The sequence below is a fragment of the Genypterus blacodes genome, unplaced genomic scaffold (genome assembly GCF_046128005.1).
Source record: "Genypterus blacodes isolate CSIRO-AG114 ecotype Tasmania unplaced genomic scaffold, CSIRO-AGI_Gbla_v1 ptg000012l_1, whole genome shotgun sequence".
NCBI lineage: Eukaryota > Metazoa > Chordata > Actinopteri > Ophidiiformes > Ophidiidae > Genypterus > Genypterus blacodes.
The window spans coordinates 348,730-492,908 of NW_027466826.1; positions in this window are offsets into that span (position 1 = coordinate 348,730).

The window sequence follows — 144,179 nt, forward strand, 5'->3', positions numbered from 1 at the left end:
GGTTCAGAAAACAAAAGAACACTCCAAGCAACTCAGAGAAAAGATCATTATCAAGTATAAGTCAGGGGACGGCTACAAAACTCTTTCCACCTCACTGCACATCCCCTGGAGTTCATTTAAATCCATCATCAAGAAATTGAGTGACTGGGCAAGAGGGAGACTGGTGAGGGGAGTCCACCAAGACACCTACGATCACTCTGAAGGAGTTAAAACCTTCAGTGGCTGAGATTGGAGGGACTGTGCATACAACTGTTGCCCGAGTTCTTCACTAGTCAAAGCTGTATTTGAGGGTGGCAAAGAGAAAGCCACTGCTGAAAAATCTGGAACTTGAGTTTGCCAAAGGCATGTGGGAGACTCCAAGGTCAATTTGGAGGAAGGTTAGTTGAACTGATGAGACAAAAATTTAGCTTTTGGGTCATCAGATTATTCGCTCTGTTTGGCCAACACACAAACACTGCACATCTCCACAAACACACCATCCCCACATTGAAGCATGGTGGTGGCAGCATCATGGTGTGGGATGCTTCTTTGCAGCAAGTGCAGTCAGCGCCGACAGGTTTGAATGCATGTGTGCCGTGAGGAAGGATTTGTTTCCTGTGTGTGTGACTGCAAGAACAAAAGGGAGCCGCGTGTGTGTCCAGTTTGGGCTCCATTGCAAATACGAAGTACATAAACTCTGAAATTTGAAGCTGAAAATTGTTGAAGAAGTACAACTACTAAAAACTTGTACATAAAGTAGTGGTCAAAATTGATGGTTGAATGTTCCTTCTGGCAATATAATCGGTTAAAAACCTGTTGCAGTGTTGTTTTGTTGTGTGCTGCGGGAGCACTGCTTTTACGGTGTTGAAAAATAGCTGAAACTTAACTGTTGCTATATTTTGTGCTGTATTGCTATATTCACCCAGTGTGTTGAGACAGATGTGTACGCAGCTCTGTCCTGTGCCCTACTGAAGCATAGGAGGGGCGTATACCACCGAGTGGGTGTGCCTAGACCTCACACACTCGGGCCTGCTTAACAGGAAGAAAGGAGAGAGGCTGACTTCCCTCCTCCCCATCTGAGACTCTCTGGAGTCAGGTCTGACCACTTTATATATTTTGGCCTACACCACATTTTCTGTACATAAACTGAGAGCTGCAATACAGTATTGGCATATATGGTTGCATTGTTTGATTTAAATGTATTACCAGATGCTGAATTCAGAATAAGTGCTTAAGAAGAGGTGACGTAGGACATATAACATAACTTGTGCTTGAACATGTATGTTGCTTAACTTAGTTAATAAGACCAAATTGCAATTATTGCCATTCTAAAACTACGCAATTGAGCCTATCCAGGTATAAAAACATCAAAAGACAATATTCAAATTGTTGATACGCACAGCAGAAATGGACGGAATACCGGTAACCCTCTTGGGAATGAAATATCCCCTGAGCAAAAAAGACATAGAGAAAACATCTGAAAGATGGGAGAAGCGAACTAAAAACTTATGCAGTCCTTGGCCAGCTGGAGGCACATTTGACGTCAATGCATACGAAGAGAAGCAACTCAAAAAAAAATAAAAGACTAAAAACCCTTGGACAAAGGCAAGAAAAGAAAACAGAAAAGACGGAAAGAGGAAGAGATAATTAAACTGTTCAAAGATGAAGGCACAAATTACAGGAACAGGTTGAGAGAAATCCGAGAGAATTTAAGAGCTAAAAAGGTGCGAGCGGAGAGGAAACAGACAAAGAAACAGCTAGTGTCAACAGATACTGCAGGAATATATCCAAATCTGGCAGGGGTCGTTCAAATTTCAGGAGACATTGAATTTGATCCTTACCGAGCATCTCATGTCCAATATAAAGAGTCGACTCCAAAAGTTTACAGCAGAGAAAGGAACAAGGAAGTTGTAAAGGACAAACCAAAAGTCTTAGATTGTTTTGCAGAGAGAAACCAGGCTCTGAAAGAGAAAGAGGCAGAGGCATATTGGTTGAAGTTTGACCAACTAAGTGAAGAAAACCTGTAACATACTAAGTATCAAGAGATAGAAGTAGAGGCAGAACAGGAAAAAGGGCGAAGAGATGTTAAGGGAGAAGAGAGGGCACACGATATGAGAGAGCAGGGCAAAGTATGTGAAGCTCGAGCAAATTACACTGAAGGACCTCGGGAAGTAGAACAGAGAGATATTGTGTCAGGAAGTCTTACATTTGCTGCAGGAAGCCAACAGGGGGCCAAAAGCAAGGAGAAAGATTATGACCTTAGATACAGACCTGCAATAAGGCCTCCAGACAGATATGACCCTGGGCAATATCCAATATGGATAAAGGGGGCACAGGGACAGTATATCCCATGGCAAACACTCGACCTTGAGGGACTGATTGCTCGACTTCCTAACGTCCATGAGGGGGCCAGCAAATGGATAAAAGCATTCAAGGAAGAGACAGTGGGCAAAATATTGGCTCTTGGCGACATTAAGGCACTGTGGGCCCGAACCATGGGGGTGCCAACGATGGAAAATGTCTTGCGCATGAGTGGCCCACACTGGATGGTTGATCCACTAGCCGATGGAACTGAATTCAATTCATATCGAGCTGGCGTATGGGGGGGCCCTGAGGAAAGAATATCCGGTCAAGATTGACCCCAAGGCACTGAAGGGTGAGCTTCTTACTGATACAGAGAATCCAGCTGCCTACATCAGTCGTCAACTGAAAAGATGGAAGCAGGAAACTGAGGAGGAAGCTGAGAGAAGCCCTCTCTCAAGCACACTGTTCAGAACATCAGTGATAGAGGCCATGCCAAGCCCAGTAAAAAGCAGATTGGAGGATGTTGTGGGACTGACATTACATTACATTACGATCATTTGGCAGACGCTTTTATCCAAAGTGACTTACATTACGTTACCACCCTTCGCAGAGGGGGGAGCAATTGAGGGTTCGGTGCCTTGCTCAGGGGCACCTCGGCAGGGACTGGAACTGGCAACCCTCCAGTTCCCAAGCGGAAGCTCTACCCACTGAGCTACTGCCTCCCTCGACATCAAAGTCACACAGAGAATTCTGTGACCATGTGGTACATGCCATAGAAAAATACAGAAAGGACGAGGAGAGAATGAGGGCGCAGAAGAAAGATATTCAAAGGAAAGTTGCTCAGCTACAACTTAGTGAACTGACTAACAAATATAAGAAAATGTTTCAAGCTCCAGTTCTGAACAATCAGTCAGGTGAAGAGACACCTGTCACTCAAACCTCTGCTCCATCTCCTGTCCAACCCCCTTCCATCATCAATGTCTATTCCCAATAGCAACGAATACGACAACAGGCTCCAAAGATGAGGAGACCACCTGCATCGCACCGCAGAGGAGGCAAGGGGGGACGTCCTCCAAGACAAGGAACTCCAAGTCTCTGCTGGGGATGGGGGCAGCCCGACACAATCGCCAAAGTAGTCCATCAAACCCATGGCCAACTCCCAATTGGACCGAACGGGGTTCTGGTGATCAGCCACCCCAACGAAGACTAACGGAAGACAAACTGTTCAAAAATTCACGGAAATTTGTTAGGGAGAGATGGATTATGTAAATTAAAAGTAAAGAGCTGGTGTTCACCACAATGACAATTCTGGACGCAATCTTCAAATAAGCGTAACATAAAAAAGAACAAATGTTTATTGGCTGGGGGATGTAACTGAACAAATGACTAAAATTCTACAGAAGTGGGAACATTTTAAATTTAATCTAATACATAATAATAGGAAAACAGGGAGCAGCCATAAATATTGACCCCAATCCTTTCATTTTCAGAGTGATACAATGTTCCTGAATCTATAACATACATGACTTTGCGGGTAAATCTTAATTTGGAATCAAAAGACTTGAGAGGTACTTTTAGGGCGCTGCTAGTTTACTGTTTTATTTTTACTATTTGTATTATTGAGTTGTTTACACATCTGAAGGTTAAAAGCTCCAGAGTGCCTGTGTGGGGCGTACATGTGTTACATGCTCTGTACGTTGGTGGGGTTGATGCATAATGAAAGTTTATTATTTTGTTTATTTTCTTATTAAATTGATAGTTGCAGCTGTGGCATTGCTAACCATGTTGATTTCTGATTTGCACAGTGTAGATACACTGTGCAAGGTGTATCTACACTTGCACAGTGTAGATACACAGTGTAGATACACTGTGCAAGGGGGGAAGTGGTGAGAAAAATTAAACAACAGGGATATTGGTCGCCATTTTTGCAGACAATGGTGGATGATGGGCTAGGACAATGGGAAATTTGTGCCCAAAATAATGCAAGAAAAGGAATATTAGCCATATTCCAGTGCCAGCAGGACCATTCAAACATCTAGTCATAGACTATGTTGACGTGAGAAAATCAGTGCATGGAAAGCATTGCATGGTAGTAATAATTGATCGCTTTAGTCGTTGGGTTGAAGAAATAGCATCAAAAGGCCTAGGGTCAGAAACTGTTGTTAAGTTCTTGATAAAAGAAATAATTCCACGTTTTGGTATACATTCAGAAATAAGTTCAGATAATGGATCAGCATTTGTGCAGAACGTAGCTCGAGGAATCTTATAACAGTTAAGAAGCAGACAAAGGTTGGTAAGTGTATATCATCATCAATCTCAAAGGACAGTCAAAAGAGTTAATGGGACTCTAAAAGGCAAAGCAGCACAAAGCTCAATGGCAATGATGCTTTACCACTTGCACTAATGAGTTATCGAATGCAAACTAACAGAAGCAGACATTTAACCCTGCATGAGAGGCGGACTGGTGGACTCATGCCACACCGCATTTGAGAGGACCCTATAAGGGACCTCCGCTTGAGCAGTTGCAAATGCAGTTGAAGGAATATATGAGGTGGCTAACTGCCATACATGAAGTCATCTATTTACAGGAAAAAAACAGGGTTCCTGATTCTAGTTCAGTAGCAGAGAGCCCGGTGGTGCCAGTGAACATTACATTACATTACGATCATTTGGCAGACGCTTTTATCCAAAGCGACTTACATTACCACCCTTCGCAGAGGGGGGAGCAATTGAGGATCGGTGCCTTGCTCAGGGGCACCTCGGCAGGGGCTCGAACCGGCGCCCCTCCGGTTCCCAAGCTGAAGCACTACCCATTGAGCCACTGCCTCACGCAGGTCCACATTCAGGTCCAGAGAAAGTGACGCGAAGGGCCGTACACAGGGCAACACCAACTGCTGTCCAGGTGGAGGGAAGAACTACATGGTACCATCCAAACCACTACACCACTGTCCATAGAGCTGAAGCAGACATCTAGCATTGCCACGCATGAGGACATCTATATCAACATATATGAACTTTGCACTTCCTGTATCAGTATCGGGTTGATATATGTATACTCTGTATCAGCATATTAACATGCATTTGTTACTCATGGTGTTTGCATCTGTATTGGTAAATGCAGGAACTACAATATTCCTTTAGGAAGAACTCTTGATTGTGTAAGTTTATGCTAATCTCATTTTGATCTTATTTTCAGTTAAATAGGTAATTCATTTACTCAGTAATCACAATTAAGCAATTCATATTTCAGTTTTACATTGTTGGTTTATGTTTATGATCTACACACAACTGGGCACCGCAGGCAAAATGCTGTCTTGACAAGATCTGCCAGGCTTACATTCCATTTATAACCTATTTTTATGTATGTAACCTATTTTTATGTATGTATTGTTATGGAACCACATCCAGCGCAAAAGCGTGATCGCCCATGATTAAGTTGAGAGGCAAGGGGGTCGTGAGGGAATTTTTCTAGCATATTGATGCTAGTTTTTGCCCGTCACTGGTTGTTTGGTTCCAGCTAAAATATGTATATCATCATGTTGGCTATATTGAAATCGCCAAAGGGGGAATTATGTGGAAGAAAATGTACTATATTCAGGACAATAGTATGCAAGTGAACCGTGTGTTCTTGGCAATCATTTAATATTATGTAACTGTTCAATATCAGAAAGGAAGTACACAAGTTGTTTTTAACCTTGAGTGTTTTACCAGAAACATCCATCATCAGCGAGGAAGCGACATTGTGTATTGCCAGGTCACCGTGACATGGTTACTAAGGTAGCCAGGGCCAACAATAGAACAATGGAAAGTTCTAGTTTGGGTTTGTGAGGGCTGGGGTGAGGTTCTAGGAACTCCTTGATATAAACTGATGTTGGCTCTATGAGGAGCCAGTGCCCATATTCACAATGACGTGTAAGATAGCACTCATGTGTGAATGAATAAACGAAGAAACACAGCCTCAACTGTCTCCGCAAATTGATATATAGAATTATACTATTGTATATTGTTCTTCTAAACACCTTCAAACTGCACCTAGTCACCCCATCTGAAATTCCATTGAGTGCAGTTAATGTGTCTCAAGTGATTGTAGTATAACGACACCTGTGTCTAGGAGGTCCAGTCAATGGTTCAGAAGTATTCCTGCTAGAATTACACAATACAGACAAAAGAACACTCCAAGCAACTTAGAGAAAAGATATTTAAAAAGAATAAGTCAGGGGATGGCTACAAAACCAATTCCAACTCACTGCGCATCCCCCGGAGTTCATTTGAATCCATCATCAAGAAATGGAAGAAGTATGGCCATCCTCACAAACTGAGTGACTGGGCAAGAGGGAGACTGGTGAGGGAGACCACCAAGACACCTGCGACCACTCTGAAGGACTTAAAACCTTCAGTGGCTGAGATTGGAGAGACTGTGCATGCAACTGTTGCCCGAGTTCTTCACTAGTCAAAACTGTATGGGAGAGTGGCAAAGAGAAGCCACTGTTGAAAAATCTCAAACTGGAGATCGCCCAAAGGCATGTGGGTGACTCCAAGGCCAATTTGGAGGAAGGTTATTTGATCTGATGAGACAAAAATGTAGCTTTTGGGTCATCAGATTATTCGCTCTGTTTGGCCAACACGTAAACACTGCACATCTCAACAAACACACCATCCCCAGATTGAAGCATGGTGGTGGTGGCAGCATCATGGTGTGGGATGCTTCTTGGCAGCAGGCCCTGGAAGGCTTCTAAAGATAGAGGGGAAAATGAATGCAGCAACATTTTGTGCAATCCTGGAGGACATTATGACTCAGTATGCAAGAGAGCAACAACCTCGGAGAACAGCTGTTCACGCCTCTCCACACAGACTCAGTGCTGTGATTGCAGCCAAAAGTGCATGTACTAATTGGCTTGTACCTGTACTCTGCTCAATGACAATGAAGTTGAATCAAATCTAATTCACTCGTGTAGCCATACTGACACCTACTGGAAATTTCGGATATTGCTGCATAGTAATGACTGGTGATCAAAACACATCACACACACACATCATTATACCCACAGAACACAAACAAAAAATATAAAGGAACCCTCTTATTAACATTCTTTTAATGGAAATACGAATGTCTTCCCTAAACATGACATCTGCGACACGTTGAGGTCACATACATTTCTTTTGCCACCCTTTGTCCTTTTGTCACCATCCAGAGTATTATCAATTTGGGTTGATTTAATCAGTGTTACATATTGGCAACATAGACAAATCTATTCCCATGTCTGAAGAAACACTAAGCAGTGTATTGGATGCACAGCAAAATGACTTTATCCAGGGTCATGGGTGGCTTCATCACTTTCTTCTTAACACTGTAAAACGGCACCTTGTCCCCACATCTCGTCTTTAATTCATTCATAAATTTGCTCTTGGCCACACCCAGAATCGGCCTCAGCTCACACATCACCTATAATGCAAGTAAGTGTTAAAACTTGCAACGATGCTTGCTGAGTGGATAAGCCAGATACGATCGGCACGATTCAGCCCTGAAAATCCAGATGGCCAAACCAGTGACTTGGAGGAGGAGGAGGAGGAACTGCAGCTACAGATCCCATGATGATTACACACATCTCACACATTCCTCACTGCAAAAGCTTTTTCAGTAAGAATCAAGTGTCACTAAATTAATTATTAAATCAATTATTCAGCCGAGCCATCCTCACAAACTGAGTGACTGGGCAAGAGGGAGACTGGTGAGGGAGACCACCAAGACACCTACGACCTCTCTGAAGGAGTTAAAACCTTCAGTGGCTGAGATTGGAGAGACTGTGCATACAACTGTTGCCCGAGTTCTTCACTAGTCAAAGCTGTATGGGAGAGTGGCAAAGAGAAAGCCACTGTTGAAAAATCTCGAACTGGAGTTCGCCCAAAGGCATGTGGGAGACTCCAAGGTCAATTTGCAGGAAGGTGATTTGATCTGATGAGACAAAAATTTGCTTTTGGGTCATCAGATTATTCGCTCTGTTTGGCCAACACTTAAACACTGCACATCTCCACAAACACACTATCCCCACATTGCAGCATGGTGGTGTGGCAGCATCATGGTGTGGGGGGCTTCTTGACAGCAGGCCCTGGTAGGCTTGTAAAGATAGAGGGGAAAATGAATGCAGCAACATTTTGTGAAATCCTGGAGGACATTATGACTCAGTATGCAAGAGAGCTACAACCTCGGAGAAGAGCTGTTCACGCCCGATCCCGAAGCAGGCTGACAGAGCTTGAGCTTTTTTGCAAGGAAGAATGGAAAGAAATTGCAGTATCCAGACGTGCAAGCCTGATAGAGACCTCTCCACACAGACTCAGTGCTGTGATTGCAGCCAAAGGTGCATCTACTCATTGGCTTGTACCTGTACTCTGCTTAATGACAATGAAGTTGAATCAAATCTAATTCACTGGTGTAGCCTTACTGACACCTACTGGAAGTTTGCAGATATTGCTGCATAGCAATGACTAGTGATCAAAACACATCACACACAATATTAAACCCAAATAACACAAAAGAAGAATATAAAGGAACCCTCTTATTAACATTCTTTCAAAGGAAATAATATTGTCTACCCTAAACATGACATCTGCGAAAGATTGAGGTCAAAGACATTCCTTGTGTCACCCTTTTGTCCTTTTGTCACCATCGAGAGTATTATCAATCTAGGTTGATTTAATCAGTGTAACATATTGGCAACATACACAAATCTATTCCCATGTCTGAAGAGACACTAAGCAGTGTATTGGATACACAGCAACATGACTTCATCCAGGGTCATGGGTGGCTTCATCACTTTCTTCTAAACACTGTAAAACGGCACCTTGTCCTCCCATCTCATCTTTAATTCATTCATAAATTTGCTCTTGGCCACACCCAGAATCAGCCTCAGCTCACACATCACCTATAATGCAAGTAAGTGTTAAAACTTTGTAGGGGCATATACCAGTTCTAAGACTTGAAAATGTTCGGCCTAAATTCAGTTTAAAAGCCTGCTGCCACATGGCTGAAACATGCGGCCTTTTGTCCACTGTGGTATATTTTGCTTGTATATCTAGTATCTCAATAAGAACATATATTTATTCTACTAGGGAAGGCCTTACAGCTGACAATGGACAAAGGAAAAGTGAACTGAACCGGACAAGGAATGTAAATAGCACCTGAGGTCAGCAGTTTAAGCCTTGGGCTTAAACGGCTGGCCTATAGATAACAGTCTAAATACATATATTCATGTTAAGAGTAAAGATAAAAGTTTACATGCCAAATAAAGGCCATTATAAAATGAACTGTTGCTCCCTCAGGATGGCCACGTAGTGTTTACAGTGGTCTCAGGCGGTTTGTCAATATCCACTGAAACGGGTCTTTTCTTGAGTGACAATCAACTGTATAAATACGTCTGAAAGTCGGAGTTCGGGTGGCGACTCATTCCGGCTGCAGAGTCCCTCACAAGCGTTCCATGGTGCTTGTTATGATGCTGTACTTTGTATAATAAAACCCCATTATACAAGCAAAGACAGTGTCAGCGGAGATCCTTCCTTCCTTCATCTTCACATCATCGCAACCCAAGATTACACTAAACCACAAAACAAGGAGACAACCTAGTGTTGTAGTTGATCAACCCCCTTTTCACACCTTGATGTGAAGATGTCAGAGAATAAGCTACCACGACCTTGGCCAGAATGTTAACTCTTGCCTGTGAGGTCATTTGCAGCATAAAAAGCCCAGCAGGCCCACTAAGAAATCCCTTCTCCCCTTCACCTCCAGCCCTTCACCTTCACCCTTCGCCTCTTCCACACAAACCTTCCACAGAAACGGCTCCTCTCCAGGAAGGCTCCCTTTATCAACTCAAGGGAGGAAAGAGACCTAAGAACTTGCCCTGGATGCTCCAATCCAGTGAACCCAGACTTCTCAGTTTTTCAGCTAATGGCCTCCAGCTCAACTCCAAGCAGAAAGGAGACGCAAGAAACTCAAGAATGTGCCCTGGATTTTCCCAATTCAGCGAACCCAAGATTCCTCTCTGTGCTACTGCTCGACTGCTCGATCTCTCTCTCTCCCTGAACAAAGGCCCAAACTTTGTTTCAGTGAACACCTTTTTCCTCTCTCTAAACCCGTGGAGATCCCCCTTTGGTTGCTCGACCTGAATCCTGATTACACCCGAGGAAAGAAGCGTTTCCTCCTGTTTTCTTCCAATTCCCCGTCGACCAACTACCAGGCCTTCCCACTGGGACCAGGAAAATCGAGGACTTGCAGACTGGCCCTATGATCAACTCATCAGCGCCTGAATCTATTTAAACCCACGTCCCAACTGGATCTTCAACACAACGGACTGCTCGACTACCTCTACGGTGAATTACCACACGGACGTAATTCCACCAAGTAAGGCTTAGACGTCTGGGTAGACAAAGAGTTAGGAAGTGATATTATGTGCATTAGATATAGGATACTATGTGTTCTTAACTAAGCTTAATATTACAAGTGTGTTCTTTAATTTTTCCTTGGTGTTAATCAACACCGATTGCATGTGCGCCGTTCTCTCTCTCCCCACTTAAGTTGCTTGGTGATATTGGTGGCTAGTAGTGTACGTAATGTGTGTTTTGTATTAACTGTTTCACCAACAGATTTTTGGACGTTGTGTTTGCGTTTGTCAAACATTGTGTGAAGTCTTTTCAGGTCAATTCATCACTGGATTCAAGTCGAGTGTAAGAAGTCCAAACCACTGGGAATAGTTCAGATTTAGGTCCGTGTGTGCTTCTGGCACAGAATTGATCGACCCTCTATTCCAGGGGTCGTCAATTAAGTTTGACCGCGGGCCAGATATTTTCAAAGCCATTACATGGCGGGCCACAACCAAAACAATAGCTAATTTAATTAATTAATATTGGGGGAGGGGTTATAATGAAAATGATAGGCGTTGTTGAAATGACAAATCAGACGCTATATCAGGGCTATAACGAGACATTCAAGCGGGCTGATGTAGGTTAAATTTGTAGACTGACCACTGGGGGCGCTATTAGTTATATGCCGACTTTTCCACTGTTGCTGTTAGGGGTCCCCACTTACCTCCTCTGAAAAAAATGACCAAAGTTTAAATTTTCTTTAAACTCATAACAATGAATCATCGTGCCCCCAGAGTGTGTGTGTGTATTTTTTGAGCTCTTTGGCTTCTTCCTTGTCCAAGATATGGGCTTTTAAAGGAATTGAATTTCGGTCAAAATTGTCAAAATGACTCCAAACTTGCACCAAAGAATCCTGGTGCCATGGGGATGTTGTGTGTGAATTTGGGGCTTTTTATGTTTCCTATGCCAAGATATGGCCCATCCAAAAAAAAGTCAAAGTGGATATGGGTCCCCCCTTACCTCCTCTGAAAAAAATGACCAAAATTTAAATTTTTTTTAAACTCATACCAATGAATCATCGTGCCCCCCAGAGTGTGTGTGGATTTTTTGAGCTCTTAAGCTTCCTCCTTGTCCAAGATATGGGCTTTTAAAGGAATTGGATTTCAGTCAAAATTGTCAAAATGACTCCAAACTTGCACCAAAGAATCCTGGTGCCATGGGGATGTTGTGTGTGAATTTGGGGCTTTTTGTGTGTTCCCTAGGCCAAGATATGGCCCATCCAAAAAAAAGTCAAAGTGGATAAGGGTCCCCCCTTACCTCCTCTGAAAAAAATGACCAAAATTTAATTTTTTTTTAAACTCATACCAATGAATCATCGTGCCCCCCAGAGTGTGTTTGTGTATTTTTTGAGCTCTTTAGCTTCTTCCTTGTCCAAGATATGGGCTTTTTAAGGAATTGGAATTTGGACAAAATTGTCAAAATGACTCCAAACTTGCACCAAATAATCCTGGTGCCATGGGGATGTTTTGTGTGAATTTGGGGCTTTTTATGTGTTTCCTATGCCAAGATATGGCCCATCCAAAAAAAGTCAAAGTGGATAAGGGTCCCCCCTTACCTCCCGGGAAAAAAATGACCAAAATTTATTTTGTTTTAAAACTCATACCAATGAATCATCTGCCCCCCAGAGTGTGTTTGTGTATATTTTGAGCTCTTTAGCTTCTTCCTTGTCCAAGATATGGGCTTTTAAAGGAATTAAATTTCGGTCAAAATTGTCAAAATGACTCCAAACTTGCACCAAAGAATCCTGGTGCCATGGGGATGTTGTGTGTGAATTTGGGGCTTTTTATGTGTTTCCTAGGCCAAGATATGGCCCATCCAAAAAAAAGTCAAAGTGGATAAGGGTCCCCCTTTACCTCCTCTGTAAAAAATAACCAAAATTTAAATTTTTTTTAAACTCATACCAATGAATCATCGTGCCCCCCAGAGTGTGTTTGTGTATTTTTTGAGCTCTTTAGCTTCTTCCTTGTCCAAGATATGGGCTTTTAAAGGAATTGAATTTCGGTCAAAATTGTCAAAATGACTCCAAACTTGCACCAAAGAATCCTGGTGCCATGGGGATGTTGTGTGTGAATTTGCGGCTTTTTATGTGTTTTCTATGCCAAGATTTGGCCCATCCAAAATAAAGTCAAAGTGGATAAGGGTCCCCCTTTACCTACTCTGAAAAAAATGACCAAAATTTAAATTTTCTTTAAATGCATACCAATGAATCATCGTGCACCCCAGAGTGTGTGTGTGGATTTTTTGAGCTCTTAAGCTTCCTCCTTGTCCGAGATATGGGCCTTTTAAGGAATTGGAATTTGGACAAAATTGTCAAAATGACTCCAAACTTGCACCAAAGAATCCTGGTGCCATGGGGATGTTGTGTGTGAATTTGGGGCTTTTTATGTGTTTCCTATGCCAAGATATGGCCCATCCAAAAAAAAGTCATAGTGGATAATGGTCCCCCCTTACCTCCTCTGAAAAAAATGACCAAAATTTAAATTTTCTTTAAACGTATACCAATGAATCATCGTGCACCCCAGAGTGTGTGTGTGGATTTTTTGAGCTCTTAAGCTTCCTCCTTGTCCAAGATATGGGCTTTTAAAGGAATTGGATTTCAGTCAAAATTGTCAAAATGACTCCAAACTTGCACCAAAGAATCCTGGTGCCATGGGGATGTTGTGTGTGAATTTGGGGCTTTTTGTGTGTTCCCTAGGCCAAGATATGGCCCATCCAAAAAAAAGTCAAAGTGGATAAGGGTCCCCCCTTACCTCCTCTGAAAAAAATGACCAAAATTTAAATTTTCTTTAAACGCATACAAATGAATCATCGTGCCCCCCAGAGTGTGTTTGTGGATTTTTTGAGCTCTTTAGCTTCTTCCTTGTCCAAGATATGGGCTTTTTAAGGAATTGGAATTTGGACAAAATTGTCAAAATGACTCCAAACTTGCACCAAATAATCCTGGTGCCACGGGGATGTTTTGTGTGAATTTGGGGCTTTTTATGTGTTTCCTATGCCAAGATATGGCCCATCCAAAAAAAGTCAAAGTTGATAAGGGTCCCCCCTTACCTCCCCTGAAAAAAATGACAAAAATTTAATTTTTTTTTAAACTCATACCAATGAATAATCGTGCCCCCCAGAGTGTGTTTGTGTATTTTTTGAGCTCTTTAGCTTCTTCCTTGTCCAAGATATGGGCTTTTAAAGGAATTAAATTTCAGTCAAAATTGTCAAAATGACTCCAAACTTGCACCAAAGAATCCTGGTGCCATGGGGATGTTGTGTGTGAATTTGGGGCTTTTTATATGTTTCCTATGCCAAGATATGGCCCATCCAAAAAAAAGTCATAGTGGATAATGGTCCCCCCTTACCTCCTCTGAAAAAAATGACCAAATTTAAATTTTCTTTAAACGTATACCAATGAATCATCGTGCACCCCAGATTGTGTGTGTGGATTTTTTGAGCTCTTAAGCTTCCTCCTTGTCCAAGATATGGGCTTTTAAAGGAATTGGATTTCAGTCAAAATTGTCAAAATGACTCCAAACTTGCACCAAAGAATCCTGGTGCCATGGGGATGTTGTGTGTGAATTTGGGGCTTTTTGTGTGTTCCCTAGGCCAAGATATGGCCCATCCAAAAAAAAGTCAAAGTGGATAAGGGTCCCCCCTTACTTCCTCTGAAAAAAATGACCAAAATTTTATTTTTTTTAAACTCATACCAATGAATCATCGTGCCCCCCAGAGTGTGTTTGTGTATTTTTTGAGCTCTTTAGCTTCTTCCTTGTCCAAGATATGGGCTTTTAAAGGAATTAAATTTCAGTCAAAATTGTCAAAATGACTCCAAACTTGCACCAAAGAATCCTGGTGCCATGGGGATGTTGTGTGTGAATTTGGGGCTTTTTATGTGTTTCCTAGGCCAAGATATGGCCCATCCAAAAAAAAGTCAAAGTGGATAAGGGTCCCCCCTTACCTCCCGGGAAAAAAATGACCAAAATTTATTTTGTTTTAAAACTCATACCAATGAATCATCTGCCCCCCAGAGTGTGTTTGTGTATATTTTGAGCTCTTTAGCTTCTTCCTTGTCCAAGATATGGGCTTTTAAAGGAATTAAATTTCGGTCAAAATTGTCAAAATGACTCCAAACTTGCACCAAAGAATCCTGGTGCCATGGGGATGTTGTGTGTGAATTTGGGGCTTTTTATGTGTTTCCTAGGCCAAGATATGGCCCATCCAAAAAAAAGTCAAAGTGGATAAGGGTCCCCCTTTACCTCCTCTGTAAAAAATAACCAAAATTTAAATTTTTTTTAAACTCATACCAATGAATCATCGTGCCCCCCAGAGTGTGTTTGTGTATTTTTTGAGCTCTTTAGCTTCTTCCTTGTCCAAGATATGGGCTTTTAAAGGAATTGAATTTCGGTCAAAATTGTCAAAATGACTCCAAACTTGCACCAAAGAATCCTGGTGCCATGGGGATGTTGTGTGTGAATTTGCGGCTTTTTATGTGTTTTCTATGCCAAGATTTGGCCCATCCAAAATAAAGTCAAAGTGGATAAGGGTCCCCCTTTACCTACTCTGAAAAAAATGACCAAAATTTAAATTTTCTTTAAATGCATACCAATGAATCATCGTGCACCCCAGAGTGTGTGTGTGGATTTTTTGAGCTCTTAAGCTTCCTCCTTGTCCGAGATATGGGCCTTTTAAGGAATTGGAATTTGGACAAAATTGTCAAAATGACTCCAAACTTGCACCAAAGAATCCTGGTGCCATGGGGATGTTGTGTGTGAATTTGGGGCTTTTTATGTGTTTCCTATGCCAAGATATGGCCCATCCAAAAAAAAGTCATAGTGGATAATGGTCCCCCCTTACCTCCTCTGAAAAAAATGACCAAAATTTAAATTTTCTTTAAACGTATACCAATGAATCATCGTGCACCCCAGAGTGTGTGTGTGGATTTTTTGAGCTCTTAAGCTTCCTCCTTGTCCAAGATATGGGCTTTTAAAGGAATTGGATTTCAGTCAAAATTGTCAAAATGACTCCAAACTTGCACCAAAGAATCCTGGTGCCATGGGGATGTTGTGTGTGAATTTGGGGCTTTTTGTGTGTTCCCTAGGCCAAGATATGGCCCATCCAAAAAAAAGTCAAAGTGGATAAGGGTCCCCCCTTACCTCCTCTGAAAAAAATGACCAAAATTTAAATTTTCTTTAAACGCATACAAATGAATCATCGTGCCCCCCAGAGTGTGTTTGTGGATTTTTTGAGCTCTTTAGCTTCTTCCTTGTCCAAGATATGGGCTTTTTAAGGAATTGGAATTTGGACAAAATTGTCAAAATGACTCCAAACTTGCACCAAATAATCCTGGTGCCATGGGGATGTTTTGTGTGAATTTGGGGCTTTTTATGTGTTTCCTATGCCAAGATATGGCCCATCCAAAAAAAGTCAAAGTTGATAAGGGTCCCCCCTTACCTCCCCTGAAAAAAATGACAAAAATTTAATTTTTTTTTAAACTCATACCAATGAATAATCGTGCCCCCCAGAGTGTGTTTGTGTATTTTTTGAGCTCTTTAGCTTCTTCCTTGTCCAAGATATGGGCTTTTAAAGGAATTAAATTTCAGTCAAAATTGTCAAAATGACTCCAAACTTGCACCAAAGAATCCTGGTGCCATGGGGATGTTGTGTGTGAATTTGGGGCTTTTTATATGTTTCCTATGCCAAGATATGGCCCATCCAAAAAAAAGTCATAGTGGATAATGGTCCCCCCTTACCTCCTCTGAAAAAAATGACCAAATTTAAATTTTCTTTAAACGTATACCAATGAATCATCGTGCACCCCAGATTGTGTGTGTGGATTTTTTGAGCTCTTAAGCTTCCTCCTTGTCCAAGATATGGGCTTTTAAAGGAATTGGATTTCAGTCAAAATTGTCAAAATGACTCCAAACTTGCACCAAAGAATCCTGGTGCCATGGGGATGTTGTGTGTGAATTTGGGGCTTTTTGTGTGTTCCCTAGGCCAAGATATGGCCCATCCAAAAAAAAGTCAAAGTGGATAAGGGTCCCCCCTTACTTCCTCTGAAAAAAATGACCAAAATTTTATTTTTTTTAAACTCATACCAATGAATCATCGTGCCCCCCAGAGTGTGTTTGTGTATTTTTTGAGCTCTTTAGCTTCTTCCTTGTCCAAGATATGGGCTTTTTAAGGAATTGGAATTGGGACAAATTTGTCAAAATGACTCCAAACTTGCACCAAAGAATCCCGGTGCCATGGGGATGTTGTGTGTGAAATTGGGGCTTTTTATGTGTTTCCTAGGCCAAGATATGGCCCATCCAAAAAAAGTCAAAGTGGATAAGGGTCCCCCCTTACCTCTTCTGAAAAAAATGACCAAAATCTATATTTCTTTAAACTCATACCAATGAATCATCTTGCCCCCCAGAGTGTGTGTGGGTATTTTTTGAGCTCTTTAGTTTCTTCCTTGTCCAAGATTTGGGCTTTTAAAGGAATTGGATTTCAGTCAAAATTGCCAAAATGACTCCAAACGTGCACCAAAGAATCCTGGTGCCATGGGGATGTTGTGTGTGAATTTGGGGCTTTTTGTGTGTTCCCTAGGCCAAGATATGGCCCATCCAAAAAAAAGTCAAAGTGGATAAGGGTCCCCCCTTACCTCCCCTGAAAAAAATTACCAAAATTTAAATTTTTTTTAAACTCATACCAATGAATCATCGTGCCCCCCAGAGTGTGTTTGTGTATTTTTTGAGCTCTTTACCTTCGTCCTTGTCCAAGATATGGGCTTTTAAAGGAATTGGATTTCGGTCAAAATTGTCAAAATGACTCCAAACTTGCACCAAAGAATTCTGGTGCCATGGGGATGTTTTGTGTGAATTTGGGGCTTTTTGTGTGTTCCCTAGGCCAAGATATGGCCCATCCAAAAAAAATCAAAGTGGATAAGGGTCCCCCCTTACCTCCTCTGAAAAAAATGACCAAAATTTAAATTTTCTTTAAACTCATACCAATGAATCATCGTGCACCCCAGAGTGTGTGTGTGGATTTTTTGAGCTCTTAAGCTTCCTCCTTGTCCAAGATATGGGCTTTTAAAGGAATTGGATTTCAGTCAAAATTGTCAAAATGACTCCAAACTTGCACCAAAGAATCCTGGTGCCATGGGGATGTTTTGTGTGAATTTGGGGCTTTTTATGTGTTTCCTATGCCAAGATATGGCCCATCCAAAAAAAAGTCAAAGTGGATAAGGGTCCCCCCTTACCTCCTCTGAAAAAAATGACCAAAATTTAAATTTTCTTTAGAGGCAGTAGCTCAGTGGGTAGAGCTTCCGCTTGGGAACTGGAGGATCGCCGGTTCGAGTCCCTGCCAAGGTGCCCCTGAGCAAGGCACCGAACCCTCAATTGCTCCCCCCTCTGCGTAGGGTGGTAATGTAATGTAAGTCGCTTTGGATAAAAGCGTCTGCCAAAATGCTCGTAATGTAAATGTAATGTAATGTGCACCCCAGAGTGTGTTTGTGGATTTTTTTAACTCTTAAGCTTCCTCCTTGTCCAAGATATGGGCTTTTAAAGGAATTGGATTTCAGTCAAAATTGTCAAAATGACTCCAAACTTGCACCAAAGAATGCTGGTGTCATGGGGATGTTGTGTGTGAATTTGGGGCTTTTTGTGTGTTCCCTAGGCCAAGATATGGCCCATCCAAAAAAAAGTCAAAGTGGATAAGGGTCCCCCCTTACCTCCTCTGAAAAAAATGACCAAAATTTAAATTGTCTTTAAACTCATACCAATGAATCATCGTGCACCCCAGAGTGTGTGTGTGGATTTTTTGAGCTCTTAAGCTTCCTCCTTGTCCAAGATATGGGCTTTTAAAGGAATTGGATTTCAGTCAAAATTGTCAAAATGACTCCAAACTTGCACCAAAGAATCCTGGTGCCATGGGGATGTTGTGTGTGAATTTGGGGCTTTTTGTGTGTTCCCTAGGCCAAGATATGGCCCATCCAAAAAAAAGTCAAAGTGGATAAGCGTCCCCCCTTACCTCCTCTGAAAAAAATGACCAAAATTTTAATTTTTTTTAAACTCATACCAATGAATCATCGTGCCCCCCAGAGTGTGTTTGTGTATTTTTTGAGCTCTTTAGCTTCTTCCTTGTCCAAGATATGGGCTTTTTAAGGAATTGGAATTGGGACAAATTTGTCAAAATGACTCCAAACTTGCACCAAAGAATCCTGGTGCCATGGGGATGTTGTGTGTGAATTTGGGGCTTTTTATGTGTTTCCTAGGCCAAGATATGGCCCATCCAAAAAAAAGTCAAAGTGGATAAGGGTCCCCCCTTACCTCCTCTGAAAAAAATGACCAAAATTTTAATTTTCTTTAAACTCATACCAATAAATAATCGTGCCCCCCAGAGTGTGTGTGTGGATTTTTTGAGCTCTTTAGCTTCCTCCTTGTCCAAGATATGGGCTTTTAAAGGAATTGGATTTCGGTCAAAATTGTCAAAATGACTCCAAACTTGCACCAAAGAATCCTGGTGCCATGGGGATGTTTTGTGTGAATTTGGGGCTTTTTATGTGTTTCCTATGCCAAGATATGGCCCATCCAAAAAAAAGTCAAAGTGGATAAGGGTCCCCCCTTACCTCCTCTGAAAAAAATGACCAAAATTTAAATTTTCTTTAGAGGCAGTAGCTCAGTGGGTAGAGCTTCCGCTTGGGAACTGGAGGATCGCCGGTTCGAGTCCCTGCCAAGGTGCCCCTGAGCAAGGCACCGAACCCTCAATTGCTCCCCCCTCTGCGTAGGGTGGTAATGTAATGTAAGTCGCTTTGGATAAAAGCGTCTGCCAAAATGCTCGTGATGTAAATGTAATGTAATGTGCACCCCAGAGTGTGTTTGTGGATTTTTTGAGCTCTTAAGCTTCCTCCTTGTCCAAGATATGGGCTTTTAAAGGAATTGGATTTCAGTCAAAATTGTCAAAATGACTCCAAACGTGCACCAAAGAATCCTGGTGCCATGGGGATGTTGTGTGTGAATTTGGGGCTTTTTGTGTGTTCACGAGGCCAAGATATGGCCCATCCAAAAAAAAGTCAAAGTGGATAAGGGTCCCCCCTTACCTCCTCTGAAAAAAATGACCAAAATTTAAATTTTTTTTAAACTCATACCAATGAATCATCTTGCCCCCCAGAGTGTGTGTGGGTATTTTTTGAGCTCTTTAGCTTCTTCCTTGTCCAAGATTTGGGCTTTTAAAGGAATTGGATTTCAGTCAAAATTGCCAAAATGACTCCAAACGTGCACCAAAGAATCCTATTGCCATGGGGATGTTGTGTGTGAATTTGGGGCTTTTTGTGTGTTCCCTAGGCCAAGATATGGCCCATCCAAAAAAAAGTCAAAGTGGATAAGGGTCCCCCCTTACCTCCTCTGAAAAAAATGACCAAAATTTGAATTTTCTTTAAACTCATACCAATGAATCATCGTGCACCCCAGAGTGTGTGTGTGGATTTTTTGAGCTCTTAAGCTTCCTCCTTGTCCAAGATATGGGCTTTTAAAGGAATTGGATTTCAGTCAAAATTGTCAAAATGACTCCAAACTTGCACCAAAGAATCCTGGTGCCATGGGGATGTTGTGTGTGAATTTGGGGCTTTTTGTGTGTTCCCTAGGCCAAGATATGGCCCATCCAAAAAAAAGTCAAAGGTGATAAGGGTCCCCCCTTACCTCCTCTGAAAAAATGACCAAAATTAAAATTTTCTTTAAACTCTAACCAATGAATCATCGTGCCCCCCAGAGTGTGTGTGTGGAATTTTTTGAGCTCTTTAGCTTCTTCCTTGTCCAAGATATGGGCTTTTGAAGGAATTGGACTTCAGTCAAAATTGTCAAAATGACTCCAAACTTGCACCAAAGAATCCTGGTGCCATGGGGATGTTGTGTGTGAATTTGGGGCTTTTTGTGTGTTCCCTAGGCCAAGATATGGCCCATCCAAAAAAAAGTCAAAGTGGATAAGGGTCCCCCCTTACCTCCTCTGAAAAAAATGACCAAAATTTGAATTTTCTTTAAACTCATACCAATGAATCATCGTGCACCCCAGAGTGTGTGTGTGGATTTTTTGAGCTCTTAAGCTTCCTCCTTGTAAAGATATGGGCTTTTAAAGGAATTGGAATTGGGACAAAATTGTCAAAATGACTCCAAACTTGCACCAAAGAATCCTGGTGCCATGGGGATGTTGTGTGTGAATTTGGGGCTTTTTATGTGTTTCCTATGCCAAGATATGGCCCATCCAAAAAAAAGTCAAAGTGGATAAGGGTCCCCCCTTACCTCCTCTGAAAAAAATGACCAAAATTTATATTTTTTTAAACGCATATCAATGAATCATCGTGCCCCCCAGAGTGTGTTTGTGTATTTTTTGAGCTCTTAAGCTTCCTCCTTGTCCAAGATATGGGCTTTTAAAGGAATTGAATTTCGGTCAAAATGTCAAAATGACTCCAAACTTGCACCAAAGAATCCTGGTGCCATGGGGATGTTGTGTGTGAATTTGGGGCTTTTTATGTGTTTCCTATGCCAAGATATGGCCCATCCAAAAAAAAGTCAAAGTGGATAAGGGTCCCCCCTTACCTCCTCTGAAAAAAATGACCAAAATTTAAATTTTCTTTAAACGCATACCAATGAATCATCGTGCACCCCAGAGTGTGAGTGTGGATTTTTTGAGCTCTTAAGCTTCCTCCTTGTCCAAGATATGGGCTGTAAAAGGAATTGGATTTCTGTCAAAATTGTCAAAATGACTCCAAACTTGCACCAAAGAATCCTGGTGCCATGGGGATGTTGTGTGTGAATTTGGGGCTTTTTGTGTGTTCCCTAGGCCAAGATATGGCCCATCCAAAAAAAAGTCAAAGTGGATAAGGGTCCCCCCTTACCTCCTCTGAAAAAAATGACCAAAATTTTAATTTTTTATACACTCATACCAATGAATCATCTTGCACCCCAGAGTGTGTTTGTGTATTTTTTGAGCTCTTTAGCTTCTTCCTTGTCCAAGATATGGGCTTTTAAAGGAATTGGATTTCAGTCAAAATTGCCAAAATGACTCCAAACGTGCACCAAAGATACTGGTGCCATGGGGATGTTGTGTGTGAATTTGGGGCTTTTTGTGTGTTCCCTAGGCAAAGATATGGCCCATCCAAAAAAAAGTCAAAGTGGATAAGGGTCCCCCCTTACCTCCCCTGAAAAAAATGACCAAAATTTAAAAATTTCTTAAACTCATACCAATGAATCATTGTGCCCCCCAGAGTGTGTTTGTGTATTTTTTGAGCTCTTTAGCTTCTTCCTTGTCCAAGATATGGGCTTTTAAAGGAATTGAATTTCGGTCAAAATTGTCAAAATGACTCCAAACTTGCACCAAAGAATCCTGGTGCCATGGGGATGTTGTGTGTGAATTTGGGGCTTTTTATGTGTTTCCTATGCCAAGATATGGCCCATCCAAAAAAAAGTCAAAGTGGATCACCTCCTCTGAAAAAAATGACCAACATTTTGATTTTTTTAAAACTCATACCAATGAATCATCGTGCCCCCCAGAGTGTGTTTGTGTATTTTTTGAGCTATTTAGCTTCTTCCTTGTCCAAGATATGGGCTTTTTAAGGAATTGGAATTTGGACAAAATTGTCAAAATGACTCCAAACTTGCACCAAAGAATCCTGGTGCCATGGGGATGTTTTGTGTGAATTTGGGGCTTTTTATGTGTTTCCTATGCCAAGATATGGCCCATCCAAAAAAAAGTCAAAGTGGATAAGGTTCCCCCCTTACGTCCTCTGAAAAAAATGACCAAAATTTATATTTCTTTAAACGCATATCAATGAATCATCGTGCCCCTCAGAGTGTGTTTGTGTATTTTTTGAGCTCTTAAGCTTCCTCCTTGTCCAAGATATGGGCTTTTAAAGGAATTGGATTTCAGTCAAAATTGTCAAAATGACTCCAAACTTGTACCAAAGAATCCTGGTGCCACGGAGATGTTGTGTGTGAATTTGGGGCTTGTTGTGTGTTTCCTAGGCCAAGATATGGCCCATCCAAAAAAAAGTCAAAGTGGATAAGGGTCCCCCCTTACCTCCTCTGAAAAAAATGACCGAAATTTATATTTCTTCAAACGCATATCAATGAATCATCGTGCCCCCCAGAGTGTGTTTGTGTATTTTTTGAGCTCTTAAGCTTCCTCCTTGTCCAAGATATGGGCTTTTAAAGGAATTGGATTTCGGTCAAAATTGTCAAAATGACTCCAAACTTGCACCAAAGAATCCTGGTGCCATGGGGATGTTGTGTGTGAATTTGGGGCTTTTTATGTGTTTCCTATGCCAAGATATGGCCCATCCAAAAAAAAGTCAAAGTGGATAAGGGTCCCCCCTTACGTCCTCTGAAAAAAATGACCAAAGTTTAAATTTTGCTTAAACTCATACCAATGAATCATCGTGCCCCCCAGAGTGTGTGTGTGGATTTTTTGAGCTCTTTAGCTTCTTCCTTGTCCAAGATATGGGCTTTTAAAGGAATTGGATTTCAGTCAAAATTGTCAAAATGACTCCAAACTTGCACCAAAGAATCCTGGTGCCATGGGGATGTTGTGTGTGAATTTGCGGCTTTTTATGTGTTTTCTATGCCAAGATTTGGCCCATCCAAAAAAAAGTCAAAGTGGATAAGGGTCCCCCCTTACCTCCTCTGAAAAAAATGACCAAAATTTAAATTTTCTTTAAACTCATACCAATAAATCATCGTGCCCCCCAGAGTGTGTTTGTGGATTTTTTGAGCTCTTTAGCTTCTTCCTTGTCCAAGATATGGGCTTTTAAAGGAATTGGATTTCAGTCAAAATTGTCAAAATGACTCCAAACTTGTACCAAAGAATCCTGGTGCCACGGAGATGTTGTGTGTGAATTTGGGGCTTGTTGTGTGTTTCCTAGGCCAAGATATGGCCCATCCAAAAAAAAGTCAAAGTGGATAAGGGTCCCCCCTTACCTCCTCTGAAAACAATTACCAAAATTTAAATTTTCTTTAAACTCATACCAATGAATCATCGTGCCCCCCAGAGTGTGTTTGTGTATTTTTTTAGCTCTTTAGCTTCTTCCTTGTCCAAGATATGGGCTTTTTAAGGAATTGGAAATGGGACAAAATTGTCAAAATGACTCCAAACTTGCACCAAAGAATCCTGGAGCCATGGGGATGTTGTGTGTGAATTTGGGGCTTTTTATGTGTTTCCTATGCCAAGATATGGCCCATCCAAAAAAAAGTCAAAGTGGATAAGGGTCCCCCCTTACCTCCTCTGAAAAAAATGACCAAAATTTATATTTCTTCAAACGCATATCAATGAATCATCGTGCCCCCCAGAGTGTGTTTGTGTATTTTTTGAGCTCTTAAGCTTCCTCCTTGTCCAAGATATGGGCTTTTAAAGGAATTGGATTTCGGTCAAAATTGTCAAAATGACTCCAAACTTGCACCAAAGAATCCTGGTGCCATGGGGATGTTGTGTGTGAATTTGGGGCTTTTTATGTGTTTCCTATGCCAAGATATGGCCCATCCAAAAAAAAGTCAAAGTGGATAAGGGTCCCCCCTTACGTCCTCTGCAAAAATGACCAAAGTTTAAATTTTCCTACAACTCATACCAATGAATCATCGTGCCCCCCAGAGTGTGTGTGTGGATTTTTTTAGCTCTTTAGCTTCTTCCTTGTCCAAGATATGGGCTTTTAAAGGAATTGGATTTCAGTCAAAATTGTCAAAATGACTCCAAACTTGCACCAAAGAATCCTGGTGCCATGGGGATGTTGTGTGTGAATTTGCGGCTTTTTATGTGTTTTCTATGCCAAGATTTGGCCCATCCAAAAAAAAGTCAAAGTGGATAAGGGTCCCCCCTTACCTCCTCTGAAAAAAATGACCAAAATTTAAATTTTCTTTAAACTCATACCAATGAATCATCGTGCCCCCCAGAGTGTGTTTGTGTATTTTTTGAGCTCTTAAGTTTCTTCCTTGTCCAAGATATGGGCTTTTTAAGGAATTGGATTTCGGTCAAAATTGTCAAAATGACTCCAAACTTGTACAAAAGAATTCTGGTGCCATGGGGATGTTGTGTGTGAATTTGGGGCTTGTTGTGTGTTTCCTAGGCCAAGATATGGCCCATCCATAAAAAAGTCAAAGTGGATAAGGGTCCCCCCTTACCTCCTCTGAAAAAAATTACCAAAATTTAAATTTTCTTTAAACTCATACCGATGAATCATCGTGCCCCCCAGAGTGTGTTTGTGGATTTTTTGAGCTCTTTAGCTTCTTCCTTGTCCAAGATATGGGCTTTTAAAGGAATTGGATTTCAGTCAAAATTGTCAAAATGACTCCAAACTTGTACCAAAGAATCCTGGTGCCACGGAGATGTTGTGTGTGAATTTGGGGCTTGTTGTGTGTTTCCTAGGCCAAGATATGGCCCATCCAAAAAAAAGTCAAAGTGGATAAGGGTCCCCCCTTACCTCCTCTGAAAACAATTACCAAAATTTAAATTTTCTTTAAACTCATACCAATGAATCATCGTGCCCCCCAGAGTGTGTGTGTGGATTTTTTGACCTCTTTAGCATCTTCCTTGTCCAAGATATGGGCTTTTGAAGGAATTGGAGTTCAGTCAAAATTGTCAAAATGACTCCAAACTTGTACAAAAGAATCCTGGTGCCATGGGGATGTTGTGTGTGAATTTGGGGCTTTTTGTGTGTTCCCTAGGCCAAGATATTGCCCATCCAAAAAAAAGTCAAAGTGGATAAGGGTCCCCCCTTAAGTCCTCTGAAAAAAATGACCAAAATTTAAATTTTCTTTAAACTCATACCAACGAATCATCGTGCCCCCCAGAGTGTGTGTGTGGATTTTTTGAGCTCTTTAGCTTCTTCCTTGTCCAAGATATGGGCTTTTGAAGGAATTGGATTTCGGTCAAAATTGTCAAAATGACTCCAAACTTGCACCAAAGAATCCTGGTGCCATGGGGATGTTGTGTGTGAATTTGGGGCTTGTTGTGTGTTTCCTAGGCCAAGATATGGCCCATCCAAAAAAAAGTCAAAGTGGATAAGGGTCCCCCCTTACCTCCTCTAAAAAAAATGACCAAAATTGTAATTTTTTTTAATCTCATACCAATGAATCACTGGCCCCCCAGAGTGTGTGTGTGGATTTTTTGAGCTCTTTAGCTTCTTCCTTGTCCAAGATATGGGCTTTTTAAGGAATTGGAAATGGGACAAAATTGTCAAAATGACTCCAAACTTGCACCAAAGAATCCTGGAGCCATGGGGATGTTGTGTGTGAATTTGGGGCTTTTTATGTGTTTCCTATGCCAAGATATGGCCCATCCAAAAAAAAGTCAAAGTGGATAAGGGTCCCCCCTTACCTCCTCTGAAAAAAATGACCAAAATTTTAATTTTTTTTAAACTCATACCAATGAATCTTCGTGCCCCCCAGAGTGTGTTTGTGTATTTTTTTAGCTCTTTAGCTTCTTCCTTGTCCAAGATATGGGCTTTTTAAGGAATTGGAATTTGGACTAAGTTGTCAAAATGACTCCAAACTTGCACCAAAGAATCCTGGTGCCATGGGGATGTTTTGTGTGAATTTGGGGCTTTTTGTGTGTTCCCTAGGCCAAGATATGGCCCATCCAAAAAAAAAATCAAAGTGGATAAGGGTCCCCCCTTCCCTCCTCTGAAAAAAATCACCAACATTTTAATTTTCTTTAAACTCATACCAATGAATCATCGTGCCCCCCAGAGTGTGTTTGGGGATTTTTTGAGCTCTTAAGCTTCTTCCTTGTCCAAGATATGGGCTTTTAAAGGAATTGGATTTCAGTCAAAATTGTCAAAATGACTCCAAACTTGCACCAAAGAATCCTGGTGCCATGGGGATGTTGTGTGTGAATTTGGGGCTTTTTATGTGTTTCCTATGCCAAGATATGGCCCATCCAAAAAAAAGTCAAAGTGGATAAGGGTCCCCCCTTACGTCCTTTGAAAAAAATGACCAAAGTTTAAATTTTCCTTAAACTCATACCAATGAATCATCGTGCCCCCCAGAGTGTGTTTGTGTATTTTTTGAGCTCTTTAGTTTCTTCCTTGTCCAAGATATGGGCTTTTTAAGGAATTGGATTTCGGTCAAAATTGTCAAAATGACTCCAAACTTGTACAAAAGAATTCTGGTGCCATGGGGATGTTGTGTGTGAATTTGGGGCTTTTTGTGTGTTTCCTAGGCCAAGATATGGCCCATCCATAAAAAAGTCAAAGTGGATAAGGGTCCCCCCTTATCTCCTCTGAAAAAAATTACCAAAATTTAAATTTTCTTTAAACTCATACCGATGAATCATCGTGCCCCCCAGAGTGTGTTTGTGGATTTTTTGAGCTCTTTAGCTTCTTCCTTGTCCAAGATATGGGCTTTTAAAGGAATTGGATTTCAGTCAAAATTGTCAAAATGACTCCAAACTTGCACCAAAGAATCCTGGTGCCATGGGGATGTTGTGTGTGAATTTGGGGCTTTTTATGTGTTTCCTATGCCAAGATATGGCCCATCCAAAAAAAAGTCAAAGTGGATAAGGGTCCCCCCTTACCTCCTCTGAAAAAAATGACCAAAATTTTAATTTTTTTTAAACTCATACCAATGAATCATCGTGCCCCCCAGAGTGTGTTTGTGTATTTTTTTAGCTCTTTAGCTTCTTCCTTGTCCAAGATATGGGCTTTTTAAGGAATTGGAATTTGGACTAAGTTGTCAAAATGACTCCAAACTTGCACCAAAGAATCCTGGTGCCATGGGGATGTTTTGTGTGAATTTGGGGCTTTTTGTGTGTTCCCTAGGCCAAGATATGGCCCATCCAAAAAAAAAGTCAAAGAGGATAAGGGTCCCCCCTTCCCTCCTCTGAAAAAAATCACCAACATTTTAATTTTCTTTAAACTCATACCAATGAATCATCGTGCCCCCCAGAGTGTGTTTGGGGATTTTTTGAGCTCTTAAGCTTCTTCCTTGTCCAAGATATGGGCTTTTAAAGGAATTGGATTTCAGTCAAAATTGTCAAAATGACTCCAAACTTGCACCAAAGAATCCTGGTGCCATGGGGATGTTGTGTGTGAATTTGGGGCTTTTTATGTGTTTCCTATGCCAAGATATGGCCAATCCAAAAAAAAAGTCAAAGTAGATAAGGGTCCCCCCTTACCTCCTCTGAAAAAAATGACCAAAATTTAAATTTTCTTTAAACGCATACCAATGAATCATCGTGCAACCCAGACTGTGTGTGTGGATTTTTTGAGCTCTTAAGCTTCCTCCTTGTCCAAGATATGGGATTTTAAAGGAATTGGATTTCAGTCAAAATTGTCAAAATGACTCCAAACTTGCACCAAAGAATCCTGGTGCCATGGGGATGTTTTGTGTGAATTTGGGGCTTTTTATGTGTTTCCTATGCCAAGATATGGCCCATCCAAAAAAAAGTCAAAGTGGATAAAGGTCCCCCCTTACCTCCTCTGAAAAAAATGACCAAAATTTAAATTTTCTTTAAACTCATACCAATGAATCATCGTGCCCCCCAGAGTGTGTTTGTGTATTTTTTGAGCTCTTTAGCTTCTTCCTTGTCCAAGATATGGGCTTTTTAAGGAATTGGAATTGGGACTAAATTGTCAAAATGACTCCAAACTTGCACCAAAGAATCCTGGTGCCATGGGAATTTTTTGTGTGAATTTGGGGCTTTTTATGTGTTTCCTATGCCAAGATATGGCCCATCCAAAAAAAAGTCAAAGTGGATAAGGGTCCCCCCTTACCTCCTCATAAAAAAATGACCAAAATTTAAATTTTCTTTAAACGCATACCAATGAATCATCGTGCACCCCAGAGTGTGTGTGTGGATTTGTTTAGCTCTTTAGCTTCTTCCTTGTCCAAGATATGGGCTTTTTAAGGAATTGGAATTGGGACAAAATTGTCAAAATGACTCCAAACTTGCACCAAAGAATCCTGGTGCCATGGGGATGTTGTGTGTGAATTTGGGGCTTGTTGTGTGTGTCCTAGGCCAAGATATGGCCCATCCAAAAAAAAGTCAAAGTGGATAAGTGTCCCCCCTTACCTCCTCTGAAAAAATGACCAAAATTTTTATTTTCTTGAAACTCATACCAATGAATCATCGTGCCCCCCAGAGTGTGTGTGTGGATTTTTTGAGCTCTTTAGCTTCTTCCTTGTCCAAGATATGGGCTTTTTAAGGAATTGGATTTTGGTCAAAATTGTCAAAATGACTCCAAACTTGCACCAAAGAATCCTGGTGCCATGGGGATGTTGTGTGTGAATTTGGGGCTTTTTATGTGTTTCCTATGCCAAGATATGGCCCATCCAAAAAAAAGTCAAAGTGGATAAGGGTCCCCCCTTACCTCCTCTGAAAAAAATGACCAAAATTTAAATTTTCTTTAAACGCATACCAATGAATCATCGTGCAACCCAGACTGTGTGTGTGGATTTTTTGAGCTCTTAAGCTTCCTCCTTGTCCAAGATATGGGATTTTAAAGGAATTGGATTTCAGTCAAAATTGTCAAAATGACTCCAAACTTGCACCAAAGAATCCTGGTGCCATGGGGATGTTGTGTGTGAATTTGGGGCTTTTTATGTGTTTCCTATGCCAAGATATGGCCAATCCAAAAAAAAGTCAAAGTAGATAAGGGTCCCCCCTTACCTCCTCTGAAAAAAATGACCAAAATTTAAATTTTCTTTAAACGCATACCAATGAATCATCGTGCAACCCAGACTGTGTGTGTGGATTTTTTGAGCTCTTAAGCTTCCTCCTTGTCCAAGATATGGGATTTTAAAGGAATTGGATTTCAGTCAAAATTGTCAAAATGACTCCAAACTTGCACCAAAGAATCCTGGTGCCATGGGGATGTTTTGTGTGAATTTGGGGCTTTTTATGTGTTTCCTATGCCAAGATATGGCCCATCCAAAAAAAAGTCAAAGTGGATAAAGGTCCCCCCTTACCTCCTCTGAAAAAAATGACCAAAATTTAAATTTTCTTTAAACTCATACCAATGAATCATCGTGCCCCCCAGAGTGTGTTTGTGTATTTTTTGAGCTCTTTAGCTTCTTCCTTGTCCAAGATATGGGCTTTTTAAGGAATTGGAATTGGGACTAAATTGTCAAAATGACTCCAAACTTGCACCAAAGAATCCTGGTGCCATGGGGATTTTTTGTGTGAATTTGGGGCTTTTTGTGTGTTTCCTATGCCAAGATATGGCCCATCCAAAAAAAAGTCAAAGTGGATAAAGGTCCCCCCTTACCTCCTCTGAAAAAAATTACCAAAATTATAATTTTCTTTAAACTCATACCAATGAATCATCGTGCCCCCCAGAGTGTGTGTGGGTATTTTTTGAGCTCTTTAGTTTCTTCCTTGTCCAAGATTTGGGCTTTTAAATGAATTGGATTTCAGTCAAAATTGCCAAAATGACTCCAAACGTGCACTAAAGAATCCTGGTGCCATGGGGATGTTGTGTGTGAATTTGGGGCTTTTTGTGTGTTCCCTAGGCCAAGATATGGCCCATCCAAAAAAGAGTCAAAGTTCCCCCCTTACCTCCTCTGAAAAAAATGACCAAAATTTAAATTTTCTTTAGACTCATACCAATGAATCATCATGCCCCCCAGAGTGTGTGTGTGGATTTGTTGAGCTCTTTAGCTTCTTCCTTGTCCAAGATATGGGCTTTTTAAGGAATTGGAATTGGGACAAAATTGTCAAAATGACTCCAAACTTGCACCAAAGAATCCTGGTGCCATGGGGATGTTGTGTGTGAATTTGGGGCTTGTTGTGTGTGTCCTAGGCCAAGATATGGCCCATCCAAAAAAAAGTCAAAGTGGATAAGTGTCCCCCCTTACCTCCTCTGAAAAAATGACCAAAATTTTTATTTTCTTGAAACTCATACCAATGAATCATCGTGCCCCCCAGAGTGTGTGTGTGGATTTTTTGAGCTCTTTAGCTTCTTCCTTGTCCAAGATATGGGCTTTTTAAGGAATTGGATTTTGGTCAAAATTGTCAAAATGACTCCAAACTTGCACCAAAGAATCCTGGTGCTATGGGGATGTTGTGTATGAATTTGGGGCTTGTTGTGTGTTTCCTAGGCCAAGATATGGCCCATCCAAAAAAAAGTCAAAGTGGATAAGGGTCCCCCCTTACCTCCTCTGAAAAAGAAGACCAAAATTTAAATTTTCTTTAAACTCATACCAATGAATCATCGTGGCCCCCAGAGTGTGTGTGTGGATTTTTTGAGCTCTTTAGCTTCCTCCTTGTCCAAGATTTGGGCTTTTAATGGAATTGGATTTCAGTCAAAATTGCCAAAATGACTCCAAACGTGCACTAAAGAATCCTGGTGCCATGGGGATGTTGTGTGTGAATTTGGGGCTTTTTGTGTGTTCCCTAGGCCAAGATATGGCCCATCCAAAAAAAAGTAAAAGTGGATAAGGGTCCCCCCTTACCTCATCTGAAAAAAATGACCAAAGTTTAAATTTTCTTTAAACTCATACCAATGAATCATCATGCCCCCCAGAGTGTGTGTGTGGATTTTTTGAGCTCTTTAGCTTCTTCCTTGTCCAAGATATGGACTTTTAAAGGAATTGAAATTTGGACCAACATTGTCAAAATGTCTCCAAACTTGCACCAAAGAATCCTGGTGCCATGGGGATATTGTGTGTGAATTTGGGGCTTTTTGTGTGTTCCCTAGGCAAAGATATGGCCCATCCAAAAAAAAAGTCAAAGTGGATAAGGGTCCCCCCTTACCCCCTCTGAAAAAATGACCAAAGTTTAAATTTTCTTTAAACTCATACCAATGAATAATCGTGCCCCCCAGAGTGTGTGTGTGGATTTTTTGAGCTCTTTAGCTTCTTCCTTGTCCAAGATATGGACTTTTAAAGGAATTGGAATTTGGACCAAAATTGTCAAAATGTCTCCAAACTTGCACCAAAGAATCCTGGTGCCATGGGGATATTGTGTGTGAATTTGGGGCTTTTTGTGTGTTCCCTAGGCAAAGATATGGCCCATCCAAAAAAAAGTCAAAGTGGATAAGGGTCCCCCCTTACCTTCTCCGAAAAAATGACCAAAATTTAAATTTTCTTTAAACTCATACCAATGAATAATCGTGCCCCCCAGAGTGTGTGTGTGGATTTTTTGAGCTCTTTAGCTTCCTCCTTGTCCAAGATATGGGCTTTTTAAGGAATTGGATTACGGTCAAAATTGTCCAAATGTCTCCAAACTTGCACCAAAGAATCCTGGTGCCATGGGGATGTTGTGTGTGAATTTGGGGCTTTTTGTGTGTTTCCTAGGCCAAGATATGGCCCATCCTAAAAAAGTCAAAGTGGATAAGGGTCCCCCCTTACCTCCTCTGAAAAAAATGACCAAAATTTAAATTTTCTTCAAACTCATACCAATGAATCATCGTGCCCCCCAGAGTGTGTGTGTGGATTTTTTGAGCTCTTTAGCTTCTTCCTTGTCCAAGATATGGACTTTTAAAGGAATTGAAATTTGGACCAAATTTGTCAAAATGTCTCCAAACTTGCACCAAAGAATCCTGGTGCCATGGGGATGTTGTGTGTGAATTTGGGGCTTTTTGTGTGTTCCCTAGGCAAAGATATGGCCCATCCAAAAAAAAGTCAAAGTGGATAAGGGTCCCCCCTTACCCCCTCTGAAAAAATGACCAAAATTTAAATTTTCTTTAAACTCATACCAATGAATAATCGTGCCCCCCAGAGTGTGTGTGTGGATTTTTTGAGCTCTTTAGCTTCTTCCTTGTCCAAGATATGGGCTTTTTAAGGAATTGGATTTCGGTCAAAATTGTCAAAATGTCTCCAAACTTGCACCAAAGAATCCTGGTGCCATGGGGATGTTGTGTGTGAATTTGGGGCTTTTTGTGTGTTTCCTAGGCCAAGATATGGCCCATCCAAAAAAAAGTCAAAGTGGATAAGGGTCCCCCCTTACCCCCTCTGAAAAAATGACCAAAATTTAAATTTTCTTTAAACTCATACCAATGAATAATCGTGCCCCCCAGAGTGTGTGTGTGGATTTTTTGAGCTCTAGATTCTTCCTTGTCCAAGATATGGGCTTTTTAAGGAATTGGATTTCGGTCAAAATTGTCAAAATGACTCCAAACTTGCACCAAAGAATCCTGGTGCCATGGGGATGTTTTGTGTGAATTTGGGGCTTTTTATGTGTTTCCTATGCCAAGATATGGCCCATCCAAAAAAAAGTCAAAGTGGATAAAGGTCCCCCCTTACCTCCTCTGAAAAAAATGACCAAAATTTAAATTTTCTTTAAACTCATACCAATGAATCATCGTGCCCCCCAGAGTGTGTTTGTGTATTTTTTGAGCTCTTTAGCTTCTTCCTTGTCCAAGATATGGGCTTTTTAAGGAATTGGAATTGGGACTAAATTGTCAAAATGACTCCAAACTTGCACCAAAGAATCCTGGTGCCATGGGGATTTTTTGTGTGAATTTGGGGCTTTTTGTGTGTTTCCTATGCCAAGATATGGCCCATCCAAAAAAAAGTCAAAGTGGATAAGGGTCCCCCCTTACCTCCTCTGAAAAAAATTACCAAAATTATAATTTTCTTTAAACTCATACCAATGAATCATCGTGCCCCCCAGAGTGTGTGTGGGTATTTTTTGAGCTCTTTAGTTTCTTCCTTGTCCAAGATTTGGGCTTTTAAATGAATTGGATTTCAGTCAAAATTGCCAAAATGACTCCAAACGTGCACTAAAGAATCCTGGTGCCATGGGGATGTTGTGTGTGAATTTGGGGCTTTTTGTGTGTTCCCTAGGCCAAGATATGGCCCATCCAAAAAAGAGTCAAAGTTCCCCCCTTACCTCCTCTGAAAAAAATGACCAAAATTTAAATTTTCTTTAGACTCATACCAATGAATCATCATGCCCCCCAGAGTGTGTGTGTGGATTTGTTGAGCTCTTTAGCTTCTTCCTTGTCCAAGATATGGGCTTTTTAAGGAATTGGAATTGGGACAAAATTGTCAAAATGACTCCAAACTTGCACCAAAGAATCCTGGTGCCATGGGGATGTTGTGTGTGAATTTGGGGCTTGTTGTGTGTGTCCTAGGCCAAGATATGGCCCATCCAAAAAAAAGTCAAAGTGGATAAGTGTCCCCCCTTACCTCCTCTGAAAAAATGACCAAAATTTTTATTTTCTTGAAACTCATACCAATGAATCATCGTGCCCCCCAGAGTGTGTGTGTGGATTTTTTGAGCTCTTTAGCTTCTTCCTTGTCCAAGATATGGGCTTTTTAAGGAATTGGATTTTGGTCAAAATTGTGAAAATGACTCCAAACTTGCACCAAAGAATCCTGGTGCTATGGGGATGTTGTGTATGAATTTGGGGCTTGTTGTGTGTTTCCTAGGCCAAGATATGGCCCATCCAAAAAAAAGTCAAAGTGGATAAGGGTCCCCCCTTACCTCCTCTGAAAAAGAAGACCAAAATTTAAATTTTCTTTAAACTCATACCAATGAATCATCGTGGCCCCCAGAGTGTGTGTGTGGATTTTTTGAGCTCTTTAGCTTCCTCCTTGTCCAAGATTTGGGCTTTTAATGGAATTGGATTTCAGTCAAAATTGCCAAAATGACTCGAAACGTGCACTAAAGAATCCTGGTGTCATGGGGATGTTGTGTGTGAATTTGGGGCTTTTTGTGTGTTCCCTAGGCCAAGATATGGCCCATCCAAAAAAAAGTAAAAGTGGATAAGGGTCCCCCCTTACCTCATCTGAAAAAAATGACCAAAGTTTAAATTTTCTTTAAACTCATACCAATGAATCATCATGCCCCCCAGAGTGTGTGTGTGGATTTTTTGAGCTCTTTAGCTTCTTCCTTGTCCAAGATATGGACTTTTAAAGGAATTGAAATTTGGACCAAAATTGTCAAAATGTCTCCAAACTTGCACCAAAGAATCCTGGTGCCATGGGGATATTGTGTGTGAATTTGGGGCTTTTTGTGTGTTCCCTAGGCAAAGATATGGCCCATCCAAAAAAAAAGTCAAAGTGGATAAGGGTCCCCCCTTACCCCCTCTGAAAAAATGACCAAAGTTTAAATTTTCTTTAAACTCATACCAATGAATAATCGTGCCCCCCAGAGTGTGTGTGTGGATTTTTTGAGCTCTTTAGCTTCTTCCTTGTCCAAGATATGGACTTTTAAAGGAATTGGAATTTGGACCAAAATTGTCAAAATGTCTCCAAACTTGCACCAAAGAATCCTGGTGCCATGGGGATATTGTGTGTGAATTTGGGGCTTTTTGTGTGTTCCCTAGGCAAAGATATGGCCCATCCAAAAAAAAGTCAAAGTGGATAAGGGTCCCCCCTTACCTTCTCCGAAAAAATGACCAAAATTTAAATTTTCTTTAAACTCATACCAATGAATAATCGTGCCCCCCAGAGTGTGTGTGTGGATTTTTTGAGCTCTTTAGCTTCCTCCTTGTCCAAGATATGGGCTTTTTAAGGAATTGGATTACGGTCAAAATTGTCCAAATGTCTCCAAACTTGCACCAAAGAATCCTGGTGCCATGGGGATGTTGTGTGTGAATTTGGGGCTTTTTGTGTGTTTCCTAGGCCAAGATATGGCCCATCCTAAAAAAGTCAAAGTGGATAAGGGTCCCCCCTTACCTCCTCTGAAAAAAATGACCAAAATTTAAATTTTCTTCAAACTCATACCAATGAATCATCGTGCCCCCCAGAGTGTGTGTGTGGATTTTTTGAGCTCTTTAGCTTCTTCCTTGTCCAAGATATGGACTTTTAAAGGAATTGAAATTTGGACCAAATTTGTCAAAATGTCTCCAAACTTGCACCAAAGAATCCTGGTGCCATGGGGATGTTGTGTGTGAATTTGGGGCTTTTTGTGTGTTCCCTAGGCAAAGATATGGCCCATCCAAAAAAAAGTCAAAGTGGATAAGGGTCCCCCCTTACCCCCTCTGAAAAAATGACCAAAATTTAAATTTTCTTTAAACTCATACCAATGAATAATCGTGCCCCCCAGAGTGTGTGTGTGGATTTTTTGAGCTCTTTAGCTTCTTCCTTGTCCAAGATATGGGCTTTTTAAGGAATTGGATTTCGGTCAAAATTGTCAAAATGTCTCCAAACTTGCACCAAAGAATCCTGGTGCCATGGGGATGTTGTGTGTGAATTTGGGGCTTTTTGTGTGTTTCCTAGGCCAAGATATGGCCCATCCAAAAAAAAGTCAAAGTGGATAAGGGTCCCCCCTTACCCCCTCTGAAAAAATGACCAAAATTTAAATTTTCTTTAAACTCATACCAATGAATAATCGTGCCCCCCAGAGTGTGTGTGTGGATTTTTTGAGCTCTAGATTCTTCCTTGTCCAAGATATGGGCTTTTTAAGGAATTGGATTTCGGTCAAAATTGTCAAAATGTCTCCAAACTTGCACCAAAGAATCCTGGTGCCATGGGGATGTTGTGTGTGAATTTGGGGCTTTTTGTGTGTTTCCTAGGCCAAGATATGGCCCATCCAAAAAAAGTCAATGTGGATAAGGGTCCCCCCTTACCTCCTCTGAAAAAAAAGACCAACATTTTAATTTTCTTTAAACTCATACTAATGAATCATCATGCCCCCCAGAGTGTGTGTGTGGATTTTTTGAGCTCTTTAGCTTCTTCCTTGTCCAAGATATGGGCTTTTAAAGGAATTGGAATTTGGACAAAATTGTCAAAATGACTCCAAACTTGCACCAAAGAATCCTGGTGCCATGGGGATGTTGTGTTTGAATTTGGGGCTTTTTGTGTGTTTCCTAGGCCAAGATATGGCCCATCCAAAAAAAGTCAAAGTGGATAAGGGTCCCCCCTTACCTCCTCTGAAAAAAATGACCAAAATTAAAATTTTCTTTAAACTCATACCAATGAATCATCGTGCCCCCCAGAGTGTGTGTGTGGATTTTTTGAGCTCTTTAGCTTCTTCCTTGTCCAAGATTTGGGCTTTTAAAGGAATTGGAAGTTGGACAAAAATGTCAAAATGACTCCAAACTTGCACCAAAGAATCCTGGTGTCATGGGGATGTTGCGTGTGAATTTGGGGCTTTTTATGTGTTTCCTATGCCAAGATATGGCCCATCCAAAAAAAAGTCAAAGTGGATAAGGGTCCCCCCTTACCTCCTCTGACAAAAATGACCAAAATTTTAATTTTCTTGAAACTCATACCAATGAATCATCGTGCCCCCCAGAGTGTGTGTGTGTGTATTTTTTGAGCTCTTTAGCTTCTTCCTTGTCAAACATATGGGCTTTTAAAGGTATTGGATTTCGGTCAAAATTGTCAAAATGACTCCAAACTTGCACCAAAGAATCCTGGTGCCATGGGGATGTTGTGTGTGAATTTGGGGCTTGTTGTGTGTTTCCTAGGCCAAGATATGGCCCATCCAAAAAAAAGTCAAAGTGGATAAGGGTCCCCCCTTACCTCCTCTGAAAAAAATTACAAAAAATTTAAATTTTCTTTAAACTCATACCAATGAATCATCGTGCCCCCCAGCGTGTGTGTGTGGATTTTTTGAGCTCTTTAGCTTCTTCCTTGTCCAAGATATGGACTTTTAAAGGAATTGGAATTTGGACAAAAATGTCAAAATGACTCCAAACTTGTACCAAAGAATCCTGGTGCCATGGGGATTTTGTGTGTGAATTTGGGGCTTTTTGTGTGTTCCCTAGGCCAAGATATGGCCCATTCAAAAAAAAGGCAACGTGGATAAGGGTCCCCCCTAACCTCCTCTGATAAAAATTACCAAAATTTAAATTTTCTTGAAACTCATACCAATGAATCATCGTGCCCCCCAGAGTGTGTGTGGGGATTTTTTGAGCTCTTTAGCTTCTTCCTTGTCCAAGATTTGGGCTTTTAAAGGAATTGGAAGTTGGACAAAAATGTGAAAATGACTCCAAACTTGCACCAAAGAATCCTGGTGCCATGGGGATGTTGTGTGTGAATTTGGGGCTTTTTATGTGTTTCCTATGCCAAGATATGGCCCATCCAAAAAAAAGTCAAAGTGGATAACCCTTACCTCCTCTGAAAAAATGACCAAATTTTTAAATTTTCTTGAAACTCATACCAATGAATCATCGTGCCCCCCAGAGTGTGTGTGTGTATTTTTTGAGCTCTTTAGCTTCTTCCTTGTCAAACATATGGGCTTTTAAAGGTATTGGATTTCGGTCAAAATTGTCAAAATGACTCCAAACTTGCACCAAAGAATCCTGGTGCCATGGGGATGTTGTGTGTGAATTTGGGGCTTTTTGTGTGTTCCCTAGGCCAAGATATGGCCCATCCAAATAAAAGTCAAAGTGGATAAGGGTCCCCCCTTACCTCCTCTGAAAAAAATTACAAAAAATTTAATTTTCTTTAAACTCATACCAATGAATCATCGTGCCCCCCAGAGTGTGTGTGTGGATTTTTTGAGCTCTTTAGCTTCTTCCTTGTCCAAGATTTGGGCTTTTAAAGGAATTGGAATTTGGACAAAAATGTCAAAATGACTCCAAACTTGCACCAAAGAATCCTGGTGCCATGGGGATGTTGTGTGTGAATTTGGGGCTTTTTGTGTGTTCCCTAGGCCAAGATATGGCCCATCCAAAAAAAAGTCAAAGTGGATAAGGGTCCCCCCTTACCTCCTCTGAAAAAAATTACAAAAAATTTAAATTTTCTTTAAACTCATACCAATGAATCAACGTGCCCCCCAGAGTGTTTGTGTGGATTTTTTGAGCTCTTTAGCTTCTTCCTTGTCCAAGATTTGGGCTTTTAAAGGAATTGGAATTTGGACAAAAATGTCAAAATGACTCCAAACTTGCACCAAAGAATCCTGGTGCCATGGGGATGTTGTGTGTGAATTTGGGGCTTTGTATGTGTTCCCTAGGCCAAGATATGGCCCATCCAAAAAAAAGTCAAAGTGGATAAGGGTCCCCCCTTACCTCCTCTGAAACAAATGACCAAAATTTAAATTTTCTTTAAACTCATACCAATGAATCATCGTGCCCCCCAAAAGTGTGTGTGTGGATTTTTTGAGCTCTTTAGCTTCTTCCTTGTCCAAGATATAGGCTTTTTAAGGAATTGGATTTCGGTCAAAATTGTCAAAATGACTCCAAACTTGCACCAAAGAATCCTGGTGCCATGGGGATGTTGTGTGTGAATTTGGGGCTTGTTGTGTGTGTCCCAGGCCAAGATATGGCCCATCCACAAAAAGTCAAAGTGGATAAGGGTCCCCCCTTACCTCCTCTGAAAAAAATGACCAAAATTTAAATTTTCTTTAAACTCATACCAATGAATCATCGTGCCCCCCAGAGTGTGAGTGTGGATTTTTTGAGCTCTTTAGCTTCTTCCTTGTTCAAGATATGGGCTTTTTAAGGAATTGGATTTCAGTCAAAATTGTCAAAATGACTCCAAACGTGCACCAAAGAATCCTGGTGCCATGGGGATGTTGTGTGTGAATTTGGGGCTTTTTGTGTGTTCCCTAGGCCAAGATATGGCCCATCCAAAAAAAAGTCAAAGTGGATAAGGGTCCCCCCTTAAGTCCTCTTAAAAAAATGACCAAAATTTAAAATTTCTTTAAACTCATACCAATGAATCATCGTGCCCCCAAGAGTGTGTGTGTGGATTTTTTGAGCTCTTTAGCTTCTTCCTTGTCCAAGATATGGGCTTTTAAAGGAATTGGATTTCAATCAAAATTGTCAAAAGGACTCCAAACTTGTACCAAAGAACGCTGGTGCCATGGGGATGTTGTGTGTGAATTTGGGGCTTTTTGTGTGTTTCCTAGGCCAAGATATGGCCCATCCAAAAAAAGTCAAAATGGATAAGGGTCCCCCCTTACCTCCTCTGAAAAAAATGACCAAAATTTAAATTTTATTTAAACTCATACCAATGAATCATCGTGCCCCCAAGAGTGTGTGTCTGGATTTTTTGAGCTCTTTAGCTTCTTCCTTGTACAAGATATGGGCTTTTAAAGAAATTGGATTTCAGTCAAAATTGTCAAAATGACTCCAAACTTGCACCAAAGAATCCTGGTGCCATGGGGATGTTGTATGTGAATTTGGGGCTTTTTGTGTGTTCCCTAGGCCAAGATATGGCCCATCCAAAAAAAAGTCAAAGTGGATAAGGGTCCCCCCTTACCTCCTCTGAAAAAAATGACCAAAATTTAAATTTTCTTTAAACTCATACCAATGAATCATCGTGCCCCCCAGAGTGTGAGTGTGGATTTTTTGAGCTCTTTAGCTTCTTCCTTGTTCAAGATATGGGCTTTTTAAGGAATTGGATTTCAGTCAAAATTGTCAAAATGACTCCAAACGTGCACCAAAGAATCCTGGTGCCATGGGGATGTTGTGTGTGAATTTGGGGCTTTTTGTGTGTTCCCTAGGCCAAGATATGGCCCATCCAAAAAAAAGTCAAAGTGGATAAGGGTCCCCCCTTAAGTCCTCTTAAAAAAATGACCAAAATTTAAAATTTCTTTAAACTCATACCAATGAATCATCGTGCCCCCAAGAGTGTGTGTGTGGATTTTTTGAGCTCTTTAGCTTCTTCCTTGTCCAAGATATGGGCTTTTAAAGGAATTGGATTTCAATCAAAATTGTCAAAAGGACTCCAAACTTGTACCAAAGAACGCTGGTGCCATGGGGATGTTGTGTGTGAATTTGGGGCTTTTTGTGTGTTTCCTAGGCCAAGATATGGCCCATCCAAAAAAAGTCAAAATGGATAAGGGTCCCCCCTTACCTCCTCTGAAAAAAATGACCAAAATTTAAATTTTATTTAAACTCATACCAATGAATCATCGTGCCCCCAAGAGTGTGTGTCTGGATTTTTTGAGCTCTTTAGCTTCTTCCTTGTACAAGATATGGGCTTTTAAAGAAATTGGATTTCAGTCAAAATTGTCAAAATGACTCCAAACTTGCACCAAAGAATCCTGGTGCCATGGGGATGTTGTATGTGAATTTGGGGCTTTTTGTGTGTTCCCTAGGCCAAGATATGGCCCATCCAAAAAAAAGTCAAAGTGGATAAGGGTCCCCCCTTACCTCCTCTGAAAAAAATGACCAAAATTTAAATTTTCTTTAAACTCATACCAATGAATCGTCGTGCCCCCCAGAGTGTGTGTGTGGATTTTTTGAGCTCTTTAGCTTCTTCCTTGTCCAAGATATAGGCTTTTTAAGGAATTGGATTTCGGTCAAAATTGTCAAAATGACTCCAAACTTGCACCAAAGAATCCTGGTGCCATGGGGATGTTGTGTGTGAATTTGGGGCTTGTTGTGTGTGTCCCAGGCCAAGATATGGCCCATCCACAAAAAGTCAAAGTGGATAAGGGTCCCCCCTTACCTCCTCTGAAAAAAATGACCAAAATTTAAATTTTCTTTAAACTCATACCAATGAATCATCGTGCCCCCCAGAGTGTGAGTGTGGATTTTTTGAGCTCTTTAGCTTCTTCCTTGTCCAAGATTTGGGCTTTTAAAGGAATTGGATTTCAGTCAAAATTGTCAAAATGACTCCAAACGTGCACCAAAGAATCCTGGTGCCATGGGGATGTTGTGTGTCAATTTGGGGCTTTTTGTGTGTTCCCTAGGCCAAGATATGGCCCATCCAAAAAAAAGTCAAAGTGGATAAGGGTCCCCCCTTAAGTCCTCTTAAAAAAATGACCAAAATTTAAAATTTCTTTAAACTCATACCAACGAATCATCTTGCCCCCCCAGAGTGTGTGTGTGTGAATTTTTTGAGCTCTTTAGCTTCTTCCTCGTGCAAGATATGGGCTTTGTAAGGACTTGGAATTTGGACAAAATTGTCAAAATGACTCCAAACTTGCACCAAAGAATCCTGGTGCCATGGGGATGTTGTGTGTGAATTTGGGGCTTTTTGTGTGTTCCCTAGGCCAAGATATGGCCCATCCAAAAAAAAGTCAAAGTGGATAAGGGTCCCCCCTTACCTCCTCTGAAAAAAATGACCAAAATTTAAATTTTCTTTAAACTCATACCAATGAATCATCGTGCCCCCAAGAGTGTGTGTGTGGATTTTTTGAGCTCTTTAGCTTCTTCCTTGTCCAAGATATGGGCTTTTAAAGGAATTGGATTTCAATCAAAATTGTCAAAATGACTCCAAACTTGTACCAAAGAACCCTGGTGCCATGCGGATGTTGTGTGTGAATTTGGGGCTTTTTGTGTGTTTCCTAGGCCAAGATATGGCCCATCCAAAAAAAGTCAAAATGGATAAGGGTCCCCCCTTACCTCCTCTGAAAAAAATGACCAAAATTTAAATTTTATTTAAACTCATACCAATGAATCATCGTGCCCCCAAGAGTGTGTGTCTGGATTTTTTGAGCTCTTTAGCTTCTTCCTTGTCCAAGATATGAGCTTTTTAAGGAATTGGATTTCGCTCAAAATTGTCAAAATGACTCCAAACGTGCACCAAAGAATCCTGGTGCCATGGGGATGTTGTGTGTGAATTTGGGGCATTTTGTGTGTTCCCTAGGCCAAGATATGGCCCATCCAAAAAAAAGTCAAAGAGGATAAGGGTCCCCCCTTACCTCCTCTGAAAAAAATGACCAAAATTTAAATTTTCTTTAAACTCATACCAATGAATCATCGTGCCCCCCAGAGAGTGTGTGTGTGGATTTTTTGAGCTCTTTAGCTTCTACCTTGTCCAAGATATGGGCTTTTAATGAAATTGGATTTCAGTCAAAATTGTCAAAATGACTCCAAACTTGCACCAAAGAATCCTGGTGCCATGGGGATGTTGTGTGTGAATTTGGGGCTTTTTGTGTGTTCCCTAGGCCAAGATATGGCCCATCCAAAAAAAAGTCAAAGTGGATAAGGGTCCCCCCTTACCTCCTCTGAAAAAAATGACCAAAATTTAAATTTTCTTTAAACTCATACCAATGAATAATCGTGCCCCCCAGAGTGTGTGTGTGGATTTTTTGAGCTCTTAAGCTTCCTCCTTGTCCAAGATTTGGGCTTTTAAAGGAATTGGATTTCGGGCCAAAATTGTCAAAATGTCTCCAAACTTGCACCAAAGAATCCTGGTGCCATGGGGATGTTGTGTATGAATTTGGGGCTTGTTGTGTGTTTCCTAGGCCAAGATATGGCCCATCCAAAAAAAGTCAAAGTGGATAAGGGTCCCCCCTTACCTCCTCTGAAAAAAATGACCAAAATTTAAATTTTCTTTAAACTCATACCAATGAATCATCGTGCCCCCCAGAGAGTGTGTGTGTGGATTTTTTGAGCTCTTTAGCTTCTACCTTGTCCAAGATATGGGCTTTTAATGAAATTGGATTTCAGTCGAAATTGTCAAAATGACTCCAAACTTGTAACAAAGAATCCTGGTGCCATGGGGATGTTGTGTGTGAATTTGGGGCTTTTTGTGTGTTTCCTAGGCCAAGATATGGCCCATCCAAAAAAAAGTCAAAGTGGATAAGGGTCCCCCCTTACCTCCTCTGAAAAAAATGACCAAAATTTAAATTTTCTTTTAACTCATACCAATGAATCATCGTGCCCCCCCAGAGTGTGTGTGTTAGTGAATTTTTTGAGCACTTTAGCTTCTTCCTTGTCCAAGATATGGGCTTTTAAAGGAATTGGATTTCAGTCAAAATTGTCAAAATGACTCCAAACTTGCACCAAAGAATCCTGGTGCCATGGGGATGTTGTGTGTGAATTTGGGGCTTTTTGTGTGTTCCCTAGGCCAAGATATGGCCCATCCAAAAAAAAGTCAAAGTGGATAAGGGTCCCCCCTTACCTCCTCTGAAAAAAATGACCAAAATTTAAATTTTCTTTAAACTCATACCAATGAATCATCGTGCCCCCCCCAGAGTGTGTGTGTGTGTGAATTTTTTGAGCTCTTTAGCTTCTTCCTTGTCCAAGATATGGGCTTTTAAAGGAATTGGATTTCAGTCAAAATTGTCAAAATGACTCCAAACTTGCACCAAAGAATCCTGGTGCCATGGGGATGTTGTGTGTGAATTTGGGGCTTTTTGTGTGTTTCCTAGGCCAAGATATGGCCCATCCAAAAAAAGTCAAAGTTGATAAGGGTCCCCCCTTACCTCCTCTGAAAAAAATGACCAAAATTTAAATTTTCTTTAAACTCATACCAATGAATAATCGTGCCCCCCAGAGTGTGTGTGTGGATTTTTTGAGCTCTTAAGCTTCCTCCTTGTCCAAGATTTGGGCTGTTAAAGGAATTGGATTTCGGGCCAAAATTGTCAAAATGTCTCCAAACTTGCACCAAAGAATCCTGGTGCCATGGGGATGTTGTGTATGAATTTGGGGCTTGTTGTGTGTTTCCTAGGCCAAGATATGGCCCATCCAAAAAAAGTCAAAGTGGATAAGGGTCCCCCCTTACCTCCTCGGAAAAAATGACCAAAATTTAAATTTTCTTTAAACTCATACCAATGAATCATCGTGCCCCCATAAGTCTGGTCTGTATTTTTTGAGCTCTTTAGCTTCCTCCTTGTCCAAGATATGGGCTTTTAAAGGAATTGGAATTTGGACAAAATTGTCAAAATGACTCCAAACTTGCACCAAAGAATCCTGGTGCCATGGGGATGTTGTGTGAGAATTTGGGGCTTGTTGTGTGTTTGCTAGGCCAAGATATGGCCCATCCAAAAAAAAGTCAAAGTGGATAAGGGTCCCCCCTTACCTCCTCTGAAAAAAATGACAAAAATTAAAATTTTCTTTAAACTCATACCAATGAATCATCGTGCCCCCCAGAGTGTGTGTGTGGATTTTTTGAGCTCTTTAGCTTCTTCCTTGTCCAAGATATGGCTTTTAAAGGAATTGGATTTCGGTCAAAATTGTCAAAATGACTCCAAACTTGCACCAAAGAATCCTGGTGCCGTGGGGATGTTGTGTGAGAATTTGGGGCTTGTTGTGTGTTTGCTAGGCCAAGATATGGCCCATCCAAAAAAAAGTCAAAGTGGATAAGGGTCCCCCCTTACCTCCTCTGAAAAAAAGACCAAAATTTAAATTTTCTTTAAACTCATACCAATGAATCATCGTGCCCCCCAGAGTGTGTGTGGGGATTTTTTTAGCTCTTTAGCTTCTTCCTTGTCCAAGATATGGGCTTTTAAACAAATTGGATTTCAGTAAAAATTGTCAAAATGACTCCAAACTTGCACCAAAGAATCCTGGTGCCATGGGGATGTTGTGTGTGAATTTGGGGCTTTTTGTGTGTTTCCGAGGCCAAGATATGGCCCATCCAAAAAAAAGTCAAAGTGGATAAGGGTCCCCCCTTACCTCCTCTGAATAAAATGACCAAAATTTAAATTTTCTTTAAACTCATACCAATGAATCATCGTGCCCCCCAAAATTTGTGTGGATTTTTTGAGCTCTTTAGCTTCTTCCTTGTCCAAGATATGGGCTTTTAAAGGAATTGGAATTTGGACAAAATTGTCAAAATGACTCCAAACTTGCACCAAACAATCCTGGTGCCATGGGGATGTTGTGTGTGAATTTGGGGCTTTTTGTGTGTTCCCTAGGCCAAGATATGGCCCATCCAAAAAAAAGTCAAAGTGGATAAGGGTCCCCCCTTACCTCCTCTGAAAAAAAGACCAAAATTTAAATTTTCTTTAAACACATACCAATGAATCATCGTGCCCCCCAAAAGTGTGTGCGGGGATTTTTTGAGGTCTTTAGCTTCTTCCTTGTCCAAGATATGGGCTTTTAAAGAAATTGGATTTCAGTCAAAATTGTCAAAATGACTCCAAACTTGCACCAAACAATCCTGGTGCCATGGGGATGTTGTGTGTGAATTTGGGGCTTTTTGTGTGTTCCCTAGGCCAAGATATGGCCCATCCAAAAAAAAGTCAAAGTGGATAAGGGTCCCCCCTTACCTCCTCTGAAAAAAATGACCAAAATTTTAAATTTCTTTAAACTCATACCAATGAATCATCGTGCCCCCCAGAGTGTGTGTGGGGATTTTTTGAGCTCTTTAGCTTCTTCCTTGTCCAAGATATGGGCTTTTAAAGAAATTGGATTTCAGTCAAAATTGTCAGAATGACTCCAAACTTGCACCAAAGAATCCTGGTGCCATGGGGATGTTGTGTGTGAATTTGGGGCTTTTTGTGTGTTCCCTAGGCCAAGATATGGCCCATCCAAAAAAAAGTCAAAGTGGATAAGGGTCCCCCCTTACCTCCTCTGAAAAAAATGACCAAAATTTTAAATTTCTTTAAACTCATACCAATGAATCATCGTGCCCCCCAGAGTGTGTGTGGGGATTTTTTGAGCTCTTTAGCTTCTTCCTTGTCCAAGATATGGGCTTTTAAAGAAATTGGATTCCAGTCAAAATTGCCAAAATGACTCCAAATGTGCACCAAAGAATCCTGGTGCCATGGGGATGTTGTGTGTGAATTTGGGGCTTTTTGTGTGTTTCCTAGGCCAAGATATGGCCCATCCAAAAAAAAGTCAAAGTGGATAAGGGTCCCCCCTTACCTCCTCTGAATAAAATGACCAAAATTTAAATTTTCTTTAAACTCATACCAATGAATCATCGTGCCCCCCAAAATTTGTGTGGATTTTTTGAGCTCTTTAGCTTCTTCCTTGTCCAAGATATGGGCTTTTAAAGAAATTGGATTCCAGTCAAAATTGCCAAAATGACTCCAAATGTGCACCAAAGAATCCTGGTGCCATGGGGATGTTGTGTGTGAATTTGGGGCTTTTTGTGTGTTTCCTATGCCAAGATATGGCCCATCCAAAAAAAAGTCAAAGTGGATAAGGGTCCCCCTTACCTCCTCTGAAAAAAATGACCAAAATTTAAATTTTCTTTAAACTCATACCAATGAATCATCGTGCCCCCCAGAGTTTGTGTGTGGATTTTTTGAGCTCTGTAGCTTCTTCCTTGTCCAAGATATGGGCTTTTAAAGGAATTGGAATTTGGACAAAATTGTCAAAATGACTCCAAACTTGCACCAAACAATCCTGGTGCCATGGGGATGTTGTGTGTGAATTTGGGGCTTTTTGTGTGTTTCCTAGGCCAAGATATGGCCCATCCAAAAAAAAGTCAAAGTGGATAAGGGTCCCCCCTTACCTCCCGGGAAAAAAATGACCAAAATTTATTTTGTTTTAAAACTCATACCAATGAATCATCTGCCCCCCAGAGTGTGTTTGTGTATATTTTGAGCTCTTTAGCTTCTTCCTTGTCCAAGATATGGGCTTTTAAAGAAATTGGATTTCAGTCAAAATTGTCAAAATGACTCCAAACTTGCACCAAAGAATCCTGGTGCCATGGGGATGTTGTGTGTGAATTTGGGGCTTTTTGTGTGTTCCCTAGGCCAAGATATGGCCCATCCAAAAAAAAGTCAAAGTGGATAAGGGTCCCCCCTTACCTCCTCTGAAAAAAATGACCAAAATTTTAAATTTCTTTAAACTCATACCAATGAATCATCGTGCCCCCCAGAGTGTGTGTGGGGATTTTTTGAGCTCTTTAGCTTCTTCCTTGTCCAAGATATGGGCTTTTAAAGAAATTGGATTCCAGTCAAAATTGCCAAAATGACTCCAAATGTGCACCAAAGAATCCTGGTGCCATGGGGATGTTGTGTGTGAATTTGGGGCTTTTTGTGTGTTTCCTAGGCCAAGATATGGCCCATCCAAAAAAAAGTCAAAGTGGATAAGGGTCCCCCCTTACCTCCTCTGAATAAAATGACCAAAATTTAAATTTTCTTTAAACTCATACCAATGAATCATCGTGCCCCCCAAAATTTGTGTGGATTTTTTGAGCTCTTTAGCTTCTTCCTTGTCCAAGATATGGGCTTTTAAAGGAATTGGAATTTGGACAAAATTGTCAAAATGACTCCAAACTTGCACCAAACAATCCTGGTGCCATGGGGATGTTGTGTGTGAATTTGGGGCTTTTTGTGTGTTTCCTAGGCCAAGATATGGCCCATCCAAAAAAAAGTCAAAGTGGATAAGGGTCCCCCCTTACCTCCTCTGAAAAAAAGACCAAAATTTAAATTTTCTTTAAACTCATACCAATGAATCATCGTGCCCCCCAGAATGTGTGTGGGGATTTTTTAGCTCTTTAGCTTCTTCCTTGTCCAAGATATGGGCTTTTAAACAAATTGGATTCCAGTCAAAATTGTCAAAATGACTCCAAATGTGCACCAAAGAATCCTGGTGCCATGGGGATGTTGTGTGTGAATTTGGGGCTTTTTGTGTGTTTCCTAGGCCAAGACATGGCCCATCCAAAAAAAAGTCAAAGTGGATAAGGGTCCCCCCTTACCTCCTCTGAAAAAAAAGACCAAAATTGAAATTTTCTTTAAACTCTTGCCAATGAATCATCGTGCCCCCCAGAGTGTGTGTGTGGATTTTTTGAGCTCTTTAGCTTCTTCCTTGTCCAAGATATGGGCTTTTAAAGGAATTGGATATCGGTCAAAACTGTCAAAATGACTCCAAACTTGCACCAAAGAATCCTGGTGCCATGGGGATGTTGTGTGTGAATTTGGGGCTTTTTATGTGTTTCCTATGCCAAGATATGGCCCATCCAAAAAAAGTCAAAGTGGATAAGGGTCCCCCTTACCTCCTCTGAAAAAAATGACCAAAATTTAAATTTTCCTTAAACTCATACCAATGAATCATCGTGCCCCCCAGAGTGTGTGTGGGGATTTTTTGAGCTCTTTAGCTTCTTCCTTGTCCAAGATATGGGCTTTTAAAGAAATTGGATCTCAGTCTAAATTGTCAAAATGACTCCAAACTTGTACCAATGAATCCTGGTGCCATGGGGATGTTGTGTGTGAATTTGGGGCTTTTGTGTGTTTCCGAGGCCAAGATATGGCCCATCCAAAAAAAAGTCAAAGTGGATAAGGGTCCCCCCTTACCTCTTCTGAAAAAAATGTTTAAAATTTAAATTTTCTTTACACTCAAACCAATGAATCATCGTGCCCCCCAGAGTGTGTGTGTGGATTTTTTGAGCTCTTTAGCTTCTTCCTTGTCCAAGATATGGATTTTTAAAGGAATTGGAATTTGGACAAAATTGTCAAAATGACTCCAAACTTGCACCAAAGAATCCTGGTGCCATGGGGATGTTGTGTGTGAATTTGGGGCTTTTTGTGTGTTTCCTAGGCCAAGATATGGCCCATCCAAAAAAAAGTCAAGGTGGATAAGGGTCCCCCTTACCTCCTCTGAAAAAAATGACCAAAATTTAAATTTTCTTTAAACTCATACCAATGAATCATCGTGCCCCCCATAGTGCGTTTGTTGATTTTTTGAGCTCTTTAGCTTCTTCCTTGTCCAAGATATGGGCTTTTAAAGGAATTGGATTTCAGTCAGAATTGTCCAAATGACTCCAAACTTGCACCAAAGAATCCTGGTGCCATGGGGATGTTGTGTATGAATTTGGGGCTTGTTGTGTGTGTCCTAGGCCAAGATAAGGCCCATCCAAAAAAAAGTCAAAGTGGATAAGGGTCCCCCCTTACCTCCTCTGAAAAAAATGACTAAAATTTAAATTTTCTTTAAACTCAAACCAATGAATCATCGTGCCCCCCAGAGTGTGTGTGTGGATTTTTTGAGCTTCTTCCTTGTACAAGATATGGGCTTTTAAAGGAATTGGAATTTGGACAAAATTGTCAAAATGACTCCAAACTTGCCCAAAAAGAATCCTGGTGCCATGGAGATATTGTTTGTGAATTTTGGGCTTTTTGTGTGTTTCCTAGGCCAAGATATGGCCCATCCAAAAAAAAGTCAAAGTGGATAAGGGTCCCCCTTATCTCCTCTGAAAAAAATGACCAAAATTTAAATTTTCTTTAAACTCATACCAATGAATCATCGTGACCCCCAGAGTGTGTGTGGGGATTTTTCGAGCTCTTTAGCTTCTTCTTTGTTCAAGATATGGGCTTTTTAAGGAATTGGAATTCATTTAAAATTGTCAAAATGACTCCAAACTTGTACCAAATAATCCTGGTGCCATGGGGATGTTGTGTGTGAATTTGGGGCTTTTTTTGTGTTTCCTAGGCCAAGATATGGCCCATCCAAAAAAAAGTCAAAGTGGATAAGGGTCCCCCCTTACCTCCTCTGAAAAAAATGACCAAAGTTTAAATTTTCTTTAAACTCATAACAATGAATAATCGTGCCCCCCAGAGTGTGTGTGTGGATTTTTTGAGCTCTTTAGCTTCTTCCTTTTCCAAGATATGGGCTTTTAAAGGAATTGGATTTCAGTCAAAATTGTCAAAATGACTCCAAACTTGCACCAAAGAATCCTGGTGCCATGGGGATGTTGTGTGTGAATTTGGGGCTTTTTGTGTGTTTCCTAGGCCAAGATATGGCCCATCCAAAAAAAAGTCAAAGTGGATAAGGGTCCCCCCTTACCTCCTCTGAAAAAAATGACCAAAATTTTAAATATCTTTAAACTCATACCAATGAATCATCGTGCCCCCCAGAGTGTGTGTGGGGATTTTTTGAGCTCTTTAGCTTCTTCCTTGTACAAGATATGGGCTTTTAAAGAAATTGAATTCCAGTCAAAATTGCCAAAATGACTCCAAATGTGCACCAAAGAATCCTGGTGCCATGGGGATGTTGTGTGTGAATTTGGGGCTTTTTGTGTGTTTCCTAGGCCAAGATATGGCCCATCCAAAAAAAAGTCAAAGTGGATAAGGGTCCCCCCTTACCTCCTCTGAAAAAAAGACCAAAATTTAAATTTTCTTTAAACTCATACCAATGAATCATCGTGCCCCCCAAAAGTGTGTGCGGGGATTTTTTGAGGTCTTAAGCTTCTTCCTTGTCCAAGATATGGGCTTTTAAAGAAATTGGATTCCAGTCAAAATTGTCAAAATGACTCCAAATGTGCACCAAAGAATCCTGGTGCCATGGGGATGTTGTGTGTGAATTTGGGGCTTTTTGTGTGTTTCCTAGGCCAAGACATGGCCCATCCAAAAAAAAGTCAAAGTGGATAAGGGTCCCCCCTTACCTCCTCTGAAAAAAAAGACCAAAATTGAAATTTTCTTTAAACTCTTGCCAATGAATCATCGTGCCCCCCAGAGTGTGTGTGTGGATTTTTTGAGCTCTTTAGCTTCTTCCTTGTCCAAGATATGGGCTTTTAAAGGAATTGGATATCGGTCAAAACTGTCAAAATGACTCCAAACTTGCACCAAAGAATCCTGGTGCCATGGGGATGTTGTGTGTGAATTTGGGGCTTTTTATGTGTTTCCTATGCCAAGATATGGCCCATCCAAAAAAAAGTCAAAGTGGATAAGGGTCCCCCTAACCTCCTCTGAAAAAAATGACCAAAATTTAAATTTTCCTTAAACTCATACCAATGAATCATCGTGCCCCCCAGAGTGTGTGTGGGGATTTTTTGAGCTCTTTAGCTTCTTCCTTGTCCAAGATATGGGCTTTTAAAGGAATTGGATCTCAGTCTAAATTGTCAAAATGACTCCAAACTTGTACCAATGAATCCTGGTGCCATGGGGATGTTGTGTGTGAATTTGGGGCTTTTGTGTGTTTCCGAGGCCAAGATATGGCCCATCCAAAAAAAAGTCAAAGTGGATAAGGGTCCCCCCTTACCTCTTCTGAAAAAAATGACCAAAATTTAAATTTTCTTTACACTCAAACCAATGAATCATCGTGCCCCCCAGAGTGTGTGTGTGGATTTTTTGAGCTCTTTAGCTTCTTCCTTGTCCAAGATATGGATTTTTAAAGGAATTGGAATTTGGAAAAAATTGTCAAAATGACTCCAAACTTGCACCAATGAATCCTGGTGCCATGGGGATGTTGTGTGTGAATTTGGGGCTTTTGTGTGTTTCCTAGGCCAAGATATGGCCCATCCAAAAAAAAGTCAAGGTGGATAAGGGTCCCCCTTACCTCCTCTGAAAAAAATGACCAAAATTTAAATTTTCTTTAAACTCATACCAATGAATCATCGTGCCCCCCATAGTGCGTTTGTGGATTTTTTGAGCTCTTTAGCTTCTTCCTTGTCCAAGATATGGGCTTTTAAAGGAATTGGATTTCAGTCAGAATTGTCCAAATGACTCCAAACTTGCACCAAAGAATCCTGGTGCCATGGGGATGTTGTGTATGAATTTGGGGCTTGTTGTGTGTGTCCTAGGCCAAGATAAGGCCCATCCAAAAAAAAGTCAAAGTGGATAAGGGTCCCCCCTTACCTCCTCTGAAAAAAATGACCAAAATTTAGATTTTCTTTAAACTCAAACCAATGAATCATCGTGCCCCCCAGAGTGTGTGTGTGGATTTTTTGAGCTTCTTCCTTGTACAAGATATGGGCTTTTAAAGGAATTGGAATTTGGACAAAATTGTCAAAATGACTCCAAACTTGCCCAAAAAGAATCCTGGTGCCATGGAGATATTGTTTGTGAATTTTGGGCTTTTTGTGTGTTTCCTAGGCCAAGATATGGCCCATCCAAAAAAAAGTCAAAGTGGATAAGGGTCCCCCTTACCTCCTCTGAAAAAAATGACCAAAATTTAAATTTTCTTTAAACTCATACCAATGAATCATCGTGCCCCCAGAGTGTGTGTGGGGATTTTTCGAGCTCTTTAGCTTCTTCTTTGTTCAAGATATGGGCTTTTTAAGGAATTGGAATTCATTTAAAATTGTCAAAATGACTCCAAACTTGTACCAAATAATCCTGGTGCCATGGGGATGTTGTGTGTGAATTTGGGGCTTTTTTTGTGTTTCCTAGGCCAAGATATGGCCCATCCAAAAAAAAGTCAAAGTGGATAAGGGTCCCCCCTTACCTCCTCTGAAAAAAATGACCATAATTTAAATTTTCTTTAAACTCATACCAATGAATCATCGTGCCCCCCAGAGTGTGTGTGTGGATTTTTTGAGCTCTTTAGCTTCTTCCTTGTCCAAGATATGGGCTTTTAAAGAAATTGGATTTCAGTCAAAATTGTCAAAATGACTCCAAACTTGTACCAAAGAATCCTGGTGCCATGGGGATGTTGTGTGTGAATATGGGGCTTTTTTTTGTGTTTCCTAGGCCAAGATATGGCCCATCCAAAAAAAAGTCAAAGTGGATAAGGGTCCCCCCTTACCTCCTCTGAAAAAAATGACCAAAGTTTAAATTTTCTTTAAACTCATAACAATGAATAATCGTGCCCCCCAGAGTGTGTGTGTGGATTTGTTGAGCTCTTTAGCTTCTTCCTTTTCCAAGATATGGGCTTTTAAAGGAATTGGATTTCAGTCAAAATTGTCAAAATGACTCCAAACTTGCACCAAAGAATCCTGGTGCCATGGGGATGTTGTGTGTGAATTTGGGGCTTTTTGTGTGTTTCCTAGGCCAAGATATGGCCCATCCAAAAAAAAGTCAAAGTGGATAAGGGTCCCCCCTTACCTCCTCTGAAAAAAATGACCAAAATTTTAATTTTCTTTAAACTCATACCAATGAATCATCGTGCCCCCCAGAGTGTGTGTGGGGATTTTTTGAGCTCTTTAGCTTCTTCCTTGTCCAAGATATGGGCTTTTTAAGGAATTGGATTTCGGTCAAAATTGTCAAAATGACTCCAAACTTGCACCAAAGAATCCTAGTGCCATGGGGATGTTGTGTGTGAATTTGGGACTTTTTGTGTGTTCCCTAGGCCAAGATATGGCCCATCCAAAAAAACGTCAAAGTGGATAAGGGTCCCCACTTACCTCCTCTGAAAAAATGACCAAAGTTTAAATTTTCTTTAAACTCATAACAATGAATAATCGTGCCCCCCAGAGTGTGTGTGTGGATTTTTTGAGCTCTTTAGCTTCTTCTTTTCCAAGATATGGGCTTTTAATGGAATTGGATTACAGTCAAAATTGTCAAAATGACTCCAAACTTGCACCAAAGAATCCTGGTGCCATGGGGATGTTGTGTATGAATTTGGGGCTTGTTGTGTGTTTCCTAGGCCAAGATATGGCCAATCCAAAAAAAAGTCAAAGTGGATAAGGGTCCCCCCTTACCTCCTCTGAAAAAAATGACCAAAATTTTAATTTTCTTTAAACTCATACCAATGAATCATCGTGCCCCCCAGAGTGTGTGTGGGGATTTTTTGAGCTCTTTAGCTTCTTCGTTGTGCAAGATATGGGCTTTTTAAGGAATTGGATTTCGGTCAAAATTGTCAAAATGACTCCAAACTTGTACCAAAGAATCCTGGTGCCATGGGGATGTTGTGTGTGAATTTGGGGCTTTTTATGTGTTTCCTATGCCAAGATATGGCCCATCCAAAATAAAGTCAAAGTGGATAAGGGTCCCCCCTTACCTCCTCTGAAAAAAATTACCAAAATTTAAATTTTCTTTAAACTCATACCAATGAATCATCGTGCCCCCCAGAGTGTGTGTGGGGATTTTTTGAGCTCATTAGCTTCTTTCTTGTCCAAGATTTGGGCTTTTAAAGGAATTGGAATTTGGACAAAATTGTCAGAATGACTCCAAACTTGCACCAAAGAATCCTGGTGCCATGGGGATGTTGTGTATGAATTTGGGGCTTGTTGTGTGTTTCCTAGGCCAAGATATGGCCAATCCAAAAAAAAGTCAAAGTGGATAAGGGTCCCCCCTTACCTCCTCTGAAAAAAATGACCAAAATTTTAATTTTCTTGTAAACTCATACCAATGAATCATCGTGCCCCCAGAGTGTGTTTGTGGATTTTTTGAGCTCTTAGGTTCTTCCTTGTCCAAGATATGGGCTTTTTAAGGAATTGGATTTCGGTCAAAATTGTCAAAATGACTCCAAACTTGCACCAAAGAATCCTGGTGCCATGGGGATGTTGTGTATGAATTTGGGGCTTGTTGTGTGTTTCCTATGCCAAGATATGGCCAATCCAAAAAAAAGTCAAAGTGGATAAGGGTCCCCCCTTACCTCCTCTGAAAAAAATGACCAAAATTTTAATTTTCTTTAAACTCATACCAATGAATCATCGTGCCCCCCAGAGTGTGTTTGTGGATTTTTTGAGCTCTTTAGCTTCTTCCTTGTCCAAGATATGGGCTTTTAAAGGAATTGGATTACAGTCAAAATTGTCAAAATGACTCTAAACTTGCACCAAAGAATCCTGGTGCCAGGGGGATGTTGTGTGTGAATTTGGGGCTTTTTGTGTGTTCGCTAGGCCAAGATATGGCCCATCCAAAAAAAAAGTCAAAGTGGATAAGTGTCCCCCCTTACCTCCTCAGAAAAAAATGACAAAAATTTAAATTTTCTTTAAACTCATACCAATGAATCAGCGTGCCCCCCAGAGTGTGTGTGGGGATTTTTTGAGCTCTTTAGCTTCTTCCTTGTCCAAGATTTGGGCTTTTGACGGAATTGGAATTTGGACAAAATTTTCAAAATGACTCCAAACTTGCACCAAAGAATCCTGGTGCCATGGGGATGTTGTGTATGAATTTGGGGCTTGTTGTGTGTTTCCTAGGCCAAGATATGGCCAATCCAAAAAAAGTCAAAGTGGATAAGGGTCCCCCCTTACCTCCTCTGAAAAAAATGACCAAAATTTAAATTTTCTTTAAACCCATACCAATGAATCATCGTGCCCCCCAGAGTGTGTTTGTGGACTTTTTGAGCTCTTTAGCTTCTTCCTTGTCCAAGATTTGGGCTTTTAAAGGAATTGGAATTTGGACAAAATTGTCAAAATGACTCCAAACTTGCACCAAAGAATCCTGGTGCCATGGGGATGTTGTGTATGAATTTGTGGCTTGTTGTGTGTTTCCTAGGCCAAGATATGGCCCATCCAAAAAAAAGTCAAAGTGGATAAGGGTCCCCACTTACCTCCTCTGAAAAAAAAGACCAAAGTTTAAATCTTCTTTAAACTCATAACAATGAATCATCGTGCCCCCCAGAGTGTGTTTGTGGATTTTTTGAGCTCTTTTGCTTCTTCCTTGTCCAAGATATGGGCTTTTAAAGGAATTGGATTTCGGTCAAAATTGTCAAAATGACTCTAAACTTGCACCAAAGAATCCTGGTGCGATGGGGATGTTGTGTTTGAATTTGGGGCTTTTTGTGTGTTCGCTAGGCCAAGATATGGCCCATCCAAAAAAAAGTCAAAGTGGATAAGGGTCCCCCCTTACCTCCTCTGAAAAAAATGACCAAAATTTAAACTCATACCAAAATTTAAACTCATACCAATGAATCATCGTGCCCCCCAGAGTGTGTGTGGAGATTTTTTGAGCTCTTTAGCTTCTTCCTTGTCCAAGATTTGGGCTTTTAAAGGAATTGGAATTTGGACAAAATTGTCAAAATGACTCCAAACTTGCACCAAAGAATCCTGGTGCCATGGGGATGTTGTGTATGAATTTGGGGCTTGTTGTGTGTTTCCTAGGCCAAGATATGGCCAATCCAAAAAAAAGTCGAAGTGGATAAGGGTCCCCCCTTACCTCCTCTGAAAAAAATGACCAAAATTAAAATTTTCTTTTAACTCATACCAATGAATCATCGTGCCCCCTAGAGTGTGTGTGTGGATTTTTTGAGCTCTTTAGCTTCTTCCTTGTCCAAGATTTGGCTTTTAAAGGAATTGGAATTTGGACAAAATTGTCAAAATGACTCCAAACTTGCACCAAAGAATCCTGGTGCCATGGGGATGTTGTGTGTGAATTTGGGGCTTTTTGTGTGTTCCCTAGGCCAAGATATGGCCCATTCAAAAAAAGTCAAAGTGGATAAGGGTCCCCACTTACCTCCTCTGAAAAAAAAGACCAAAGTTTAAATTGTCTTTAAACTCATACCAATGAATCATCGTGCCCCCCAGAGTGTGTGTGTGGATGTTTTGAGCTCTTTAGCTTCTTCCTTGTCCAAGATATGGGCTTTTAAAGGAATTGGATTACAGTCAAAATTGCCGAAATGACTCCAAACTTGCACCAATAGAATCCTGGTGCCATGGGGATGTTGTGTGTGAATTTGGGGCTTTTTGTGTGTTCGCTAGGCCAAGATATGGCCCATCCAAAAAAAAGTCAAAGTGGATAAGGGTCCCCCCTGACCTCCTCTGAAAAAACTGACCAAAATTTAAAATTTTCTTTAAACTCATACCAATGAATCATCGTGCCCCCCTGAGTGTGTGTGTGGATTTTTTGAGCTCTTTAGCTTCTTCCTTGTCCAAGATATGGGCTTTTAAAGGAATTGGATTTCGGTCAAAATTGTCAAAATGACACCAAACTTGCACCGTAGAATCCCGGTGCCATGGGGATGTTGTGTGTGAATTTGGGGCTTTTTGTGTGTTGCCTAGGCCAAGATATGGCCCATCCAAAAAAAAGTCAAAGTGGATAAGGGTCCCCCCTTACCTCCTCTGAAAAATATGACCAAAATTTAAATTTTCTTTAAACGCATACCAATGAATCATCGTGCACCCCAGAGTGTGTGTGGATTTTTTGAGCTCTTTAGCTTCGTCCTTGTCCAAGATATGGGCTTTTTAAGGAATTGGAATTTGGACAAAAATGTCAAAATGACTCCAAACTTGCACCAAAGAATCCTGGTGCCATGGGGATGTTGTGTGTGAATTTGGGGCTTTTCATGTGTTTCCTATGCCAAGATATGGCCCATCCAAAAAAAAGTCAAAGCGGATAAGGGTCCCCCCTTACCTCCTCTGAAAAAAGTGACCAACATTTTATTTTTCTTTAAACTCATACCAATGAATCATCGTGCCCCCCAGAGTGTGTGTGGGTATTTTTTGAGCTCTTTAGTTTCTTCCTTGTCCAAGATTTGGGCTTTTAAAGGAATTGGATTTCAGTCAAAATTGCCAAAATGACTCCAAACGTGCACCAAAGAATCCTGGTGCCATGGGGATGTTGTGTGTGAATTTGGGGCTTTGTATGTGTTTCCTAGGACAAGATATGGCCCATCCAAAAAAAGTCAAAGTGGATAAGGGTCCCCCCTTACCTCCTCTGAAAAAAATGACCAAAATTTAAATTTTCTTTAAACGCAAACCAATAAATCATCGTGCACCCCAGAATGTGTGTGTGGATTTTTTGAGCTCTTAAGCTTCCTCCTTGTCCAAGATATGGGCTTTTAAAGGAATTGGATTTCAGTCAAAATTGTCAAAATGACTCCAAACTTGCAAGGAAAGAATCCTGGTGCCATGGGGATGTTGTGTGTGAATTTGGGGCTTTTTATGTGTTTCCTATGCCAAGATATGGCCCATCCAAAAAAAAGTCAAAGTGGATAAGGGTCCCCCCTTACCTCCTCAGAAAAAAATGACCAAAATTTAAATTTTCTTTAAACGCATACCAATGAATCATCGTGCACCCCAGAGTGTGTGTGTGGATTTTTTGAGCTCTTTAGCTTCTTCCTTGTCCAAGATATGGGTTTTTAAGGAATTGGATTTCGGTCAAAATTGTCAAAATGACTCCAAACTTGCACCAAAGAATCCTGGTGCCATGGGGATGTTGTGTGTGAATTTGGGGCTTTTTGTGTGTTCGCTAGGCCAAGATATGGCCCATCCAAAAAAAAGGCCAAAGTGGATAAGGGTCCCCCCTTACCTCCTCTGAAAAAAATGACCAAAATATTGTTTTTCTTTAAACTCATACCAATGAATCATCGTGCACCCCAGAGTGTGTTTGTGTATTTTTTGAGCTCTTAAGCTTACTCCTTGTCCAAGATATGGGCTTTTAAAGGAATTGGATTCCAGTCAAAATTGTCAAAATGACTCCAAACTTGCACCAAAGAATCCTGGTGCCATGGGGATGTTGTGTGTGAATTTGGGGCTTTTTGTGTGTTTCCTATGCCAAGATATGGCCCATCCAAAATAAAGTCAAAGTGGATAAGGGTCCCCCCTTACCTCCTCTGAAAAAAATGACCAAAATTTAAATTTCTTTAACCGATATCAATGAATCATCGTGCCCCTCAGAGTGTGTTTGTGTATTTTTTGAGCTCTTTAGCTTCCTTCTTGTCCAAGATATGGGCTTTTAAAGGAATTGGATTTCAGTCAAAATTGTCAAAATGACTCCAAACTTACACCAAAGAATCCTGGTGCCATGGGGATGTTGTGTGTGTATTTGGGGCTTTTTATGTGTTTCCTATGCCAAGATATGGCCCATCCAAAAAAAGTCAAAGTGGAAAAGCGTCCCCCCTTACCTCCTCTGAAAAAAATGACCAAAATTTAAACTCATACCAAAATTTAAACTCATACCAATGAATCATCGTGCCCCCCAGAGTGTGTGTGGAGATTTTTTGAGCTCTTTAGCTTCTTCCTTGTCCAAGATTTGGGCTTTTAAAGGAATTGGAATTTGGACAAAATTGTCAAAATGACTCCAAACTTGCACCAAAGAATCCTGGTGCCATGGGGATGTTGTGTATGAATTTGGGGCTTGTTGTGTGTTTCCTAGGCCAAGATATGGCCAATCCAAAAAAAAGTCGAAGTGGATAAGGGTCCCCCCTTACCTCCTCTGAAAAAAATGACCAAAATTAAAATTTTCTTTTAACTCATACCAATGAATCATCGTGCCCCCTAGAGTGTGTGTGTGGATTTTTTGAGCTCTTTAGCTTCTTCCTTGTCCAAGATTTGGCTTTTAAAGGAATTGGAATTTGGACAAAATTGTCAAAATGACTCCAAACTTGCACCAAAGAATCCTGGTGCCATGGGGATGTTGTGTGTGAATTTGGGGCTTTTTGTGTGTTCCCTAGGCCAAGATATGGCCCATTCAAAAAAAGTCAAAGTGGATAAGGGTCCCCACTTACCTCCTCTGAAAAAAAAGACCAAAGTTTAAATTGTCTTTAAACTCATACCAATGAATCATCGTGCCCCCCAGAGTGTGTGTGTGGATGTTTTGAGCTCTTTAGCTTCTTCCTTGTCCAAGATATGGGCTTTTAAAGGAATTGGATTACAGTCAAAATTGCCGAAATGACTCCAAACTTGCACCAATAGAATCCTGGTGCCATGGGGATGTTGTGTGTGAATTTGGGGCTTTTTGTGTGTTCGCTAGGCCAAGATATGGCCCATCCAAAAAAAAGTCAAAGTGGATAAGGGTCCCCCCTGACCTCCTCTGAAAAAACTGACCAAAATTTAAAATTTTCTTTAAACTCATACCAATGAATCATCGTGCCCCCCTGAGTGTGTGTGTGGATTTTTTGAGCTCTTTAGCTTCTTCCTTGTCCAAGATATGGGCTTTTAAAGGAATTGGATTTCGGTCAAAATTGTCAAAATGACACCAAACTTGCACCGTAGAATCCCGGTGCCATGGGGATGTTGTGTGTGAATTTGGGGCTTTTTGTGTGTTGCCTAGGCCAAGATATGGCCCATCCAAAAAAAAGTCAAAGTGGATAAGGGTCCCCCCTTACCTCCTCTGAAAAATATGACCAAAATTTAAATTTTCTTTAAACGCATACCAATGAATCATCGTGCACCCCAGAGTGTGTGTGGATTTTTTGAGCTCTTTAGCTTCGTCCTTGTCCAAGATATGGGCTTTTTAAGGAATTGGAATTTGGACAAAAATGTCAAAATGACTCCAAACTTGCACCAAAGAATCCTGGTGCCATGGGGATGTTGTGTGTGAATTTGGGGCTTTTCATGTGTTTCCTATGCCAAGATATGGCCCATCCAAAAAAAAGTCAAAGCGGATAAGGGTCCCCCCTTACCTCCTCTGAAAAAAGTGACCAACATTTTATTTTTCTTTAAACTCATACCAATGAATCATCGTGCCCCCCAGAGTGTGTGTGGGTATTTTTTGAGCTCTTTAGTTTCTTCCTTGTCCAAGATTTGGGCTTTTAAAGGAATTGGATTTCAGTCAAAATTGCCAAAATGACTCCAAACGTGCACCAAAGAATCCTGGTGCCATGGGGATGTTGTGTGTGAATTTGGGGCTTTGTATGTGTTTCCTAGGACAAGATATGGCCCATCCAAAAAAAGTCAAAGTGGATAAGGGTCCCCCCTTACCTCCTCTGAAAAAAATGACCAAAATTTAAATTTTCTTTAAACGCAAACCAATAAATCATCGTGCACCCCAGAATGTGTGTGTGGATTTTTTGAGCTCTTAAGCTTCCTCCTTGTCCAAGATATGGGCTTTTAAAGGAATTGGATTTCAGTCAAAATTGTCAAAATGACTCCAAACTTGCAAGGAAAGAATCCTGGTGCCATGGGGATGTTGTGTGTGAATTTGGGGCTTTTTATGTGTTTCCTATGCCAAGATATGGCCCATCCAAAAAAAAGTCAAAGTGGATAAGGGTCCCCCCTTACCTCCTCAGAAAAAAATGACCAAAATTTAAATTTTCTTTAAACGCATACCAATGAATCATCGTGCACCCCAGAGTGTGTGTGTGGATTTTTTGAGCTCTTTAGCTTCTTCCTTGTCCAAGATATGGGTTTTTAAGGAATTGGATTTCGGTCAAAATTGTCAAAATGACTCCAAACTTGCACCAAAGAATCCTGGTGCCATGGGGATGTTGTGTGTGAATTTGGGGCTTTTTGTGTGTTCGCTAGGCCAAGATATGGCCCATCCAAAAAAAAGGCCAAAGTGGATAAGGGTCCCCCCTTACCTCCTCTGAAAAAAATGACCAAAATATTGTTTTTCTTTAAACTCATACCAATGAATCATCGTGCACCCCAGAGTGTGTTTGTGTATTTTTTGAGCTCTTAAGCTTACTCCTTGTCCAAGATATGGGCTTTTAAAGGAATTGGATTCCAGTCAAAATTGTCAAAATGACTCCAAACTTGCACCAAAGAATCCTGGTGCCATGGGGATGTTGTGTGTGAATTTGGGGCTTTTTGTGTGTTTCCTATGCCAAGATATGGCCCATCCAAAATAAAGTCAAAGTGGATAAGGGTCCCCCCTTACCTCCTCTGAAAAAAATGACCAAAATTTAAATTTCTTTAACCGATATCAATGAATCATCGTGCCCCTCAGAGTGTGTTTGTGTATTTTTTGAGCTCTTTAGCTTCCTTCTTGTCCAAGATATGGGCTTTTAAAGGAATTGGATTTCAGTCAAAATTGTCAAAATGACTCCAAACTTACACCAAAGAATCCTGGTGCCATGGGGATGTTGTGTGTGTATTTGGGGCTTTTTATGTGTTTCCTATGCCAAGATATGGCCCATCCAAAAAAAGTCAAAGTGGAAAAGCGTCCCCCCTTACCTCCTCTGAAAAAAATGACCAAAATTTTAATTTTCTTTAAACTCATACCAATCAATCATCGTGCCCCCCAGAGTGTGTGTGGGTATTTTTTGAGCTCTTTAGTTTCTTCCTTGTCCAAGATATGGGCTTTTAAAGGAATTGGATTTCAGTCAAAATTTCCAAAATGACTCCAAACGTGCACCAAAGAATCCTGGTGCCATGGGGATGTTGTGTGTGAATTTGGGGCTTTTTGTGTGTTTCCTATGCCAAGATATGGCCCATCCAAAAAAAAGTCAAAGTGAATAAGGGTCCCCCCTTACCTCCTCTGAAAAAAATGACCAAAATTTAAATTTTCTTTAAACTCATACCAATGAATCATCGTGCCCCCCAGAGTGTTTGTGGATTTTTTGAGCTCTTTAGCATCCTCCTTGTCCAAGATATGGGCTTTTAAAGGAATTGGATTTCGGTCAAAATTGTCAAAATGCCTCCAAACTTGCACCAAAGAATCCTGGTGCCATGGGGATGTTGTGTATGAATTTGGGGCTTGTTGTGTGTTTCCTAGGCCAAGATATGGCCCATCCAAAATAAAGTCAAAGTGGATAAGGGTCCCCCCTTACCTCCTCTGAAAAAAATGACCAAAATTTAAATTTTCTTTAAACTCATACCAATGGATCATCGTGCCCCCCAGAGTGTGTGTGTGGATTTTTTGAGCTCTTTAGCTTCCTTCTTGTCCAAGATATGCGCTTTTAAAGGAATTGGATTTCAGTCAAAATTGTCAAAATGACTCCAAACTTACACCAAAGAATCCTGGTGCCATGGGGATGTTGTGTGTGTATTTGGGGCTTTTTGTGTGTTCGCTAGGCCAAGATATGGCCCATTCAAAAAAAAGTCAAAGTGGATAAGGGTCCCCCCTTACCTCCTCTGAAAAAAATGACCAAAATTAAAATTTTCTTTTAACTCATACCGATGAATCATCGTGCCCCCCAGAGTGTGTGTGTGGATTTTTTGAGCACTTTAGCTTCTTCCTTGTCCAAGATATGGGCTTTTAAAGGAATTGGATTACAGTCAAAATTGCCAAAATGACTCCAAACTTGCACCAAAGAATCCTGGTGCCATGGGGATGTTGTGTGTGACTTTGGGGCTTTTTGTGTGTTCCCTAGGCCAAGATATGGCCCATCCAAAAAAAAGTCAAAGTGGCTAAGGGTCCCCACTTACCTCCTCTGAAAAAAAGGACCAAAATTTTCATTTTCTTTAAACTCATACCAATGAATCATCGTGCCCCCCAGAGTATGTTTGTGGATTTTTTGAGCTCTTTAGTTTCCTCCTTGTCCAAGATATGGGCTTTTAAAGGAATTGGATTTCGGTCAAAATTGTCAAAATGACTCCAAACTTGCACCAAAGAATCCTGGTGCCATGGGGATGTTGTGTGTGAATTTGGGGCTTTTTGTGTGTTTCCTATGCCAAGATATGGCCCATCCAAAATAAAGTCAAAGTGGAAAAGGGTCCCCCCTTACCTCCTCTGAAAAAAATGACCAAAATTTTAATTTTCTTTAAACTCATACCAATCAATCATCGTGCCCCCCAGAGTGTGTGTGGGTATTTTTTGAGCTCTTTAGTTTCTTCCTTGTCCAAGATTTGGGATTTTAAAGGAATTGGATTTCAGTCAAAATTTCCAAAATGACTCCAAACGTGCACCAAAGAATCCTGGTGCCATGGGGATGTTGTGTGTGAATTTGGGGCTTTTTGTGTGTTTCCTATGCCAAGATATGGCCCATCCAAAAAAAAGTCAAAGTGAATAAGGGTCCCCCCTTACCTCCTCTGAAAAAAATGACCAAAATTTAAATTTTCTTTAAACTCATACCAATGAATCATCGTGCCCCCCAGAGTGTTTGTGGATTTTTTGAGCTCTTTAGCATCCTCCTTGTCCAAGATATGGGCTTTTAAAGGAATTGGATTTCGGTCAAAATTGTCAAAATGCCTCCAAACTTGCACCAAAGAATCCTGGTGCCATGGGGATGTTGTGTATGAATTTGGGGCTTGTTGTGTGTTTCCTAGGCCAAGATATGGCCCATCCAAAATAAAGTCAAAGTGGATAAGGGTCCCCCCTTACCTCCTCTGAAAAAAATGACCAAAATTTAAATTTTCTTTAAACTCATACCAATGGATCATCGTGCCCCCCAGAGTGTGTGTGTGGATTTTTTGAGCTCTTTAGCTTCCTTCTTGTCCAAGATATGGGCTTTTAAAGGAATTGGATTTCAGTCAAAATTGTCAAAATGACTCCAAACTTGCACCAAAGAATCCTGGTGCCATGGGGATGTTGTGTGTGAATTTGGGGCTTTTTGTGTGTTTCCTAGGCCAAGATATGGCCCATCCAAAAAAAAGTCAAAGTGGATAAGGGTCCCCCCTTACCTCCTCTGAAAAAAATGACCAAAATTTTAATTTTCTTTAAACTCATACCAATGAATCATCGTGCCCCCCAGAGTGTGTGTGGGGATTTTTTGAGCTCTTTAGCTTCTTCCTTGTCCAAGATATGGGCTTTTTAAGGAATTGGATTTCGGTCAAAATTGTCAAAATGACTCCAAACTTGCACCAAAGAATCCTAGTGCCATGGGGATGTTGTGTGTGAATTTGGGACTTTTTGTGTGTTCCCTAGGCCAAGATATGGCCCATCCAAAAAAACGTCAAAGTGGATAAGGGTCCCCACTTACCTCCTCTGAAAAAAATGACCAAAGTTTAAATTTTCTTTAAACTCATAACAATGAATAATCGTGCCCCCCAGAGTGTGTGTGTGGATTTTTTGAGCTCTTTAGCTTCACTTTTTCCAAGATATGGGCTTTTAAAGGAATTGGATTTCGGTCAAAATTGTCAAAATGACACCAAACTTGCACCGTAGAATCCCGGTGCCATGGGGATGTTGTGTGTGAATTTGGGGCTTTTTGTGTGTTGCCTAGGCCAAGATATGGCCCATCCAAAAAAAAGTCAAAGTGGATAAGGGTCCCCCCTTACCTCCTCTGAAAAAAATGACCAAAATTTTAATTTTCTTGTAAACTCATACCAATGAATCATCGTGCCCCCAGAGTGTGTTTGTGGATTTTTTGAGCTCTTAGGTTCTTCCTTGTCCAAGATATGGGCTTTTTAAGGAATTGGATTTCGGTCAAAATTGTCAAAATGACTCCAAACTTGCACCAAAGAATCCTGGTGCCATGGGGATGTTGTGTATGAATTTGGGGCTTGTTGTGTGTTTCCTATGCCAAGATATGGCCAATCCAAAAAAAAGTCAAAGTGGATAAGGGTCCCCCCTTACCTCCTCTGAAAAAAATGACCAAAATTTTAATTTTCTTTAAACTCATACCAATGAATCATCGTGCCCCCCAGAGTGTGTTTGTGGATTTTTTGAGCTCTTTAGCTTCTTCCTTGTCCAAGATATGGGCTTTTAAAGGAATTGGATTACAGTCAAAATTGTCAAAATGACTCTAAACTTGCACCAAAGAATCCTGGTGCCAGGGGGATGTTGTGTGTGAATTTGGGGCTTTTTGTGTGTTCGCTAGGCCAAGATATGGCCCATCCAAAAAAAAAGTCAAAGTGGATAAGTGTCCCCCCTTACCTCCTCTGAAAAAAATGACAAAAATTTAAATTTTCTTTAAACTCATACCAATGAATCAGCGTGCCCCCCAGAGTGTGTGTGGGGATTTTTTGAGCTCTTTAGCTTCTTCCTTGTCCAAGATTTGGGCTTTTGACGGAATTGGAATTTGGACAAAATTTTCAAAATGACTCCAAACTTGCACCAAAGAATCCTGGTGCCATGGGGATGTTGTGTATGAATTTGGGGCTTGTTGTGTGTTTCCTAGGCCAAGATATGGCCAATCCAAAAAAAGTCAGAGTGGATAAGGGTCCCCCCTTACCTCCTCTGAAAAAAATGACCAAAATTTAAATTTTCTTTAAACCCATACCAATGAATCATCGTGCCCCCCAGAGTGTGTTTGTGGATTTTTTGAGCTCTTTAGCTTCTTCCTTGTCCAAGATATGGGCTTTTAAAGGAATTGGATTACAGTCAAAATTGTCAAAATGACTCTAAACTTGCACCAAAGAATCCTGGTGCCAGGGGGATGTTGTGTGTGAATTTGGGGCTTTTTGTGTGTTCGCTAGGCCAAGATATGGCCCATCCAAAAAAAAAGTCAAAGTGGATAAGTGTCCCCCCTTACCTCCTCTGAAAAAAATGACAAAAATTTAAATTTTCTTTAAACTCATACCAATGAATCAGCGTGCCCCCCAGAGTGTGTGTGGGGATTTTTTGAGCTCTTTAGCTTCTTCCTTGTCCAAGATTTGGGCTTTTGACGGAATTGGAATTTGGACAAAATTTTCAAAATGACTCCAAACTTGCACCAAAGAATCCTGGTGCCATGGGGATGTTGTGTATGAATTTGGGGCTTGTTGTGTGTTTCCTAGGCCAAGATATGGCCAATCCAAAAAAAGTCAGAGTGGATAAGGGTCCCCCCTTACCTCCTCTGAAAAAAATGACCAAAATTTAAATTTTCTTTAAACCCATACCAATGAATCATCGTGCCCCCCAGAGTGTGTGTGGGGATTTTTTGAGCTCTTTAGCTTCTTCCTTGTCCAAGATATGGGCTTTTTAAGGAATTGGATTTCGGTCAAATTTGTCAAAATGACTCCAAACTTGCACCAAAGAATCCTGGTGCCATGGGGATGTTGTGTATGAATTTGGGGCTTGTTGTGTGTTTCCTAGGCCAAGCTATGGCCAATCCAAAAAAAAGTCAAAGTGGATAAGGGTCCCCCCTTACCTCCTCTGAAAAAAATGACCAAAATTTTTATTTTCTTTAAACTCATACCAATGAATCATCGTGCCCCCCAGAGTGTGTTTGTGGACTTTTTGAGCTCTTTAGCTTCTTCCTTGTCCAAGATTTGGGCTTTTAAAGGAATTGGAATTTGGACAAAATTGTCAAAATGACTCCAAACTTGCACCAAAGAATCCTGGTGCCATGGGGATGTTGTGTATGAATTTGTGGCTTGTTGTGTGTTTCCTAGGCCAAGATATGGCCCATCCAAAAAAAAGTCAAAGTGGATAAGGGTCCCCACTTACCTCCTCTGAAAAAAAAGACCAAAGTTTAAATCTTCTTTAAACTCATAACAATGAATCATCGTGCCCCCCAGAGTGTGTTTGTGGATTTTTTGAGCTCTTTTGCTTCTTCCTTGTCCAAGATATGGGCTTTTAAAGGAATTGGATTTCGGTCAAAATTGTCAAAATGACTCTAAACTTGCACCAAAGAATCCTGGTGCGATGGGGATGTTGTGTTTGAATTTGGGGCTTTTTGTGTGTTCGCTAGGCCAAGATATGGCCCATCCAAAAAAAAGTCAAAGTGGATAAGGGTCCCCCCTTACCTCCTCTGAAAAAAATGACCAAAATTTAAACTCAAACCAAAATTTAAACTCATACCAATGAATCATCGTGCCCCCCAGAGTGTGTGTGGAGATTTTTTGAGCTCTTTAGCTTCTTCCTTGTCCAAGATTTGGGCTTTTAAAGGAATTGGAATTTGGACAAAATTGTCAAAATGACTCCAAACTTGCACCAAAGAATCCTGGTGCCATGGGGATGTTGTGTATGAATTTGGGGCTTGTTGTGTGTTTCCTAGGCCAAGATATGGCCAATCCAAAAAAAAGTCGAAGTGGATAAGGGTCCCCCCTTACCTCCTCTGAAAAAAATGACCAAAATTAAAATTTTCTTTTAACTCATACCAATGAATCATCGTGCCCCCCAGAGTGTGTGTGTGGATTTTTTGAGCTCTTTAGCTTCTTCCTTGTCCAAGATTTGGCTTTTAAAGGAATTGGAATTTGGACAAAATTGTCAAAATGACTCCAAACTTGCACCAAAGAATCCTGGTGCCATGGGGATGTTGTGTGTGAATTTGGGGCTTTTTGTGTGTTCCCTAGGCCAAGATATGGCCCATCCAAAAAAAAGTCAAAGTGGATAAGGGTCCCCACTTACCTCCTCTGAAAAAAAAGACCAAAGTTTAAATTGTCTTTAAACTCATACCAATGAATCATCGTGCCCCCCAGAGTGTGTGTGTGGATGTTTTGAGCTCTTTAGCTTCTTCCTTGTCCAAGATATGGGCTTTTAAAGGAATTGGATTACAGTCAAAATTGCCGAAATGACTCCAAACTTGCACCAATAGAATCCTGGTGCCATGGGGATGTTGTGTGTGAATTTGGGGCTTTTTGTGTGTTCGCTAGGCCAAGATATGGCCCATCCAAAAAAAAGTCAAAGTGGATAAGGGTCCCCCCTGACCTCCTCTGAAAAAAATGACCAAAATTTAAAATTTTCTTTAAACTCATACCAATGAATCATCGTGCCCCCCTGAGTGTGTGTGTGGATTTTTTGAGCTCTTTAGCTTCTTCCTTGTCCAAGATATGGGCTTTTAAAGGAATTGGATTTCGGTCAAAATTGTCAAAATGACACCAAACTTGCACCGTAGAATCCCGGTGCCATGGGGATGTTGTGTGTGAATTTGGGGCTTTTTGTGTGTTGCCTAGGCCAAGATATGGCCCATCCAAAAAAAAGTCAAAGCGGATAAGGGTCCCCCCTGACCTCCTCTGAAAAAAATGACCAAAATTTAAAATTTTCTTTAAACGCATACCAATGAATCATCGTGCACCCCAGAGTGTGTGTGGATTTTTTGAGCTCTTTAGCTTCGTCCTTGTCCAAGATATGGGCTTTTTAAGGAATTGGAATTTGGACAAAAATGTCAAAATGACTCCAAACTTGCACCAAAGAATCCTGGTGCCATGGGGATGTTGTGTGTGAATTTGGGGCTTTTCATGTGTTTCCTATGCCAAGATATGGCCCATCCAAAAAAAAGTCAAAGCGGATAAGGGTCCCCCCTTACCTCCTCTGAAAAAAGTGACCAACATTTTATTTTTCTTTAAACTCATACCAATGAATCATCGTGCCCCCCAGAGTGTGTGTGGGTATTTTTTGAGCTCTTTAGTTTCTTCCTTGTCCAAGATTTGGGCTTTTAAAGGAATTGGATTTCAGTCAAAATTGCCAAAATGACTCCAAACGTGCACCAAAGAATCCTGGTGCCATGGGGATGTTGTGTGTGAATTTGGGGCTTTGTATGTGTTTCCTAGGACAAGATATGGCCCATCCAAAAAAAGTCAAAGTGGATAAGGGTCCCCCCTTACCTCCTCTGAAAAAAATGACCAAAATTTAAATTTTCTTTAAACGCAAACCAATAAATCATCGTGCACCCCAGAATGTGTGTGTGGATTTTTTGAGCTCTTAAGCTTCCTCCTTGTCCAAGATATGGGCTTTTAAAGGAATTGGATTTCAGTCAAAATTGTCAAAATGACTCCAAACTTGCAAGGAAAGAATCCTGGTGCCATGGGGATGTTGTGTGTGAATTTGGGGCTTTTTATGTGTTTCCTATGCCAAGATATGGCCCATCCAAAAAAAAGTCAAAGTGGATAAGGGTCCCCCCTTACCTCCTCAGAAAAAAATGACCAAAATTTAAATTTTCTTTAAACGCATACCAATGAATCATCGTGCACCCCAGAGTGTGTGTGTGGATTTTTTGAGCTCTTTAGCTTCTTCCTTGTCCAAGATATGGGTTTTTAAGGAATTGGATTTCGGTCAAAATTGTCAAAATGACTCCAAACTTGCACCAAAGAATCCTGGTGCCATGGGGATGTTGTGTGTGAATTTGGGGCTTTTTGTGTGTTCGCTAGGCCAAGATATGGCCCATCCAAAAAAAAGGCCAAAGTGGATAAGGGTCCCCCCTTACCTCCTCTGAAAAAAATGACCAAAATATTGTTTTTCTTTAAACTCATACCAATGAATCATCGTGCACCCCAGAGTGTGTTTGTGTATTTTTTGAGCTCTTAAGCTTACTCCTTGTCCAAGATATGGGCTTTTAAAGGAATTGGATTCCAGTCAAAATTGTCAAAATGACTCCAAACTTGCACCAAAGAATCCTGGTGCCATGGGGATGTTGTGTGTGAATTTGGGGCTTTTTGTGTGTTTCCTATGCCAAGATATGGCCCATCCAAAATAAAGTCAAAGTGGATAAGGGTCCCCCCTTACCTCCTCTGAAAAAAATGACCAAAATTTAAATTTCTTTAAATGCATATCAATGAATCATCGTGCCCCTCAGAGTGTGTTTGTGTATTTTTTGAGCTCTTTAGCTTCCTTCTTGTCCAAGATATGGGCTTTTAAAGGAATTGGATTTCAGTCAAAATTGTCAAAATGACTCCAAACTTACACCAAAGAATCTTGGTGCCATGGGGATGTTGTGTGTGTATTTGGGGCTTTTTATGTGTTTCCTATGCCAAGATATGGCCCATCCAAAAAAAGTCAAAGTGGAAAAGCGTCCCCCCTTACCTCCTCTGAAAAAAATGACCAAAATTTTAATTTTCTTTAAACTCATACCAATCAATCATCGTGCCCCCCAGAGTGTGTGTGGGTATTTTTTGAGCTCTTTAGTTTCTTCCTTGTCCAAGATATGGGCTTTTAAAGGAATTGGATTTCAGTCAAAATTTCCAAAATGACTCCAAACGTGCACCAAAGAATCCTGGTGCCATGGGGATGTTGTGTGTGAATTTGGGGCTTTTTGTGTGTTTCCTATGCCAAGATATGGCCCATCCAAAAAAAAGTCAAAGTGAATAAGGGTCCCCCCTTACCTCCTCTGAAAAAAATGACCAAAATTTAAATTTTCTTTAAACTCATACCAATGAATCATCGTGCCCCCCAGAGTGTTTGTGGATTTTTTGAGCTCTTTAGCATCCTCCTTGTCCAAGATATGGGCTTTTAAAGGAATTGGATTTCGGTCAAAATTGTCAAAATGCCTCCAAACTTGCACCAAAGAATCCTGGTGCCATGGGGATGTTGTGTATGAATTTGGGGCTTGTTGTGTGTTTCCTAGGCCAACATATGGCCCATCCAAAATAAAGTCAAAGTGGATAAGGGTCCCCCCTTACCTCCTCTGAAAAAAATGACCAAAATTTAAATTTTCTTTAAACTCATACCAATGGATCATCGTGCCCCCCAGAGTGTGTGTGTGGATTTTTTGAGCTCTTTAGCTTCCTTCTTGTCCAAGATATGCGCTTTTAAAGGAATTGGATTTCAGTCAAAATTGTCAAAATGACTCCAAACTTACACCAAAGAATCCTGGTGCCATGGGGATGTTGTGTGTGTATTTGGGGCTTTTTGTGTGTTCGCTAGGCCAAGATATGGCCCATTCAAAAAAAAGTCAAAGTGGATAAGGGTCCCCCCTTACCTCCTCTGAAAAAAATGACCAAAATTAAAATTTTCTTTTAACTCATACCGATGAATCATCGTGCCCCCCAGAGTGTGTGTGTGGATTTTTTGAGCACTTTAGCTTCTTCCTTGTCCAAGATATGGGCTTTTAAAGGAATTGGATTACAGTCAAAATTGCCAAAATGACTCCAAACTTGCACCAAAGAATCCTGGTGCCATGGGGATGTTGTGTGTGACTTTGGGGCTTTTTGTGTGTTCCCTAGGCCAAGATATGGCCCATCCAAAAAAAAGTCAAAGTGGCTAAGGGTCCCCACTTACCTCCTCTGAAAAAAAGGACCAAAATTTTCATTTTCTTTAAACTCATACCAATGAATCATCGTGCCCCCCAGAGTATGTTTGTGGATTTTTTGAGCTCTTTAGTTTCCTCCTTGTCCAAGATATGGGCTTTTAAAGGAATTGGATTTCGGTCAAAATTGTCAAAATGACTCCAAACTTGCACCAAAGAATCCTGGTGCCATGGGGATGTTGTGTGTGAATTTGGGGCTTTTTGTGTGTTTCCTATGCCAAGATATGGCCCATCCAAAATAAAGTCAAAGTGGAAAAGGGTCCCCCCTTACCTCCTCTGAAAAAAATGACCAAAATTTTAATTTTCTTTAAACTCATACCAATCAATCATCGTGCCCCCCAGAGTGTGTGTGGGTATTTTTTGAGCTCTTTAGTTTCTTCCTTGTCCAAGATTTGGGATTTTAAAGGAATTGGATTTCAGTCAAAATTTCCAAAATGACTCCAAACGTGCACCAAAGAATCCTGGTGCCATGGGGATGTTGTGTGTGAATTTGGGGCTTTTTGTGTGTTTCCTATGCCAAGATATGGCCCATCCAAAAAAAAGTCAAAGTGAATAAGGGTCCCCCCTTACCTCCTCTGAAAAAAATGACCAAAATTTAAATTTTCTTTAAACTCATACCAATGAATCATCGTGCCCCCCAGAGTGTTTGTGGATTTTTTGAGCTCTTTAGCATCCTCCTTGTCCAAGATATGGGCTTTTAAAGGAATTGGATTTCGGTCAAAATTGTCAAAATGCCTCCAAACTTGCACCAAAGAATCCTGGTGCCATGGGGATGTTGTGTATGAATTTGGGGCTTGTTGTGTGTTTCCTAGGCCAAGATATGGCCCATCCAAAATAAAGTCAAAGTGGATAAGGGTCCCCCCTTACCTCCTCTGAAAAAAATGACCAAAATTTAAATTTTCTTTAAACTCATACCAATGGATCATCGTGCCCCCCAGAGTGTGTGTGTGGATTTTTTGAGCTCTTTAGCTTCCTTCTTGTCCAAGATATGGGCTTTTAAAGGAATTGGATTTCAGTCAAAATTGTCAAAATGACTCCAAACTTACACCAAAGAATCCTGGTGCCATGGGGATGTTGTGTGTGTATTTGGGGCTTTTTGTGTGTTCGCTAGGCCAAGATATGGCCCATTCAAAAAAAAGTCAAAGTGGATAAGGGTCCCCCCTTACCTCCTCTGAAAAAAATGACCAAAATTAAAATTTTCTTTTAACTCATACCGATGAATCATCGTGCCCCCCAGAGTGTGTGTGTGGATTTTTTGAGCACTTTAGCTTCTTCCTTGTCCAAGATATGGGCTTTTAAAGAAATTGGATTACAGTCAAAATTGCCAAAATGACTCCAAACTTGCACCAAAGAATCCTGGTGCCATGGGGATGTTGTGTGTGACTTTGGGGCTTTTTGTGTGTTCCCTAGGCCAAGATATGGCCCATCCAAAAAAAAAGTCAAAGTGGCTAAGGGTCCCCACTTACCTCCTCTGAAAAAAAGGACCAAAATTTTAATTTTCTTTAAACTCATACCAATGAATCATCGTGCCCCCCAGAGTATGTTTGTGGATTTTTTGAGCTCTTTAGTTTCCTCCTTGTCCAAGATATGGGCTTTTAAAGGAATTGGATTTCGGTCAAAATTGTCAAAATGACTCCAAACTTGCACCAAAGAATCCTGGTGCCATGGGGATGTTGTGTATGAATTTGGGGCTTGTTGTGTGTTTCCTAGGCCAAGATATGGCCCATCCAAAATAAAGTCAAAGTGGATAAGGGTCCCCCCTTACCTCCTCTGAAAAAATGACCAAAATTAAAATTTTATTTAAACTCATACCAATGAATCATCGTGCCCCCCAGAGTGTGTGTGTGGATTTTTTGAGCTCTTTAGTTTCTTCCTTGTCCAAGATATGGGCTTTTTATGGAATTGGATTTCGGTCAAAATTGTCGAAATGACTCCAAACTTGCACCAAAGAATCCTGGTGCCATGGGGATGTTGTGTGTGAATTTGGGGCTTTTTGTGTGTTTCCTATGCCAAGATATGGCCCATCCAAAATAAAGTCAAAGTGGATAAGGGTCCCCCCTTACCTCCTCTGAAAAAAATGACCAAAATTTAAATTTTCTTTAAACTCATACCAATGAATCATCGTGCCCCCCAGAGTGTGAGTGTGGATTTTTTGAGCTCTTTAGCTTCTTCCTTGTCCAAGATATGTGCTTTTAAAGGAATTGGATTTCGGTCAAAATTGTCAAAATGACTCCAAACTTGCACCAAAGAATCCTGGTGCCATGGGGATGTTGTGTGTGAATTTGGGGCTTTTTATGTGTTTCCTATGCCAAGATATGGCCCATCCAAAATAAAGTCAAAGTGGATAAGGGTCCCCCCTTACCTCCTCTGAAAAAATGACCAAAATTAAAATTTTCTTTTAACTCATACCAATGAATCATGGTGCTCCCCAGAGTGTGTGTGTGGATTGTTTTAGCTCTTTAGCTTCCTCCTTGTCCAAGATATGGGCTTTTAAAGGAATTGGATTGCAGTCAAAATTGTCAAAATGACTCTAAACTTACACCAAAGAATCCTGGTGCCATGGGGATGTTGTGTGTGTATTTGGGGCTTTTTGTGTGTTCGCTAGGCCAAGATATGGCCCATCCAAAAAAAAGTCAAAGTGGATAAGGGTCCCCCCTTACCTCCTCTGAAAAAAATGACCAAAATTTAAATTTTCTTTAAACTCATACCAATGAATCATCGTGCCCCCCAGAGTGTGTTTGTGGATTTTTTGAGCTCTTGAGGGTCCTCCTTGTCCAAGATATGGGCTTTTAAAGGAATTGGATTTCGGTCAAAATTGTCAAAATGCCTCCAAACTTGCACCAAAGAATCCTGGTGCCATGGGGATGTTGTGTATGAATTTGGGGCTTGTTGTGTGTTTCCTAGGCCAAGATATGGCCCATCCAAAATAAAGTCAAAGTGGATAAGGGTCCCCCCTTACCTCCTCTGAAAAAATGACCAAAATTAAAATTTTCTTTAAACTCATACCAATGAATCATCGTGCCCCCCAGAGTGTGTGTGTGGATTTTTTGAGCTCTTTAGTTTCTTCCTTGTCCAAGATATGGGCTTTTTATGGAATTGGATTTCGGTCAAAATTGTCGAAATGACTCCAAACTTGCACCAAAGAATCCTGGTCTCATGGGGATGTTGTGTATGAATTTGGGGCTTGTTGTGTGTTTCCTAGGCCAAGATATGGCCCATCCAAAATAAAGTCAAAGTGGATAAGGGTCCCCCCTTACCTCCTCTGAAAAAATGACCAAAATTAAAATTTTCTTTAAACTCATACCAATGAATCATCGTGCCCCCCAGAGCGTGTGTGTGTATTTTTTGAGCTCTTTAGCTTCTTCCTTGTCCAAGATATGGGCTTTTTATGGAATTGGATTTCGGTCAAAATTGTCGAAATGACTCCAAACTTGCACCAAAGAATCCTGGTGCCATGGGGATGTTGTGTATGAATTTGGGGCTCTTTGTGTGTTTCCTAGGCCAAGATATGGCCCATCCAAAATAAAGTCAAAGTGGATAAGGGTCCCCCCTTACCTCCTCTGAAAAAATGACCAAAATTAAAATTTTCTTTTAACTCATACCAATGAATCATCGTGCCCCCCAGAGCGTGTGTGTGTATTTTTTGAGCTCTTTAGCTTCTTCCTTGTCCAAGATATGGGCTTTTAAAGGAATTGGATTACAGTCAAAATTGCCAAAATGACTCCAAACTTGCACCAAAGAATCCTGGTGCCATGGGGATGTTGTGTGTGTATTTGGGGCTTTTTGTGTGTTCGCTAGGCCAAGATATGGCCCATCCAAAAAAAAGTCAAAGTGGATAAGTGTCCCCCCTTACCTCCTCTGAAAAAAGGACCAACATTTTAATTTTCTTTTAACTCATACCAATGAATCATGGTGCTCCCCAGAGTGTGTGTGTGGATTTTTTGAGCTCTTTAGCTTCCTCGTTGTCCAAGATATGTGCTTTTAAAGGAATTGGATTTCGGTCAAAATTGTCAAAATGACTCCAAACTTGCACCAAAGAATCCTGGTGCCATGGGGATGTTGTGTGTGAATTTGGGGCTTTTTGTGTGTTCGCTAGGCCAAGATATGGCCCATCCAAAAAAAAGTCAAAGTGGATAAGGGTCCCCCCTTACCTCCTCTGAAAAAAATTACCAAAAATTTAAATTTTCTTTAAACTCATACCAATGAATCATCGTGCCCCCCAGAGTGTGAGTGTGGATTTTTTGAGCTCTTTAGCTTCTTCCTTGTCCAAGATATGTGCTTTTAAAGGAATTGGATTTCGGTCAAAATTGTCAAAATGACTCCAAACTTGCACCAAAGAATCCTGGTGCCATGGGGATGTTGTGTGTGAATTTGGGGCTTTTTATGTGTTTCCTATGCCAAGATATGGCCCATCCAAAATAAAGTCAAAGTGGATAAGGGTCCCCCCTTACCTCCTCTGAAAAAATGACCAAAATTAAAATTTTCTTTTAACTCATACCAATGAATCATGGTGCTCCCCAGAGTGTGTGTGTGGATTGTTTTAGCTCTTTAGCTTCCTCCTTGTCCAAGATATGGGCTTTTAAAGGAATTGGATTGCAGTCAAAATTGTCAAAATGACTCTAAACTTACACCAAAGAATCCTGGTGCCATGGGGATGTTGTGTGTGTATTTGGGGCTTTTTGTGTGTTCGCTAGGCCAAGATATGGCCCATCCAAAAAAAAGTCAAAGTGGATAAGGGTCCCCCCTTACCTCCTCTGAAAAAAATGACCAAAATTTTAATTTTCTTTAAACTCATACCAATGAATCATCGTGCCCCCCAGAGTGTGTTTGTGGATTTTTTGAGCTCTTGAGGGTCCTCCTTGTCCAAGATATGGGCTTTTAAAGGAATTGGATTTCGGTCAAAATTGTCAAAATGCCTCCAAACTTGCACCAAAGAATCCTGGTGCCATGGGGATGTTGTGTATGAATTTGGGGCTTGTTGTGTGTTTCCTAGGCCAAGATATGGCCCATCCAAAATAAAGTCAAAGTGGATAAGGGTCCCCCCTTACCTCCTCTGAAAAAATGACCAAAATTAAAATTTTCTTTAAACTCATACCAATGAATCATCGTGCCCCCCAGAGTGTGTGTGTGGATTTTTTGAGCTCTTTAGTTTCTTCCTTGTCCAAGATATGGGCTTTTTATGGAATTGGATTTCGGTCAAAATTGTCGAAATGACTCCAAACTTGCACCAAAGAATCCTGGTCTCATGGGGATGTTGTGTATGAATTTGGGGCTTGTTGTGTGTTTCCTAGGCCAAGATATGGCCCATCCAAAATAAAGTCAAAGTGGATAAGGGTCCCCCCTTACCTCCTCTGAAAAAATGACCAAAATTAAAATTTTCTTTAAACTCATACCAATGAATCATCGTGCCCCCCAGAGCGTGTGTGTGTATTTTTTGAGCTCTTTAGCTTCTTCCTTGTCCAAGATATGGGCTTTTTATGGAATTGGATTTCGGTCAAAATTGTCGAAATGACTCCAAACTTGCACCAAAGAATCCTGGTGCCATGGGGATGTTGTGTATGAATTTGGGGCTCTTTGTGTGTTTGCTAGGCCAAGATATGGCCCATCCAAAATAAAGTCAAAGTGGATAAGGGTCCCCCCTTACCTCCTCTGAAAAAATGACCAAAATTAAAATTTTCTTTTAACTCATACCAATGAATCATCGTGCCCCCCAGAGCGTGTGTGTGTATTTTTTGAGCTCTTTAGCTTCTTCCTTGTCCAAGATATGGGCTTTTAAAGGAATTGGATTACAGTCAAAATTGCCAAAATGACTCCAAACTTGCACCAAAGAATCCTGGTGCCATGGGGATGTTGTGTGTGTATTTGGGGCTTTTTGTGTGTTCGCTAGGCCAAGATATGGCCCATCCAAAAAAAAGTCAAAGTGGATAAGGGTCCCCCCTTACCTCCTCTGAAAAAAATGACCAAAATTAAAATTTTCTTTTAACTCATACCAATGAATCATGGTGTTCCCCAGAGTGTGTGTGTGGATTTTTTGAGCTCTTTAGCTTCCTCGTTGTCCAAGATATGTGCTTTTAAAGGAATTGGATTTCGGTCAAAATTGTCAAAATGACTCCAAACTTGCACCAAAGAATCCTGGTGCCATGGGGATGTTGTGTGTGAATTTGGGGCTTTTTGTGTGTTCGCTAGGCCAAGATATGGCCCATCCAAAAAAAAGTCAAAGTGGATAAGGGTCCCCCCTTACCTCCTCTGAAAAAAATTACCAAAATTTAAATTTTCTTTAAACTCATACCAATGAATCATCGTGCCCCCCAGAGTGTGTTTGTGTATTTTTTGAGCTCTTTAGCTTCTTCCTTGTCCAAGATATGGGCTTTTTAAGGAATTGGAATTGGGACAAAATTGTCAAAATGACTCCAAACTTGCACCAAAGAATCCTGGTGCCATGGGGATGTTGTGTGTGAATTTGGGGCTTGTTGTGTGTTCCCTAGGCCAAGATATGGCCCATCCAAAAAAAAGTCAAAGTGGATAAGGGTCCCCCCTTACCGTCTCTGAAAAAAATGACCAAAATTTAAATTTTCTTTAAACTCATACCAATGAATCATCATGCCCCCCAGAGTGTGTGTGGGTATTTTTTGAGCTCTTTAGTTTCTTCCTTGTCCAAGATATGGGCTTTTGAAGGAATTGGATTTCGGTCAAAATTGTCAAAATGACTCCAAACTTGCACCGAAGAATCCTGGTGCCATGGGGATGTTGTGTATGAATTTGGGGCTTGTTGTGTGTTTCCTAGGCCAAGATATGGCCAATTAAAAAAAAAGTCAAAGTGGATAATGGTCCACCCTTACCTCCTCTGAAAAAAATGACAAAAATTTTAATTTTCTTTAAACTCATACCAATGAATCATCGTGCCCCCCAGAGTGTGTTTGTGGATTTTTTGAGCTCTTTAGCTTCTTCCTTGTCCAAGATATGGGTTTTTAAGGAATTGGATTTCGGTCAAAATTGTCAAAATGACTCCAAACTTGCACCAAAGAATCCTGGTGCCATGGGGATGTTGTGTGTGAATTTGGGGCTTTTTGTGTGTTCCCTAGGCCAAGATATGGCCCATCCAAAAAAAAGTCAAAGTGGATAAGGGTCCCCACTTACCTCCCCTGAAAAAAATGACCAACATTTTAATTTTTTTTAAACTCATACCAATGAATCATCGTGCCCCCCAGAGTGTGTGTGGGGATTTTTTGAGCTCTTTAGCTTCTTCCTTGTCCAAGATATGGGCTTTTAAAGGAATTGAATTTCGGTCAAAATTGTCAAAATGACTCCAAACTTGCACCAAAGAATCCTGGTGCCATGGGGATGTTGTGTGTGAATTTGGGGCTTTTTATGTGTTTCCTATGCCAAGATATGGCCCATCCAAAAAAAAGTCAAAGTGGATAAGGGTCCCCCCTTACCTCCTCTGAAAAAAATGACCAAAATTTTAATTTTCTTTAAACTCATACCAATGAATCATCGTGCCCCCCAGAGTGTGTGTGGGTATTTTTTGAGCTCTTTAGTTTCTTCCTTGTCCAAGATTTGGGCTGTTAAAGGAATTGGATTTCAGTCAAAATTTCCAAAATGACTCCAAACTTGCACCAAAGAATCCTGGTGCCATGGGGATGTTGTGTGTGAATTTGGGGCTTTTTGTGTGTTCGCTAGGCCAAGATATGGCCCATCCAAGAAAAAGTCAAAGTGCACGAGGGTCCCCCCTTACCTCCTCTGAAAAAAATGACCAAAACCTTTTTTTTTTTTTTAAACTCACACCAATGAATCATCGTGCCCCCCAGAGTGTGTGTGGGTATTTTTTGAGCTCTTTAGTTTCTTCCTTGTCCAAGATTTGGGCTTTTAAAGGAATTGGATTTCAGTCAAAATTGCCATAATGACTCCAAACGTGCACCAAAGAATCCTGGTGCCATGGGGATGTTGTATGTGAATTTGGGGCTTTTTGTGTGTTCGCTAGGCCAAGATATGGCCCATCCAAAAAAAAGTCAAAGTGCACGAGGGTCCCCCCTTACCTCCTCTGAAAAAAATGACCAAAACCTTTTTTTTTTTTAAACTCATACCAATGAATCATCGTGCCCCTCAGAGTGTGTTTGTGGATTTTTTGAGCTCTTGAGGGTCCTCCTTGTCCAAGATATGGGCTTTTAAAGGAATTGGATTTCGGTCAAAATTGTCAAAATGCCTCCAAACTTGCACCAAAGAATCCTGGTGCCATGGGGATGTTGTGTATGAATTTGGGGCTTGTTGTGTGTTTCCTAGGCCAAGATATGGCCCATCCAAAATAAAGTCAAAGTGGATAAGGGTCCCCCCTTACCTCCTCTGAAAAAATGACCAAAATTAAAATGTTCTTTAAACTCATACCAATGAATCATCGTGCCCCCCAGAGTGTGTGTGTGGATTTTTTGAGCTCTTTAGTTTCTTCCTTGTCCAAGATATGGGCTTTTTATGGAATTGGATTTCGGTCAAAATTGTCGAAATGACTCCAAACTTGCACCAAAGAATCCTGGTGCCATGGGGATGTTTTGTATGAATTTGGGGCTTGTTGTGTGTTTCCTAGGCCAAGATATGGCCCATCCAAAATAAAGTCAAAGTGGATAAGGGTCCCCACTTACCTCCTCTGAAAAAATGACCAAAATTAAAATTTTCTTTAAACTCATACCAATGAATCATCGTGCCCCCCAGAGCGTGTGTGTGTATTTTTTGAGCTCTTTAGCTTCTTCCTTGTCCAAGATATGGGCTTTTTATGGAATTGGATTTCGGTCGAAATTGTCGAAATGACTCCAAACTTGCACCAAAGAATCCTGGTGCCATGGGGATGTTGTGTGTGAATTTGGGGCTTTTTGTGTGTTCCCTAGGCCAAGATAAGGCCCATCCAAAAAAAAGTCAAAGTGGATAAGGGTCCCCACTTACCTCCTCTGAAAAAAAGGACCAAAATTTTAATTTTCTTTAAACTCATGCCAATGAATCATCGTGCTCCCCAGAGTGTGTGTGTGGATTTTTTGAGCTCTTTAGCTTCTTCCTTGTCGAAGATATGGGCTTTTAAAGGAATTGGATTGCAGTCAAAATTGTCAAAATGACTCTAAACTTACACCAAAGAATCCTGGTGCCATGGGGATGTTGTGTGTGTATTTGGGGCTTTTTGTGTGTTCGCTAGGCCAAGATATGGCCCATCCAAAAAAAAGTCAAAGTGGATAAGGGTCCCCCCTTACCTCCTCTGAAAAAAGGACCAACATTTTAATTTTCTTTTAACTCATACCAATGAATCATGGTGCTCCCAAGAGTGTGTGTGTGGATTTTTTGAGCTCTTTAGCTTCCTCCTTGTCCAAGATATGTGCTTTTAAAGGAATTGGATTTCGGTCAAAATTGTCAAAATGACTCCAAACTTGCACCAAAGAATCCTGGTGCCATGGGGATGTTGTGTGTGAATTTGGGGCTTTTTGTGTGTTCGCTAGGCCAAGATATGGCCCATCCAAAAAAAAGTCAAAGTGGATAAGGGTCCCCCCTTACCTCCTCTGAAAAAAATTACCAAAATTTAAATTTTCTTTAAACTCATACCAATGAATCATCGTGCCCCCCAGAGTGTGTTTGTGTATTTTTTGAGCTCTTTAGCTTCTTCCTTGTCCAAGATATGGGCTTTTTAAGGAATTGGAATTGGGACAAAATTGTCAAAATGACTCCAAACTTGCACCAAGGAATCCTGGTGCCATGGGGATGTTGTGTGTGAATTTGGGGCTTTTTGTGTGTTCCCTAGGCCAAGATATGGCCCATCCAAAAAAAAGTCAAAGTGGATAAGGGTCCCCCCTTACCTCCTCTGAAAAAAATGACCAAAATTTAAATTTTCTTTAAACTCATACCAATGAATCATCGTGCCCCCCAGAGTGTGTGTGGGTATTTTTTGAGCTCTTTAGTTTCTTCCTTGTCCAAGATATGGGCTTTTGAAGGAATTGGATTTCGGTCAAAATTGTCAAAATGACTCCAAACTTGCACCGAAGAATCCTGGTGCCATGGGGATGTTGTGTATGAATTTGGGGCTTTTTGTGTGTTCGCTAGGCCAAGATATGGCCCATCCAAAAAAAAGTCAAAGTGCACGAGGGTCCCCCCTTACCTCCTCTGAAAAAAATGACCAAAACCTTTTTTTTTTTTAAACTCATACCAATGAATCATCGTGCCCCCCAGAGTGTGTGTGGGTATTTTTTGAGCTCTTTAGTTTCTTCCTTGTCCAAGATTTGGGCTTTTAAAGGAATTGGATTTCGGTCAAAATTGCCATAATGACTCCAAACGTGCACCAAAGAATCCTGGTGCCATGGGGATGTTGTATGTGAATTTGGGGCTTTTTGTGTGTTCGCTAGGCCAAGATATGGCCCATCCAAAAAAAAGTCAAAGTGCACGAGGGTCCCCCCTTACCTCCTCTGAAAAAAATGACCAAAACCTTTTTTTTTTTTAAACTCATACCAATGAATCATCGTGCCCCTCAGAGTGTGTTTGTGGATTTTTTGAGCTCTTGAGGGTCCTCCTTGTCCAAGATATGGGCTTTTAAAGGAATTGGATTTCGGTCAAAATTGTCAAAATGCCTCCAAACTTGCACCAAAGAATCCTGGTGCCATGGGGATGTTGTGTATGAATTTGGGGCTTATTGTGTGTTTCCTAGGCCAAGATATGGCCCATCCAAAAAAAGTCAAAGTGGATAAGGGTCCCCCCTTACCTCCTCTGAAAAAATGACCAAATTTAAAATTTTCTTTAAACTCATACCAATGAATCATCGTGCCCCCCAGAGTGTGTGTGTGGATTTTTTGAGCTCTTTAGTTTCTTCCTTGTCCAAGATATGGGCTTTTTATGGAATTGGATTTCGGTCAAAATTGTCGAAATGACTCCAAACTTGCACCAAAGAATCCTGGTGCCATGGGGATGTTGTGTATGAATTTGGGGCTTGTTGTGTGTTTCCTAGGCCAAGATATGGCCCATCCAAAATAAAGTCAAAGTGGATAAGGGTCCCCCCTTACCTCCTCTGAAAAAATTACCAAAATTAAAATTTTCTTTTAACTCATACCAATGAATCATCGTGCTCCCCAGAGCGTGTGTGTGTATTTTTTGAGCTCTTTAGCTTCTTCCTTGTCCAAGATATGGGCTTTTAAAGGAATTGGATTACAGTCAAAATTGCCAAAATGACTCCAAACTTGCACATAAGAATCCTGGTGCCATGGGGATGTTGTGTGTGAATTTGGGGCTTTTTGTGTGTTCCCTAGGCCAAGATAAGGCCCATCCCAAAAAAAGTCAAAGTGGATAAGGGTCCCCCCTTACCTCCCCTGAAAAAAATGACCAAAATGTAATTTTTTTTTAAACTCATACCAATGAATCATCGTGCCCCCCAGAGTGTGTGTGTGGATTTTTTGAGCTCTTTAGCTTCTTCCTTGTCCAAGATATGGGCTTTTAAAGGAATTGGATTACAGTCAAAATTGCCAAAATGACTCCAAACTTGCACCAAAGAATCCTGGTGCCATGGGGATGTTGTGTGTGAATTTGGGGCTTTTTGTGTGTACGCTAGGCCAAGATATGGCCCATCCAAAAAAAAGTCAAAGTGGATAAGGGTCCCCACTTACCTCCTCTGAAAAAAAGGACCAAAATTTTAATTTTCTTTAAACTCATGCCAATGAATCATCGTGCTCCCCAGAGTGTGTGTGTGGATTTTTTGAGCTCTTTAGCTTCTTCCTTGTCCAAGATATGGGCTTTTTAAGGAATTGGATTTCGGTCAAAATTGTCAAAATGACTCCAAACTTGCACCGAAGAATCCTGGTGCCATGGGGATGTTGTGTATGAATTTGGGGCTTGTTGTGTGTTTCCTAGGCCAAGATATGGCCAATTCAAAAAAAAGTCAAAGTGGATAATGGTCCACCCTTACCTCCTCTGAAAAAAATGACAAAAATTTGAATTTTCTTTAAACTCATACCAATGAATCATCGTGCCCCCCAGAGTGTGTTTGTGGATTTTTTGAGCTCTTTAGCTTCTTCCTTGTCCAAGATATGGGTTTTTAAGGAATTGGATTTCGGTCAAAATTGTCAAAATGACTCCAAACTTGCACCAAAGAATCCTGGTGCCATGGGGATGTTGTGTGTGAATTTGGGGCTTTTTGTGTGTTCCCTAGGCCAAGATATGGCCCATCCAAAAAAAAGTCAAAGTGGATAAGGGTCCCCACTTACCTCCTCTGAAAAAAAGGACCAAAATTTTAATTTTCTTTAAACTCATGCCAATGAATCATCGTGCTCCCCAGAGTGTGTGTGTGGATTTTTTGAGCTCTTTAGCTTCTTCCTTGTCGAAGATATGGGCTTTTAAAGGAATTGGATTTCAGTCAAAATTGTCAAAATGACTCTAAACTTACACCAAAGAATCCTGGTGCCATGGGGATGTTGTGTGTGTATTTGAGGCTTTTTGTGTGTTCGCTAGGCCAAGATATGGCCCATCCAAAAAAAAGTCAAAGTGGATAAGGGTCCCCCCTTACCTCCTCTGAAAAAAGGACCAAAATTTTAATTTTCTTTTAACTCATACCAATGAATCATGGTGCTCCCCAGAGTGTGTGTGTGGATTTTTTGAGCTCTTTAGCTTCCTCCTTGTCCAAGATATGTGCTTTTAAAGGAATTGGATTTCGGTCAAAATTGTCAAAATGACTCCAAACTTGCACCAAAGAATCCTGGTGCCATGGGGATGTTGTGTGTGAATTTGGGGCTTTTTGTGTGTTCGCTAGGCCAAGATATGGCCAATTCAAAAAAAAGTCAGAGTGGATAATGGTCCACCCTTACCTCCTCTGAAAAAAATGACAAAAATTTTAATTTTCTTTAAACTCATACCAATAAATCATCGTGCCCCCCAGAGTGTGTTTGTGGATTTTTTGAGCTCTTTAGCTTCTTCCTTGTCCAAGATATGGGTTTTTAAGGAATTGGATTTCGGTCAAAATTGTCAAAATGACTCCAAACTTGCACCAAAGAATCCTGGTGCCATGGGGATGTTGTGTGTGAATTTGGGGCTTTTTGTGTGTTCCCTAGGCCAAGATAAGGCCCATCCAAAAAAAAGTCAAAGTGGATAAGGGTCCCCCCTTACCTCCCCTGAAAAAAATGACAAAAATTTAATTTTTTTTTAAACTCATACCAATGAATCATCGTGCCCCCCAGAGTGTGTGTGTGGATTTTTTGAGCTCTTTAGCTTCTTCCTAGTCCAAGATATGGGCTTTTAAAGGAATTGGATTACAGTCAAAATTGCCAAAATGACTCCAAACTTGCACCAAAGAATCCTGGTGCCATGGGGATGTTGTGTGTGAATTTGGGGCTTTTTGTGTGTTCCCTAGGCCAAGATATGGCCCATCCAAAAAAAAGTCAAAGTGGATAAGGGTCCCCACTTACCTCCTCTGAAAAAAAGGACCAAAATTTTAATTTTCTTTAAACTCATGCCAATGAATCATCGTGCTCCCCAGAGTGTGTGTGTGGATTTTTTGAGCTCTTTAGCTTCTTCCTTGTCCAAGATATGGGTTTTTAAGGAATTGGATTTCGGTCAAAATTGTCAAAATGACTCCAAACTTGCACCAAAGAATCCTGGTGCCATGGGGATGTTGTGTGTGAATTTGGGGCTTTTTGTGTGTTCCCTAGGCCAAGATATGGCCCATCCAAAAAAAGTCAAAGTGGATAAGGGTCCCCCCTTACCTCCTCTGAAAAAAATGACCAAAATTTAAATTTTCTTTAAACTCATACCAATGAATCATCGTGCCCCCCAGAGTGTGTGTGGGTATTTTTTGAGCTCTTTAGTTTCTTCCTTGTCCAAGATTTGGGCTTTTAAAGGAATTGGATTTCAGTCAAAATTGCCATAATGACTCCAAACGTGCACCAAAGAATCCTGGTGCCATGGGGATGTTGTGTGTGAATTTGGGGCTTTTTGTGTGTTCCCTAGGCCAAGATATGGCCCATCCAAAAAAAGTCAAAGTGGATAAGGGTCCCCCCTTACCTCCTCTGAAAAAAATGACCAAAATTTAAATTTTCTTTAAACTCATACCAATGAATCATCGTGCCCCCCAGAGTGTGTGTGGGGATTTTTTGAGCACTTTAGTTTCTTCCTTGTCCAAGATATTGGCTTTTGAAGGAATTGGATTTCGGTCAAAATTGTCAAAATGACTCCAAACTTGCACCAAAGAATCCTGGTGCCATGGGGATGTTGTGTGTGAATTTGGGGCTTTTTGTGTGTTCCCTAGGCCAAGATATGGCCCATCCAAAAAAAAGTCAAAGTGGATAAGGGTCCCCCCTTACCTCCCCTGAAAAAAATGACCAACATTTTAATTTTTTTTAAACTCATACCAATGAATCATCGTGCCCCCCAGAGTGTTTGTGTATTTTTTGAGCTCTTTAGCTTCTTCCTTGTCCAAGATATGGGCTTTTAAAGGAATTGAATTTCGGTCAAAATTGTCAAAATGACTCCAAACTTGCACCAAAGAATCCTGGTGCCATGGGGATGTTGTGTGTGAATTTGGGGCTTTTTATGTGTTTCCTATGCCAAGATATGGCCCATCCAAAAAAAGTCAAAGTGGATAAGGGTCCCCCCTTACCTCCTCTGAAAAAAGTGACCAAAATTTTAATTTTCTTTAAACTCATACCAATGAATCATCGTGCCCCCCAGAGTGTGTGTGGGTATTTTTTGAGCTCTTTAGTTTCTTCCTTGTCCAAGATTTGGGCTTTTAAAGGAATTGGATTTCAGTCAAAATTTCCAAAATGACTCCAAACGTGCACCAAAGAATCCTGGTGCCATGGGGATGTTGTGTGTGAATTTGGGGCTTTTTGTGTGTTCGCTAGGCCAAGATATGGCCCATCCAAAAAAAAGTCAAAGTGCACGAGGGTACCCCCTTACCTCCTCTGAAAAAAATGACCAAAACCTTTTTTTTTTTTTAAACTCATACCAATAAATCATCGTGCCCCCCAGAGTGTGTGTGGGTATTTTTTGAGCTCTTTAGTTTCTTCCTTGTCCAAGATTTGGGCTTTTAAAGGAATTGGATTTCAGTCAAAATTGCCATAATGACTCCAAACGTGCACCAAAGAATCCTGGTGCCATGGGGATGTTGTGTATGAACTTGGGGCTTGTTGTGTTTTTCCTAGGCCAAGATATGGCGCATCCAAAAAAAAGTCAAAGTGGATAAGGGTCCCCCCTTTCCTCCTCTGAAAAAAATGACCAAAATTTTAATTTTCTTTAAACTCATACCAATGAATCATCGCGCCCCCCAGAGTGTGTTTGTGGACTTTTTGAGCTCTTTAGCTTCTTCCTTGTCCAAGATATGGGTTTTTAAGGAATTGGATTTCGGTCAAAATTGTCAAAATGACTCCAAAATTGCACCAAAGAATCCTGGTGCCATGGGGATGTTGTGTGTGAATTTGGGGCTTTTTATGTGTTTCCTATGCCAAGATATGGCCCATCCAAAAAAAGTCAAAGTGGATAAGGGTCCCCCCTTACCTCCTCTGAAAAAAGTGACCAAAATTTTAATTTTCTTTAAACTCATACCAATGAATCATCGTGCCCCCCAGAGTGTGTGTGGGTATTTTTTGAGCTCTTTAGTTTCTTCCTTGTCCAAGATTTGGGCTTTTAAAGGAATTGGATTTCAGTCAAAATTTCCAAAATGACTCCAAACGTGCACCAAAGAATCCTGGTGCCATGGGGATGTTGTGTGTGAATTTGGGGCTTTTTGTGTGTTCGCTAGGCCAAGATATGGCCCATCCAAAAAAAAGTCAAAGTGCACGAGGGTACCCCCTTACCTCCTCTGAAAAAAATGACCAAAACCTTTTTTTTTTTTTAAACTCATACCAATAAATCATCGTGCCCCCCAGAGTGTGTGTGGGTATTTTTTGAGCTCTTTAGTTTCTTCCTTGTCCAAGATTTGGGCTTTTAAAGGAATTGGATTTCAGTCAAAATTGCCATAATGACTCCAAACGTGCACCAAAGAATCCTGGTGCCATGGGGATGTTGTGTATGAACTTGGGGCTTGTTGTGTTTTTCCTAGGCCAAGATATGGCGCATCCAAAAAAAAGTCAAAGTGGATAAGGGTCCCCCCTTTCCTCCTCTGAAAAAAATGACCAAAATTTTAATTTTCTTTAAACTCATACCAATGAATCATCGCGCCCCCCAGAGTGTGTTTGTGGACTTTTTGAGCTCTTTAGCTTCTTCCTTGTCCAAGATATGGGTTTTTAAGGAATTGGATTTCGGTCAAAATTGTCAAAATGACTCCAAAATTGCACCAAAGAATCCTGGTGCCATGGGGATGTTGTGTGTGAATTTGGGGCTTTTTATGTGTTTCCTATGCCAAGATATGGCCCATCCAAAATAAAGTCAAAGTGGATAAGGGTCCCCCCTTACCTGCTCTGAAAAAAATGACCAAATTTTTAATTTTCTTTAAACTCATACCAATGAATCATCGTGCCCCCCAGAGTGTGTGTGGGTATTTTTTGAGCTCTTTAGTTTCTTCCTTGTCCAAGATTTGGGCTTTTAAAGGAATTGGATTTCGGTCAAAATTGTCAAAATGACTCCAAACTTGCACCAAAGAATCCTGGTGCCATGGGGATGTTGTGTGTGAATTTGGGGCTTTTTGTGTGTTCCTTAGGCCAAGATATGGCCAATCCAAAAAAAAGTCAAAGTGGATAAGGGTCCCCCCTTACCTGCTCTGAAAAAAATGACCAAAATTTTAATTTTCTTTAAACTCATACCAATGAATCATCGTGCCCCCCAGAGTGTGTGTGGGTATTTTTTGAGCTCTTTAGCTTCTTCCTTGTCCAAGATATGGGTTTTTAAGGAATTGGATTTCGGTCAAAATTGTCAAAATGACTCCAAACTTGCACCAAAGAATCCTGGTGCCATGGGGATGTTGTGTGTGAATTTGGGGCTTTTTGTGTGTTCCTTAGGCCAAGATATGGCCAATCCAAAAAAAAGTCAAAGTGGATAAGGGTCCCCCCTTACCTGCTCTGAAAAAAATGACCAAAATTTAATTTTTTTTCAAACTCATACCAATGAATCATCATGCCCCCCAGAGTGTGTGTGTGGATTTTTTGAGCTCTGTAGCTTCTTCCTTGTCCAAGATATGGGCTTTTTAAGGTATTGGATTTCGGTTAAAATTGTCAAAATGACTCCAAACTTGCACCAAAGAATCCTGGTGCCATGGGGATGTTGTGTATGAATTTGGGGCTTGTTGTGTGTTTCCTAGGCCAAGATATGGCCCATCCAAAAAAAAAGTCAAAGTGGATAAGGGTCCCCCCTTACCTCCTCTGAAAAAAATGACCAAAATTAAAATTTTCTTTTAACTCATACCAATGAATCATCGTGCCCCCCAGAGTGTGTGTGGGGATTTTTTGAGCTCTTTAGCTTCTTCCTTGTCCAAGATATGGGCTTTTTAAGGAATTGGATTTCAGTCAAAATTGTCAAAATGACTCCAAACTTGCACCAAAGAATCCTGGTGCCATGGGGATGTTGTGTATGAATTTGGGGCTTTTTGTGTGTTTCCTAGGCCAAGATATGGCCCATCCGAAAAAAAGTCAAAGTAGATAAGGGTCCCCCCTTAACTCCTCTGAAAAAAATTACAAACATTTGAATTTTCTTTAAACCCATACCAATGAATAATTGTGCCCCCCAGAGTGTGTTTGTGGATTTTTTGAGCTCTTTAGCTTCTTCCTTGTCCAAGATATGGGCTTTTTAAGGAATTGGATTTCATTCAAAATTGTCAAAATGACTCCAAACTTGCACCAAAGAATCCTGGTGCCATGGGGATGTTGTGTATGAATTTGGGGCTTGTTGTGTGTTTCCTAGGCCAAGATATGGCCCATCCGAAAAAAAGTCAAAGTGGATAAGGGTCCCCCCTTACCTCCTCTGAAAAAAATGACAAAAATTTTAATTTTCTTTAAACTCATAGCAATGAATCATCGTGCCCCCCAGAGTGTGTTTGTGGACTTTTTGAGCTCTTTAGCTTCTTCCTTGTCCAAGATATGGGCTTTTAAAGGAATTGGATTTCGGTCAAAATTGTCAAAATGACTCTAAACTTGCACTAAAGAATCCTGGTGCCATGGGGATGTTGTGTGTGAATTTGGGGCTTTTTGTGTGTTCCCTAGGCCAAGATATGGCCCATCCAAAAAAAAGTCAAAGTCGATAAGGGTCCCCACTTACCTCCTCTGAAAAAAATGACCGAAGTTTAAATTTTCTTTAAACTCATACCAATGAATCATTGTGCCCCCCAGGGTGTGTGTGTGGATTTTTTGAGCTCTTTAGCTTCTTCCTTGTCCAAGATATGGCTTTTAAAGGAATTAGATTTTGGTCAAAATTGTCAAAATGACTCCAAACTTGCACCAAAGAATCCTGGTGCCATGGGGATGTTGTGTATGAATTTGGGGCTTGTTGTGTGTTTCCTAGGCCAAGATATGGCCCATCCGAAAAAAAGTCAAAGTGGATAAGGGTCCCCCCTTAACTCCTCTGAAAAAAATTACCAAAATTTAAATTTTCTTTAAACCCATACCAATGAATCATTGTGCCCCCCAGAGTGTGTTTGTGGATTTTTTGAGCTCTTTAGCTTCTTCCTTGTCCAAGATATGGGCTTTTTAAGGAATTGGATTTCGGTCAAAATTGTCAAAATGACTCCAAACGTGCACCAAAGAATCCTGGTGCCATGGGGATGTTGTGTGTGAATTTGGGGCTTTTTGTGTGTTCCCTAGGCCAAGATATGGCCCATCCAAAAAAAAAGTCAAAGTGGATAAGGGTCCCCCCTTACCTCCTCTGAAAAAAATGACCAAAATTAAAATTTTCTGTAAACTCATACCAATGAATCATCGTGCCCCCCAGAGTGTGTGTGGGGATTTTTTGAGCTATTTAGTTTCTTCCTTGTCCAAGATATGGGCTTTTTAAGGAATTGGATTTTGGTCAAAATTGTCAAAATGACTCCAAACTTGCACCAAAGAATCCTGGTGCCATGGGGATGTTGTGTGTGAATTTGAGGCTTTTTGTGTGTTCCCTAGGCCAAGATATGGCCCATCCAAAAAAAAGTCAAAGTGGATAAGGGTCCCCACTTACCTCCTCTGAAAAAAATGACCAAAGTTTACATTTTCTTTAAACTCATACCAATGAATCATCGTGCCCCCCAGAGTGTGTGTGGGGATTTTTGGAGCTCTTTAGCTTCTTTCTTGTCCAAGATATGGGCTTTTTAAGGAATTGGATTTCAGGCAAAATTGTCAAAATGACTCCAAACTTGCACCAAAGAATCCTGGTGCCATGGGGATGTTGTGTATGAATTTGGGGCTTGTTGTGTGTTTCCTAGGCCAAGATATGGCCCATCCGAAAAAAAGTCATAGTGGATAAGGGTCCCCCCTTACCTCCTCTGAAAAAAATGACAAAAATTTAAATTTTCTTTAAACTCATACCAATGAATCATTGTGCCCCCCAGAGTGTGTTTGTGGACTTTTTGAGCTCTTTAGCTTCTTCCTTGTCCAAGATATGGGCTTTTGAAGGAATTGGATTTCGGTCAAAATTGTCAAAATGACTCTAAACTTGCACTAAAGAATCCTGGTGCCATGGGGATGTTGTGTGTGAATTTGGGGCTTTTTGTGTGTTCCCGAGGCCAAGATATGGCCCATCCAAAAAAAAGTCAAAGTCGATAAGGGTCCCCACTTACCTCCTCTGAAAAAAATGACCGAAGTTTAAATTTTCTTTAAACTCATACCAATGAATCATTGTGCCCCCCAGGGTGTGTGTGTGTATTTTTTGAGCTCTTTAGCTTCTTCCTTGTCCAAGATATGGCTTTTAAAGGAATTGGATTTTGGTCAAAATTGTAAAAATGACTCCAAACTTGCACCAAAGAATCCTGGTGCCATGGGGATGTTGTGTATGAATTTGGGGCTTGTTGTGTGTTTCCTAGGCCAAGATATGGCCCATCCGAAAAAAAGTCAAAGTGGATAAGGGTCCCCCCTTACCTCCTCTGAAAAAAATGACCAAAATAAAAATTTTCTTTAAACTCATACCAATGAATCATCGTGCCCCCCAGAGTGTGTGTGTGGATTTTTTGAGCTCTTTGGCTTCTTCCTTGTCCAAGATATAGGCTTTTTAAGGAATTGGATTTCGGTCAAAATTGTCAAAATGACTCCAAACTTGCACCAAAGAATCCTGGTGCCATGGGGATGTTGTGTGTGAATTTGGGGCTTTTTGTGTGTTCGCTAGGCCAAGATATGGCCCATCCAAAAAAAAAGTCAAAGTGGATAAGGGTCCCCCCTTACCTCCTCTGAAAAAAATTACCAAAATTTTAATTTTCTTTAAACCAGTACCAATGAATCATTGTGCCCCCCAGAGTGCGTTTGTGGATTTTTTGAGCTCTTTAGCTTCTTCCTTGTCCAAGATATGGGCTTTTAAAGGAATTGGATTTCAGGCAAAATTGTCAAAATGACTCCAAACTTGCACCAAAGAATCCTGGTGCCATGGGGATGTTGTGTGTGAATTCGGGGCTTTTTGTGTGTTTCCTAGGCCAAGATATGGCCCATCCAAAAAAAGTCAAAGTGGATAAGGGTCCCCCCTTACCTCCTCTGAAAAAAATGACCAAAATTTAAATTTTCTTTAAACTCATACAAATGAATCATCGTGCCCCCCAGAGTGTGTGTGTGGTTTTTTTGAGCTCTTTAGCTTCTTTCCTTGTCCAAGATATGGGCTTTTAAAGAAATTGGAATTTGGTCAAAATTGTCAAAATGACTCCAAACTTGCACCAAAGAATCCTGGTGCCATGGGGATGTTGTGTGTGAATTTGGGGCTTGTTGTGTGTTTCCTAGGCCAAGATATGGCCCATCCAAAAAAAAGTCAAAGTGGATAAGGGTCCCCCCTTACCTCCTCTGAAAAAAATGACCAAAATTTAAATTTTCTTTAAACTCATACCAATGAATCATCGTGCCCCCCAGAGTGTGTGTGTGTATTTTTTGAGCTCTTTAGCTTCTTCCTTGTCCAAGATATGGGCTTTTTAAGGAATTGGATTTCGGTCAAAATTGTCAAAATGACTCCAAACTTGCACCAAAGAATCCTGGTGCCATGGGGATGTTGTGTGTGAATTTGGGGCTTTTTGTGTGTTTCCTAGGCCAAGATATGGCCCATCCAAAAAAAAGTCAAAGTGGATAAGGGTCCCCCCTTACCTCCTCTGAAAAAAAAGACCAAAATTTAAATTTTCTTTAAACTCATACAAATGAATCATCGTGCCCCCCAGAGTGTGTGTGTGGTATTTTTGAGCTCTTTAGCTTCTTTCCTTGTCCAAGATATGGGCTTTTAAAGAAATTGGAATTTGGTCAAAATTGTCAAAATGACTCCAAACTTGCACCAAAGAATCCTGGTGCCATGGGGATGTTGTGTGTGAATTTGGGGCTTTTTGTGTGTTTCCTAGGCCAAGATATGGCCCATCCAAAAAAAAGTCAAAGTGGATAAGGGTCCCCCCCTTACCTCCTCTGAAAAAAAATGACCAAAATTTAAATTTTCTTTAAACTCATAGCAATGAATCATCGTGCCCCCCAGAGTGTGTGTGTGGATTTTTTGAGCTCTTTAGCTTCTTCCTTGTCCAAGATATGGGCTTTTTAAGGAATTGGATTCCGGTCAAAATTGTCAAAATGACTCCAAACTTGCACCAAAGAATCCTGGTGCCATGGGGATGTTGTGTGTGAATTTGGGGCTTTTTCTGTGTTCCCTAGGCCAAGATATGGCCAATCCCAAAAAAAGTCAAAGTGGATAAGGGTCCCCCCTTACCTCCTCTGAAAAAAATGACCAAAATTTAAATTTTCTTTAAACTCATACCAATGAATCATCGTGCCCCCCAGAGTGTGTGTGTGGATTTTTTGAGCTCTTTAGCTTCTTCCTTGTCCAAGATATTGGCTTTTTAAGGAATTGGATTCCGGTCAAAATTGTCAAAATGACTCCAAACTTGCACCAAAGAATCCTGGTGCCATGGGGATGTTGTGTGTGAATTCGGGGCTTTTTGTGTGTTTCCTAGGCCAAGATATGGCCCATCCAAAAAAAGTCAAAGTGGATAAGGGTCCCCCCTTACCTCCTCTGAAAAAAATGACCAAAATTTAAATTTTCTTTAAACTCATACAAATGAATCATCGTGCCCCCCAGAGTGTGTGTGTGGTTTTTTTGAGCTCTTTAGCTTCTTTCCTTGTCCAAGATATGGGCTTTTAAAGAAATTGGAATTTGGTCAAAATTGTCAAAATGACTCCAAACTTGCACCAAAGAATCCTGGTGCCATGGGGATGTTGTGTGTGAATTTGGGGCTTTTTGTGTGTTTCCTAGGCCAAGATATGGCCCATCCAAAAAAAAGTCAAAGTGGATAAGGGTCCCCCCTTACCTCCTCTGAAAAAAATGACCAAAATTTAAATTTTCTTTAAACTCATACCAATGAATCATCGTGCCCCCCAGAGTGTGTGTGTGTATTTTTTGAGCTCTTTAGCTTCTTCCTTGTCCAAGATATGGGCTTTTTAAGGAATTGGATTTCGGTCAAAATTGTCAAAATGACTCCAAACTTGCACCAAAGAATCCTGGTGCCATGGGGATGTTGTGTGTGAATTTGGGGCTTTTTGTGTGTTTCCTAGGCCAAGATATGGCCCATCCAAAAAAAAGTCAAAGTGGATAAGGGTCCCCCCTTACCTCCTCTGAAAAAAAAGACCAAAATTTAAATTTTCTTTAAACTCATACAAATGAATCATCGTGCCCCCCAGAGTGTGTGTGTGGTATTTTTGAGCTCTTTAGCTTCTTTCCTTGTCCAAGATATGGGCTTTTAAAGAAATTGGAATTTGGTCAAAATTGTCAAAATGACTCCAAACTTGCACCAAGGAATCCTGGTGCCATGGGGATGTTGTGTGTGAATTTGGGGCTTTTTGTGTGTTCCCCAGGCCAAGATATGGCCAATCCGAAAAAAGTCAAAGTGGATAAGGGTCCCCCCTTACCTCCTCTGAAAAAAATGACCAACATTTAAATTTTCTTTAAACTCATACCAATGAATCATCGTGCCCCCCAGAGTGTGTGTGTGGTATTTTTGAGCTCTTTAGCTTCTTCCTTGTCCAAGATATGGGCTTTTTAAGGAATTGGATTTCGGTCAAAATTGTCAAAATGACTCCAAACTTGCACCAAAGAATCCTGGTGCCATGCGGATGTTGTGTGTAAATTTGGGGCTTTTTGTGTGTTTCCTAGGCCAAGATATGGCCCATCCAAAAAAAAGTCAAAGTGGATAAGGGTCCCCCCTTACCTCCTCTGAAAAAATGACCAAAATTTAAAATTTCTTTAAACTCATACCAATGAATCATCGTGCCCCCCAGAGTGTGTGTGTGGATTTTTTGAGCTCTTTAGCTTCTTCCTTGTCCAAGATATGGGCTTTTTAAGGAATTGGATTTCGGTCAAAATTGTCAAAATGACTCCAAACTTGCACCAAAGAATCCTGGTGCCATGGGGATGTTGTGTGTAAATTTGGGGCTTTTTGTGTGTTACCTAGGCCAAGATATGGCCCATCCAAAAAAAAGTCAAAGTGGATAAGGGTCCCCCCTTACCTCCTCTGAAAAAAAAGACCAAAATTTAAATTTTCTTTAAACTCATACCAATGAATCATCGTGCCCCCCAGAGTGTGTGTGTGGTTTTTTTGAGCTCTTTAGCTTCTTTCCTTGTCCAAGATATGGGCTTTTAAAGAAATTGGAATTTGGTCAAAATTGTCAAAATGACTCCAAACTTGCACCAAAGAATCCTGGTGCCATGGGGATGTTGTGTGTGAATTTGGGGCTTTTTTTGTGTTTCCTAGGCCAAGATATGGCCCATCCAAAAAAAGTCAAAGTGGATAAGGGTCCCCACTTACCTCCTCTGAAAAAAATGACCAAAATTTAAATTTTCTTTAAACTCATACCAATGAATCATCGTGCCCCCCAGAGTGAGTGTGTGTATTTTTTGAGCTCTTTAGCTTCTTCCTTGTCCAAGATATGGGCTTTTTAAGGAATTGGATTTCGGTCAAAATTGTCAAAATGACTCCAAACTTGCACCAAAGAATCCTGGTGCCATGGGGATGTTGTGTGTGAATTTGGGGCTTTTTGTGTGTTTCCTAGGCCAAGATATGGCCCATCCAAAAAAAAGTCAAAGTGGATAAGGGTCCCCCCTTACCTCCTCTGAAAAAAAAGACCAAAATTTAAATTTTCTTTAAACTCATACAAATGAATCATCGTGCCCCCCAGAGTGTGTGTGTGGTATTTTTGAGCTCTTTAGCTTCCTTCCTTGTCCAAGATATGGGCTTTTAAAGAAATTGGAATTTGGTCAAAATTGTCAAAATGACTCCAAACTTGCACCAAAGAATCCTGGTGCCATGGGGATGTTGTGTGTGAATTTGGGGCTTTTTGTGTGTTCCCTAGGCCAAGATATGGCCAATCCAAAAAAAGTCAAAGTGGATAAGGGTCCCCCCTTACCTCCTCTGAAAAAAATGACCAACATTTAAATTTTCTTTAAACTAATACCAATGAATCATCGTGCCCCCCAGAGTGTGTGTGTGGTATTTTTGAGCTCTTTAGCTTCTTCCTTGTCCAAGATATGGGCTTTTTAAGGAATTGGATTTCGGTCAAAATTGTCAAAATGACTCCAAACTTGCACCAAAGAATCCTGGTGCCATGGGGATGTTGTGTGTAAATTTGGGGCTTTTTGTGTGTTTCCTAAGCCAAGATATGGCCCATCCAAAAAAAAGTCAAAGTGGATAAGGGTCCCCCCTTACCTCCTCTGAAAAAATGACCAAAATTTAAATTTTCTTTAAACTCATACCAATGAATCATCGTGCCCCCCAGAGTGTGTGTGTGGATTTTTTGAGCTCTTTAGCTTCTTCCTTGTCCAAGATATGGGCTTTTTAAGGAATTGGATTTCGGTCAAAATTGTCAAAATGACTCCAAACTTGCACCAAAGAATCCTGGTGCCATGGGGATGTTGTGTGTAAATTTGGGGCTTTTTGTGTGTTTCCTAGGCCAAGATATGGCCCATCCAAAAAAAAGTCAAAGTGGATAAGGGTCCCCCCTTACCTCCTCTGAAAAAAAAGACCAAAATTTAAATTTTCTTTAAACTCATACCAATGAATCATCGTGCCCCCCAGAGTGTGTGTGTGGTTTTTTTGAGCTCTTTAGCTTCTTTCCTTGTCCAAGATATGGGCTTTTAAAGAAATTGGAATTTGGTCAAAATTGTCAAAATGACTCCAAACTTGCACCAAAGAATCCTGGTGCCATGGGGATGTTGTGTGTGAATTTGGGGCTTTTTGTGTGTTCCCTAGGCCAAGATATGGCCAATCCCAAAAAAAGTCAAAGTGGATAAGGGTCCCCCCTTACCTCCTCTGAAAAAAATGACCAAAATTTAAATTTTCTTTAAACTCATACCAATGAATCATCGTGCCCCCCAGAGTGTGTGTGTGGATTTTTTGAGCTCTTTAGCTTCTTCCTTGTCCAAGATATTGGCTTTTTAAGGAATTGGATTCCGGTCAAAATTGTCAAAATGACTCCAAACTTGCACCAAAGAATCCTGGTGCCATGGGGATGTTGTGTGTGAATTTGGGGCTTTTTGTGTGTTTCCTAGGCCAAGATATGGCCCATCCAAAAAAAGTCAAAGTGGATAAGGGTCCCCCCTTACCTCCTCTGAAAAAAATGACCAAAATTTAAATTTTCTTTAAACTCATACAAATGAATCATCGTGCCCCCCAGAGTGTGTGTGTGGTTTTTTTGAGCTCTTTAGCTTCTTTCCTTGTCCAAGATATGGGCTTTTAAAGAAATTGGAATTTGGTCAAAATTGTCAAAATGACTCCAAACTTGCACCAAAGAATCCTGGTGCCATGGGGATGTTGTGTGTGAATTTGGGGCTTTTTGTGTGTTTCCTAGGCCAAGATATGGCCCATCCAAAAAAAGTCAAAGTGGATAAGGGTCCCCACTTACCTCCTCTGAAAAAAATGACCAAAATTTAAATTTTCTTTAAACTCATACCAATGAATCATCGTGCCCCCCAGAGTGTGTGTGTGTATTTTTTGAGCTCTTTAGCTTCTTCCTTGTCCAAGATATGGGCTTTTTAAGGAATTGGATTTCGGTCAAAATTGTCAAAATGACTCCAAACTTGCACCAAAGAATCCTGGTGCCATGGGGATGTTGTGTGTGAATTTGGGGCTTTTTGTGTGTTTCCTAGGCCAAGATATGGCCCATCCAAAAAAAGTCAAAGTGGATAAGGGTCCCCCCTTACCTCCTCTGAAAAAAAAGACCAAAATTTAAATTTTCTTTAAACTCATACAAATGAATCATCGTGCCCCCCAGAGTGTGTTTGTGGTTTTTTTGAGCTCTTTAGCTTCTTTCCTTGTCCAAGATATGGGCTTTTAAAGAAATTGGAATTTGGTCAAAATTGTCAAAATGACTCCAAACTTGCACCAAAGAATCCTGGTGCCATGGGGATGTTGTGTGTGAATTTGGGGCTTTTTGTGTGTTCCCTAGGCCAAGATATGGCCAATCCCAAAAAAAGTCAAAGTGGATAAGGGTCCCCCCTTACCTCCTCTGAAAAAAAAGACCAAAATTTAAATTTTCTTTAAACTCATACAAATGAATCATCGTGCCCCCCAGAGTGTGTGTGTGGTTTTTTTGAGCTCTTTAGCTTCTTTCCTTGTCCAAGATATGGGCTTTTAAAGAAATTGGAATTTGGTCAAAATTGTCAAAATGACTCCAAACTTGCACCAAAGAATCCTGGTGCCATGGGGATGTTGTGTGTGAATTTGGGGCTTTTTGTGTGTTCCCTAGGCCAAGATATGGCCAATCCCAAAAAAAGTCAAAGTGGATAAGGGTCCCCCCTTACCTCCTCTGAAAAAAATGACCAAAATTTTAATTTTCTTTAAACTCATACCAATGAATCATCGTGCCCCCCAGAGTGTGTTTGTGGATTTTTTGAGCTCTTTAGCTTCTTCCTTGTCCAAGATATTGGCTTTTTAAGGAATTGGATTCCGGTCAAAATTGTCAAAATGACTCCAAACTTGCACCAAAGAATCCTGGTGCCATGGGGATGTTGTGTGTGAATTTGGGGCTTTTTGTGTGTTTCCTAGGCCAAGATATGGCCCATCCAAAAAAAAGTCAAAGTGGATAAGGGTCCCCCCTTACCTCCTCTGAAAAAAAAGACCAAAATTTAAATTTTCTTTAAACTCATACCAATGAATCATCGTGCCTCCCAGAGTGTGTGTGTGGTTTTTTTGAGCTCTTTAGCTGCTTTCCTTGTCCAAGATATGGGCTTTTAAAGAAATTGGAATTTGGTCAAAATTGTCAAAATGACTCCAAACTTGCACCAAAGAATCCTGGTGCCATGGGGATGTTGTGTGTGAATTTGGGGCTTTTAGTGTGTTTCCTAGGCCAAGATATGGCCCATCCAAAAAAAGTCAAAGTGGATAAGGGTCCCCCCTTACCTCCTCTGAAAAAAAAGACCAAAATTTAAATTTTCTTTAAACTCATACAAATGAATCATCGTGCCCCCCAGAGTGTGTGTGTGGTTTTTTTGAGCTCTTTAGCTTCTTTCCTTGTCCAAGATATGGGCTTTTAAAGAAATTGGAATTTGGTCAAAATTGTCAAAATGACTCCAAACTTGCACCAAAGAATCCTGGTGCCATGGGGATGTTGTGTGTGAATTTGGGGCTTTTTGTGTGTTCCCTAGGCCAAGATATGGCCAATCCCAAAAAAAGTCAAAGTGGATAAGGGTCCCCCCTTACCTCCTCTGAAAAAAATGACCAAAATTTAAATTTTCTTTAAACTCATACCAATGAATCATCGTGCCCCCCAGAGTGTGTGTGTGGATTTTTTGAGCTCTTTAGCTTCTTCCTTGTCCAAGATATTGGCTTTTTAAGGAATTGGATTCCGGTCAAAATTGTCAAAATGACTCCAAACTTGCACCAAAGAATCCTGGTGCCATGGGGATGTTGTGTGTGAATTTGGGGCTTTTTGTGTGTTTCCTAGGCCAAGATATGGCCCATCCAAAAAAAAGTCAAAGTGGATAAGGGTCCCCCCTTACCTCCTCTGAAAAAAAAGACCAAAATTAACATTTTCTTTAAACTCATACCAATGAATCATCGTGCCTCCCAGAGTGTGTGTGTGGTTTTTTTGAGCTCTTTAGCTTCTTTCCTTGTCCAAGATATGGGCTTTTAAAGAAATTGGAATTTGGTCAAAATTGTCAAAATGACTCCAAACTTGCACCAAAGAATCCTGGTGCCATGGGGATGTTGTGTGTGAATTTGGGGCTTTTAGTGTGTTTCCTAGGCCAAGATATGGCCCATCCAAAAAAAGTCAAAGTGGATAAGGGTCCCCCCTTACCTCCTCTGAAAAAAAAGACCAAAATTTAAATTTTCTTTAAACTCATACAAATGAATCATCGTGCCCCCCAGAGTGTGTTTGTGGTTTTTTTGAGCTCTTTAGCTTCTTTCCTTGTCCAAGATATGGGCTTTTAAAGAAATTGGAATTTGGTCAAAATTGTCAAAATGACTCCAAACTTGCACCAAAGAATCCTGGTGCCATGGGGATGTTGTGTGTGAATTGGGGGCTTTTAGTGTGTTTCCTAGGCCAAGATATGGCCCATCCAAAAAAAGTCAAAGTGGATAAGGGTCCCCCCTTACCTCCTCTGAAAAAAATGACCAAAATTTAAATTTTCTTTAAACTCATACCAATGAATCATCGTGCCCCCCAGAGTGTGTGTGTGTATTTTTTGAGCTCTTTAGCTTCTTTCCTTGTCCAAGATATGGGCTTATAAAGAAATTGGAATTTGGTCAAAATTGTCAAAATGACTCCAAACTTGCACCAAAGAATCCTGGTGCCATGGGGATGTTGTGTGTGAATTGGGGGCTTTTAGTGTGTTTCCTAGGCCAAGATATGGCCCATCCAAAAAAAGTCAAAGTGGATAAGGGTCCCCCCTTACCTCCTCTGAAAAAAATGACCAAAATTTAAATTTTCTTTAAACTCATACAAATGAATCATCGTGCCCCCCAGAGTGTGTGTGTGGTTTTTTTGAGCTCTTTAGCTTCTTTCCTTGTCCAAGATATGGGCTTTTAAAGAAATTTGAATTTGGTCAAAATTGTCAAAATGACTCCAAACTTGCACCAAAGAATCCTGGTGCCATGGGGATGTTGTGTGTGAATTTGGGGCTTTTTGTGTGTTTCCTAGGCCAAGATATGGCCCATCCAAAAAAAAGTCAAAGTGGATAAGGGTCCCCCCTTACCTCCTCTGAAAAAAAAGACCAAAATTTAAATTTTCTTTAAACTCATACCAATGAATCATCGTGCCTCCCAGAGTGTGTGTGTGGTTTTTTTGAGCTCTTTAGCTGCTTTCCTTGTCCAAGATATGGGCTTTTAAAGAAATTGGAATTTGGTCAAAATTGTCAAAATGACTCCAAACTTGCACCAAAGAATCCTGGTGCCATGGGGATGTTGTGTGTGAATTTGGGGCTTTTAGTGTGTTTCCTAGGCCAAGATATGGCCCATCCAAAAAAAGTCAAAGTGGATAAGGGTCCCCCCTTACCTCCTCTGAAAAAAAAGACCAAAATTTAAATTTTCTTTAAACTCATACAAATGAATCATCGTGCCCCCCAGAGTGTGTGTGTGGTTTTTTTGAGCTCTTTAGCTTCTTTCCTTGTCCAAGATATGGGCTTTTAAAGAAATTGGAATTTGGTCAAAATTGTCAAAATGACTCCAAACTTGCACCAAAGAATCCTGGTGCCATGGGGATGTTGTGTGTGAATTTGGGGCTTTTTGTGTGTTCCCTAGGCCAAGATATGGCCAATCCCAAAAAAAGTCAAAGTGGATAAGGGTCCCCCCTTACCTCCTCTGAAAAAAATGACCAAAATTTAAATTTTCTTTAAACTCATACCAATGAATCATCGTGCCCCCCAGAGTGTGTGTGTGGATTTTTTGAGCTCTTTAGCTTCTTCCTTGTCCAAGATATTGGCTTTTTAAGGAATTGGATTCCGGTCAAAATTGTCAAAATGACTCCAAACTTGCACCAAAGAATCCTGGTGCCATGGGGATGTTGTGTGTGAATTTGGGGCTTTTTGTGTGTTTCCTAGGCCAAGATATGGCCCATCCAAAAAAAAGTCAAAGTGGATAAGGGTCCCCCCTTACCTCCTCTGAAAAAAAAGACCAAAATTAACATTTTCTTTAAACTCATACCAATGAATCATCGTGCCTCCCAGAGTGTGTGTGTGGTTTTTTTGAGCTCTTTAGCTTCTTTCCTTGTCCAAGATATGGGCTTTTAAAGAAATTGGAATTTGGTCAAAATTGTCAAAATGACTCCAAACTTGCACCAAAGAATCCTGGTGCCATGGGGATGTTGTGTGTGAATTTGGGGCTTTTAGTGTGTTTCCTAGGCCAAGATATGGCCCATCCAAAAAAAGTCAAAGTGGATAAGGGTCCCCCCTTACCTCCTCTGAAAAAAAAGACCAAAATTTAAATTTTCTTTAAACTCATACAAATGAATCATCGTGCCCCCCAGAGTGTGTTTGTGGTTTTTTTGAGCTCTTTAGCTTCTTTCCTTGTCCAAGATATGGGCTTTTAAAGAAATTGGAATTTGGTCAAAATTGTCAAAATGACTCCAAACTTGCACCAAAGAATCCTGGTGCCATGGGGATGTTGTGTGTGAATTGGGGGCTTTTAGTGTGTTTCCTAGGCCAAGATATGGCCCATCCAAAAAAAGTCAAAGTGGATAAGGGTCCCCCCTTACCTCCTCTGAAAAAAATGACCAAAATTTAAATTTTCTTTAAACTCATACCAATGAATCATCGTGCCCCCCAGAGTGTGTGTGTGTATTTTTTGAGCTCTTTAGCTTCTTCCTTGTCCAAGATATGGGCTTTTTAAGGAATTGGATTTCGGTCAAAATGGTCAAAATGACTCCAAACTTGCACCAAAGAATCCTGGTGCCATGGGGATGTTGTGTGTGAATTTGGGGCTTTTTGTGTGTTTCCTAGGCCAAGATATGGCCCATCCAAAAAAAAGTCAAAGTGGATAAGGGTCCCCCCTTACCTCCTCTGAAAAAAAAGACCAAAATTTAAATTTTCTTTAAACTCATACAAATGAATCATCATGCCCCCCAGAGTGTGTGTGTGGTTTTTTTGAGCTCTTTAGCTTCTTTCCTTGTCCAAGATATGGGCTTTTAAAGAAATTGGAATTTGGTCAAAATTGTCAAAATGACTCCAAACTTGCACCAAAGAATCCTGGTGCCATGGGGATGTTGTGTGTGAATTTGGGGGTTTTTGTGTGTTTCCTAGGCCAAGATATGGCCCATCCAAAAAAAAGTCAAAGTGGATAAGGGTCCCCCCTTACCTCCTCTGAAAAAAATGACCAAAATTTTAATTTTCTTTAAACTCATACCAATGAATCATCGTGCCCCCCAGAGTGTGTTTGTGGATTTTTTGAGCTCTTTAGCTTCTTCCTTGTCCAAGATATTGGCTTTTTAAGGAATTGGATTCCGGTCAAAATTGTCAAAATGACTCCAAACTTGCACCAAAGAATCCTGGTGCCATGGGGATGTTGTGTGTGAATTTGGGGCTTTTTGTGTGTTTCCTAGGCCAAGATATGGCCCATCCAAAAAAAAGTCAAAGTGGATAAGGGTCCCCCCTTACCTCCTCTGAAAAAGAAGACCAAAATTTAAATTTTCTTTAAACTCATACAAATGAATCATCGTGCCCCCCAGAGTGTGTGTGTGGTTTTTTTGAGCTCTTTAGCTTCTTTCCTTGTCCAAGATATGGGCTTTTAAAGAAATTGGAATTTGGTCAAAATTGTCAAAATGACTCCAAACTTGCACCAAAGAATCCTGGTGCCATGGGGATGTTGTGTGTGAATTTGGGGCTTTTTGTGTGTTCCCTAGGCCAAGATATGGCCAATCCCAAAAAAAGTCAAAGTGGATAAGGGTCCCCCCTTACCTCCTCTGAAAAAAATGACCAAAATTTAAATTTTCTTTAAACTCATACCAATGAATCATCGTGCCCCCCAGAGTGTGTGTGTGGATTTTTTGAGCTCTTTAGCTTCTTCCTTGTCCAAGATATTGGCTTTTTAAGGAATTGGATTCCGGTCAAAATTGTCAAAATGACTCCAAACTTGCACCAAAGAATCCTGGTGCCATGGGGATGTTGTGTGTGAATTTGGGGCTTTTTGTGTGTTTCCTAGGCCAAGATATGGCCCATCCAAAAAAAAGTCAAAGTGGATAAGGGTCCCCCCTTACCTCCTCTGAAAAAAAAGACCAAAATTAACATTTTCTTTAAACTCATACCAATGAATCATCGTGCCTCCCAGAGTGTGTGTGTGGTTTTTTTGAGCTCTTTAGCTTCTTTCCTTGTCCAAGATATGGGCTTTTAAAGAAATTGGAATTTGGTCAAAATTGTCAAAATGACTCCAAACTTGCACCAAAGAATCCTGGTGCCATGGGGATGTTGTGTGTGAATTTGGGGCTTTTTGTGTGTTCCCTAGGCCAAGATATGGCCAATCCCAAAAAAAGTCAAAGTGGATAAGGGTCCCCCCTTACCTCCTCTGAAAAAAATGACTAAAATTTAAATTTTCTTTAAACTCATACCAATGAATCATCGTGCCTCCCAGAGTGTGTGTGTGGTTTTTTTGAGCTCTTTAGCTTCTTTCCTTGTCCAAGATATGGGCTGTTAAAGAAATTGGAATTTGGTCAAAATTGTCAAAATGACTCCAAACTTGCACCAAAGAATCCTGGTGCCATGGGGATGTTGTGTGTGAATTGGGGGCTTTTAGTGTGTTTCCTAGGCCAAGATATGGCCCATCCAAAAAAAGTCAAAGTGGATAAGGGTCCCCCCTTACCTCCTCTGAAAAAAATGACCAAAATTTAAATTTTCTTTAAACTCATACCAATGAATCATCGTGCCCCCCAGAGTGTGTGTGTGTATTTTTTGAGCTCTTTAGCTTCTTCCTTGTCCAAGATATGGGCTTTTTAAGGAATTGGATTTCGGTCAAAATGGTCAAAATGACTCCAAACTTGCACCAAAGAATCCTGGTGCCATGGGGATGTTGTGTGTGAATTTGGGGCTTTTTGTGTGTTTCCTAGGCCAAGATATGGCCCATCCAAAAAAAAGTCAAAGTGGATAAGGGTCCCCCCTTACCTCCTCTGAAAAAGAAGACCAAAATTTAAATTTTCTTTAAACTCATACAAATGAATCATCGTGCCCCCCAGAGTGTGTGTGTGGTTTTTTTGAGCTCTTTAGCTTCTTTCCTTGTCCAAGATATGGGCTTTTAAAGAAATTGGAATTTGGTCAAAATTGTCAAAATGACTCCAAACTTGCACCAAAGAATCCTGGTGCCATGGGGATGTTGTGTGTGAATTTGGGGCTTTTTGTGTGTTCCCTAGGCCAAGATATGGCCAATCCCAAAAAAAGTCAAAGTGGATAAGGGTCCCGCCTTACCTCCTCTGAAAAAAATGACCAAAATTTAAATTTTCTTTAAACTCATACCAATGAATCATCGTGCCCCCCAGAGTGTGTGTGTGGATTTTTTGAGCTCTTTAGCTTCTTCCTTGTCCAAGATATTGGCTTTTTAAGGAATTGGATTCCGGTCAAAATTGTCAAAATGACTCCAAACTTGCACCAAAGAATCCTGGTGCCATGGGGATGTTGTGTGTGAATTTGGGGCTTTTTGTGTGTTTCCTAGGCCAAGATATGGCCCATCCAAAAAAAAGTCAAAGTGGATAAGGGTCCCCCCTTACCTCCTCTGAAAAAAAAGACCAAAATTAACATTTTCTTTAAACTCATACCAATGAATCATCGTGCCTCCCAGAGTGTGTGTGTGGTTTTTTTGAGCTCTTTAGCTTCTTTCCTTGTCCAAGATATGGGCTTTTAAAGAAATTGGAATTTGGTCAAAATTGTCAAAATGACTCCAAACTTGCACCAAAGAATCCTGGTGCCATGGGGATGTTGTGTGTGAATTTGGGGCTTTTTGTGTGTTCCCTAGGCCAAGATATGGCCAATCCCAAAAAAAGTCAAAGTGGATAAGGGTCCCCCCTTACCTCCTCTGAAAAAAATGACCAAAATTTAAATTTTCTTTAAACTCATACCAATGAATCATCGTGCCTCCCAGAGTGTGTGTGTGGTTTTTTTGAGCTCTTTAGCTTCTTTCCTTGTCCAAGATATGGGCTGTTAAAGAAATTGGAATTTGGTCAAAATTGTCAAAATGACTCCAAACTTGCACCAAAGAATCCTGGTGCCATGGGGATGTTGTGTGTGAATTGGGGGCTTTTAGTGTGTTTCCTAGGCCAAGATATGGCCCATCCAAAAAAAGTCAAAGTGGATAAGGGTCCCCCCTTACCTCCTCTGAAAAAAATGACCAAAATTTAAATTTTCTTTAAACTCATACCAATGAATCATCGTGCCCCCCAGAGTGTGTGTGTGTATTTTTTGAGCTCTTTAGCTTCTTCCTTGTCCAAGATATGGGCTTTTTAAGGAATTGGATTTCGGTCAAAATGGTCAAAATGACTCCAAACTTGCACCAAAGAATCCTGGTGCCATGGGGATGTTGTGTGTGAATTTGGGGCTTTTTGTGTGTTTCCTAGGCCAAGATATGGCCCATCCAAAAAAAAGTCAAAGTGGATAAGGGTCCCCCCTTACCTCCTCTGAAAAAAAAGACCAAAATTTAAATTTTCTTTAAACTCATACAAATGAATCATCATGCCCCCCAGAGTGTGTGTGTGGTTTTTTTTTAGCTCTTTAGCTTCTTTCCTTGTCCAAGATATGGGCTTTTAAAGAAATTGGAATTTGGTCAAAATTGTCAAAATGACTCCAAACTTGCACCAAAGAATCCTGGTGCCATGGGGATGTTGTGTGTGAATTTGGGGCTTTTTGTGTGTTTCCTAGGCCAAGATATGGCCCATCCAAAAAAAAGTCAAAGTGGATAAGGGTCCCCCCTTACCTCCTCTGAAAAAAAAGACCAAAATTTAAATTTTCTTTAAACTCATACCAATGAATCATCGTGCCTCCCAGAGTGTGTGTGTGGTTTTTTTGAGCTCTTTAGCTTCTTTCCTTGTCCAAGATATGGGCTTTTAAAGAAATTGGAATTTGGTCAAAATTGTCAAAATGACTCCAAACCTGCACCAAAGAATCCTGGTGCCATGGGGATGTTGTGTGTGAATTTGGGGCTTTTTGTGTGTTTCCTAGGCCAAGATATGGCCAATCCCAAAAAAAGTCAAAGTGGATAAGGGTCCCCCCTTACCTCCTCTGAAAAAAATGACCAAAATTTAAATTTTCTTTAAACTCATACCAATGAATCATCGTGCCCCCCAGAGTGTGTGTGTGGTTTTTTTGAGCTCTTTAGCTTCTTTCCTTGTCCAAGATATGGGCTTTTAAAGAAATTGGAATTTGGTCAAAATTGTCAAAATGACTCCAAACTTGCACCAAAGAATCCTGGTGCCATGGGGATGTTGTGTGTGAATTTGGGGCTTTTTGTGTGTTTCCTAGGCCAAGATATGGCCCATCCAAAAAAAGTCAAAGTGGATAAGGGTCCCCCCTTACCTCCTCTGAAAAAAAAAACCAAAATTTAAATTTTCTTTAAACTCATACCAATGAATCATCGTGCCCCCCAGAGTGTGTGTGTGGATTTTTTGAGCTCTTTAGCTTCTTCCTTGTCCAAGATATGGGCTTTTAAAGGAATTGGAATTTGGACAAAATTGACAAAATGACTCCAAACTTGCACCAAAGAATCCTGGTGCCATGGGGATGTTGTGTGTGAATTTGGGGCTTTTTGTGTGTTTCCTAGGCCAAGATATGGCCCATCCAAAAAAAAGTCAAAGTGGATAAGGGTCCCCCCTTACCTCCTCTGAAAAAAAAGACCAAAATTTAAATTTTCTTTAAACTCATACCAATGAATCATCGTGCCTCCCAGAGTGTGTGTGTGGTTTTTTTGAGCTCTTTAGCTTCTTTCCTTGTCCAAGATATGGGCTTTTAAAGAAATTGGAATTTGGTCAAAATTGTCAAAATGACTCCAAACTTGCACCAAAGAATCCTGGTGCCATGGGGATGTTGTGTGTGAATTTGGGGCTTTTTGTGTGTTCCCTAGGCCAAGATATGGCCAATCCCAAAAAAAGTCAAAGTGGATAAGGGTCCCCCCTTACCTCCTCTGAAAAAAATGACCAAAATTTAAATTTTCTTTAAACTCATACCAATGAATCATCGTGCCTCCCAGAGTGTGTGTGTGGTTTTTTTGAGCTCTTTAGCTTCTTTCCTTGTCCAAGATATGGGCTTTTAAAGAAATTGGAATTTGGTCAAAATTGTCAAAATGACTCCAAACTTGCACCAAAGAATCCTGGTGCCATGGGGATGTTGTGTGTGAATTTGGGGCTTTTTGTGTGTTTCCTAGGCCAAGATATGGCCCATCCATAAAAAAGTCAAAGTGGATAAGGGTCCCCCCTTACCTCCTCTGAAAAAAAAGACCAAAATTTAAATTTTCTTTAAACTCATACAAATGAATCATCGTGCCCCCCAGAGTGTGTGTGTGGTTTTTTTGAGCTCTTTAGCTTCTTTCCTTGTCCAAGATATGGGCTTTTAAAGAAATTGGAATTTGGTCAAAATTGTCAAAATGACTCCAAACTTGCACCAAAGAATCCTGGTGCCATGGGGATGTTGTGTGTGAATTTGGGGCTTTTTGTGTGTTTCCTAGGCCAAGATATGGCCCATCCAAAAAAAAGTCAAAGTGGATAAGGGTCCCCCCTTACCTCCTCTGAAAAAAAAGACCAAAATTTAAATTTTCTTTAAACTCATACAAATGAATCATCGTGCCCCCCAGAGTGTGTGTGTGGTTTTTTTTAGCTCTTTAGCTTCTTTCCTTGTCCAAGATATGGGCTTTTAAAGAAATTGGAATTTGGTCAAAATTGTCAAAATGACTCCAAACTTGCACCAAAGAATCCTGGTGCCATGGGGATGTTGTGTGTGAATTTGGGGCTTTTTGTGTGTTTCCTAGGCCAAGATATGGCCCATCCAAAAAAAAGTCAAAGTGGATAAGGGTCCCCCCTTACCTCCTCTGAAAAAAAAGACCAAAATTTAAATTTTCTTTAAACTCATACCAATGAATCATCGTGCCTCCCAGAGTGTGTGTGTGGTTTTTTTGAGCTCTTTAGCTTCTTTCCTTGTCCAAGATATGGGCTTTTAAAGAAATTGGAATTTGGTCAAAATTGTCAAAATGACTCCAAACTTGCACCAAAGAATCCTGGTGCCATGGGGATGTTGTGTGTGAATTTGGGGCTTTTTGTGTGTTCCCTAGGCCAAGATATGGCCAATCCCAAAAAAAGTCAAAGTGGATAAGGGTCCCCCCTTACCTCCTCTGAAAAAAATGACCAAAATTTAAATTTTCTTTAAACTCATACCAATGAATCATCGTGCCTCCCAGAGTGTGTGTGTGGTTTTTTTGAGCTCTTTAGCTTCTTTCCTTGTCCAAGATATGGGCTTTTAAAGAAATTGGAATTTGGTCAAAATTGTCAAAATGACTCCAAACTTGCACCAAAGAATCCTGGTGCCATGGGGATGTTGTGTGTGAATTTGGGGCTTTCTGTGTGTTTCCTAGGCCAAGATATGGCCCATCCAAAAAAAAGTCAAAGTGGATAAGGGTCCCCCCTTACCTCCTCTGAAAAAAAAGACCAAAATTTAAATTTTCTTTAAACTCATACAAATGAATCATCGTGCCCCCCAGAGTGTGTGTGTGGTTTTTTTGAGCTCTTTAGCTTCTTTCCTTGTCCAAGATATGGGCTTTTAAAGAAATTGGAATTTGGTCAAAATTGTCAAAATGACTCCAAACTTGCACCAAAGAATCCTGGTGCCATGGGGATGTTGTGTGTGAATTTGGGGCTTTTTGTGTGTTCCCTAGGCCAAGATATGGCCAATCCCAAAAAAAGTCAAAGTGGATAAGGGTCCCCCCTTACCTCCTCTGAAAAAAATGACCAAAATTTAAATTTTCTTTAAACTCATACCAATGAATCATCGTGCCCCCCAGAGTGTGTGTGTGGTTTTTTTGAGCTCTTTAGCTTCTTTCCTTGTCCAAGATATGGGCTTTTAAAGAAATTGGAATTTGGTCAAAATTGTCAAAATGACTCTAAACTTGCACCAAAGAATCCTGGTGCCATGGGGATGTTGTGTGTGAATTTGGGGCTTTTTGTGTGTTTCCTAGGCCAAGATATGGCCCATCCAAAAAAAGTCAAAGTGGATAAGGGTCCCCCCTTACCTCCTCTGAAAAAAATGACCAAAATTTAAATTTTCTTTAAACTCATACCAATGAATCATCGTGCCCCCCAGAGTGTGTGTGTGGTTTTTTTGAGCTCTTTAGCTTCTTTCCTTGTCCAAGATATGGGCTTTTAAAGAAATTGGAATTTGGTCAAAATTGTCAAAATGACTCCAAACTTGCACCAAAGAATCCTGGTGCCATGGGGATGTTGTGTGTGAATTTGGGGCTTTTTGTGTGTTCCCTAGGCCAAGATATGGCCAATCCCAAAAAAAGTCAAAGTGGATAAGGGTCCCCCCTTACCTCCTCTGAAAAAAAAAACCAAAATTTAAATTTTCTTTAAACTCATACCAATGAATCATCGTGCCCCCCAGAGTGTGTGTGTGGATTTTTTGAGCTCTTTAGCTTCTTCCTTGTCCAAGATATGGGCTTTTAAAGGAATTGGAATTTGGACAAAATTGACAAAATGACTCCAAACTTGCACCAAAGAATCCTGGTGCCATGGGGATGTTGTGTGTGAATTTGGGGCTTTTTGTGTGTTCCCTAGGCCAAGATATGGCCCATCCGAAAAAAAAGTCAAAGTGGATAAGGGTCCCCCCTTACCTCCTCTGAAAAAAAAGACCAAAATTTAAATTTTCTTTAAACTCATACCAATGAATCATCGTGCCCCCCAGAGTGTGTGTAGGGATTTTTTGAGCTCTTTAGCTTCTTCCTTGTCCAAGATATGGGCTTTTAAAGGAATTGGATTTCAGTCAAAATTGCTAAATTGACTCCAAACTTGCACCAAAGAATCCTGGTGCCATGGGGATGTTGTGTGTGAATTTGGGACTTTTTGTGTGTTCCCTAGGCCAAGATATGGCCAATCCAAAAAAAAGTCAAAGTGGATAAGGGTCCCCCCTTACCTCCTCTGAAAAAAATCACCAAAATTTAAATTTTATTTAAACTCATACCAATGAATCATCGTGCCCCCATGAGTGTGTGTGTGGATTTTTTTGAGCTCTCTATCTCCTTCCTTGTCACAGATATGGGCTTTTCAAGTTTTCTCCAGTTTCAAAAATCGATGACCCGCGGGTCAACATTTTTAGAAAATTAGCAATATTCCCCAATTCGCCCCAAATTTACACACATCGATGGCATTTCTGCCTAGATGCTGTGTCTGACATTTCAGCTCTCTATCTCCTTCCTTGTCACAGATATGGGCTTTTCAAGTTTTCTCCAGTTTCAAAAATCGACAAAATTTTCAATATTCCCCAATTTGCCCCAAATTTACACACATCGATGGCATTGCTGCCTGGATGCTGCGTCTGAAATGTTAGCTCTCTATCTCCTTCCTTGTCACAGATATGGGCTTTTCAAGTTATCTCCAGTTTCATAAATCGATGATTCGCGGGTCAACATTTTTGGAAAATTTTCAATATTCCCTTATTTGCCCCAAATTTACACACATCGATGGCATTTCTGCCTAGTTGCTGTGTCTGAAATTTTAGCTCTCTATCTCCTTCCTTGTCACAGATATGGGCTTTTCAAGTTTTCTCCAGTTTCAAAAATCGACAAAATTTTCAATATTCCCCAATTTGCCCCAAATTTACACACATCGATGGCATTTCTGCCTGGATGCTGCGTCTGAAATGTTAGCTCTCTATCTCCTTCCTTGTCACAGATATGGGCTTTTCAAGTTATCTCCAGTTTCATAAATCGATGATTCGCGGGTCAACATTTTTGGAAAATTTTCAATATTCCCCAATTTGCCCCAAATTTACACAAATTGATGGCATTTCTGCCTGATGATGCATCTGAAATTTTAGCTCTCTATCTCCTTCCTTGTCGCAGATATGGGCTTTTCAAGATTTCTCCAGTTTCAAAAATCGATGACCCGCGGGTCAACGTTTTTCGAAAATTTTCAATATTCCCCAATTTGCCCCAAATTTACACACATTGATGGCATTTCTGCCTGGATGCCGCGTCTGAAATTTTAGCTCTCTATCTCCTTCTGTTACGAAGTAAAGGCTTCTGGAATCATGATGGAGGCTGATAAGTCATCTCTTTATGCTGTTGTTCACACTTTATTGAACAAAAAATACTCCCAAATACTCCCGCCCGATGAACAACTGTTCATCCGTATTGGTTTGAAATTCCATTTAACATACCTCCAAGGGATACAATAACTGAACAGGCCACCTTAACAAACTACCTTTGGAAGTACGACAGAACATGACTGTATGAGACCATCCCTGCCAGGAAAGACCTCTTCAACTCTACCCATTTTCCAAGTCTGTCTGGGTGTGTTGTCTTCCCCAATTAGGACAACATCTCCCACTTTAAGCGCTGTTGGTGTAGGAGTGTCCACCTTGTGAGCTGATCTCAGGTCCATAGTGTTCCAATAGCTGGTCAAAAGTCTCTGCCGGTATTTCCACCTCCTACATAGCTGCTCACGGTTTGCGGTGAGTACCTGAGTTGGTGAAATCTTCGGTGGTAAGGAAGTCAGGCGTTTGCCAACCAGGAAGTGAGAAGGGGTAAGTGGCTGGGGCTCTAATGCATCACTAAGTACATAAGACAGAGGCCTAGAATTCAACACTGCCTCGACCTCAGTAAGTACAGTCGTAAGTTCCTCAAAGTTCAAAGATGCCTTCCCCAGTACCCTTTTTAAGCATGTTTTTACCGATCTCACAAGTCTTTCCCAGAAGCCCCCCCACCAAGCTGCCCGCTCAGCAATGAACTTCCAAGTAATCCCTTTGTCAGTAAAAAACTCAGTGAGCTCTGACCCTTTAATAGTCTGCCATAACTCCTTTAATTCCTTGTCTGCTCTTTTGAAAGTTCTAGCATTGTCTGAGTAAATGATCCTACATAGCCCTCGTCTAGCAATGAATCTTTTTAAGGCCAATAGGAAGTTCTCTGTTGTCTGATCTGAAACTAACTCCAAATGTACTGCTCTGGTTACTGCACATGTAGACAGTGCAATGTATGCTTTTACTGGCTGACCTTTAGCTTTAACATACAAAGGTCCTGCAAAATCAACACCGGTAACTTCAAAGGGAGGTGACTCAGTTACCCTGTCTCGTGGTAAAGGAGCAGTAATCTGCTGTGCTGCTTTAACCTTTAGTTTTCTGCAAATGTAACAACCTGAAACAATGCGTTTTACAAGCTGTATTCTGCCCTCACTGTTGAACTGCGTACAGCTATGCAGATAGATAAACTCTTCAACAACTGACAGGTGGAATGTCTTCTTAAATGACGATGCCTTCAGTTATCAACAGAGTGAAACTACAACGGAAAGGAAATAAACAGCATTTAGACTATATTGAAATGTATTAACGCACACGTGATAGATTAAATCTAGCTGGCATTGAGCAAAACTTAATGCAACAAAGTATACAACGCAGTCATAAATATGCACAAATTCTAACAAATGTAGTGCATAGCATTCTCATTTAACATAATATACTTACAAGCAATGCTTTCTGTGAGGCAACAAGGAAGGATGGATGTAAATTACACCAGGAAAACATGCTCTCAGCCATTGCTTGAAGGTGTGCTGCTGGATTTCTAACTCTACAGCAATTTACACTCAATATTGGCATGAACTAAGCACAGAGCCCCCTGCTGGCGGAGGGGAAAACAATAACCAGCACACTCCCCGTCTGACATCTATAGCATGTCACCTTTACTTCTCGGGAATAATTACTTTGTTAGCATTACGCAGGAGGAGTACAGTCTCTGTTACTGGCCTCAAGAAGGTCTTGCAAGGTCCTCCAGATGCAATCTTAACTTCAACCTTTCTGACCCATCCATCTTGACTAGGAAAGGTCTCTGCCACGACGCCCATGGGCCAGTGGTTTCTTTTGACTTGATTGTCCTTAAGCAGAACAAGATCTCCCCTTTGTAGATTTTGAGTCTCTGACTGCCATTTCCTTCGTTCTTGAAGTGTTGGGAGATATTGTGTTCTCCACCGATGCCAGAAAACGTTCGCGAGGTGTTGCACCTGCCTCCACTGACGTCCAAACAAGTCGTTCTTGTCGAAGTTTCCGGGAGGTGTAGGTGGCAATCCGGTTTTCTGCGTGAGGAGGGTAGCAGGTGTGAGAATGTATGGACAGTCCAGATCTGATGAGACTGGAATGAGCGGTCGAGAGTTCACGATGGCAGTTACCTCTGCTAGAAGGGTAACAAGGACTTCGTAAGTCAACATGCGGACGGGGTTGGTAGCAAGCATAGAGTCCAGTATGCGTTTCACAATTCCGATCATGTGCTCCCAACTTCCTCCCATATGCGAGCCATGAGGAGGGTTGAAGATCCACGTGCATTCATTCTTTGACAAGAAATCTTGCACCTCCTGGTTGTTGCAGTGTTTGGAAGTTATTCCAAGTTGTTGCATGCTCCCAAGAAGTTGGTTCCACAATCGGACTTAAGCTGCTTAACGGGTCCGCAAATGGAAATGAAGCGGCATAAGGCATTGATAAAACTGGAAGACTCCATGGACTCGATGAGCTCCACATGAATGGCCCTGGTGCCCAGGCAGGTAAAGATGACGGCCCAGCGTTTACTGTTGGCAAGACCTCCACGTGTTCTGCGAGAGCTTACAGTCCAGGGTCCAAAGACATCGACTCCGACGTAAGTAAATGGTGGGCAGATTGTTACACGGTCGATGGGCAAGTCTGACATTTTTTGTGTTTCAGTGTTCCACCTGAGTTTACGACAGGTGATGCAGTGGTGAATGACCGAGCTGATCCTGCGCTTCCCACCGACGATCCAGAGGCCAGCCGACCTCACAGCGCCCTCTGTGAAGTGGCGCCCTTGGTGATGCACTTGTTGGTGGTGGTGTCGTATAAGTAAAGTAGTTAGATGGTGGTTGCCAGGGATGATGACAGGATGTGCTTCATCACTTTGCATTTTGGCTTGTGACAGACGGCCGCCGACTCTGAGGCAGTCTGCTTCATCTATGAAAAGAGATAGTTTTCTTAAAGGATTTTGTTTTGGAATCTCCTTTTGAGCCTTGAGACATGTGAAGATGTCGGGATATGACTTGGGTTGAAGACTGCTCAGAATAACGTCTCTTGCCTTACTGTAATCTTCTGGGGTGAGACCTTTGCAGATATGCCAGCCTTGACACTTGTCCCAATAAGTGTTAGCCTTGAAGCTCCTGGCAATGTGAACAAGTCTTGCTACGGTTCTGAGCAGCGATGCCCATGTAGAGAATGACTCGAGGTGTCTTGAATCAAGGAACGTTTCTGTGATGTGAGTAGCAAAGGTTGCCACTGTTGTACGGATCTCTTGGTCGGATTCAGGGTTGACAAGATCAAAAAAGGATTCTGTCTTATCTGTGTTTGACTTCAACAAGAAATCTGGTCCTTTGAGCCACAGGCTTGAACCAAGTGCGCTTGCAGGGATGGATCTTGAAGCTATGTCAGCTGGATAAAGATCCGTCGGAACGTAGTTCCACTGTTCTGGACAGGATGATTTCCGGATTCTTTGTACTCGATTACACACGTAGATGTAGAACCGTCTTGATTAGTTTTGTATGTATCCAAGTACTACTGTGCTGTCAGTGAAGAATTTTGTTTAATGGAATGATACATCAATCTCTTCTGAAATGATGTCTGCGATCTCAACGGCAAGAACGGCTGCACACAGTTCGAGTCTGGGAATTGTTATTTCTTGTTGAGGAGCAAGTTTCGCTTTGCCGATCATGAATCCCAGTTTCCTCTTCCCTTCTGAGTCTGTGAGCTTGACGTAGGCTACTGCAGCAATCGCTTTGGTCGAGGCGTCGCAGAATATACAGAGATTCCTTTTATCTGCACCACAGAAGGATATACATTCTTGGTATCTTGACCTCTTCCAGAAGTTTCAGGGACTCCTTCCATGTGCTCCACTCTTCAAGCAGCTTTTCTGGAAGTGGTTCATCCCATTCGCATGTGTCTGTGGAGAGTTCCCTTAGAAGGCCTCTACCCTTGATGCTAACCGGGGCTGCGAAGCCGAGAGGATCGTATAGACTGTTGACAATGGACAGCACCCCTCTGCGAGTGTATGGTTTCTCGATTGTAGATACTTGAAAGGTGAACTCGTCTGTGGCGATATCCCAGCTTATTCCGAGACTCCTTTGCATGGGTGGAGGATCTGCACCCAGGTCGAGATCTTTCAGACCTTTGGCTAGGTCATCTTTGGGGAATGCCCTCATGACTTGAATATCGTTGGAGGCAATCTTGTGCAACCTCAGATTGGAGGCGGCCAGAGTTTCTTGAGCCCTTTGAATGATCGAGATTGCTTTGGTCCTTGTTGGTAAAGAGACGAGACTGTCATCCACGTAGAAATGGCGTTCCACGAGATGTTGTGTGGTACTGTCCTCCTTTTCTTGGTCTTTCGATGCCCTTCTGAGTCCATAAGTTGCAACTGCAGGTGATGGACTGTTGCCAAAGACATGTACTGTCATGCGGTACTCAACTATTGGCTGGTCCATGTCGTTATTCTGATGCCAGAGGAATCGCAGAAAGTTCCGGTGGTCCTCCCTAACCACAAAGCAATGGAACATCTGCTTGATATCAATGGTGACAGCTACTTTTTCTTCACGGAGTCGCATCAGCACGCCCAGCAGGCTGTTGTTGAGGTTGGGCCCAGTCAGAAGAACATCGTTGAGAGACACCCCGTTGTGTTGGGCACTTGAGTCAAAGACAATCCGTATTTGATCCGGCTTGCGAGGGTGGAACACGCTGAAGAAGGGAAGGTACCAGCGCTCTTCTCCTTCGCTGAGAGGTGGTGCTATCTCTGCATGGCCATTATCAAATAAGGTTTGCATAAAGTCCTGAAACTGACCTTTCATCTGAAGACGTTTGTTCAGCATGCGACGTACTGAGGTGAGGCGTTGGATAGCTTGAAGCCTGTTGTTTGGGAGGTGTGGCCTTGGTGAACGAAAGGGTAATGGAGCAACCCAACTGTTTGTGCTGTCCTGATAGACTTCCTTTCCCTTATCTGCAAGAAGGCTCTTTCTTCTTGAGAGTAACCGAGTGTCTCTTGTTTGCTGAAAAACAGTGTCTCCGATGGAGGGGTATTGAGCGTTGAAGTATTCTTTAACTTGGAGCGTGTTTTCACAAGGTAGGAAGTGACTGGGTCGACCATTTTCCAAAATGTTCGTTTTGAAAACGCTTGCACGTGCAGGTTTGTGTGCTCCGCCCAAGCAAACATTCCCGACAATCACCCATCCTAGAGACAGCTTCTGTGCAAAGGGTGCGTTAGTTGGTCCGTTGCGTTGGTCGAGAACTTTGTGTGCCTGGATGACGTCTCTTCCAATGAGAAGCAAGATGTGTGCATCAGGGTCGAGAGCTGGGATTTCGGTTGCGATTTCTTGAAGGTGGGAGTGGTTTTGAGCAGCTTCACAGGTGGGAATCTCATTGCGGTTGTCAGGCAGCATGTCGCACTCGATAAGTGTTTTGAGTTCTAGATGTGACTTGCTAGCTGCAGATTCCACAATGAAGTTGTAAGCTCTCCTTCCTTTTGCTTCCTCTAACCCAGCACAGGTTCTCAGTTTATATGGGAATAAGTTCTTGGTTGTGCCGAAGGTGTCAAAAACGGATGATCTGGCGAGCGACCTGTTGCTTTGGTCGTCCAGGATGGCATAGGCTTTGAGTTTCTTCTCAGGCGAACTTTTTGGATAAATGAACACAAGGCAGATCTTGGCACATGAGTGACTTTCGACTTTGCTTCCACAGACTTGTGTGCATTTGGACGTGGCTGTGGGCAATGGCACGTTGCTCTCCCCGCCGTTGACTGAGGCGGATTGTGCTGTGGGCACCATTGTAGGCTCTGTAGCATTAACCGGGGATGCAGGTCCTGGATGAAGAGCCGTAATGTGCGAGTTGGAGCCACATTCTATACATGAAATCTCTGCTTTACATGCCTTGGCCTGGTGGTTTGTGGAGGCACAACATCTGAAGCATATGAAATTCATCTTCGGGTAATCTTTTCTCTCGTCAAGGTGCATCTCTCTGAATGCTCTGCATTTTTTGAGTGCTTGAGGTTTTTTGTGGATAGGACATTCTTTATTTGGGTCCTCAATGCTTGTTTGACTTTGTTTTAGCTCAGTACTGACTACTTCTGTCCTAATGACTGAGATGGGTTCTTTTCTTGTTTGACGTTCCTGATATTTACTCATCTTGGAGGGAACAGTAGGTGATTGCGGAGAATGGCGAAAGCTGGGGTCATTGCGCATTTTTGATTCCCTACTGATGAATGCCACAAATGCGGAGAATGGTGGAAACGACACACCATGATCTTCCTTGTATTTCGATTTCATTCACTTCTCTTGCATTCCAAAAGGCAGTTTTTCCACCACTGGATAAATGCCTCTTGCTGTGTCAAGGTACAGTAAACCTGGGATGTACCCTTCGCCTTTAGCAGCGTTTATCTCTAAGAGCAGATCCTCTAGTTCTCTTAGGATGTGTGGCTCTTTGTTTGAGATTCTTGGAAAACGCTCCAATTTGTCAAGCAGTGACCTTTCTAGAGCTTCGGGAGAGCCGTAGCACTCGTTGAGTCTTTCCCACACTTTAAAGAGTCCTTCGGAGGGATTGTTGACATACACTGCTCTCAAACGGTTTGCATATTGGACTGATTCAGATCCGAGCCATTTGATCAACAAGTCGAGCTCTTCGCTGGCACTTAGATTCAGGTTACATATTGCATTTTCAAAGGACGATTTCCATCCCCAGTAATCTCCTGCCCTATCAGTGAACTTGCGGAGACCACCCGTGAGCAGCTCACGTCTGGCGAGAAATCTGACTATGTCGGATATGTCGTCTTTTTGTGTGTGTACCTTGCGTTGAAATCTTGGTGACGATCCTTGTGACTTTCTCTGCGTGGGAATGCTTTTGGGAGACTGGTGAGTGTTGCCATGTGTGCTTGCTCCGTGGGGGGGAAGGACGTATTCTTTTAGAGAGTCCGAGGATGAGGCTTGTTCTTGTTTTGGTTGGTGTGGGACGTTTGGTGCTGGCATTGCATTGTAATCTATGTTGTCAAACGGACTTATACTATCCTTGAGGATGAATTGGTCTGTTACGTAATTACAGGTGCGCTCCTTTGTGTGGACGTTGAGAGGCACCCATTCACGTTCCTCTTGGAGCTCACTAGCTGCTGTCTGAATTAGGATTGCCCCTGCGTTAGCTGCTTCTGCATCACGTTCCTGTTGGAGAGCTTGTAGCGTGGCCTCTAGGCGTGTTTCTTCCACTTTAAGCTCTGCTTTTCTCACTTGCATTTCAATTTCCCTTTTTGCATATTCTGCTCTTTTGCGGGCTGCTTCGGCTTTGGCTCGAGCATTTAGGGCGGCCATGTTAGCAGATGACCTACTTGAACCTTTAGATAAATGCGTTTTCTCTGAGTGGACAGATGACGCTTTGTCGTTTCTTCCCTCAGACATGTTTGATGAAGCTTGAGGCTGATGTAACGTCCGGTTGTCCCGTAGTAAGGTGCTTTTCACTATTCTGCCCTCACTGTTGAACTGCGTACAGCTATGCAGATAGATAAATTCTTCAACAACTGACAGGTGGAATGTCTTCTTTAATGACGATGCCTTCAGTTATCAACAGAGTGAAACTACAACGGAAAGGAAATAAACAGCATTTAGACTATATTGAAATGTATTAACGCACACGTGATAGATTAAATCTAGCTGGCATTGAGCAAAACTAAATGCAACAAAGTATACAACGCAGTCATAAATATGCACAAATTCTAACAAATGTAGTGCATAGCATTCTCATTTAACATAATATACTTACAAGCAATGCTTTCTGTGATGCAACAAGGAAGGATGGATGTAAATTACACCAGGAAAACATGCTCTCAGCCATTGCTTGAAGGTGTGCTGCTGGATTTCTAACTCTACAGCAATTTACACTCAATATTGGCATGAACTAAGCACAGAGCCCCCTGCTGGCGGAGGGGAAAACAACAACCAGCACAAGCTGTCTCCTTCTCAAAATCCAGTATTGTTCTCTCACTTGAATCAATGTGTCTCTTACCCCAGAATGCATCACCTTCTCATGAAATGACTGAACTAATAGCTCAGAGTACTTGTGATTTGTTGGTAGTACCCAGGGGTGTTGTTCTCTGAAACTAAATTCAGAGTTCTGTAGTCTTCCCCCAACACTGAGTAGACCATTTTTGTCTAAGAATGGTTTCAAGTCCTTGATCTTAGAGTCTCTTTTGACATTTTGCTTTGACCTTAGTTGAGCTATTTCAGAGCTAAAACAACTCTCCTGCGTAACCTTTACCCAATACATTTCAGCTGCAGTGAGGTCCTCAACAGTTAACTCTCCCTGAACCTTCTGACGAGACCTTGTGTTGATTACAAACCGTTTTACCCATGCAGTGATTCTTAACACAGTCTTAAGCCTGCTGTACCTTTCTAAGTTTAACAGAGGGTCAGATTGTTCAGTGCCAGTGAGTTGTACAACAGTCTGATACTTAGATTTCAGTTCAGTGTTCACCTCATTCACTACATAGTCATTATCAATGTCTAGTCCCTTTTCGGCTGTGGACAGTGAAATGGGTCCATTCCACCACAGCTGGCTCTCAACAAGGCTCTGTGCATGCTGACCTCGTGTGGGCAGGTCGGCAGGGTTCATTTTGCCAGCACAGTGGGACCACAACTCGGGGTTTGTGAGACCTTGTATTTCTGTCACTCTGTTGGCCACAAATGGCTTCCACCGCTGGGCTGAGCTGCGGATCCAGTGAAGAGTGATCATCGAGTCTGTCCACATGTTGAGCTGGTTCTTCTCCATGTTGAGTGGTTTGAGAAGACTATGTCCTAATCTTGCTCCAATAAGTGCCCCCATAAGCTCCAAGCGAGGTAATGTCATTTTCTTTAGTGGTGCAACTCGTGACTTAGAGGCCACAAAACTGGTAACTGTCTCTCCTCGTTTGTTTTGTCCTTGTAGATATGCCACAGCACTGTAGGCCTTTTCACTTGCATCACAGTAGACATGCAACTTTACAGTGTGTGACTCTTGGTGAATCTCAATGAGATACCACCTGGGAATAACCACCAGGTGGAGCAGTGGCAGCTCCATACACCACTGTTCCCATTTCTCAGTCAAATCAGCGGGTAATGGTTCATCCCAACTGAGCCCTCTCTCCCACATTTCTTGAAAAAGGCACTTCACTCGGACAGTAAAGGGAGTGAGAAAACCGATTGGGTCAAATATGCGAGCTGATGTCTGTAGTACACTTCTCTTCGTATTTTCCTTGTCCTTTAAAATGTCCATTATCCCCCTTTGATCAAACACAAAATCATCGCTCTCTGATCTCCAGACGAGTCCTAGCACCTTGAGCACATTTCCACAGGACTCTGTATCTCCAGTGAAGTCTCCAGTATCTTTCCACATAGCTCTTAGATCAGGTGAGTTGGTAGCCCATTTGCAGAGGTTCGTGCCTGCCTGAGAGAGAATGTCCTTTGCTGTGGTTGTCACATGAAGAGCTTCCTGCACAGAAGGTGAGCTTGAAATAAAGTCATCTACATACAAAGAGTCCCTGAGAGTCTGTACTACCTTTGGCTGTTCTGTTTCAAATTGTTTGAGATGGTTTCTAACGGTGGCAGCAAGCAGGAATGGGCTGGGAGAGACTCCAAAAACAACTCTGTTCATTCTTAAGACACGTACCTCATTTTTACAGTCCTTAGCTAGAGGTCTATGCATCCACAGAAACCTAACAGCGTCGTTGTCTTTATCTCGTGCAATCTGAATTTCACGAGCACATCTAGCAAATTTCGGTTTAGGTTAGGCCCAGTATGTAAACAGTCATTGAGGGATGGGCTGTCTTCATCATGTGAGGATGCATCAAATACCACTCTGAGTTTAGTTGTGGCTTTGTCCTCTCTCACAACAGCATGTAGCATGTAATATTTTACAGTCTCTTCATTCCCTGCCACAGTTTTGCCCTCTGAAACCTCTTCACAGGTTCCTTGCTGCAGGTAGTCCTGTATTACGTTGTTGTACCTGGCAAACAAGGTTGCGTCGGTTTTCAGTTTTCTCATAAGGCTCTCAAAGCGTTTCTTTGCTACCCTAAAGTTGTCCGGAAGCTGATCTTTGTTAGATCGCCATGGTAACTCAACTTGGTAGCGTCCATTTTCAAATGTTGTAGTCTGTTCAAAGCTTTGTAGGATGTCTGAGTCCTCTGGGCTCTCTACCTGGTTGTTTACAATGCCCAGGGACTCCACCTACCAGAATGCATGTAACTGCTTAGATATTTGGGTGTCTTCAGTCAAACTAATGTGCATGCAAGTGGGGTCGGTAACACTGGATGTAGTCACTGGTCCTTTTAAAGCCCATCCAAAAATGCTTTCAACTGCCACTAATGATTTAGTGACCTTTTTGACCTTTCCAGTAACTGCTTGCCAGTAATAGTCTGCACCTATTAACAGTTGCAACTCTTGCTCATTAGCACCCTCTAGTGGAAAGTCTGCAAGTTGCAGCCCTCTTTTCTTTATCTCTGCTTGAATGGGCTCGGTTGGCACTTTTATTACAGCAGTACATACCTGAGAGGTCTCTACAGCTTCTATCTCAAGTCTCTGTTCAGTGTTCCACATATTTTCAAGCTCAACTCTCACAACATTGCGTTTCTCTGTTACGGGAGTGGTGGAACCAAAAACATGGAGGTTAAGTGTCTCTTGCCTTACAACTGCCCTAAGACTCTGACAACGCTTCAGTGAATGAAACTACGCTGGCTGCCTCCATCTAACAGACAGCGAGTTATCTTTCTCCCCTTTGGTCCTACAGTCCATGTCTTAACTGTCTGAAGCAATACTGTGTTCTGAGTGTTTGTCTTCACCTTTACAGGGCTTGTCACTGAAGACAACACAGCATCCGTATTTCTGCCATTATTGGTAGTGTCAATATCTGGCTTAGCTTCAGACTGCTCACAAACTGACAAGTGGTGTTTCCGGTGGCATAAGCTGCACAAAACCTTAACTCTGCAGTATTTTGCAATGTGTTTTGGGCCTAAACAGACATAACACCGTCCAAGTTTTCTCAGTTTATCTTTGCGCGCACTTACTGTATGTTCAGGACAGTTCTCTGGTTTGTGGTCACTACTGTCACAATATACACAGGTCCGAGGCACGGTGTTAGCTGTGTGCAATGCGGTCGCTGAAGGGACGCTCCACTTTCTGGGTTTATCGCAGGCGTAGGACGGCTTACCCACACGCTCGTGGGTCCTTCGATGTGTGGCCTGGTCTGGTAAAGTGAAGCGCCCGTTCTCTGCTTTGCAGGGAGGCAGTGGCTCAGTGGGTAGTGCTTCCGCTTGGGAACCGGAGGGTTGCCGGTTCGAGCCCCTGCCGAGGTGCCCCTGAGCAAGGCACCGAACCCTCAATTGCTCCCCCCTCTGCGTAGGGTGGTAATGTAATGTAAGTCGCTTTGGATAACAGCGTCTGCCAAATGCTCGTAATGTAATGTAATGCACCTTGTTTTGCAGAAACTTAATCAACTCTGGTACCTTCCATTCGTTGGTTGAGTTTGGTTGGCGGGTGTAGGCAAGTGCTATGTCCTCCGGAATGAGCTGTAGGAGCACTGGACATAGCAGGCAGCCATACGTGTCACTCTGCACTCCAAGAGACTCCAAGCTGCGTATCTGGATCTCACATTCATCATATAAGTGCCTCAAAGCTGCAACATCAGAAGATCTTTTAACAGGTGTTAAGTTCAGTAGTTTGGACATATGGGCACTTATCACAACCTCCTTCCTCCCAAAGCGGCTCTGGAGTAACTCTTTTGCAGCATCATAGTTCGCATCTGTCATTTGAAAGCCTGCGATAGCTCTGGCAGCTGCTCCAGTCAGGTAAGATCTGAGGTAAGTAAACTTCTCCGCCTTGCATAGTGCATCATTTCCATGGATAGCTGTTGCATACTGTGACCAGAATTCCTGCCACTGGCTTAGTTCACCATCGTACTTTGTTATCATTAGTTTGGGAAGTTTAACAGTTTGTCTGGACTGTGATGTAAATAAAACGCTGCTTACATCGTTCACACGGTCTCTCTTGGTGTCTCTGGCGGTCTCCTGTAACCCGATGACGGTGGTGGCGCGAACCTTCCAAGTGAGAACGCGGTCCATGTAATCCTGTGTGTTTATTAGCTCAGCATCCAGATCGTCCGTGGGCGTCTCATCTTCTATTCCCTTGTCCAAGTCCAATAAACATTCCTCCTTTGATGATAAAACTGCTAGCAATTCACGCATTTTGTTAATATCTGGTCTCTCCTTGCCCACCTCCTTCTCTAGGCGGGTTAACAGCCTGGTCGTAGTGGCGCGAATAGTCGCCCGCATCCGCTCCAGTTTCTCCGTCATGGCAGCTGCTAAACTGAGCCGTTAGCTATTCACTTTGTTCCAAAAAGTTCAGTAATTCCTTACTTCCCGGGTTTCGGCACCAAAATGTTACGAAGTAAAGGCTTCTGGAATCATGACAGATGCTGATAAGTCATCTCTTTACGCTGTTGTTCACATTTTATGAAACAAAATGAATCGACCTGGAACTTGCCGTTCCAAATACAACAGTCAAGAATAGTAATCAAAAAAGAACAATTCCGGTTAAGCACCTTAGAATAAAAAACTTCCGGTTTTCCAAATAAAACGATTCTTAACCAACAATACATTTCTCTGTACCATTTAAATGAATATACAATCATAGATATTTCAATCATGTAAATTGTATTAACTGTGATGTAAATAAGACACAACACCTTCCTTGTCACAGATACATTTTTCGAAAATTTTCAATATTCCCCAATTTGCCCCAAAGTTACACAAATTGATGGCATTTCTGCCTGGATGCTGCGTCTGAAATTTCAGCTCTCTATCTCCTTCCTTGTCACAGATATGGGCTTTTCAAGTTTTCTCCAGTTTCAAAAATTGATGACCCGCTGGTCAACGTTTTTAGAAAATTTTCAATATTCCCCAATTTGCCCCAAATTTACACAAATCGATGGCATTTCTGCCTGGATGCTGCGTCTGAAATTTTAGCTCTCTATCTTCTTCCTTGTCACAGATATGGGCTTTTCAAGTTTTCTCTAGTTACAAAAATCGATGATCCGCGGGTCAACATTTTTAGAAAATTTTCAATATTCCCCAATTTGCTCAAAATTCATGGCATTTCTGCCTGGATGTTGCGTCTGAAATTTTAGCTCTCTATCTCCTTCCTTGTCACAGTATGGGCTTTTCAAGTTTTCTCCAGTTTCAAAAATCGATGACACGCGGGTCAACATTTTTAGAAAATTTTCAATATTCCCCGAATTTGCCCCAAATACAAACAAATTGATACCATTTCTGTCTGGATGATGTGTCTGAAAATGTAGCTCTCTATCTCTTTCCATGTCCAAGATATGGGCTTTTCAAGTTTTCTCTAGTTTCAAAAAACGATGACCCGCTGGTCATATTTTCAATATTCCCCAATTTGCCCCAAATACACACAAATTGATGGCATTTCTGCCTCGATACTGCGTCTGAAAATGTAGCTCTCTATCTCCTTCCTTGTCCAATATATGGGCTTTTCACGTTTCCTCTAGTTTCAAAAAACGATGACCCGGAATTTGGAATTTGGTCAAAATTGTCTAAATGACTCCAAACTTGCACCAAAGAATCCTGGTGCCATGGGAATGTTGTGTGTGAATGGCCAAGATATGGCCCGTTCAGAAAACATTAAATTTGGAAAAGGGTCTGAAAAAATGACCAAATTTAAATTTTCTTCAAACTCATGCAAATCAATCCTTGTGCCCCCCAGAGGCTGTGTGTGGTTTTTTGTAGCTTTCTAGCTTCTTCTATGTCCAAAATATGGGCTTTTAATGGAATTGGAATTTGATCAAAATTGCCAAACTTCCTTCAAAGAATCCTGTTGCCATGGGGATGTTGTGGGTCAATTTTGGGCTTTTTGTGTGTTTCCTATGCCAAGATATGGCACATCCCAAAATATTCAAATTAGACAAGGGTTTTGCCTTACCTCCTCTGAAAAAAAACAAAATTAAAATCTTCTTAAAACTCATACCGAAGAATCCTTGTGTCACCAAGAGGCTGTGTGTTGGTTTTTTAAGATCTCTAGCTTCTTCCTTGTCCAAGATATTGGCTTTTAAAGAAAGTGGAATTTGGTCAAAATTGTCAAAATTACTCCAAACTTGCACCAAAGAATCCTAGTGCCATGGGGATGTTGTGTGTGAATTTTGGGCTTTTTGTGTGTTTTCTAGGCCAAGATATGGCCGGTCAAGAAAACTTCAAATTGGATAAGGGTCCCCCCTTACCTCCTCTGGAAAAACTGACCAAAATTTTAATTTTCTTCAAGGGTACCCCCTTACCTCCTCTGAAAAAATGACCAAAATAAAAATTTTCTTTAAACTCATACCAATGAATCCTTGTGCCACCAAGAGGCTGTGTGTTGGTTTTTAAAGATCCCTAGCTTCTTCCTTGTCCGAGATTTTGGCTTTTAAAGGAACTGGAATTTGGTCAAAATTGTCAAAATTTCTCCAAACTTGCACTAAAGAATCCTAGTGCCATGGGGATGTTGTTTGTGAATTTGGGACTTTTGTGTGTTTCCTAGGCCAAGATATGGCCTGTCCAGAAAACATCAAATTGGATAAGGGTCCCCCCTTACCTCCTCTGAAACAGACCAAAATTAAAATTTTCTTCAAACTCATGCCAATGAATCCTCATGCCCCCCAGAGGCTGTGTTTGGATTTTTTAATCTCACTAGCTTCTTCCTTTTCCAAGATATGGGCTTTTAAAGGAATTGGAATTCGATCAAAGTTGTCAAAATTACTCCAAACTTGCACCAAAGAATCCTGGTGCCATGGGGATGTTGTGTGTGAATTTGGGGCTTTTTGTAAAATTGGATAAAATAAAAATTTTCTTCAAACTCATACCAATGAATCCTCGTGCCCCCCAGAGGTTGTGTGTGGATATTTTAAGCTCTCTAGCTTTTTCCATGTCCAAGATATGGGCTTTTAAAGGAATTGGAATTTGGGCTAAATTGTCAAAAATACTCCAAACTTGCACCAAAGAATCATGGTGCAATGGGGATGTTGTGTGTGAATTTTTGCATTTTTGTGTGTTTCCTAGGCCAAGATATGGCCCATCCAAAAAAAAGTCAAATTGGATAAGGGTCTTCCCTTAGCTCTTCAGAAAAAATGACCAAACTTAAAATTTTCTTCAAACTCATGCCAATGAATCCTCGTGCCCCTCACAGAGGCTGTGTGTGGATTTTTTAAGCTCTCTAGCTTCTTCCTTGTCCAAGATATAAGATAAGATAAGATGAAATTTTATTATCCCGAGGGAAATTACTGTGCAACAGTTACAGTACAGCATGAAAAAAACAAGACCCAGAAATCGGAAATCCCCCAACTAGTGCAATAATGAATAAAAAGTGCAAGAATGCAAGTAGATAATTAGTACAAGATAAGTACAAACAATAAGGGGGTACGAAGTACATACAATGGGGGGAACAGTACATGACAGCATAAGTACATAAGGAAGTGCAAGTGCAATGTGCATCTGACTGAGGTATGTGTAATGACAATCTACAACTACAGCATACACATGTGTATATGTGACATACAGCATCGTTTAGTGCAATATACTATAAGAGTCAGTGAAGCAGGTTGGGAGGGGGGGAGCGGGCTCAGATTCCTATGTCCCCACCTTCCCACCTCGACCCGAGGTAGCTTTATTAAAGAGTCCAATGGCCACAGGGAGAAAGGATTTCCTATGGCGCTCAGTAGTACACCTGGGGGGAATGAGTCTGTTACTGAAGGTGGTCTTGTATGAGGCCAGCACCTGGTGGAGAGGGTGAGAGTCATTGTTCATGATTCTCCGTAGCTTGCGCAGCATTCTCCTCTCCGACACACACTCCAACGAATCAAGTTCAGTCCCCAGGACGGAGCCAGCCTTCCTGACGATCTTGTTGATCCTGTTGGCGTCAGCTGACCTCGCCCTATTTCCCCTTCACACGACCGCGAAGAAGATGGCACTGGCAACCACAGACTGGTAGAACATCTTCAGCATGGTATTAGACATTGAAGGATCGAAGCCTCCTCAGGAAATAGAGTCGACTCTGTCCCTTCTTGTAAACAGCCTCAGCGTTCTTAGACCAGTCCAGTTTGTTGTCCAAATGGACTCCCAGTGTCAAGTTCTGTGTGTTTTATGTGACCACAATTCTGCCCAAACTTGAAAAACTGCTTGATCAATCTTTGAAGGATGCAAAGGACAACTCAATTCTTCTTATTCTGTGATTTTATTTTCCTGAAGATGTTTTGTTTTGTTTTGATAGTTTCAAAGACATAAACAGAATAGTGGAATAGGTTGATAACCTTAGAGATAAACAGAAAAGACATGCATTAGTTTCCACTACCTCAAATAAACACCAATAAACACTTTTCTTTACAGTATTTCTAAAAAATAAATGTATGCTAATGTGTACTTGACTCTCGAAGCAAACGAGGTCATTCAAATTAACATAGGATTTCAAACTAGTTAATGATTAAAGTAACAATATACATACTTAACTAAAGTTTCAATAAAGTACATAGCTTCAATTAGCATAAGCAAAATTAAATTCAATCAATCCAACTCAAATTGCATGTGACTTACTAATTCAATCAAAAGGGCATGGAGAAGCATGACATCAATACATCATCCACATTCAAAGTTGTTTTTATCCTACCAGTTGCATCTGATCAGAAGCTGTGGTCGTGTTCTGTGTCCAGGAGCAGGTGAGAGAGCTCTCTGAGCTACTACCAAACATTTCATGCCATGCTTTCCCATGGGTGCGCAGGCAAATATGGTCCACCTAAGAGCACATCCTGAGAGTTGAGTTCCACCAACGAGGGCGTGTGGTTGCCCCTGCAGGACTGGAGTGCACCTGAGTGCATCTTCTGAATGGGCTCAATGCAATGGGACTTGACACAACACCTCCCACTTGACCTCCTGGTTCTTCAACCCAAGGAGGTCACACCAGTTTCATGATGTACTGGACTCAGTTGTTCTTCCGTTGTTCCATTTCTAATTTTGTTGCTGCTCCTCAACTGGAAGCAGGACAACGATCCGTCTGACATCGCTGTGAAGAACTATTGCAGGTATTTTGGTTGAGTGCTTTTTCACCTTTTGAGTGGGCTTCACAGTTGAGACTGGGTAGCTGGGGAAGGTTCTGACATGCACATCCCTTACAATTCCTTCCTTGTCAGGGTTGACATTGACGACTCTGGCAAGCCTGAATTGACCTCTAAGGGCGTTTTGGTCAGCCAGCCAGACGACATCTCCAATGGCCACGTTCCTGTGTGCTGTGTGCCACTTGGTCCTGACAAACAGGTTTGGTCCTGCTAACTGGCTCCATTTCCTCCAGAACCGGTCAACTTTTGTTTGGATGGCTCTTAATCTCTTGTAAGAGTAGCCATCAAAGTCAAAGGCCCCTGGATCTCCTCTGGGTCCAGTTCTTACAAGCAGAAGTGAATTTGGACTGATGTATTCTAAACAGTCCTCCCTGCTTTGAGTCCTGGCATCAATCGGTCGTTTATTGGCGAGGTTGGAAGCCATATAAAGGAAGGTTTGAAACTCACCCCATGTGAAGACTCCATTACCTCCCAGATTGTGCAAAGCCCGCTTCACAGTGCGGACAGCAGCTTCAGCGGCTCCATTCCTGTGAGGCGAGTCTGCTGGATGGATTCTCCAGCTCCATTCTGTGCCATGCTTGGAGGCTTGATTTTCAAGCGTTGACTTTTCCAGTCGGTCCAGAAACATGTAGAGCTCTTTGAGGGCAGGTCTGGCTCCGACAAAGTTCTTTCCAGGATCCGACCAGTTTCCTTGGATGCCCTCTCAATGCCGTGAAACGTTGGTAGGCTAACAGGAAGCCTTCAGCTGACTGGTCACTGACAAGGGGAGGCAGTGGCTCAGTGGGTAGTGCTTCCGCTGGGGAACCGGAGGGTCGCCGGTTCGAGCCCCTGCCGAGGTGCCCCTGAGCAAGGCACCGAACCCTCAATTGCTCCCCCCTCTGCGAAGGGTGGTAATTTAATGTAAGTCGCTTTGGATAAAGCGTCTGCCAAAATGATCGTAATGTAATGTAATGCAATGTACAGACAAGGTCTGTGTGCATAGCTCTGGATACCATGCAGCAGAAGACAATTACCCACACTTTGAGTTTCACCTTCTTTCTCACTTCATCCTTCACTTCGTAAGGTCCAACCAAGTCCACTGTTGTGTACTTGAATGGATTGGCTGGTGTTATTCGCTCCAACAGAAGGTCACTCATGATCTTCTGGCCTTGGCCTTCCTGCACGTCACACAGTTGTCAACAATCTTTTGAGCTAGTTTCCGGCCTTTTACCACCCAGGCTTTCCTTCTCATCCGGAGGAATGTACCTGCAATCTCTTCATGAGCGCGTTGTGGGCTTCTTGAGCTAGGAGAGTGGCTGTCCATGATGTGCAAGGTAAGATTGCTACTGCAGTTTCTTCGTCATTAAAGATTTGGAATCTTCCTCCACAGAGCCAAAGTCCAGTGTTTTCATCCCTTACCACAGCAAGTCTGTTGAGTGTGGAGTCTGGAAAGGTTACCTCCTCTTGAGCCGCAAGGAAGAGATCCCTGAGCGCATCTTCACATTCCCTGACGGTAAGTGCAGCTTCTTTGGCTTTGGATTTGATCTCTTGGGCTGAGGGAATTCCCTCCCTCTTTGGCTTCCTTGTGGCTGAGGTTCTGGCCAGCATGTTCCTCCACTTTGTGGCCTCTCTACACACCCAGGCAATGACTCTGGTCAGCTTGGTTAAACTGCTGAACTTGCTGATGTCAAGGATTTTTCCCACTGCAGAACCAGCAGGTGGTCTCCGGACTTGGATTTGGTGTTCTTCTCCATTGGGGCTGCTTTGCAGGTCCTTGCCTTGGTCAGTTTTACCCGCAGCAGTGGTTTGAGACATTTGCATCGCAGTAGCAGATGGAGCATGCTGGTTTCTCTTCACCTGGGCTCGGGTCAGTGCTGCTGTAAAACATTTTTTTTGGAGCTTGTTTATACCTTCTTTGGCGTATGCAGCGACATCTTTGGCTGACTTTGTCGGCCACTCTTTCACAGGTCGTTTCAGAAACTCTGGGCCATTTTGCCAAACAGAGTCCTCTTTGAGGTCTTCTGGGGTTGCTCCTCTTGTTATGATGTCAGCAATGTTCTGCTCACCTGGAATCCACCTCCACTCTTCAACTGATGTGGACTTCTGAATCTCTCCCACTCTGTTTGCGAAAAAGGTCTGGTACCCATAGCTGTCTCTTTGGATTGCCCCCAGCATGGTTTGACTGTCCAGCAGATGGAGCCAACATTCAACCTGCATTCGACTGTGCTTTTAGATGTATCTTCTGAGTCTTGCAGCGAAGACAGCACCACAGACCTCAGCCTTCACTGGTTCTCCCTTTTGGTCAAGTGGTGTGAGCTTTGCTTTGGACTCAATAAGCCGGACCAGGATGCCTTGCTCAGTCTCCCATCTGAAGTATGCAACAGCTCCATAGCTCTGGTCGCTTCCATCGGAGAACGTTATCCCCCAGGGTACTCCAATCCTCTTGCCTGGTGTGAGGCTCCTGTGGAAGGTGATTTGGTTGAGGCGTGCGTATTCCTCAAACAGGTGGATGGCTTCTTCTCTTAATCTTTCGGAGAGAGGTTTGTCCCATGTGTCTCGTGTGAGAGTTTTACCTCCAGCTTCTTGAAATGCTTTTCTGACTAGAATGGCTCCCTTCTGTTTGGCAGGTGTCGCAAGGCCTATTGGGTCATACAAGCTAGCCACTTGGCTAAGCAGTTGTCTTCTAGTCAGTGGGTTTGGAGATTTTTCTCTCACCTCTTCTCCAAGGAGATTTTGGCTCATTCTCATCTTCTTTTTTCTCTTTGAGAAGTTGATCGAGGTCATGAGGTACAGTTTGTCTGATTCGACCAGGTACCCGACTCCAAGGGCTTTGTTGTCTCCTTCTCTCATTTGGTTGGGGAGAGTGAAGACTTGATCTGACGATGCTGGATGTTCTGATGCATATGTCTGCCTCCCACTTTGGCCTGACCGGACCCACGGCTTGAGGAAGAATCCACCTGCCTTCAGGATTTCTTCGACTGTCTTGGTGGTTTTGTCTAGCTTCTCCAGGTCATTATGGGATGTCATGATGTCATCCACATAGGAATCCTCTTCAAGGATCCTACGCTCCTCCTCCAGGTGAGTGAACATGGGCAGCTTTGCTGTCTCTCTCATGGCCAGTTGGGTGATGCACCCAGCTGGTCGATCGCCAATGTTGACTCTGGTGATGGCGTACTCCTCAATTTCTCCATCCTCACTGTCCCTCCAGAAAAATCTGTGGAGGTGCATCTCCAGGTCTTCAAGCCACACAGAATTGTACATCTTTTTGATGTCGCCTAGTGCAGCATGAACTCCTCTTCTGAATCTTAGTAGCACTGCTCGGATGGGATTGAGGACATCAGGCCCTTTCAGGAGAAGGTCATTCATGCTGAGCCCTTTAAACTTCTGGCTGCTGTTCCATACAAGCCGCACAGGTGTTGTGACAGAGTGTGGGTTTGGCGCCACCAAGTGGCTGACATACCATACTGGGCCTCTCCAGTCAGCAATGGTCTCTTTGGTGAGTCTCTTTGCTGCTTTTCTTTCCACCATCTCATGGACTTGAGTTGTGTATGCCACACGCCACTCTGGTTCTTTCTTGAGCTGCCTCTCTGTCCTCAGAAAAGTGGCCTCCACTGCGTTTCTGTTGTTGGGCAGGGAACTTGGATCTTCAATCCAGGGGTATTTTGTGTCATAGTGAGACTCCTGACTGTGAGCATCTGCTTTCACATAGGTGAGCCCTTGCCTGATAATCTCCAGCTCTCTCTCCTCGCTCAGAGTCATGTCTTTTCCTTCAGGTTCGCAGTTACCACACCGGCATCCTCCACACATGGGTTCGCAGGCTGCTCCAATGCTGTCCCATCTCCACCAGTCTAAGAACTCTCTCCCAGCAACGGTGCTCTTGGTTTCAGCTCTGGATTCTTGAATCTCTGCAATTTCCTGATACTTCACTGCTGTGGTTCTCATCGATCGTGCAAAGTGAGTCTCAGAATTGTACAGGGCCATGTCCACTACTTCACAGAGGTCTGGATGTGCTCCGCCAACTGTCTTTCCTAAAGGGCTGTCCCAAAGGACAAGATCTCCTACTACCTTTTCTCTTTGCGGAGCGAGTCTTCCTTCACGATGGCTGATGAGAAGCTCAACATGCTCTCCCCTGTGAAGGTCTTCCAGGTTGGTGTCAGGGAAGAACTTCTTGAGTTGTTGTGCTTTGATTACTCTGTAAACTTTAGCAATTTCATCCAAGCCATAGCAGATCAGCTCATGAGCTCTCTCCGTGCCTCTAGGTGTCTTGACTCTCACCTTGAGTAAGTATCTTTTGGTCTTTACCTTCATGGCCATGCCTCCAACTCCATGGACAATAAGCGTGATCTTCTCACTTCGTAGTTTCAGTCTTCTGGCAGCTCTGTGAGTGATGTAGTTGGTGTCTGATGCTAAGTCAATGAGGGTTCCAATTCTATGTCCTGCATTGGTAGTTTCTTCCAGAAGCATCAGAATAACTGGTAACTCACATGTGTTTGAGTCCATCACTCCAGGTGGGTTCCTTCCAGTGCAGCGTGATTTTGCAGCCATGTTGTGAAAGCTCTCCTGAATCTTTTTACCATGTCCGGGGTGAGCTCAGATATCAACTCCTCTTGCTCCTCTGTGAATGTTTGCTTTCTGGTGCTGGGCTTTCCCACTTTCTCAGATTCTTTCCCTTTGAAGCCTCCTTTCAGACAAAGGAGGAAATGGTGGTCCGAGGAGCCTTCTCTCTTGCAATCTTTGTTCCTGCAAAGGTAAGTATCTGTACATTCATCATCTTCTGCATGACATCTTCCGCATGCTCCCAGCTTTTCAACAGCATTTAGCTTCTCACCAGGCTTTAGTTCTTTGAACCGCTTGCAAAAGAAGATCCTCTCACGGTGCCTTTCATCTCCACAGACTTTGTGGAGGCATACTTATTCTCCAGGTAAGTAGGCTTCTTTTCCGATTTTTCGCTCACACCCAGTTGGTCTAGTTTCTCTAGAATGTCCTCCTGAGTTTTCAAGTATGTAAGAAGGATGTCAAAGTGATTGTCAGGTGTGACATTGTTCCTTGGATTGACCATGAATGCGAGCCAGTCTCTCTTCATATTGTCTGGCAGTTTGCTCTCTATGAATCTGATCATCAGGGGATTATTGATTGCTCCAGTGCTTTCAAGTTCAGTAAGATCATTCAGGTTTCTCTACAGCTTGAATCAGGTCAATTACCTTCCTCGGTTGGGTTGACTTTAGAGGGGATCTTCTCCAGGTCCTCAATTATTTCCAAGGCAATTCTTGGCTTGTTTCCATACCTGTTTTCAAGCACTCTAAGTACATCTTCAGCACTGTTGTATGTTGACAGTCGCAGGTCTCTGCAAATCCTCTCGTCCACACTGTCAAGAAGTTGGAACTTCTGCACTTCCACTGAGCCGGTCGGCTCTGCCTGCCTTTGCAGGTTCCCCCAGTCCCTCTTCCATCTGTGGAAGTTCCTCTTGAACCCAGTGAACCTAGGTAGACTGGTTGGCTTTATTCTCACCACTGCTTGTGGAACCACCGGTTGTGGTACCACCGGTTGTGGTACGGCCACAGGTTGAGGCACTCCTCTTCTTCGTTCCTCTTCTGCAATTCTTTGTGCGGTGAGGAATTCTGCCCTTCTGGCCTCGAGGTTGTTGCCGAGTTCTCTCAGTTTCTCTACTCTGCCTTTCAGGCGTGTCGTCTGATCATGTGGGATCCATTTTTCCCAGTCTTTCAGGCTTGACATTGCCTCATGGATAAACCTCTTCACTATTTGTATACCTGCACAGAGTCCACAGTCACCCCATTGATGGTCACAGGTGTGGGGGGTGACTTCTTCTTGCGGAGGTCCACCACCAGCTCCTTGGTTTTGTCAGTGTTGAGCTGCAGGTGATTCAGCTCACACCACTCGACGAAGGAGTCCTCGACACCCCTGTACTCCTTATCCTTCCCCTCGGTGATGCAGCCTACTATTGCAGAGTCATCTGAGAACTTCTGCAGGTGGCAGTACTCCGGGCAGAATTGGAAGTCGGATGTGTACAGGGTGAACAGGAATGGTGATAGGACCGTACCCTGAGGGGCCCCAGTGTTGCACACCACAGTGTCAGACACGCATCCCTGCAGTCTGACAAACTGCGGCCGACCAGTAAGATAGTCCACTTCTTCCTTGTCCAAGATATGGGCTTTTAAAGGAATTGGATTTCGGTCAAAATTACTCCAAACTTGAACCAAAGAATCCTGAGAATCCTGGTGCCATGGGGATGTTGTGTGTGAATTTGGGGGCTTTTTGTGTGTGTGAATGGCCAAGATATGGCCCGTCCAAAAAAAAGTCAAATTGGTTAAGGGTACCTCCTCTGAAAAAATGACCAAAATTTAGATTTTCTTCAAACTCATGCCAATGAATCCCCGTTACCCCCCGGAGGCTGTTTTTGGATTTTTTAAGCTCTCTAGCTTCTTCCTTGTCCAAGATTTTGGCTTTCAAAGGAATTGGAATTCGGTCAAAATTGTCAAAATTACTCCAAACTTGCCAAAAAAAATCCTGGTGCCATGGGGATGTTGTGTGTGAATTTGGGGCTTTTTGTGTGTTTCCTAGGCCAAGATATGGCCCGTCCAAAAAAAAGTCAAATTGGTTAAGGGTCCCCCCTTACCTCCTCTGAAAAAATGAACAAAATTTAGATTTTCTTCAAACTCATACCAATGAAACCTCGTGCCCCCCTGAGGCTGTGTGTGGATTTTTTTGAGCTCTCTAGCTTCTTCCATGTACAAGATTTTGGCTTTTAAAGGAATTGGAATTCGGTCAAAATTGTCAAAATTACTCCAAACTTGCAAAAAAAAATCCTGGTGCCATGGGGATGTTGTGTGTGAATTTGGGGCTTGTTGTGTGTTTCCTAGGCCAAGATATGGCCCGTCCAAAAAAACGTCAAATTGGATAAGGGTCCCCCCTTACCTCCTCTGAAAAAATGAACAAAATTTAGATTTTCTTCAAACTCATACCAATGAAACCTCGTGCCCCCCGGAGGCTGTGTGTGGATTTTTTTGAGCTCTCTAGCTTCTTCCATGTACAAGATTTTGGCTTTTAAAGGAATTGGAATTCGGTCAAAATTGTCAAAATTACTCCAAACTTGCAACAAAAAATCCTGGTGCCATGGGGATGTTGAGTGTGAATTTGGGGCTTTTTATGTGTTTCCTAGGCCAAAATATGGCCCATACAGAAAAAGTGAAATTGGATAAGGGTCCCCCCTTACCTCCTCTGAAAAAATGACCAAAATTTTAATTTTCTTCAAACTCATACCAATGAATCCTCATGCCCCCCAGATGCTGTGTATGGATTCTTTGAGCTCTCTAGCATTTTCCTTGTCCAAGATATGGGCATTTACAGGAATTGGAATTTGGTCAAAATTGTCAACATTACTCCAACCTTGCACCAAAGAATCCTGGTGCCATGGGGATGTTGTGTGTGAATTTTGGGCTTTTTGTGTGTTTCCTAGGCCAAAATATGGCCCGAGCAGAAAACGTCAAATTGGATAAGGGTCTCCCCTTACCTCCTCTGAAAAAAATGACCAAAATTTAAATTTTCTACAAACTCATGCCAATGAATCCTTGTGCCCACGAGAGGCTGTGTGTGGATTTTTAAGCTGTTTAGCTTCCTCCTTGTCCAAGATATGGGCTTTTAAATGATTTGGAATTCGGTCAAAATTGTCAAAATTACTTCAGACGGTTGCTGTCTTAAATGTGCGTTATATAAGTGTACAGTCCTCTAAATACCTTTGATACGATACAGCGTAGAGATGAAAGTTGCTTTGACCGCTGACCAAGTCCTCCCCCTTGTGGTGATAAACTAAGTTGCATATAAGACGTAATTCATGTGTTCGTAAGAAATATTTAAAAAAATCCATTCAAAAGGAATTTTTGAATGGATTTTTGTAGTTCATAAAAAAAAATAATAATAAATAAGATTCCATACCGATATTGTTCATGTGACACTAAATAGATGCAGGTTTTATTTATTTATAATCAAACTTCTATCAGTTGGTCCCAAAGTATTGTGTATACTATTATCAATAGTTTAAAGATGAATTAATGATGGATTGTCATTTCACATCCTTGTTGAACAACTGTTGCGATTTATGGGATTTCTTTAATGAATTCTTTATTTGTATTACAACCATAGGGAGCGAGCTGAGGGATGCAAACCAAAGAAGGGGGAGGGACCATCTAAATATTTACATTCACACGGCGGATTGTAGAAAAGCAATGAAGCTCTGGTAACTCTTCCTGAACCTGCTGTGGAGGAGGCGCCACGCCGTACTTTAATCTCTCCATCTTCCTGTTTCTTTGTTATGCATCAGGTCTTTACCTTCATATGAGGTGAGTATGTGTGACTGGTGAGTATGTGTGACTGTTTGTCTACGTGTGTGTGAGTGTGTGTTGTTTTAAATGTTTCCACATCAGATTGCTGGATGTTTGCTGCATTTATCAAGCTTTGGTATTTCCAAGTGAATTCATCGCTCGATCCTAAGTGGAGCTGAAGTCCAATCTCCATGGTAACGCTTCGTGTTTAGGTCTGTGTGTGTGGGACGTCAATCTGATGTAATAAACATTAGAGTTTTGTATGAGTCACTGTGTTCCGACCGGGTCCATTATCATGACGTCATCTTCTAACAAAACACTGGGCAGCATGTGGGGATGCCTGAAGAGGAAGAAGGAGATGAGGTAAAATGAAGGAACATTATGTTGAACTAATTTGCCTATCTTTTATCCTTGTGTTTCTCTGTTATCAGGATGCTTCACAGAGCGCCTAGCACCAAGCCACGCCCACAAGGAAGAGGGAGGACTGGGAGCACTTTTGTTCCTTTAGAAAAGAATTCATTCGTTCAATAAATTAGTTAAATGCAACTTTATATGTTATCTTGTTATGTTGTATGGGCTTATTCAGCTATGGTAGGCATGGTGTGACCCATGTCCTGTTTTCTTGTTTTCTTTTTGTCTTTGTTTACTGTAACTGACCTCAAAATGAGCCAGAAACAGGGACTTAGCAGCTGGTCCTCCATATAAAAACTATATAGACCACAGGCCATGTATTATGTTTTGTGCCCTTCAGTGAAGGTATTTTGTTTAGATTAAGGCAATAGATGCCTCCCTATATTACCACAGATTAACTGTTCCTGTTGCCATATCTCTTTAAATGAAACTGCAGAACACAAATATATATAAAAAAGAATGGGGAGAAGATCAAATCAAATTCAATGTATTGCCTAAAGACTAAAAGAAAAGAAAAAATGGGATTAATTTTACCGGGATTTTTGCAAAGTTAGTGTGAAGGTTGGGACTTGAACTCACAACCCCTTGTGATCACCAACCATCAGCTCTACTCTCTGAGCTAAGGAGAAATGAGTTTCTTTGATCCTTCCTTTCGTTCCTTCTTTGGTCCTTATGCTAGTTTCCTACAGGTGGCAACTTTCAACTTGATATGTGAATGGCATCAACAAAGAAAACCAAAGTGCACAAGTAGTCTGTAGCTCAATGAGTTAAGCTTCAGCCTCATGACCACCAGGTTATGAGTTCAAACCATGTCTCTGCTCACAGTTTCTTTTCAAAATGCTGCTCCAAATCAAAGAGAGAGAAGCCCACAGAGTGCATGCGTTGGTATACACATCTGTGGTGCGCATGATTAGTGCAATACTGTTGACTATCATGGTGATGTTTCCGGTGCCCCGGTTCAATTCTGACTGAAGCAGGTTGTTCTCAGAGCAGTGTAGTAAAAGTGTTATGATACTGAACACCACAAACAGCAGGACTCTTGTCATGATTTTAAATTAAAATGTACCCCCTCTAGCACACGTGCGCCCCCTCCTGAACGCACACACACTTGGAGGGGGTACAGGTGCCTGGGCATTGACTCGATGCAAACTGTCAACTGCTCCAGGTGGAGAGTTGCTGCAACTCCCGTGAGGCAGTTACATCACGTGAAGGGACTGACTCTTGAAGCGTGGATTGGAGTTGAACGGGCACTGCAATGTGATGTGCCGATTCCCAAGGCACGCCGCGTCCTCAATGGACTGAGCCACTGCCACGCCCAAGATGAAGTGAGGCCAGAGTGAGACTGATCAGTGAGATCAATCAAGTGGATACAAAGACATAGCTGCTCTTACCTTGGCAAAGGAAAGAGCTAAAGCTAGAACTCTAGAATTTCAAACACATCATCTAGATGGCATCAGGATAAATTGATGCAAGTTTGGGGAAATGTTAGCCTCCTAAGACCTTGTGTCCTCATATATGGACATTATACTTAATCCACCCTACACCTTATACACCATTGGGTTTAACTTGAACCTGTTGTCCTCATGTCTAAACATTTTCGACAGTCATTAGTAGTCTAAAGATCACTTTGGGTCCATAAATCCAAAACAGCAAGGATAAATTATAAATGCATGCAAAATAAATCCAGTGGAGCTCTCAGGAGGTTAATTTTTTACTCAAATTCTCACAAAATGTCAGTGTAACCATTGACCATATTGGTAATTTCTGTGAAAAGCCCATGACTTGGCAAAGAAAACTTGGCCTCAGTGAGGTGTGTTGCCATGTTTAAAACCGCCCTCTGGGACCTAGTTACTTGTCTCTGGAAAAACTGTTAGTAAAAATACAAAATTGATGAACTGATTGATGTGTGATGGCGGATAGTGATTAAACCTTTAACCAGTTATTAAAACACAATGACAAAGTCATGTAACGAATCAGAATCAGAATCAGAATTGCTTTATTTGCCAATTAAGTATACACTTAACAGGAATTTGCTGTGGTTCTAGTTGCGAACGTATAACATGTAGAAAAGACAACAAAAAACAAAATATAAAACAACATAAAACAACATGTACAAACAGCAGCTCGGCGAATACTTAAATTAAAAACACACTGAATTAATTAAGTCAACTAAATGAATGCTGATGAATAGAGTGTTAAAAAACGTGCAGGGGATTATTGTAATAAATTAACTTAAGAATACTGCTAAATAAAGTGAATGTGCAGGGGTTTATTATGAGTCAGTGGAAGACCCAGGCCTTGTTGATAAGGCCCACTGCAGAGGGGAAGACACTCGATTTGTGGCGTGAGGTTTTGGTCCTGATGGACCTCAGCCTCCTGCCAGAGGGGAGGGTTAAAAACAGTTTGCATCCAGGGTGGGAGGGGTCGGCCAGAATCTTGCCTGCCCGCTTCAGGGTCCAGGAGGCGTACAGGTCCTGGAGGGACGGCACGTTGCAGCCGATCACCTTCTCCGCACAGCGTTTGATACGCTGCAGCCGGCCCTTGTCCTTGGCAGTGGCTGCAGCGAACCAGACGGTGATGGAGGAGGTGAGGATGGACTCAATGATGGCAGAGTAGAAGTGTACCATCAATGTCTTTGGCAGGCTGAACTTCTTCAGCTGCCGCAGGAAGAACATCCTTTGCTGGGCTTTTTTGCTGAGGGAGCTGATGTTGAGCTCCCACTTGAGGTCCTGGGAGATGATGGCTCCCAGGAAACGAAAGGACTCCACAGTGGAGCTCAAGATTGTTCTGCCCGCACCAATTCACCAGACGGTCAATCTCCTGCCTGTAGGTGGACTCGTCCCCATCAGAGATGAGTCCAATGAGGGTGGTGTCGTCCGCAAACTTCAGGAGCTGGACTGATTGATGACTGGAGGTGCAGTTGTTTGTATACAAGGAGAAGAGTAGAGGGGAAAGAACGTAGCCTTGAGGGGAACCGGTGCTGATGGAGCGTGAAGCAGAGACGTGTTTCCCCAGCTTCACGCGCTGCTTCCTGTCAGTCAGGAAGTCTCTGATCCACCTGCAGGTGGAGTCGGGCACGTGGAGCTGGGAGAGCTTGTCTTGCAACAGTGAGGGGATGATGGTGTTAAAGGCAGAGCTGAAGTCAACAAACAGGATCCTGGCGTAGGTTAAAAGGGTAGGGTAAAAGCCCCTATCTTGGTCAATTTAAGAGCTAGAACTCTACATTGTTCAAACGCAGCATCTACAGGACACGAGGATCATTCAATTACATTTTTGGTCAAATTTCCCACATGGACCAAATCGTTCGATTGTGTGAAAAGCCCATATCTTGGACAAGGAAAGAGCTAGAGCAGGGGTGTCAAACCCAGTGAACAGTCCTCAAAGTCTTTGTGTCACTTCCCTCCCCAACAGCAAACGAGCAGACTGTCCCAGTAACTCAGCTCAGCTGTGCTCTGGTGGCCTGCAGACACACAGCTGGTCCTTGTATGCAGGAGAATCTAAAGAGTCTCAGAAGAGTCTACTGCCTACAAGGACCTGCAGCAGCAGTTGTGCCAGACTTTCACGAAGTCATGAATCGGAAGCATGAGCGTCTGGTACAACTGGACAGACTCTGCGGAGTCTAGTGGCTACAAGGGCCTGCTGTGCACTACTACAGTCCAGCTGCTCGACTCAGAATAAATACAAATTATTTACATTGTAGTTTCCGAAAAACACATCCTCAACTTGTACTCCTTGTGATCAGCAACTTGTTTCTCTTTATCTGTTTTCTGAAGAGCTGCTGAGAATGCAGTATTCCATTTAACCACAAGAGGGCGACATATACATATTCAACTTCAAAGTTGGCGAGTTTAAAATTGATATCATAATAGCTTTATATACATTAAAGAATCAAATTTTACAATATTGATTATTATTGTTATTATTATTATTATTATTATTATTATTTCTTATCCACACATTATTCAACGCTATTGAAATCTGAATAGAGCATAGGTCGGCAATAGGCGACCTATGTTTTTGCTCGCGAGCAAAAACATCTGGCCCGCGAGGTTGTTTGAACTAGATTAGATAATGAAAATGAAAAAACATGAAATCGGACTGCCAGTCTGATGGAGCGGGAGATCGGCAAACGGATCGGTGCGGCGTCGTCAGTGAAGCGGACTCTACTACGTTCCCACCCTCACCTATGGTCACGAACTGTGGGTAGTGACCGAAAGAACGAGATCGCGGGTACAAGCGGCCAAAATGATTTTCCTCCGTAGGGTGGCTGGGCTCTCCCTTAGAGATAGGGTGAGAAGCTCAGTCATCCGGGAGGAGCTCAGAGTTGAGCCGCTGCTCCTTTGCATTGAGAGGAGCCAGTTGTGGTGGCTCGGGCATCTGATCAGGATGCCTCCCAAACGCCTCGCTGGTGAGGTGTTCAGGGCACGTCCCGACGGAAGGAGGCCTCGAGGAAGACCCAGGACACGCTGGGGAGACTATGTCTCCCAGCTGGCCTGCGAACGCCTTGGGATCCCCCGGGAAGAGCTGGACGAAGTGGCCGGGGAGAGGGAGGTCTGGGTCTCCCTGCTAAGGCTGCTGCCACCGCGACCCGACCCCGGATAAGCGAATGAAGACGAGGCGAGACTGCCACTCTCAAAAATGCTCTTTATTTACAAACTTCATTTTCCAAAACAGAAAAATTTCCTCAGTCTAACAATAATGCTTATTTGTTTCTTTTGGATACAAGGGTGAATAAGCACATCAGCGAGGTGCAGCGTGAACGCTCAACATGCAAAAAAAAAATTAAGTCAGTGGACAGTGCCCTGGTGCAGACAGACTGTGAAAAGTAAAACACGAGTTTCAAACATAGCGTAGCCTACTCAAGTTATTACACCAAAAATGTAAACTGATAACAATACAATAGGGAGGCAGTAGTCGAGTGGGTAGAGCTTCCGCTTAAGAACCGGAGGGTTGCCGGTTCGAGTCCCTGCTGAGGTGCCCCTGAGCAAGGCACCGAACCCTCAATTGCTCCCCCCTCTGCGAAGGGTGATAATGTAATGTAAGTCGCTTTGGATAAAAGCGTCCGCCAAATGATCGTAATGTAATGTAATACACTTGCCCTGTCAAATCGGAACAAATCAGTGCAAAAAAGAGGCTCGACCATGGGCTGGAGTGCTCGAAGCTCCTGTTACGACAGAGCAGAAGTGTTACATTTACTGTATGCTTCGTAAGAATTAGGCCTAGCCTACGAGACATTCATTAAAAATTCAGTTCAGATTAGACACTGGTATAGATTACTTACCTAGTGTGAAAAGTGGCATCTCCCGCTTGTCACTATTTTCTGGATATCTGGTGAAATAGACGTCACTTTAATCCTCAGGCAGTTATCCAGATTTTTGTGAGTCAGTCTATTCCTCTCGTGCGTTTTTATTGCATTCATGGCTGAAAATGAGGACTCACACACGTAGGTGGAAGGGAACATTGTCAGAATGTAGTGTGCGACTTTCTTGAGGTTGCTGTATTCCTCGGAGCATAGTCGGCCAACCCAAAAGGCACACAGAGACTCCGCACTTCTCAGCGGATCTCGCACAACTGAGGTGGTCCGGAAATCAATCATTTCAATTTCCAGCGCAGCCTGATCTAAAGAGGGGATCGTTGCTTTTGCCAGGGAGGAGAAGTTGTCGGCTATTTTTACTGCAGGGTCACGTATAAAGTCAATGATGTCTTTGGGGATGGAGTAGTCATCAAACCGAGAGTTGAAGTTGGCTCGTAGCTTCTTGATGAAGTCAACCATCAGCTCCGTCACCTCTCCCGCTGTCCTCTTTAAGGTGCTGAAATGTAGGAGCCTGCCGGTGGATATGTCTGCCTCAAACATCTCAAGCATCCTCGTGAATGACTCCAGTTTTTCAACCATGTCCACGATTGTTTTGTCTCTCCCCTGTGGCTGAAGGTTCAGCTGGTTTAGGTGGCCAAATATGTCAGATAAAAACGCTACATTGGACATGAACTTTTCATCTTCCAGCAGGATAAGGTGGTCAGCTGCTGCTATGCTCTTGCTCATTCCAAGGAACGCCTTGATCTCATTCAATAGCACGCAGAAGCGATCCAGCGCTTTCCCCTTGCTTAACCAGCGCACATCATTATGAAGTAGCAAGTCATCGTCGGTGGCATCTTCTGACTCTGCCACAAGTTGTCGGAAAAGCCTATGCTGGGTGCTTGATGTACCTCTGACAAAATTAATGACTTTCATGACTTTGTCCATGATATCCCTTAGTTCGCCACTCAGTCTGGCACAAAGGACACTTTGGTGGATGAGGCAGTGCAGCCCATGGATTTTGGGGGCGATTTTTTTCAGCCTAGTCACCAGACCTCTGTGCTTTCCCACCATAGCAGGATTAGGATTAGGTTAACCCTCTCAAATGATAATGAATGCAACTGAAGCAACTCAAATACAACATCTCCAGTGGTGTGCCCTTCTAATGGAATTAGAGACAGCAGCTCTTCCTTGAAATCCTTCCCATCATAATATCTAACATAAACGCACAACTGTGCTACATCTGTTTTGTCAGTGCTCTCGTCTATGGCTAAGGAGAAGTAGTTTGCGCGACTGACACCGTCGATAATTGCACCCTGCACTGCGTCGGACAGCACTTCTATGCGGCGGGCAGCGGTCCTCGCAGAGAGGGACATCTGTTTCACTGACCCGATCACACCATCCATCGACTTGCCGGTATCAAGTTCCTCCAAAACTTTCACCATCATCTCCTTAAAGACCTCTGCATCAACAAACGGCTTGTTGTGCTTTGCGAGTACCCACGACGCTTTCAGCGATGCACTCGTTACCTTCTGTTGGGATGTGAGGCCTCGCACCAGGATCCTGCTGCTGTATGCATAACTTCCTTTCAGTGCTTCGATTTTGCGCTGTCGTGCCTCTGTCTTCGGAGGGAATGCAACCTTGAAATTAGCATGCTTCGTTTCGTGGTGCCGTC